The sequence below is a fragment of the Lynx canadensis genome, chromosome C1, assembly GCF_007474595.2.
Source record: "Lynx canadensis isolate LIC74 chromosome C1, mLynCan4.pri.v2, whole genome shotgun sequence".
In the NCBI taxonomy this organism is placed as follows: Eukaryota; Metazoa; Chordata; class Mammalia; order Carnivora; family Felidae; genus Lynx; species Lynx canadensis.
The window spans coordinates 32,255,720-32,399,898 of NC_044310.1; the positions used below are offsets into that span (position 1 = coordinate 32,255,720).

The 144,179-nt window shown below is 45.7% G+C and overlaps 1 long non-coding RNA gene across 1 annotated transcript; it reads right to left on the bottom strand.

Moving 5' to 3' along the window:
* Positions 1-33,711: 33,711 nt before the first annotated feature.
* LOC115522358 lies at positions 33,712-102,290 on the bottom strand. The gene is made up of 3 exons (XR_003971356.1): positions 101,789-102,290; positions 35,049-35,283; positions 33,712-34,614 (listed from the first exon to the last, which is right to left on the bottom strand). It is a non-coding gene; the product is annotated as an uncharacterized LOC115522358 (long non-coding RNA).
* Positions 102,291-144,179: the final 41,889 nt, after the last annotated feature.

The window sequence follows — 144,179 nt, forward strand, 5'->3', positions numbered from 1 at the left end:
TATAGATGCTGGAGAGGATGTGGAGAAACGGGAACCCTCTTGCACTGTTGGTGGGAATGCAAACTGGTGCAGCCACTCTGGAAAACAGTGTGGAGGTTCCTCAAAAAATTAAAAATAGACCTACCCTATGACCCAGCAATAGCACTGCTAGGAATTTACCCAAGGGATACAGGAGTACTGATGCATAGGGGCACTTGTACCCCAATGTTTATAGCAGCACTCTCAACAATAGCCAAATTATGGAAAGAGCCTAAATGTCCATCAACTGATGAATGGATAAAGAAATTGTGGTTCATATACACAATGGAGTACTACGTGGCAATGAGAAAGAATGAAATATGGCCCTTTGTAGCAACATGGATGGAAGTGGAGAGTGTTATGCTAAGTGAAATAAGCCATACAGAGAAAGACAGATACCATATGTTTTCACTCTTATGTGCATCCTGAGAAACTTAACAGAAACCCATGGGGGAGGGGAAGGAAAAAAAAAAGGAGGTTAGAGTGGGAGAGAGGAAAAGCATAAGAGACTCTTAAAAACTGAGAACAAACTGAGGGTTGATGGGGGGTGGGAGGGAGGGGAGGGTGGGTGATGGGTATTGAGGAGGGCACCTTTTGGGATGAGCACTGGGTGTTGTATGGAAACCAATTAGACAATAAACTTCATATATTGAAAAAAAAGAAACAAAAATTGTTTTAATGTTTATTTATTTTTGAGAGAGGGAGAGAGAGTGTAAGGGGCGGGGGGGGTGGAGCAGAGAGAGAGGGAGACACAGAATCCAAAGCAGGCTCCAGGCTCTGAGCTGTCAATACAGAACCCGATGTGGGGCTTGAACTGACGAACCTCGAGATCACGACCTGAGCCGAAGTCAGATGCTTAACTGACTGAGTCACCAGGGCACACCATCCAACTTGCTTCATCTTGACGTGCCATTGCCCTCCACCAGCACTGCCCACCCAGGAAGTTCATCCCTCATCTGGCTCAAGATCCAGCGCCTCTAACAGGCGTTCCCCGACCACCTCCACCTCTTTTCAGGCCAAATTAATCATCACGCTCCCCACTCTGTAGGCATCCGACGGCTTGTATGTCCACCCCCTCCAAGCTGTGAGCAAATTGAGGGCAAGGGTTATGTCATCTGCTGTCAAACTGCCGGTACCCATCACAGCACTTAACACAAGGTAGACATTTGTCAAATGCTTGTTGATGAATCCTCTGCTGGTCAGGAAAGGTTTTCTTGCCAGTGCTGACAAATGGCAAAGCTAAGACCCACATCTAGGCCTCAGATCACATTGCAGCCGTGAGGGACACACATACACCAGTAGGTCAGGACAGAGGCAATGGAGACATGAAAGGGTCTGTGGAGGAAGTGATGCTGCAGAGAGGAGGCTGGATGGGAGCAAGAGTAAAGCAGCTCAGCACAGTGGGGAGGAAAGGATGGGCAGAGAGGGGCAGGATTTGGAGAAAACAGGGCAGAAGTGAGTCAGAGGTGAATTACCCAAGGCTCCGCATGGGGGATGCTGGGGAAAGGAGAACACTGCCTGCTGGGATGCAAGGCTGAGCAGGGGACATGGGGAGTCTGGGGAAGCTTTGCATATTCAGCTTGGCTTGTCAGTGTGATCCCAGATCACCAAGAGGCCACATTTAGACATATGCTTAGAACTTGATAATTACAACCAGGAAGGTGATGGTTATGCTAAGGTAGAAAGAAAGAAGAAAGAAAGAAAGAAAGAAAGAAAGAAAGAAAGAAAGAAAGAAAGAAAGCAAGCGAGCTATGAGCAGCTGCAGAAAGACCTTTTGAAGGCCATGCAACCTCATTTTTCAAGCATCAATGATCATGGCTTCTGCAGCATTCATGGCATTCTGGGATGCACTACCATCTTCCTTTCTAAACAGCCAAAGGCTGGGGCGCCTGGGTGGCGCAGTCGGTTGAGCGTCCGGCTTCAGCCAGGTCACGATCTCGCGGTCCGGGAGTTCGAGCCCCGCGTCGGGCTCTGGGCTGATGGCTCAGAGCCTGGAGCCTGTTTCCGATTCTGTGTCTCCCTCTCTCTCTGCCCCTCCCCCGTTCATGCTCTGTCTCTCTCTGTCCCAAAAATAAATAAGCGTTGAAAAAAAACAAAATTTAAACATCCAAAGGCTGTCTTGATGGCCAAGTGTGGAATTGTGCTCTTTGGAGAAAGCGATGTGGGGGAGGGGGCTTTGGAAGACCACAGACTCTGGAGGGAGACTGACCTGGGTTCCAAACTGACTCTGCCCTCTTAAAGTGACTGTAGGCCAACTCTACTGTCTGATGAAGGATACCACGGCAAAGTTACAGACACATGGAGACCAGGAGAAGATATCTATGATGTCTAAATTCTACAGAAGGTAAATTTCTAGAATATACAGGAACTCCTGAGAACCAATTAGAAAAGGACAAGAAACTCAACAGAAAAATGGCAAAGCATATGAGACCAAAGGGGAAATTCACAGAAAGGGAGATCCAAGTGGATAACAGTGCTTTAAGAGACCTCTGGTTTATTAATAATAAGAAAAAGTCCAAGTAAGCACAATGAGATACTATTAAACGCTTATGTTGTAAATACTGAGAATACTTGTGTTGGTAAGTATATAGGGAAATGGGAATCTTCATGTCCCGTTGGTGGGAGCAAATGGGTGCAGCCACTCTGGAAAACAACCTGGCGGTACTTAGTTTAAATAAATGTGTATCTTCCTTGTGATCCAGAAAGTTTATCCCCAGCTATAAATCCAAGAGAGATGCCTACAGAGTTCTGTTAGGCATCATTTATGAATAAACTCATAAAGGTTGTTTCTTGTTACAAGGGACTGAAGGCAACATAAGTGCCCCCCCGCCCCACCAAGACTCCGGGAAAGGTTAAGGAGAAGTACGGCCAGATTTGGCATGACTCTGAATACCATCCATTCCTTGGAAGCCATGAGCAAGATGTACCACAGCACGGAGATATCTTGACATGTAACGCTGAATGAAACAGTCAGTGGTCGATAGATAACATGCTTATTACCTTTCATAGGCGGAAACAGGTGTTCACATCTAGTGTACTAGCTGATGCACTGTGGCGAGTCAATAAATATTGGTTCTTTTCCTCATACACTTCCAGCTGCACCCCTCCTTCTACACCTTTCCCTGACTATCCCTTGGCAGAGTTTAGAGCACCAAGAGAGCTTCCCAAGGTCTCCAGAGTAGTTTAAATAGTCCTGTCTAAAGGTGATGGGAGACGTGTTACATGATTCTGGGGCAGGCTTGTGTCCAGAGAAAGAGTTTTAAATATCAGTGTCAGTGAAACCTTGGCCTGAAATCCCAGCGCCTGGTGAAGGAGTGAGCACGGGGCCAACCAGCCAGATGCTATTATTATCTCCACTTTAGCAACAGGAACAGAAGCACAGAGAGATTTTAGGTAACTTGCCCCAAGGCACTCACTAATAAACTGTAAAACCGGTCTCAAAGCTCAGGCAGTTTGAATCCAGAGCCCACACTCTTTTTGTTTGTTTGTTTGCACATTTTATTTCATGTGCCTGTGTATGTGTGTGAGGACATCTTTCAAACATACAGAAATGTACAGAGACTAATAAAAAGAATGCATTGTGCCCATCACCCGGCTCTATCCAGCCCTTTGCCATTTAACCACAAAGCAGTTTCATTGTCAATAATGTTTATTTGTTCCCTTTGTCCTTTTTTTTTTTTTTTTTCTTGGTCTGTCTTGCTAAAGGATTCTTTATCTTCTGTTTTCTGGGTTAGTTGATCTTTTCTATTGGTTCTTTATTTTCCATTTTATTAATTCAGTCTTTAACATTTCCTTTCTTCTACTTTCTTTGAGTTTACTCTTTGGTTCTTTTTCTTATGTTTTGACTTGGATTCTTCTTTTCCAGCATACATATTTGGAGCTGTACATTTTCCTCTCAGAGCTGTCCTAGCCATTTACCACTGGTTTTGAAATGGTAGCATTTTCTTTTTAAAAAAATTTTTTTTAACGTTTATTTATTTTTGAGACAGAGAGAGACAGAGCATGAACAGGGGATGGTCAGAGAGAGAGGGAGACACAGAATCCGAAGCAGGCTCCGGGCTCTGAGCCATCAGGACAGAGCCTGACGCAGGGCTCGGACTCACGGACCGCGAGATCATGACCTGAGCCGAAGTCGGACGCTTAACCGACTGAGCCACCCAGGCGCCCCTGAAATGGTAGCATTTTCATTACCATTCAATTCAAATGCATAATTTCCATTAAGATTTCTTCTTTGAGTCACTAAGGATTAAGAAGGTTTTTCCCCCTAATACCTATCTTATGGGCAGATTGATTGGTTATCTTTCAATCATTGACTTCTAATTGCTTTGTGGTCAGAGATATACATGGTATTGCTTCTCTTTCTGTGGTTAGAGATAGATATGATGTTTAGTTACTTTTTGTTACTTGATATTTGCTACGTTATCAATTTTTATAAATGTTCACGTGATTGTGAGAGGCAGGGCTTTGTATAAGTGCTTTAGATCTGCGGTCAACAAATGGTCTCCAAAGGCCAGATAGTAAATTTTTGCAACTTTGCAGATTTAGTCTGTCTCAACTATTCAATGCTGCCTTTGTGGCACAAAAGCAGCCACAGTCTATACTAAATAAATTAATATGTCCATGTTCCAATAAACCTTTATTTATAGGAAGAGGATGTGGGCTAGAATTGGCCTATGGCTCATAAGTTGCTGATCTGTGCTTTAGGTCAATCTTGTTAATTGTGTTGTTAAAATATTCCATATCCTTTTTTTTTTTTTAATTTTTTTTTTAACGTTTATTTATTTTTGAGACAGAGACAGAGCATGAATGGGGGAGGGTCAGAGAGAGAGGGAGACACAGAATCCGAAGCAGGCTCCGGGCTCTGAGCCGTCAGGACAGAGCCTGACGCGGGGCTTGAACTCACGGACCGCGAGATCACGACCTGAGCCAAAGTCGGACGCTTAACCGACGGAGCCACCCAGGCGCCCCAAAATATTCCGTATCCTTAATAATCCTTTTATTTGTCAGTTGTAGACAGACTTATGTTTAAATCTCCCTTTATAATAATAGATCTGTCTATTTCTCCTTGTCATTTTGCCAAGTTTTGCTTTATGTGTTTTGAAGTTATATTATTAAGTAAAAACTAGTTCAGAAGTGTTACAACTTTATGGACCCTTTTAAAAAATCCTTATTGCTGACGGGTCCCAGAGTCATGGAACAAAACAGAGTCAAGGTCAAATATTTCCTTTGGAAATTCTGCCTTTTGATCTAGTAGCTCATTTTGAAAGTAGCATATAATTACATCTCGGTGCCCCTGTCCAAACTTCCACGTAACTTCCTGTTTCAGTTGTACATCCTAATGCCCCCCATTATGGTTTACACCTGAAATTTTTAAAAGCACCCCAAGTCTGAAGTTAGCTCTCTATTCTTCTGCTGAGTCTTATGGAACTTTAGAATGTTTAAACGACCCCCAAAAACTTTTCACTTTAACATTATTATCATTCAATATTTTTGTTCTAGTTGGTTTTTATACCCTCAAATTTGTGGTTATGGTTGTTTTAAAAAGTGAATGCTTATTTCTATGTCGTCACATGGGTACCAGTATCTGTGCCCAACATCATTCTCTCTTCCTCCCACCTGGGTTCAATTTCTTTCTTCCCAAAGTTTATTGCGTAGTATGTCTTATTTTATCCTATCCTTGAATGATAAGTTAGCAAGGTATAATATTCTATACTAGCTCTTTTCTCTCAGAAATTGAGGTATACTTCCATGGGCGTGGTGGGGGTGGGGCTTCCATGGTTGTGGTGGTATCTACGTCAAATCGTTTTTCTTTTGTAGATGATTTGCTCTTCTCCAGTTATTTTGTAAGCTCTTTTTGTCACTGGTGTGCTGCAGTTCCACTACAATATGCATTGGATAGTTTTAGTTTCCTTTATCTTGCTTGGAGACCATTGTGATTTCTGTATCTACGGATTTATGTCTTCAATTACTAAAAGTTCTCGCCATGAGTCATTTGTTTAGTGCTTCTTCTCCATTCTCGCTAATCTCTCCCTTTGGAATTCTTCGTAGACATACTCTTTGTAGACAAGTCCTTCGTAGACTTTCTCCTTTCTTTCGCATTTTTTACACTTTCATCTTTCTGTGCTACATTTTGATAATTTGGTCATTTCCTCAGCTCTACCTTCTAGTTTCCTGATACGTTTTTCTTCTGTGTCATACCAGATGCATAACGCATCTACTGATTTTTAAAAATCAGTAACTACACCCAGATGTAAAAGCACTAACTGAGCTTCTGGTATAGTTGAGTAAGTTCCTATTGCACTGACCCTCCTTCAGGTAACAATTATATATTCAAAACAACAAAAAAAACAATGACCCAAAGGCATTGCAGAGTGAAAACCCAAAACAGGCCGAGTCTGGAGGGGAGTTGACACTGGCATGGGATAAGTTTCCCATTTTTGCAGCTTTTAGACTAATGGCAGGCCATAACACCTTGGGCGTGTCTAAAACTCTAGTAATAGCAATAACAGGAAGTGACTGGGGAATCCCAGGAAAAAAAGATCCAGAGCTGTAGTCCCAAATTAAAAACTTCACCCAAATCTCTGGACCCACTGATCATGCATATGCAGATTAGACTCTGAGAAGCCTTCCTGAGGACAAAGAAATTGACGGACTTTTAAATTGTTACCCAGGAGACTGAGTTTTAAGCTTGGATCCAACCAAGTTAACTGCCTGCTAAAACAAGTAAGCAGAAATTTAAAAAATAAATTAAATAAAATGGTAAAAAAACAAACAAAACAAAAACAAGTAACAAACAAAATCAACAGGCTCTTTGGAAAAATCCATAAGAATCCAGAGTCTCTACCACAAAACATTAGCTATGTCCAGGATTCTTTGCATACTTGTCCAAAATTGCTTGATACATGAAGACAGGAAAACATGATCTCTTTTCGAGAGAAAAGACAATCAACAGATAACCCAGATATTAAACTTATTAGACAAGAATTTTAAAGCACTTGTCATTAACTACACTTAATGATGTAAAAGAAAATATACTTACGATGCATGTGGAGATAGGAAACACCATCAGAAAAACATGAATTATAAAAGAAAGACCAAATGGGAAATTTTAAAATTATAAAATACAATATCTGCAATAAAAATTCAATGGATGAGTTTGGAAGCATAATGGAGATCTCATCTCCAATCTCAAGAACAGGGAGAAAAAAATTTTTTTAATGAATGGACAGAGCCTTGGGAATAGAGAGACAATACAAAAAGAGCTAGTGTGCACATCTGGAGTCCAAGAAGGATAGAAGAGAGAAAATGGGGGTAGAAAAAATATTTGAAGAAATTGTGGCTGAAATTTTCCCAAATTTTGTAAAAGACATAAATTATAGATTCAGGAATCTCAGTAAACTTCAGGCAAGTAAAATATGAAGAAAACTATGCCTAGATACCCTCATAGAGCAACTGCTGGAATCCAAAGACAGAGAGAAAGTCTTGAAAATAGCCAGAGAACAATGACACATCACATACAGAGGATCAAATTTCAAGTAACTGCTCATTAGAAAAATGTAATGGCAGCCAGAGGACAATGAAAGAACATCCTTAAAGTGCTCAAAGGAAGAAAGGTAAACCCCGATCTCTATATTGAGTGAAAATATCCTTCAAGAATGAAGATGACCCAAAAACATTATGCAAAGTAAAAGAATTCAGACATGAGACCACACATATTGTATGGATCCATTTAAATAAAATGTCCAAAAAAGGTAAATTTATAGAGGCAGAAAGTAGATTAGTGGTTGCCTGGGGCTGGAGGCAAGAGCAGAGATTAACTGCAAATAGACAAGAGGGATGCTATGAGGGTTGGGGGGATGACATGTCCCCTGACCTGGAGATGTGGCTAGTGGCCCCCAAATCCCTCCCCACAGTGGGTTCCCAGATTGTACTTTCCATTTCCCATAATAAAACTCAGTGGTTATTGTAATTACGTGCTTGATATCGGTCTTCTCCAGTAATTGTGAACTTCATGAGGACAGGCTCTATTTCCAAATTGTTTCTCTTGGTATCCCTGGTCCCTAGCACAGTGCCTGAATACAAAGTTAGGGCTCAATAAAAGCCTGCTGAATGGAATGGAACTTCTCCTTCCCTGTTGATGAGCCCTTTCTACAAACTGATGATTCTTTAATTTCGGATACATTTTCCTGTAACATGTCTTGTAATAATTCTTCTCTTTCACTTGTTTCGGTGTCTATACGAAAATCAGCAACTATAGTACTTTGTTCTTATTTTGTCTCTTCTCCAGAACTACCAATTTTGTTCACACGTGTGCTGCCCTTTACCCTTTCCTTCTGTATTTTATGTAATTTTGCCAAGCCTCCCCTCCATGTCACTAATTTTATGCAGTGATGGTTCTATTCCTTGCTATTTCCAGAGCACTCCAAGTTCTGCAGTGGTACCATTATCATCAATTTCCTGCCTTAATTGTGCCGGTTCCCTATTCATCTCACTGTTTACTGTCTCTTATTCTTCCTCTTGTTTCATAAGGTCCATTTTCTCATGATTTCTTTGACACTACAAAAGCGATTGGCTAAGAAAGTCATTTTCCGGATAATGGAGTAAATGTTCTTCCAAAATGGGTTCTCCTTCATCTTTCTTTCTGCCATGTTCCATTTCTTCTTTTTGCAGAAGACAAAGAAGGGGAAGCAGAATTTTTGCCTAGGTCTTATTTTTTCCGCTAGTCCCTTATCTTTGGTTCATCTTAGTTCTATTGGGGTGGCTATTCCCCCGATTATGTGGTAGCTTCTCCTTAAGCCCCACTTCCCTCTTCTCTGGGCACTGTTGGATTACTCTCCTTAGAACAGGGACTGGAAGGATGGGTATCCGTGGTCTACTCAGTCCTCTGGCTGTCTGAGCTGAGTTGGAAAGGAGGGTGGGCCAGGCCTTGGGCAGTCTCACCCACACCATAGTCTCTGGGCACTCACTCACTTTAACTTTGCTCCTAGTTCTACAGCAGGATATTCCCTTGGGTCAGGGGTATACCCAGACTCCGTGGCGAGCTGGCCATTGAGATGGGAAAGTCTTCCTTCATTTACCTATTGCTGCCTACTAAGCCATTCCAAAATGGAGTACCTTCAAACATCCACCATTTCATTGCTCCTGGTTTTGTGACTCAGGGATCTATATAAGGCTCAGTGACTGGGCAGCTTGACTGGAGTTGAAGGGCCCAAGATGGCCTCACTCACAGTCTGTTGGCTGAGCACGTAGGTTCTCCTCCATGTGGCCTCTCCCTCTTCCTGTGGTCATTTGTCCTCCAAGGCTTCTCTCTCCAGCAAGACTGCCTGGATTTCTTTACACTGCCGTTGGGTTCTGAGAGAACAAAAGTGGAAGCTGCCAGGTCTCCAAAGGTCTACGGCTGGAGCTACGCAGTGTCACTTTCACAACATCATATCAGGCAAAGCAAGTCACAAGTCATAGGGCCAGCCGGATTCAAGGGTGGGAGGGGCTCCTGGGTGGGAGGCGCAGTGGGTGTATAGAGGGATGGGAGGAATTGCTGACAGCCATCTACAAGAATTACCACTGCCCTTCTCTGTGCTGCTCATGTTCCATGCTAATTCCTGACAGACTGTGCCCCATCCTTTTCACGGGGACAGAGAAAGAATAGCCGAGTGGTTTGAGGTTCATCTGGCCTCCATCTTTAGATGGTAGTACTTACCAGGGGAGGGAGGCGAGGAGCTCCAGGAAGGTGGTTCTGCACTTTCCCCAATCCCCAGATTGGGGGGTATCAGTGTGGTCTCTCAAAATTTCCTACACTCTCTTTTCATCACACAATGCATCTTTATCCAGAAAAGGGAGCTCTCCATCAACCCCAAGCATCTTCCTGCCATTGGTCTACGCTGCTCTGAATCTGGAAGAGACGTGTTAACGTTTGTAGGATGTGGCTGAGACCTGTCCCTAGTTTAAGCATTCATGTTCTGTTCTTTGCTGTCTTTACTTCCTTTTGATGATTTCGTGCAGTTCCCCTTTCCCTGGTGCTAAGGACTGAATGGTGCCTCCCCAAATTCATACGTTGAAACCCTGACCGGTCTTGGTTAGAGTAACTTGACCAAGGTCACACAGTGAGTGGCAGATGGGAATTCAGTCAGCCTGGCTGCAGGGTCCAGGCTCTGTGCTTCAGGCCAGGAGGCCTCTGGTACCTCTCCTTGTGACCTGCAGTTTGGGAGAGGAGGCGGCGTCCTGGACTTCTTCCCTGCTGGTGGCTGGCTCCTCCCGGCTCTGCCCTCTACCTCGTTCAACACGCTCCTTAGGCACCGGCCACCCCAGAGTGGTGACCTCGGGGGGGGATGGACAGAAGAGGCATTCTGCCTCGGCTGCACATTCCTTCCCAGCCTTTGGGGAGGGCAACAAAGAAACCCAATAAACACCCAGTGTGTAGGTGGGGGGGAGACAGCGGCTTTTGTCCGTCCTTCTGGTGTCCCTGGGAGTACACACAGCTCCGTTTCTGGGCCTTGGTCATTCCCTGAGGGCACTAGGACACGAACACACTCCTGCCAGTAGCTCAAAAGCACTGAGACAAAAAAATTTTAAAAATCCATTTATTTCTCTCTTGGCACATAAAAGTCTGGTTACTTACTATTTCAAAGTAGGCAACAGAAGCAAAGAAGCTGATTTGTGGGCTCAAGTAACAGATTTAATCTACACAGGACTTTTCAGTGTTCAGAGCACGTTTATACCAATCTAGCTCTATCCTCACGTCAGGCCTAAGCAACTAGAAAGATATTTTTGGTGTCTGGTCTATGTTGTTTGTGACAAGCTAGTCCTTCCCACGAACACGAGGAACATTAACTCCCATGAATAAGAATCAGAGTCCACATTTTCCAGTGATCACCAGCTTCCAAGCCCTGTTCTAAATGTTCTTTCCATGCAATAACTCATTTACTCCTCACCACTTTTGACCTTGACCTCCAGAGACCCTTGGTCCCATAAGCAGCTCCACCTCCCTGCAGCCCTAGGTGATGAGCCAGCCTGTGAATGATGCACCCAGAATTGTGCAGTGTGTGACCTGCACAATCAGACATGGCTGCCCTGCTGGGCTATGCCACCGTCGCCCCCTTGCGCTGGTACAGGACTTACTTGAGGTCTTCTCTCTCACAAGCGGGGCTCCTCCTTTCTTTTCCAGAATCTGTGAGCTCTCTGCATATTTTATCACTCATTAGTCAACATTTTGAAAAAGGTTTATTTTTCTTTCTCATGGTTGCTTCCCCAGGTCACTGTCACAGAGGTGAGGGGCTGACAATGGTCCTGCTGCTGGAAGAGGCTATGTGAGGGATTCAGGCATTCTAGGAGATGGGAGATTCTAGTCTGGGACTGGTAGCCGCAGTTATTCAGGGTTTCACATATGTGTTGTGAGGTGTCAGGTGCCTGAGGCTTTTAAGGATCATGTAATGACAATGTGTTTTATGTCACAAAACAACTGGGCTGAGCATCAGAGAAAACAAAGGAAGAAGGGCACCAGACCCTAGGTCAGGGGCTTTATGATTCATGCACACAACCCCATTCAGTACTAAGAAAACGGTCAAGTTCATACTACTGTCTACATTTTACAGGAGAGGAAATGTAACCTCAGATCTCGCCCTTCCTTCAAATCCCAGATCAGGGGTGTAAACTCACACAACCTTTATGTCAGGAGCTTTATATTCCCTTTGACCCAGTAAATAGATTCCTAGGAGTTTAACCCAATGAAATAATCAGAGATGGGCCCAAAGAATACGTAGAGGGATGTTCACTGAACCATTGCGAATCGATATTATTAATTATAACTAAGACTAGCAAAAACCAGGAACGTCTTAAATGATCACGGGGTGGGGGGTGGGGGGTGGGGAATGAAGAAGCAAATTGATGGTAGATCCAGATGATAGAACATCATGCATCCACCTGTAATCAAGTTTTCGAAATAACTGTAAATTATTAAACAGGAAAATGTTCGTGATAGGCTAAAAGGATGCAAAATTACACAGACAGTAAAAACCATTTCTAAGTATATGCGCATTTGCACATAGAAAAAAGACTGGAAGGAAATACATCAAAACATTAACAGTATATTAATTTAATGTATATTACATGATATGCATTAAAACATTTAAAGTCACCAGGTGGCGGGATACCCGGGTGATTTTTTTTCTCTATATACCTATGTATCCTCTTCAAATATTCTGTAATGAACACGTATTACTTTAACAGTCAGGGAGAAACATCAGTGACTTCAAAACCCGCTCAGGCAGCAGTGGCCTAGATAACAGTGCATCGGAGCCCCCATGCACTTAGCGCCAACAGTCCACACCGACTCATTGACTCACAGCTTCTTCAGCAGAGAACTTATTACCTCTGTACCACAGATGAGGAAAGTGAAGCTCGGACAGGTGTGGTTTCTTCCCCAGGTCACACGAACCCATATCTGTCTGACTCCAAGGTCCCAGCTCTTTCCTCTTCCTGAAACAATCCCCCTACCTCCACCGTACCTGGGCAGGAGAAACACTGCCCAGAGAAGGTGGAAACCAGGCTGCCCCAAAGCTCTGGGCACTGCTGATGCAAAGATCAGGGAATCCTTCCTGAAGTCGTCAAGGGACCTGAGTCCAGATGGAGGGAGAGGTGCCTCCTGGTGACACCGCAAACCCACATTACAGTCACTTCTTCCACTGGTCGCCAAGAGCGCGCTCCTCGATGTCCCCACTGGCGACGCCTAAAACCTAGAAACACCTAATTTTTGGTTCTGTGTCAGTTTCCACCCCTCACCCTCCTGGCTTTGTGATACCTGTGCCCTGCTATTCACCAGCTTTACCAATTCACCATTGCCTGCAAACTAATGCTCCTCTTACGCCTCCTTCTAGATGAGCTGACTTTTACATCACTTCAAGGCACCACACAGGCTCCAGCGAAGGCACCTGAGGTGCTGCTGGCACTGGGTAGGCTGGGGATAGTGAGGAATACTCACTATGGGCCCGCCACCCCCTGCCCATCCCTACCAGAGCAACTCTTTCCATCTTTGGGTTAATACTGGGCTTTGTTTGAAGAAAAGACCTGAGTGATTGGAGGTCACAGATCTGGATCATTTATAAATACATTAAACACTCCAGGAACTAAACTACTCCGACGGAACCAAGTCTCAGGGCAGAACGTGAGGATGACTCTTTTCAAGGCAGCACTTATATCTCCTTGATTCGAATTCACGGGGCCGTTTCAGCAGGGCCTGCCGTTTCCCAAGGCTTATGAGGAGAGAGTGTAGGGGGACAGATAGGGAGAGAGAGGTGCTGAGGTGGGGAGGGAGAGGAGGGAAAGGGCAAAGGAACAGAGGGAGAGAGCAGGCAGGGGAGGCACAGGCCTGGGACCCCTAGGACGGCTCCTTGGCTTCTTCAAATACTGGCATCAAAGAACACCTCTGGGAAGCATCTGTGATTTTATTTCCAGTTTTCCAACAAGTCATGACTCTGGTCTCCCTGCCTTTGCAAATGCTATTTCCTCTGCCTTGAAAGCCTTTCCTGTACTTGCTCAACCAGCAAGTTCCCCAAATGTCACCTGGGACCCCCTCCCCCAAACCCCTCTGGGAGCCACGGACAATGTAGGGGCTCCTGGGATGTTACCTCCCTCTGAAAACCCTGGTGGAAGTGGTCACAGTCCTGAGTTAGCTGGATGCCTCTCCACCTGTCCTTTTCCATGCCAGGCCAAATGCTACCTGGAGGACATGGGACCCCACAGTCACCTCAACACTCCAGTCCCAGCTCCAGGCCTGACACCCGGCCATACATCTTTCCCACAGTCAGGCAGCCCTGAGTTTGGGCATGAACTCCATCCCTCAGTAGCTGTAGAACCTTGGAAAGTTACTTAACCCCCCCAAGAGCCTCAGTTCCATCACATAAAATGGGCATAATGCCCTCCCTCCTTACCTTCACCTCCACAGTGCTCATTACCATTACCATTATATATTAGCTTGTTTCTTGATTGCCTGCCTTCCCTCATAAGAATGTAAGCTCCCTGAAGGCAAGATGTCATGGAACAAGGACCAGCACGTTGCATGAATGACTGACTGAATAGATGCAGGGACAGCCCTTCGAGAAGTGTCTGACCCAGTGGCTGTATCCACAAAGAAGACAGAGTCCTAGCCAGTGACCCTGGGTCTCCCCCACAGAAACTATCACCTGAAGACTGACGAGGAAACCCGCAAAACGATTAAACGTGAGCCATGTGAAATAGGAACGCTTGCACACCTTTGGTGGGATTGTAAGTTGGTACAGCCACTATGGATGGAAGTTTCTCCAAAAACTAAAAATAGAAGTACCATATGATCTTTCGGGTGTTTACCAAAAGAACTGAACAGAGGACCTTGCAGGGATACCGGCATTCTATGCTTACTGCAGTATTATTCATGATAGCCAAGATGTGGAAACGACTTTATGTGTCCACCAGTAGATGAATGGATAAAGAAAATGTGGTATATACCTATTATGGAATATTATTCAACCCTGAAAAAGGAAATCTTGCCATATGCAACATGGATGAACCTTAGAAACATTCTGCTAAGGGAGATGAACCGGGCAATTACTGAATGATTCTGCTTATACAAAGTATCCAAAATAGTCAAATTCATGGAGTCAGGAGAGACTCACCATCAAAGAATGGTGGTTTCTGGGTCTGAGTGGGGGAGGGGAAGCGGGGAGATGCTGTTCAATGGGCATAAATCTTCAGTTAAGAAAGATGAATAAGCCTGGAGATCTGCTGTACATCTTATCTATAGTTAACAATAGGTATCGTACACTGAAAAATCTGTTAGGGGGCGCCTGGGTGGCTCAGTGGATTAAGCGTCCGACTTTGGCTCAGGTCACGATCTCACGGTTCGTGGGTTCGAGCCCCGCATCGGGCTCTGTGCTGACAGCTCAGAGCCTGGAGACTGTTTCAGAATCTGTGTCTCCCTCTCTCTCTGCCCCTCCCCCACTCGCGCTCTGTCTCTCTCTGTCTCAAAAATAAATAAACATTAAAAAAAATTGTAAATAAAAAAAATCTGTTAAAAGGATAGATCTCATGTCATGTTCTTACTAAAATAAAACAAAACAAAACAAAATAAAATAAAATAAAATAAAATAAAATAAAATAAAATGAAATAAAATAAAATAAAATAAAAAGGAGTGACCCTTAGGAGTAGCATTCTCCAGACTCACAAATGCCTCAACCATCCTCACTTGGCCGATTCCTGGGTCTCGGAAACACTACTGAGCTGTTTGTGCCCTCTCGGCAGTTGTGTTAACTGGAGGAACGGGGGGAAGATGGGCAGCCCTTACCAACAGGTAGATTTGGCACATGCCAACCATCTGGCAAGACTGCTCAGACCCGGAGAGAGAGGCCCAGGGCTATAAAGCTAGTGAGAAATTTCAGGAAGGTGGGTGAACATGGAGGGGGCGATCCCTATGGAAAACTCAGCTGTCCACACCATGCTCTCCTTGAGATCGGAGATTCCCTTTTCACAGAGTTCTTTCCACGTCACAAAATTTGTCTACATCCAGACCTCATCCATTTGCGCGTTGTAGGAAATAATTATTTTAATTCTTTCAAGTGCACTCTGGATGCTGATAAAGGCAGCTGGCATGTTTTGGAGCTTAGAGGGTCCTCTGGAGGTCACGATACTGGGTGGCCATTGGCAACATGTCTGCTGGACTTCGAGACTCCCCAGTGCCTCTGACCACCACACCATCACACATGCTCATGACACTCTTTGGAAGGAGGTGCCTTTGTCAGAGGCAATTCCTAACCACACCATGGGTTCAACCTTGTTTGGAAGAGACCTAACTCACTTTTTGGAACAACCCATATGGCGTTACTGATTTGGTTTGACTGACTTCTGCTTTTCGAATATTTCCAAAGTGTGACCCCCTCCTTAAGCCATGAAGAATGACCTTCCCCGGGGAACTCTGAGAATGGACCAAATGTCTCTCTGAAGACATTTCTGAGAGATACTTCAAGGCAATGGTTCTCCACCTTGGCCAGCCTTGGAACCAACTGGGAAGACTGAAAACAAAATATAGAGCCCAAATCTCACTCTCAGAGACTCTGGTGTGAGAAGTCTGAGGCGCAGCCTGGTGGGGATATTTTTGCTTCCCAGGTGATTGTCATGTGCCACCAAGGTGGAGAACCCTTGCTAAACACTGGTGGGATCACTGGGACCATAAATGCATGTAGCAGGCACCCCACTCTGGTAGTGGTAGGTGCCTCCTTAAACCTGGTGAATTCTGTAAATTTGCAAAAGCTTCATTGTATAGATGAAGAACTTAAAGCGGATCAAGAACACGTGGCTTGCCCAAGATCTTAGAGCTCAAAGTACCAACTCAAACTCCTTCCGTGAGATTTGATGAGCACCTTGTGCCCTGGTCAACCTCCTAATTACCCACCCAGAATCTCTCCCGTGGTGCCAGAGCTTGCATCTAGTGCAGCCCTTCAGTCTACTCTGTGGATATGTTTTCTCCGGCTCACACAGTCTTCTATAAAAGTCTGGATTAGTTGGCTAAGAATCAGAAGATTTTACATTAAAGACATGGGTTTCTGGCTGACACGGTACGAACGACACTCCCACAGGCAGGGCTCACCTGGAGCTGGCTCAGGCCACGCCCTCCCTCACACCCCCAGGCTCCTGAGGAGCCACGCCCTCCCAGTCCTGCATGGGCTCTTGATCTGACCTCTCTGGCCATGTCCCATCCATTTTTGTGACACCTGCATCACACCCTGAATGGAGGTGAAGCCTTACCACATGGGAACACCATCCATCCAAACATGTCATGCTTACTGGAAATACCAGTCTTTGCTTTTCTCTAAAGAAACCAGAATCAGATCTGATACATAATTGCAGAAATCCCAATGATAATGACAGAACAAAAATATCACGCGGACACAGTGTTTTATCATTCTCAGATGCTTTCATGTACTTTAATTTATGAGTTAGAAAATCCAGAGGCTTTCCTTCTCTGTTTCTACTCTAACCCTGCTGCTTGTCCGAGGTCCCCAAAACGACCTGGATATAAGTCCAGACCAGTGGCTACATGCCAATCCAAACAGAAACCTCTGAGCACAGGAAACCATTTTTCCTATTGCTTTCCGAAATGATCCTCATAGATGCAGTATTAAGGGGGGAAATGTGATCCCAACATATAAAAAACTACTAAAGGACAATGCAATCTAGCATATATAGAGATTGGTAGAAATTAGGAAACATACTCATATACATTCAACAAAGGTCAGAAGGAAATTTGAGGGGTCCACATAATTTCAGATTATTAATTGGTTTCTTTTTTTAAATGTTGCCTTTATATTCCTAATTTGTAAAAAATGACTCAAGAATTCTTACATTTCTTGCAATTTCCTCATCTGTGAAATGAAATGACAACAGTGTGTGTCCTACAGAGAGATTGGGAAGACTGAGGAGTCAATTCACATGTAGCGCTCAGAGCAGCACCCGGCACAGAACAGGGACTCAACAAGTATTTGCTACGTTTATTATTATTCAGTTGTACAGGGCCATTTATCTCTCCCTTCCCTCCTTCTTTTTCCCCAAAGATGCTAATCAAATGGCTTTATGAAATTCCTATGACCTCTGCCCATTAAATAAGGAGGAACGTATTCAGATGCGGCATGTTATGTAAAGGTCTCATTGATGGATTTGAATGTTTAAGTGACTGCAGCATCTATTACGGAAGAAGTATTTTTGTGCAACTCGCTGACTGGAAGACCTACGTGGAGACACTTCACCGTCTCCTGTAGACTTTCTTCTCTCCACCCAAAGGCCTGTAAAGTCCAGGACGGGAAATGTGCCCAATTCATTGCTGCCCCTTTGGCCCATTAGTCGGAAGGCAGTAAAACATCACCAATTATGTGATACACAAATGAATATACAGATAATGCAAAAAACAAATCAAGATAAACATCTCCTATTTCCTTCAGTGGGACAGTCCTAGCAGCAAAAATTCTTTGGGGTCCTAGTGACAGTTTGTGGTAGAAGCTATAGCGCTGCCCGGAACGAGGCCCTCATTCTCCCAGCTGCTGGGAATGTTGCCGGCTCACAGGTGGACCCATCCCTAGCATTGCCTTCAACAAAGGGCACTGCATCACCCAAACCGCCTCACCAAAAGGAGCCACACATGCTCCGGAAAAGCAGCCTGTATCAACGATTGATCAGTTGCGTGGGGACAAAGGCCTGGCCCCTTTGCCTCCATGTAGAACAACTCTGAAGAGCCATCTCAGCTCAAAAACACTATAGAATTGAACCCCGTTGCAACTGCACCATAGCCCAGCTTTCCCTCTGCCTAACCCACTCCCCTTGCTCCCCAGTAAGCCTCTACACCCCAGGGAACACCTAGAGGAATCTGACGGGTGACAGTTCATACCAGGATTAAGAACCACCAGGTGGGAGCAAGTTGGCCCTTCCCAGAAGTCTCTTATCCCCATACCTGTGCAACTCCCTCCTCACTTTATTCATAGCTCATCTCAGACGCACCTCAGAGAGGACTTCTCTGACAGTCCTAATGCCTCCCTGCCCAAGTCAATTGCTAACATGTTACCCATTGGACCTCGTTCTATGCAGTCATCAACATCTGAAATTGTCTCATCATTTTCTTTCCTATTTGTTCGTGCTCTTTCCCTACTCTCCCACCAGGTTGTAAACTCCAGAGCACAGACACCTGCTATGCCTCTCACCACCAAATGCCCAGCTTCTAAGCAGCACCATGCACAACGCAAGACCTTAAGAAATATGGCTGAAGGAATGCATGAGGAGACGCACATACATTCACAGTAGAAAGTACTGGGCTGAGAGCAGGGAGTCCTCGTCATGCTCTGTTTCTGTCATTAGCCACCTGTGTGACCTCAGACAAGTCCCTCAACCATTCTGAGCCTCAGTTTTCTTGTCTGCAGAATGAGGTGGCCTAGTACAATGATCGCTAGGCGTTCTGATATCTCTAGCATGCTGTAATTTTGCGTGGTTATGCAGCTCAGAATTACCCTATCAACTACCTGGATATCATAGGATTTCTGAGCTGGAAAGGAGCTTCCCAGAGCATTTTGCAACATCTGATGGGTATGGACATTCAGATGCCAATTTCATGATGGTGTGAGGGCTAGAAAAACTTTGTATCCAGGGATATGTTTAACGTGGAGGTCATCAAAGCTTTAGGGCACTATGACATAACCATTCTCCTCTCTCCAAAAATACCACAAAGTGTTCTCAAGTCCTATGAGGTCACGATCATGATAAAAGCAAACACTGATGGAGGCTGCCCCAGGGCCAGCAGGACACTGCTCCTATGAAGCACTGACAACAGTGCCTGACCTGAGCAAGCCCTCAAGGAATGTTGGCTCTTAATGGCTACCCCCTTTGAATGTGAGAAACAGTCATGTTGAGGTAGGTACTCTTATTATGCACCTTGGGGTTGCAGAGACGGAAGCTTGGAGAGATGGCACCAGGCACCACGGAGCCACAGAGCTGATAAGTGGTAGAGCCAGGATTTGAAGGTCGAGGTCATGAGCTCTACCATGGAGCCACCACACTATGCCACCACCCGACAGAGTTCCATTCTCGTGTTTAAAGATAGGAATCGTGGCTTGCGGACAAGTCAACATTCGACCCTCAACCAGAAGTGATGTGCCTGGTCCACAGCCAAGTTTGTCAAACTTGATTGTGTGCACCCCTGAGCAACCTTCTTCAAAGGCAGGTTCTGATTCAGAAGATCCTGGGTAAGGCCTGAGATCTGCATTGCTCATCTTTCCACGTGCTTCTGGTCCAGGGACCAGGCTTTGAGAGGCAGAGGAGAAGGAATTCCTGCTAAAAGCCAGAGCCCAGCCTCTGGTCCAGCCCTGGCAAACCCAGGTGACAAGACCATAGTCAAGTTTCTTTCTTTTTTTTTTTTTCATTTTTTAAATTACGTTTATTTATTTTTGAGAGGCAGAGAGAGACAGAACACGAGTTGGGGAGGGGCAGAGAGAGAGAGGGAGACACAGAATCTGAAGCAGGCTCCAGGCCCTGAACTGTCAGCACAGAGCCCGACGCGGGGCTCGAACTCACGAACCATGAGATCATGACCTGAGCCGAAGTGTCGGATGCTCAACCGACTGAGCCACCCAGGCGCCCCTAGTCAAGTTTCTCGCACCTCTCTGGGACTCGGTGTCTTCGTCCATAATATGGAGATGACCCCACCTTTATACCTACTGCCCAGGATGGTCATGGTGATCAAAGCACCTCATATATCAGAAAACTCATAAGGGAGGGGACAGGAATTTGCCTGACCACTGGTCTGTGGCCCTCTAGGATATGGGTAAGGGTCTTCGAGGGGTCTCCAGTGCATCGCCTAGCACAGAGTAGGTAATGAGTTAAGTGTTCCGTCAAAGTGCCAAGCACCTCAAATATTATTGACTTTAGTCTTTGAAACAATCCCATTTTATAGATAAGGAAACTGAGACATTACCTACCACCACCCAAACCACCCAAGCAATAAATGCTGAGGCCTGGATTCAAACCGAGATCTGCCCGGTCTGTACCCTTTATTGCTAGTGTTCCCCCAGCTGAGAGGCCAGGACTCAGATTGTGCATGGGCACTGGGAGTCCGGCCCCCTCCCCCACCTTGGAACAAGTGAGGGCCCTGCATCTGTGGGCTCTGGTCTGGGGATGGATCCTACAAATGCAAGTTGGGGCTTGTCATTTCAGCGGCAGGAAAAAGCACAGAAACAACAATCCAGCTCAAATAAACTCATCACGCGTTCTGCAGTGAGAAACAAAGTCAAGGGCGTCCTACTACCGAGGCCCCCGAAGCCCGCGTCCGGACTGTGTTCAAAGGAACAAATGCTTACAACGCCTGAGACCAACGTAACACCGTATGTTAACTATACTGGAATTACAATTTAAAACTTAATAAGTAGAAATAAAGTTAGTTTATTTTCTCCAAAAAGAAGAAAGGAAAAAAAGAAAAAGAACAACGGTCCTCAAGGTGGGGTCCATCAGGGGGTCCAGGCCCTGCAGACCACGATGTCTTGTCCCTGACACTGCCTTATAGCACCAGCACTGGCAGGAGACCCGAAGCCACCAAGCCAGCTTCCCACACGAGGCAATGCCACATGGGAAGGCTAGTGTTTGAGGGCTTTCGTCCACCGGCCATCTCTATTTGAGGCCCAGAGGCTTAGCGAAAGGAAGAAGGGAAGAAACTGAAACGAGAGCACGGCATCATCCCGATCTTCGACACCACGTGATGAGGCTCCGGGGAACTGAGGGGTTTGATCAAAAGCGCAAAGGTACAAATGGTAGAGGTGAGACTCCGTGCCCCTTCCTCCGCCTCCTGTGTTTGTAATCACCACTGATGGAAAGAGGGCAGGACCCTGCGGCCCAGGAAATCGCTGAGCGGGGCTCCAGAGCCCCTCCTCAGCCCTGCCAGCTTCCAGCATCATGGTGGACACAAGCGCCCGCCCTGAGGCCACAGGGAAAAGGGGCTTCCCCTGCACGAGTCCTCCGGCTGGTGGCATCCAGCTCGTCTGGACAATAACTTAACACAAGCCACCATGGAGGGAAATCCAAGACCTGATGAGCTTTCAAAGGAAGCTGCCTCCGAGGAGATGTTGCCCAGCCCACCCAGAAAGGACCTCCCTCCCTGGGGTCTGCTCACCTGGCTGTCAGAGCATAGCCACGAAGCCCCAGCACAGTCACAGAATGAGAAAGGTCAAGAGACTAGAAGGGCCTCCTGAGACCAGCTGGCCCTGCTCCCTCTGGGCCTGTGGCCGACCTTGCATATCACGCCCTCACTTACCCCTCTCACAGATGGACTGGAGAAGCATGAAGCCACAGAGGATAGGCTGGGTGGTGGCTGCAGGCACCCCATCAGATCTTTACATACTATCAGAACCTCTCCTTGCACCTAGAGACAATTTCTCCCTGCTCAGTTCTCTGCAGAGACAGGGACACCTTCGCTGAGACCCCCACGGTTCTGCTCGAAGGAGACAGATTCCTGTCCATCTGACACTTGTCTTTCTAGATGACATCTAGATCTACATTGCAGGACACTTCATGAACCAGCGAGTCCACAAACCATGGCAGCTGCTGTGTTCGTGGGGGCCACGGCCAGTTCTTGGCTTCCACGTTTTGTATCCCACAATCTTCTAGCCATGATGAGATCAAGAGTACGTGCACAGGCCAAAGACCATGACCTTCAGGAGAGATGTCAAGGTCCAACTGCCTGAGCCTGGGCCTGAGCCTCCTGCCCTGCAGACACGCCCTGTGGAGAATCAGCCAATCTGAGCAAAGTCTCCTTGCTAGAAGCTGGAGTGTGACATCCACAGAGTGAAGAACAAGGCCAGTGTGGCTTCAGGAGAACAAAGACAACCGCATCAGGCCCACGGACAAGTCACCAGGGTCCAGAGATGCCCTGGCCTGAGGGCTGGCCCCAGATGGTGAGAAATGCACCACAGTTCTTCCTGGGGCATATGGGGCAGCTGCCAGGATGATTTCTGGAACTTCCTCACCATCCCGATGTGCTGATATCAACAAAACAACCTGAACGCATTCTCTGATCCCCGAAGCCAGAATGAGCGTAAGAACCCAGATCCGTGAAACTGGCAGCAGAGATTCCCACACCACCCAGGTTACTGGGTCTCAGCCAATCCTCATTCATTCCTAGTGAAGGACATTCACAAGGGCCCAAAAGAATATGACCAGTCCCCTGGACCTAGCTGTGGTAAGTTGGGACTGGCAGACGTAGGGGTCATCCTGGCTTTTTTTCTTTCCACCAACCTACGTTCTAATTACCAGTAATCCCTGCTGGCTCTGCTTCCAGAGTCTCCCCAAGTGCAACAACCTTTCCATTTCCCCCGCCAAAGCCCCAGCCATGCCATCACCATCTTGCCTGGACTATTGCAAAAGCACAGCATGTTCTTTTCCTTTCCACTCTTGCCCCTCTACAACCCATCCCGCACACAGACGACTATGTCCATTCCCTACTTAGAACCTTCCAGGGGGTTCTCAATACCAACTCCTTGGCAAAGCCTCGGGCCTATAGGATCTGTCCCTTGTCCACCTCTCCTGCCTCACCCCCCACCACTACACCCCACCCTACCCCACCCCTCACATACAAAGGCTTTCATGTTTCCTCAAACACAAGAAGCTTATTCTGTCTCCGGGACTGTGTACCTGCTCTTCCTTCTCGTCATTCAAGACTTCCTCAAATGTCACCTTCTCAGAGAAGCCCTCCCTGACCACTCCAGCAAAAGCAGCCCCTCAGACCCTCTGTCACGCTTTGCACGTCTGTCTTCTCCGTAGCACCTATCAGCATCTGAAATGCCCACTTTCTTGTTCCATGTTCATTGTCTGTCTTTCATTCTACAATATAAGAATTATAGGCAGGCACACTGGTTTTCCTACCCATGAGTCCCTAGCCCTAGAAGAGTGCCTGGTACCCAGTAGGCATTCGGGGAGTGTTCATTGCCTGCCTGACCAGCATCCATCTGACATCCCACCCCCCCCCCCCCCCGAGGATTCTGACTGGCTTCCATCACTCTGTCTCTTGTCCTGCCTTCTACCACAGTGGCTCCCAGGCAGAGGCGGCCTTGTTGGCTCTGCAGGGCCCATGCTAAGCCTAAACACCCCTGGAGCAGTCATGTGATACACCTCAGCTGCAGAAGACAACGTTCAAGCTCGTTTCAGTGCGTGAAAGGAAGTGAATTCTGTCCCTTTGACACAAATGACCCCATGAACTCCTTTCTTCTTTTCTCCCTCTGCCCCAGGGTTTATATATATATATATATATATATATATATATATATATATATATATATATATATTTAGTTAAACCTGTTGAGATAACAGTAGATTGACATGGAGTTGTGGGCAATAATATAGAGAGATCCCATGTACCTTTCACTCAGTTTCCCGCAGTGATAACATCCCATAAAACTATATTATAATGTCACAGTATCAAACCCAGACATTGGCATCAATAGAGGAAGGATACAGAGCATTTCCATGGGCACAAAGAGCCCTCACATCCCCTTGTATAGCCAACCCTGCCCTCCCCAACGCTGACAACCATAAGCTCTTCTCCCTTTCCACAACTCTGTCATTTCACTCCTTGCTTTCTCTCCATGCTTTCAGACCCACAGCATTGCTGCTGAGTGCTTAGCTCCCTCACATCTGCTTGTGGTAACCCTCAATTCTGGCCTTCCCTTCCCTGCTGAGTCACATGGTCCGATCAACACCCTTAAGTGACATTCTGATTTTTTTTTTAGGACCTTCTTTCTAAGTGATGCAGGGTATTTCACATGTATCTCCCACTTCCTAAGGGGGAGGCATCACCCTGTGCAAAGCCCATGAGCTTGGAATCCCGTCTCCACTTCTCTGAGCCTCAGTTTTCTCATCTATACAACCTTCCAGGGATCCAAGCCACACCAAGGAGATTAAATGACACAGTGAGGTGACTTTGCTCGGTACCTGCTTGGTACCTGCATGGCAGCTAGAAGGGGTAACCGTGCATAACTTAGGACCACCTACGAATCTGGGCCAGTCTACGAAATAAAAATAGCAATGAAACAAAGCACCATTTCCTAATGGAATTAAAGCCCTACAGGGCATCTGTTCCTAGAACAGAAATCCCAAAGTTTGCTCATAACAGCTGACAACTGGACTAAGTTACCTTCAGTCAAAAAGGGTGTCAAGGATTTGGGGAGGGCTCAGGAACGGACCATCAGAAATCTGCCAATCAAGAACACTCATCACACAACTTGCCGTGTGCCCTTGTCAAATTTCTCGACCTTTCTGGCCCTCTCCTTGGTCTGCCCGAGGGCAGTCAGCCGTGACCTGTGGTTCCCTCACTGTGCTTCAGGGTCCACAAGGAAGACCAGGGGGAGCCCTACAAGGTCTCTGGCCTTCTCCCCTCATCTGTCAATCCAAAGCAGTCCCCTGCTATTGGTTCTGCAGATCAAGAGTCCAAATGGTTTTTCCTTCGGCAAGGCTCTGGTGGTTTAAGAACTCTTGAGCCCCCTGTCCTGATAATTGCTGAGATTCCTCCGGCTCTCCAGGCCTGTGATCCTGAGGTCTGGAGCTGCCGCAGCAACACTCACAGGGCTCCCTGCAGCAGAACTAGGCCTCTGCTTCCTCAATGCATCCTCCAGGAAAGCCTTTCTGACCCTGGAGACGAGGGTAGGGCCACCTGGGGCCACCTGCCTGGCACCTCCTTCCTAACTTGCCCACAGGAGCATTCTAGGGGATGGAACTAAAGAATCACAGGGCCCAGCATGGGCATCCCTCCAGCGGGCAGTGGGAATGCTCTGTGTGTATGGATACCGACGAGTGAGGGTGCTGACCCAGCCCTAACTAATGAGCACCACCTGGGGACGAGAGGACCCCAAGTGAGTTGCAGCGTGGCTTACTCTGTGACACACGGTTACAGCAGAGGATTTTGTGTGACATCCTTCTTCTAGTCAAGAGGGGAAGTGGAGCAACCGTCAACCTTTCCCAGGTTCATAAACACCTAGTAACCACCCTGGATGCAAATGACTGGGCCCAAACTTGGAAAACATTCACACCTTCCTTCTCTTCTTTTCAGTCTCCGGAGGGTCTAAAGCTGCATCTGCCAATACGGTAGCCACTTGTCACATGTGACGGTTCAGTTTAAATTAAATGCGATTTAAAATCCAGTTCCACAATTACACTAGCCACACTGCAAGTGGCCAGTGTAGTGGGCAGCACAGCTACAGAACATTCCTGTCGTCACAGCAAGTTCAACTGGACCGTGCCGCCTAGAACTGTTTGAGACGCCTGAGCCCGGGCCTCTCCACATCTCCTTCTAGGTATCAGTTCACCATGGTCCCCACATCTTCTCCACTTGTTCCTCAAGGGCCTGGCCTGGGGTGAATCGTGACTCTCTGCCCACCCTTCCCCCGGATCCCGACCAAGCTCATGTCCATCCAGACCTCAGACTATGGCCTTATTTGGAAATAGGGTCATTGCAGACATAATTGGTGAAGATGAGGTCATCCTGGATTAGGGTGGGACCCAAATCCAATATGACTGGTATCCTTGTAAGACAAGGAGAAGACACAAAGACTCATAAGGAGAATGCCACATAATGGCAGAGGCAGAGACTGGAGTGACACATCGATGTGCCAAGGAACGCTGGGCCTTGCCAGAAACCACCAAAAGCTAGGAAGAGGAAGGATGCCTTCTTCCTAGTGCCTTTGGTAGGAGCATGGCCCTACCCAACGCCTGGACCTTGGGCTTTTGGCCTCCAGAACTGGGGCAGAAAAAATTTGTTGTTTTAAGCCATGCAGTTTGCAGTAATTTGTTATAGCAGTCCTAGGAAATTAACATAAGCCTCTACCTGGAGACCTCCACGTTCTCATACCATCCCCTCCCTTGCTTGCTCCCTCCCAGGCATCGCAGATAGTAACCTGTAGGCACGACACCCAAGAGCCTATCAGATCCCCGGCCATGCCAGCCAGCCAGTCACTGTACAAGATAACGGGGAGGGGGCTTGGCACTGGAGAGCTGTGGGCACGCTGGGCGGCTGGGGCTGCCCAGGAAGGAGTGGGAGCCCTGCAGAGAGCCTGAAAATCCCACACTTTCTCTCTTTTCAATTCTGAAACAATATCAGAAGCTTCCCAGAAAGCAACAAGCCCCAGGCGATCCAGTCAGTAGTTAAACAGAGGAGCCTGATAGCTTACTTTATTAACTAGCTAAATCAAAGGGCTGTTATAGTCTCTGTCCGGTAATAAAATGCAGGAAGGAGCTGAATCACCCACCTATTAGCGTGGTGCTGGTGCAGTTAATGGCTGTGACCCGGCTGGGCCCAGGCTGGACCACAACAAAGCCAGCCGGCGTTTCCACCTACAAACCCTACAACCTCTTCCGCCCATCCCAGCTCCACACAGCGCACCTGCCCACATCCACCTGCCTGTGGATGAAGGCTGCATCAGAATCTGTTTGTGGCAGCTTGCTTTTTAAATACACCTAGGATTATCCCTTTCAAACACATCCCCACTCAACTCCAGGATCCCACCACAACCTCAGACAAAAACAAAGAAACCAAAGCAGTCAGAAATCCAAGGTTTATTAAATCAATTCTTGAAGGAAGCAGCCAGCGCCGAGTTTTTACAATGCATCGTAAACAGGTGCAAAGCCCCCATCGCCAAACGCGGCACAGCATTGATAAGCCTGTTCCTGAACCAGCATCATCCCCCAACCACCCAGACCCAGGAAACACCCTACTTATCGCCCTTCACCCCACCGTCTCCAGGCTGTTCCTCGGGGCACTTCTCCCGCAGCTTTAAAATGAGAAAGAAGGGGGCGCCTGGGTGGTTCAGTCTGTGAAGCATCTGACTCTTGGTTTCAGCTCAGGTCATGATCTCACAGTTTGTGAGATAGGGCCCGGAGTTGGGCTCTGCGCTGACAGTGCAGAGCCTGCTTGGGATTCTCTCTCCCTCCCTCTCTCTCTGCCCCTCCCCGCCCCCTCTCTCTCGCAAAAGAAATAAACTTTAATTTAAAAAAGTTTAGGGGCACCTGGGTGGCTCAGCCCATTAAGTGGCTGACTTCAGCTCAGGTCATGATCTCACGGGTTCATGAGTTCGAGCCCCACGTCAGGCTCTTTGCTGCAAGCCTGGAGCCTGCTTCGGATTCCGTGTCTCCCTCTCTCTCGACCGTTCCCCAACTCACACTCTGTCTCTCTCAAAACTAAACAAACAGTAAAAAATTTTTTAATTAAAAATAAATAAAAATAAAAAAATTAAAATGTTTAAAATGGGAAAGAAGGACACTGCTGTGGAAAGACAGGCCTAAAACAGCTGCCTTCCTTCATGCAGCTTACCAGCAGGGCCACTTAGAACAGCTTAGCTAATGCTCTGAGCCTCAGTTTCTTCACCTGTAAATGAGGACTCCAACGGGAGCTTTCTCCTTGATCTGGGAGGTAAGTATCTCTTCAAGTGCCTGAGAGTTTGGTGTATCATAAACTCCCCATTAATGTTACTGGTTAATGAGGGGGAGCCTGGGTGGCTCAGCCGGTTGAGCATCTGACTTCAGCTCAGGTCATGATCTTGTAGTTCGTGAGTCTGAGCCCCGCATCAGGCTCTCTGCTGCCAGCCTGTCAGCACAGAGCCCTTTTCAGATCCTCTGGCCCCCTCCCTCTCTGCCCCTCCCCCATTTGCATTCTCTCTCTCTCGCTCTTCCTCTCAAAAAATAAATAAAACATTAAAAAAAAAAGATTCCTTCTGCCCCTCTCCCCCCTCTTGTGCATGCTCTCTCTCAAAAAAAATTTTTTTTAATTTTTAAAAGTGTTACTTGTTAATGCAAATTATTGATGAATAAAGGCCCCAACATATAGTAAATACTCAATAAATAATAATTATGGTTATAATTTCTATAAGGGACATCTAGCAAACCAGGCTCCAAATGCAATAAAAACTCTTTATAAAAAGCTTATTATAGAGGCTCCTGGGTGGCTCAGCCGGTTGAGCATCTGACTTCGGCTCAGGTCAAGATCTCACAGTTCATGAGTCCGAGCTCCGCGTCGGGCTCTGTGCTGACAGCTCAGAGCCTGGAGCCTGCTCGGATTCTGTACCTCAGTCTCTCTCTGCCCCCTCCCCCACTCACGCTCTGTTCCTCTCTCAAAAATAAATAAAATAAAATAAAAACACACAAAAAAAGCTTATCAACAGATTCAACTCTACAGCCACCCAAAGTACTCCCTCAGAACAGTCCAAGGATTCCCAGAAAAGACTGAGCCCGAATCCCCCACTAACATGAAAAGCAGGACCCACAAAGATTTGTAAAGTCAAGTGGAGCCCGGTTGGTAGTTCAGGCCCTGCTGAGCCATTACTAGCTCCTCCGAGAGGCCACTTGATTTATTACTGCACCAGCACCGAACTCTGAGACCAGGGGCTCTGCTCCATTACCCTCGGCCTCATTTGCAGGCAGCCTCTAGGACTTTGCCCAGTTCCATCAGGAAGCCGTGGTGGGAGAGATCCACGTGCCCCAGAGATGCTGTAATTCTACACTGGCCAGGCTCAGAGACCCACTGGGCCTCCTGAAAAAGGAACTCAGCACGAGTTCCTTCTCCTTCCCAGGAGAAAAGAGAGCAGGAAGAAAGAACTGGGAAGGGCAGGCCTCCTTTTCCCCTTGGGAGATGCCCAAGTTCCTTTCCATTTGCTTCTCAGGTTGCCAATCCCATGGCAGTTTCAGCCCCGCCCCACTTGCCAGTGTCAGGAAGGCACTGAGGCCAGCAGCCTCTTCTTCACCTGTGATTAGATCTCTGTCTGGAATCTGTCCACCTGGCGGGGACCTGGGGTGACCTCAGATCCCGTCTCTGTAGCTTTCCAGAATGGGGCTTTGCTCTGCAGATGGGTTTTGTTTCTCATTCTGGGTTTTCTTAACACTCAAAAGCGATTCAGCCTGGGAATCGCTGCTCCGAGGACAGGAACGAAGGACGCGTGCCTTCAGCAACAACGTCAGTCCCCCATTCTCCTTTACAAAGCACCTCTACACTTCCTCCCAGAGCAAAGATCTGATGAAACACTGAGAGTGGGCACACACAGTACACAGCAAATCCCAAATTTTGTGGCATATGTGCCTTTCCAGATGACTGCATGGATACACTCCATAACACATTGTTAAAGTGATAATTAGCGATAGACTTGTTATGAATATTCCAAATAAAATTTCTCTCTACCACAGTTGATGGAGACAAAGGGCAGCACGTGAAATGGAAGAAGGAGTAGAGGGATTTTTGTATACAGCGTATATTTGAAGAGGGATTGGGGAAAATCACCTAACTCAGAAGTTGATTTCAACAAATGAGAATCCATGTTGAACTGCAGGTGCGCGAGTAAGGATCTTTTTCCCACCACGCTGAGGGAACACAGCGCCCCCACTAGAAAAACAAAACAACAAAACTCCAGGGAAGGGAAGAGAAACCCAGTTCTGGAAGCCGCTCTTCTGTTGCCCGGTTTAACAGCACCTAAGGATGCTAAAGATGGACAGTTTAAGAAAAACCAGAGGAAACACTGAGAAACGGGCCAGCCAGCAGCTACAACCAAGGTGACTCACACTTAAAGAGTGAAAGACAAAAGCCTTCTATTGTGTTTAGCATTCTCCTCCTCCGTGAACTTGCTGAAGGCTCCAGTTCTGCCCCCACAACCTCTTACGCGCATTACGATTTTTAAATTCACAGTGACTCTGCTCCACATGGGGCCACGGTGATGCCAATGGCACACTTCCTCTCCTCCCCACACTGCCTAACTCACCAAGGCAGATGAGAGACTCCAGGCACACAAACTGCTGATAGCCAAGAGGGGAGAGCACCTCTGAAGCCAAAGAAAGAACAAAAGAAGGAGCCCCAGATCCCACCAGGGCCGTGTCCACACAGGCTGAGAATTGGTGCGGCTCAGGGGCATGGAGGAAAGCGACCCTTCTAGGGCTTAACGGGAACAGGGACAGGAATGCCATTAGCAGTATGGCAGTGTCTTCTTGGGTATCACCAGGGACTGGGGACTTGCTCGGATGGAATATTCTACTTTAAGGGTGAAGCTGAGCTCCAAGCTCGTCTAGTCCAAGAGGGAAAATTGGGTGGCAGCACATATGAGCATGCGCACAGAGTCCTCTGCAGGCAGGCTGTCCCTTGCCTCCCTCGCAGGATTATCAGACACCGCTTCTCATCCTACCTGGTGACAGAGCCCGAGAACGGACCTAAAGCCATCTAAGTACACCCCCTTCAATTTCCAAATGAGGAAACCAAGGACCAGAGAGGATGAATGATGTGACCAATACAAAAGGCTCAGGACCCCTGAGCCTCAATCTTGCTTTTTCTATTATAACTATGCTACTTCTCCCCAACCCTTTTCCTTAGTTGGGCTAAATCAACATCCAAACCACAGAATTATCCTTGGGAGGAGTAAAATAAAACATCAGGATCAACATGCAGAGAAAGGAAAAGGTAACGTTAGTACAGAATAATCTTGGCACTGGAGCTGGACACACCTGCCTGACCCTGGCTTCTTCGGGACCTGAGGGAAGCCAGTCTTAGCGCAGAGGTCACCAGAAGTAGACTAGGCCGAGGTGAGGGGTGGAGGGGTGGCTGCTAACGGCCTCCAGGCCTCACACTTCTGCCACAGGCCCTTTGCACTGCCTCCTCCTTCTCCGGATGCTCCTCCCCCAAATATTTACAGGGTTCACTCTCTTACCTCCTTCAAGTCTTTACTCATATGTCCCCTTCTCAATGAAGCCTACCCTGACCACTCACTTTAAAATTATTCCCCAGTACTCCCTATCTCCTACATCCTACTTAATTTTTCCACAGTACTTACCACATTCTAACAGACTACAATTTAGTTATTATGTTCATGGGTTCCATTTTTAAACAATATACATGAGGATAAGGAATTCTGACTTGGTTCACTCCTGATTCTCCTGGGTCTGGAACAGTACCCTGGCACATCATAGACGTTCAATAAATACAGCTTGGATAAATTAATGAATGGATGATTCCTCTCGCCCTTTGTTTCTCATCCTCCTTGCACTGTCTCCTTCAGCAACAACCATCTATTCCCCTTCACACACGTGCACACGCGCACATACACACACACACACACACACACACACACACACACACACGTACACCTTTTTGCCCTTTTCTCTCTTCTTCTCCACCTGTATCCCAGGCCACTAACATCAACAAGGATAGCTGAGGCCAAACTTAGAACATTCAGTAATAATATTGCCAATCCCTCCATTAAAAACTCATATTTTATATACATGCATGGTTTTAAATGTATGGCAAACTCCGGAAGGATTCACAAGAAACTGATACCCCTGAGTATCTCCAAGGAACTAGATGCCTGAGCCATTTAGACTTCCCGTCTCTATGTTCTTGTACTATTTAAATTTTGAACAAAGTGAATATAATTAACCATTAAACATGTTTTCATTAAAAATAAAAATTGGAAAAATCTCACAAAACTCCCATATGCCTCTGCTCTTGTCCTCAACACCATCTAAATAAAAATTTTTCTGAGTGAAGGTCTCAAATGCCTCCAGCCCCGGGGTGAGATGGTGAAATGGGACAGTTCTCCTTGTCTCCGGTTCTCATATTTTCTTAAATGAGATTGTTACTTTCATAATGAAATATTTGAAAACGTTTCCATCAAGCAGAAGGACATGAATTAATGCAAGTTTCCCTACATACATAAAACATTGAGACTTTGTTTAAGTCATGAATCCCTTTACCTTTAATTTTGTTTCCTCCCATTTGGATTTCACATTTAACAGATTTCAGAATATGTTGTATAAGCTGGTGCCAGGGTCTCTGGAAGCACACAGACAATGCCTTCAAGGAGGTGCTATCCAGCAAGGATGACCACAAGCAGTGTCATCGCCTCAAGGACACACTCAGAAGTGACAGGTGTCATGAATGGGCCAGTGGATTACGTGTGGTTTCATGTTTTTTTTCTTTGAGACTTTCGGATTGTTGCAGATTTTCTGCCTCGCGGTGTACAACCACACTTAATTTTTTCCTCTTACTATGCTACGGCGTAAGTGTGCGTTACTTAGTCGTTGGCCTTCTCTAGGCTGTGGACCTTCCCAAGAATGGAGCCCCTGTTCGATTCATCCCTGTCTTCTCATTCTCCAGCTTGGCACCTTGCAACAGTGACTGCTTCATAAATGGGCACTGGAATGAGTGACTATTTCACAGCATCCAATGAGGAATCATAAGATACATCTCAACACGAAACCCAGAGAGACACCACTCTCTCATTTGCCATCTGCTTAACGTTGCCCTCATTCATGGATATGTTTTGTTCTGGGCAAGGGGAAGGAGGCCAGAGCTACCCAAGCGTGGATATACAAAGTCATCAAAGAAAGGGCACATGCGGCCTTCCCAGCAGCCCAGGCTCTAATGCACTTGGGTGCCAAGCAATTAATGTTGGCTCCATACTCCAAGGTCTTCGTAACCTTTACTAATTGTCCTTTGATCTCCTTCTGGGGATTTATTTTCAGGAAATAACTGTATGAAGATTAACTAGAACCATGTTATTATCAATGCTGCTTAAAACAGAAAAATTGGAAACAACCTAAACATCGAACCATATGAGATTAGGTAAATAAACGATAGTCTATCTCCATAATTACCATTGCTATAGACTCACGCAACTCATGGCAAAAAGAAGAAGAAGAAGAAGGAGGAGGAGGAGGAGGAGGAAATGGGGATGTGCATTCTTTGAGCTGTATCTACTCGGCTTTGTTTCCTCATACTAAATGACTTAGCGCCCTCATTTTTTGAAAATTACTTGATATTTCTGGTCTCGTTTGTCTCTTCTGTAATTAAAGGCATTACTTAATCATTAAAAAAAAAAGCTTATTGATATAGAAAGCTAACGCTCATGATAAGGCATTAAATGATAATGTGTGTAACCAAAGAATATATGTTGCATTGTGACACTGCAGTTCCACATATGTTACATTTATATATGCAATTATACAGATGTGTATGCATATATTTCTATGTATCTACACACACATATCTCTATATATACACACACATATATGTGTGCAAGTGTGTGTATATAGCATCACATATAATATATGTGAAAGGGATCTCGAAGGCTCTTCAACAGAGTCTCAATGGTTGTCTTTGGGGTAAGTAGGATTGGGGCTGGTTTTTTCCCTTTTTTTTTTTGCCTATATTTCTGATGTTTTTATAACAAGGATGTGCTGCTTTTCAATAATGAAAACAACAACCAAAGTTACTTTTAACTGAAGGAAGAAAAGAACAACTGTCCTCGAGGAGGTGAGAGGAAGGGTATGAGGCTGGAAGCAGGGGGATGGCTGAGGTGAGTGTGAGCCTCCTCGAAGCTACCTTCTCCCAGGGCTGAAGCCATGCTCCTGTCACCCCCAAACTTACGAAGACATTCATTCCACCTGACCAGACTTTCTCTCGCACATCCGGCCACAGCACATGGTCCTCACCAGGAGAGGCAGGGTCCCCACTGTGCGAGTCTCACCTGGGACAGGGCAGGGGAGGGGAGAAAGGCACCCGGAGCCGACCAGGAGACATAGCGGTCAGAAGCGGACCCCTGTTCACATAGGAAACAAGTGTGCCACGAACTGGGCAACTTCCGAGAAACAGCAATGTTCAGAGGTGCCTCTAGCCTAAAATGACCCAGTTTCAGGGAAGACAGCCTCATCCAGGACTCGGACAGAAAAAAAAGTTAACATTTCCTCATAGAGAAGGTTAACCAGAACTACCAGAGCTGGAACAGGAACAATCTGCTTAAAAAAGTAGACAGGAGATCTTCGAGGTCCATGAGGCATCCAGGTATGATGGGATCCAGTGGAGAGGGGGGGTCTCTTCCCATAACATGCATTGGCAAAACTGGTTGTAATTCAGTAGACCCTTTCCTCAGGGTTGTTCTGAAAGCTTCTGGACCCGTGCCGCTTCAGCTTCTGCGGCCTTTGCTCCAGCTTTTGCGGTTGCTAAGTGACAGAGATCTGCTGTGTGTCCTCCGTTGGGTGGTCCTGGGCGGACTGCTCGGGAGCTGCTGTAGGGGGCTCTTGCTCATGGCTGGCATCTGTGAACAGGGAGAGCACTTATCACGATCGGACCCTACCACTCTCCTGTTGTCATCATGTCAATGATGGACAGAAATGAGGCAAGCAGAACGGAGTGGGCAGGGGCGGGACACAGCAGGAGCTAGGGGAGGGGAACGGCACAAGAGGTTAACAAGGAAGGCGGGGCCAAGAGGACAGGAGGAAGGAGGGGCCCCGGCCTGAGCAGAGATGAGAGAATTCAGAAAGGGGGGCAGAAGGCGTGAGCAGAGAGGCCAGGCCAGCTTGGGCTGAAGCGCTCATGTTCCTCGCCATGCCCTTGCTACCTCCTGCTTGGCCCATCTGCCTCCCATTCTTTGCCTTCTGGCCCAGGAGGGGCCATCCCAGCCCCACCCCGCCCCCCGATCCCTACCTAGTACTAACCCTCCGCTAAGCCCTACCAGAGAAACAGACTTACTTCTACCCTTCTTGGGACTGCACACCTCCAGCGCCGGCTCTCCTTGGGGCTCCTGTTGGTGGGGGAGCCCTCGCCGCCCGCATCCGCTTCCTCAGTCTCTGGCGACGCAGTTCAATCTGTGCTTTCAGAACCTCCTTTCTTCCCATTCTTCAGGAAGCTGTCAAGACGTTTTGTCCCTCGACTGGACAAGATCCAGCAGGAGTGGGCAACGCAGGGCCAAATCCGAGACACCAGACTGAGAGGGACAGGAAGGGGAAACACGGGACAGTCCTGGGTGATTTGGACCATCTGGTCACCTCATTCTAGATTTATAAGCGGACATTTAGACAAGAGACCAAACTGGATCAGAACTCTGAATTCAATGGACAGCACGTCACCAGATTACTTTTTGTTTGGGACCCACGGCCTTTCGACACCGCTGATCTTCATAACACAAGTGCAAGAAGATCTGTCTGCCAAAGACGTGTAACCTCAGGACAGTTTCACACTTTAAAAATGTGTGAACGCCCACCATGATCAACGACCTGCTCTACTTAAACCAGCCCCCGCAGAAGCACATCCAGTGGTGCCCTCCGTCGAGGCTTCCTCTAAGGTGAGCGCGTCCCCTTGTTAACGCTCTCCTCCAAGCTTCTGCCTCGAGGCAGTGGATGGGGACGTGATGGTAACCAGAAGAGCTGGGGCCCGATCCCAGCAGCACGGGCCAGACGCCTTCCTTCTACTTTACAGCCACAGGGCTGTTCGCCAGGCCAAGCTGGATAAACATCTTACAAACATAACCATTTCTTGTGACCACAAGAATGACTGAAATATAAGACCCCGTCACGGGCAGTCCCCAGGTCTTAAAGTACATACACTCTATGCCAGTGGTTCTCAAACTTTAGTGTGCAAAAAAGTCACCCGGAGGTCTTGTTGCAAACGCAGACTTTTTGGTGACATCCCCAAGGCTTCTGGGGTAGAGGCTGAGAATGGACATTTCTAACAAGTTCCCGGGTGCTGCTGCTCGTGCCAGTCTGGAGACCACACTCTGGGAACAACTGGTCTCCATCAAGAGAGGTTAGTAGTGGCATCTGTCATGGTAAGGATCTGCTACCGTTACAAATGACTCACTTTCACTTAGCGTTCACACCTCACCCAAAGCAGAGGCACAGAAAAGGGTGCAACACAAAGAAAACTCACTGTTGATAAACGCAGGCACTTGAAGGCATTACCAGAAAAAGAATAAGGAGCGCCCTGGAATCCATCTAATGCAACTCGCTCACTGAATACAATATTACTACGTTTAGGGAGGCTAAGTCACCGGTTCGAAGGTAAAATGAAACCCAGATAATCAATGTCAGAACCCAAACTAGAAATCCCAGCAGTACTATTTAAAATCCTAAGTATGGAGTCTTAGAAAACCTCCTGACTTTTCTCATTACAAGAGTCACAAGGGTTGAGAGTCTGCACAATCAGGTTTTCTTTTTTCTTTTTGGTCCTTTACACCAAAGCAGTCGTTTTATGCCACGGTCAGTTCCTATAAACCACGGAAGTAGTTCCTGATTCTCCAAGTTCAACTGTGACTCCACTGCATGGAACTTGGAACTGGTTTTCTCACAGAAATCCCGTTACGCATTGTAGGGTCCCAGGACAAGTTCCTCTCACTAGGCACAGTGTTGCTGAGCCACAGTGATGACAGTCCATGTGATGTCACCACTATCGTAATATTATTTCCTTAAAATCTCCTTCTGAGTCTCCACTTGGACCTCTGCCCTTCCTGGTCCCTCTTCCTGGAAAACTGCCGCCTCACATTTTCTCATGCCAGGCTCCTTCTGTCACCCACATCCTAGCTCGTATGCTTCTTCGTCAAGAGTCTCTCATGAGCACCAACCCGAGCAGATCTCACTTCCTGTGCCTGCCAGTTACTTTCTGCCCCACCACACTTCTGCGTTTTCTGTATAGCCCCTAGCACCGCCCGAAACATTTTATTATTTACTTGCTTATTACCGCCTGACATTAGGATGTGAGCTCCCAGAGGGCAGGACTTGGTCTGTCTTGTTCACCACTGTAACTCCAGCACCTAGAACAGTTCCTGGCACACAGCAGGCTCTCTGGACACATCTGTTGGGTGAACGAATGAATGTACAGAAGCCTTAACAGAGTATCTCTTTCCAACGTGTTTTCCAAAGTTGGAATTTGAGATTGCCTTCCAGTTTCTTGCCCTTTCAACAGTAGGAATTGGACTGCTATGCTCCAACACAATGTGGAAAGAGAAAATAAACCGTCAGGCCGGCGTCCACAATGACAGGAGAGAGCAGACAGGAAGCTCCAGGGATTGGGGTGGTGCTGAGTTTCTCCCCAGCTCTGGTGCCCTTTCACACAGAGAGGGTGCTGGTGGGTCAGGTCTACCTGGTTATAAGATGCGGGAGGCAAATCCTATAGTGAAATGATGAGAAGTTTTAGAGTCAAAAGATTTGGTTTCAAGCCTTGGGCAAGTCATTTAAATCTCTCTGAGCCTCAGTTTCCTCATCTGTAAAATGGGGATGTGAAATACCCAGGGCATAGGGTGCTTGTGAGGATCGAGGAAGTTAGCATTGTAGAAACTCTCTAAACAGTAAAAGACTATACCTTGCTGTTAAATGATTAATAATAAGACCACGTAGTTGCTGGAGGGATCCAAATCTGTGAAATTTCTCAGGCTGTGCTTCTCCACCCAGTCCTGCTCTGTGCCCTCTCTTAGCTCTACCCACTATGCCCAGCTCCCAGGCTGTGCGTGGAAGCCCCCAGCCCAGTGACAGCAGCCCTGGGGCACTGGCACTGGCCACCTTGAGCTGCCCACAGCGTCACAGCGCCATGGATGGCGCAGACAGGAGGAAGCCCAGGAGAAGGCCACTGTGGGAAACCACAGAAGAGCATGGGGAAAACCGTCAATGGAACTGAACCAGGGCAAGTGGTAGAAAACTGGCTGAAATCCCTCAATTTCTGGCCAAAATTCTCTGGATAACCCAGAGTTCCCAGAGATGGGGACTTCAGAGAAGCCACGGTTCCCTCTCACCCACAGACACTGGCTTCTCGATGTCCTTATGAGGGAAGGAGGGGCTACACGCCTTCCTTTCCCCCAGGTCTCCTTCCCAGCCCTACAGTAACCAGTTTCCCATTAGCCAATTTTTTTAAAATGTTTATTTTTGAGAGAGAGGGGGAGGGAGGGAGAGAGAGAGAGAGAGAGAGAGAGGCAGAGAGGGAGGGAGACACAGAATCCGAAGCAGGCTCCAGGATCCAAGCTGTCAGCACAGAGCCTGATGTGGAGCTTGAACTTACAAACCGTGAGATCATGACCTGAGCCGAAGTCGGAAGCTTAACCGACTGAGCCACCCAGGCGCCCCTCCATTAACCAAATTTTAATGCTCTGGGAAAAGAGGCTCTTGGCCATAAGCGGCCTTCACGTTACAGATGTCACCTCCTCTGACCGAGTCACTCCTGTCTCCACTGGACACTGTCCCTACTCTTCCTTAAATGACAACCTTAATGACAAATCTGCATACAAAGAGTAACTTACCCCTTCTACCAAGAGTTCGATCCAGTCAGGTAACTGGCTACTAATCACATACAACTGAGCACACTCTTTACCCTGAATCTGGGGGAAGACAAGCACAGCAGCCAGTTCCTGCCCTTGAGCAGTATATACTCTGTTTGGGGGCACAGAATTCATCACGACCACCACAAACTGCTCTGTTCACTGTCAGAAGAGAAATACACAGGGTGGGGCATGTGGGTCACCTTCAGTAGCTGAGTTCTCTTCTGGCTCCTAAATGCTGCACTGATCAGGGCATCTGGATCATGGGCAAGTCCTTTCATTTCTGGCAACGTTATGATGCAATGGGTGCTGGTGGTCGCTTGAATCTGAAAAGCTTCAGGGAGGTGTCATGCATCAAGGGGCTTAATGAATGGAAGGATTTCAATGTGTAGAAGGGGCAAGAAAGGGAGTTCCAGGTATGAAATGGATGGAAGCTGGTAGGGTTTGAGATACCTATGAACTCTCCAAGGTGAACAGTCCAGAAGCTACAAGTCTCCCCCTGCCACCCCTCGGCTCTGGGTTGATGGTGCCAGTTTGGGAGATACAAGCCTATAAATGATCATGAAAGTGGGAGCGTGCCAGGGAGAGGACAAGGGAATTCACGTGTTGAGATGGCTGGCTTTCAAGGGACATAGAGAGAAAGATGCTGGGTGGGAGGGACCATGGAGCCTTATTCAGCCTAATCCGCTCACTGGGCTTGTGCCCAGGACCACCCATTCATTGCCCTCTGTGGGTGGAGACAGACCTGCCTTATCTTCTCCCTCTCCTTCTGTCTTCCCACTCTCCCTGAGTTCTGGATCAGGGTGGGGAGGAACAGCAGGACTCCGTTATTCAAGGTAAATCTTGGCAGACAGGTCTGGGACCTGCTTGTAGGACCACCCCCACTCTCTGGAGCAGGCACTGAACATGGAGTCCACTAGCTGGACATGGGTGTGAAGGGCCCCGTGGTCTCTAGTTTGGGGTTGGGAAAGAGCTGGCTGTGGAGCATCCCACAGAAGAGAGAACAGCCTCCCCCCAGCTCTGCCCAGGTTCGTTCACCCCTTCACACTGGACTTCCCTGCCCATTCACCCCTCTGAGCTTCTATGCAGACAAGCTTCATCTTGACACATTCTCACTGCCTTTTCAGTGTCTGGTTCCAAACTCACCTTCTCCATGAAGACCTGACTCTGTTCGTCAATATCAATCTTTTCCACCCCGTGCTCCCGAAGTGCACTGTTCTCATAGCACTCTCCTGGGACTAAAATTACCCATCTGCCTCTTCCGCTGGACCACAAAATCCCTCAGATTAGGGTCTGCACCAAGGGTCACAGATGGGTGATGCGCGTGGGGCCGGGCAGGTCACACAAATGGGGGAACTCCTCGTGTGAAACTCCTCCTGGATGGGAGTTGTGCTGGCGGTGACCGCACAACTGGGGAGTCTCAGGATCTGTGCTGAACCAGAGGGGCTGACCTTACCTCAGGGAGGCAGCTGTCCTCGTGGAAAACACCACCACGTTGAAATGTAGGCCGAGACAGCCAGAGCTTCAGATTTTGGGGGAGAAGCCTGGTATCAGCGTTCTCACGTGACATCACCCCATCTTTACGCGTCAGCAGCACGTTCAAATTTAAGACACCGCGTTGCGAGCCAGATCAAATGCATCTGCAGGCCAGGCTGCCTCAAGTGCCACCAGTTTGTAGCCTCTAGATTGATTTCTGCATCGCCAGTGCCTGGCACATCGCAGATACTCAGCGAATGCTTGTTGAAAAGCAAATGAACAAATGAACGAATGGAGAGAAAAAAGAAGGAGCAGCTGGGCAGGAGAGGGAAAACAGGATGGATGCCCAAACGCCAAGGTGCCAAGTGGTGGGTCGGGCAGCTCTCGGTGACCCCACTGCCAAGCTGTCAGTGTGAACATCATGGTGGTCCCGCCTGCTGGCTGACTGGGGGACGAAACACTGGGGGCCTGTGAACTCCGAGTCGGCCACCAGCTTCTCCGAAAGCGCTGCGCTGAAAAGCCCTCGCTGCAGCCAAAACAGAGACGCTGAAAACACGCTGATGTGCATACTCTCACGTGAACAAGACGTGCGAAAGCGAAGGCTCAGAGTGCCACGGGTACTACGTTCCCCACGAGGCCCACCTTCTGTTGCATGTTACAGACATTTTGAGGGAGGAAAGAAGGTTTTGCAACTTGGGGGTGCAGGGGAGAAAGAAAGGAGTCATCCGGCCAGAATTCTCTGTTTCTAGACAGAAACTACCTCTCGGCTGCCCAGTCCACAGCTCCAAAGCTTCGGGGAGGGCACGAGCAAGCTGGCGTGGACCCTCAGCCTCCAGGAACACTAGGAAGGAGGGAGTGGTGTGCAAGCGGCCTGCGTGGAATGCCTGGGGTTGCAAAAGAAAAGTTATTTCAGGTTCAACTGAGTTATAATTTATTTTTTCTAACTGATCATTACTGCTGCCGGCTCTATAAATAACCACCTAGGGAGTCTGCTTTTCTGCTCCCAAATCCTCAAAAAGCACTGCCAGGTTCTCTGTGGTTTCTGGCCTGCCAAGCACACAGCACATTTCTTTTCTGCGCAGCCCTTCAGGGAATCCTTCTGCAGTGCATGCCAAGGAGTCTGCTGAGCTCTGCCTTCCCAGTCCAATTCCTCTCCCTGAGACAGGCCACCCAGCCCTCCTCCCCCATTCCACAACAGGCCTCACTCCCGGGACGCGGGAGGTTCCCAGGCCAAGGTCCCGGCTTCTCTCTGTTTACTCTGCTTCAACCCAACTGCAACCCTCGATGCTCCAAAGACATGAGTTATCTGTAGTACAGAAATCTAGCTACAGCATCGCTCGAGCTCAAGCCAGGAAAGGAAAGGCGAGTTAGCCTGAGAGTATCACCAGCAAAATGTCAAGAGTCAATACCGCCCCAGGAAGGATGGCTGTGGTCTATATGAAATCCATTTAAATTACTTAAAGAAGAATTGTTCGAGCATGATTCAGTTTAACCAAGTACAGAAAAGGAAAAGCACATTCTTGATGGTATTCTGAAGGATATGTGTGCTTACGTGCTTTCTAAGCACATGGAGTTTTCTCTCTAAACAGAGGACCTAGAGAGGGGCTGATGTTCAGAAAGACACCCCACACGCCAGGAGCTGGGTCTTTCATGCTCATTGTTCTGTCTCGTCTTCACACCATGACGGCATGGTAAGCCCATTTTGTAGACGAGGGGTCCAAGAAAAGGGACTTGCGCAAAGTCACGCAGAAAAGACAGAGGCAAGAAGAGTGGGATTTAAGCCCAAGCTCACCAGACTCCAGAGCCCACGTTCTTCTACTGCTATGCCCAACGCCTCTCTAGCTAGAAGACCGAATTTAAAGCTGTGTTTATTTTTCTAGTTTTCAGATTACTTTTGCCGCTCAGAAAGCCAGGACCAGGGTGTCTGGGCAGCTCAGTCAGTTAAGCATCTGACTCTTGATTTTGGCTCAGGTCATGATCTCATGTTTTGTGAGTTCAAGCCCTGCATTGGGGCTGCTTGGGATTCTCTCTCTCCATCTTTCTCTGCCCCTCCCTCACTCATTCTCTCTCAAAATAAAAAATAAAAAATAAACAAACAAGCCAACAAATGCTTAAAAAAAGAAAAAGAAAGCAAAGACAAGTTGGATATTTAACCACAGGTCATTAACAGCCATATTTGAACTCTTCAGAAATTAACCTCTCTAACTAGTTAACTGTGAAATCTGAAGTGCTCTCTCACCATCTATTAGGAAAATTACCATAAGGGCTATGGTCATTTACATTGCTTTGATGGTCTAAAAATAAAAGTTTGTGTATATTTGGATAGTTTTAAAAACAATAATTATTAATATTATTACCAATTACCAATATTACCAAATTTTCACATTATTCAACCCTCCAAGGCAGGTTGGATATGCTTTGATAGCATTCTGTGCTCCGTAAAGAGCATTTATAACACCACATTGGAATGGCCTGTTTCCTCATATGATTCTCCTTCTAGGCCAGTGATGGCCAAAGTTTTTTGGCAATGTGCCCTAGCAGTAAACATGTAAGTATACCTGAATATGGGCCTATTTATTTATTATATTCATACTCTGTCATTCATAAAAATAGAAAGAAAGGATGATATATGCATGTGTGCCTGTCTACCTATGTATCCACCTGTCTATCCCATGTTCTTCCTTCCCCACAGTGGATCGTCTCATCTTCCACGGCCTCCAACATGCGTATCTCACTTTGGAGATCACTGCTTTAGGTGATGTGCTCACCATCCTTCATCGATTCATTTCCCCCCATCTCCAGTAGCGCTTACTGTGTGCTGGGGACTGTGTTAGGTATTGGGGACACCAGGGTGAACAAGAGGACAAGGAACACGGTTTCCACGGAGCTTACGATCCAGTGGGTGAAACGATGCCAGATAACGTCAGATAGTAATAAGTGCCACAAAGAAAACAAAACAAGGTGACGTGATGGGAGTGATGAAGAATGACTGTGGAGGTGAGAGGATCCTAGCCACACCAGACTGGGAGCTCAGTGAAGGCCTCTATGAGCTGCATGATAAGGACACCACCATGCAAAGATCTAATGGGAGAGGGAGTGTTCTGGGCAGGCAGAACGTCAAGTGCAAAGGTCCTGAGGCAGGAAAGAAGGCTTATGTGGCTGGACTGTAATAACTGGGTGATTCTGAGGATTAAAGCCACATGCTTCCCAGGGTCACAAAAGGAGTCACATAAAGGACTGAAAGAGTGTATATGGGACATCAACATCAGTTGGAAGGATGCCCAGCACACAGTTGGCATCAATAAATGGCAGCCCTTGATGTCTGTTAACTTGTTTCTCACTGCTCCTCCCCATGGCACAGAAGTTCTGTACCAGCTAAAGGGGCGCCTGGGTGGCTCAACTGGTTAAACATCCGACTCTTGATTTCAGCTCAGGTCATGATCTCACCATTTGTGAGTTCAAGACCTGTGTTGGGCTTGCTTGGGATTCTCTCTCTCTCTCTCTCTCTCTCTCTCTCTCTCTCTGCCCTTCCCCTACTCTCTCTCTATCTCTCAAAAAATAAACTTAAAAACATTTTTTTTTTTTCAAAAGGAAGTTCTATACCAGCGAGGTCTGGCCAATTTTTGACCCTACTAATCTTGAACAGCTGTCACCATGCCTGGCTTATTGGAAGAACTCAATGAAAATTTGGTAAATGGGTGAGTTTTAAAATGGGTAAAGGCTACAGAAAATGAGAGTTGGGCTAAATATAAAAAATAGATTTTGTAAGCAAATTTTTTCCAATTATAATAAATGCCAAGTATATTAAAGAAGTCTTTGATATTTGAAACAGAAATGGGATAGTGTTCTACATTCCCCTTAGCACATATTTTCTACTTCCCATGTCTGTTAGGAGAGGGAGTGGAGCATACGGGTTAAGAACGTGTGGGTTCTAGAGAGGTCGACCGCCCGTGCATCCTGCCTCTACTCTTAGCCATCTAGATCATCTTGCTGGAGTAACCTGCCTTCTTGATGGCCCAGTTATTTTATCTGTAAAGTTTCCAAAATAATAGGTCTACTTCGTAGTAATATTGTGAGCGTTGAGTTCATTAATATAAAATGTCTAAAAAGCGCTTAGGATGTGGCACTACTGACCTAGCCAAGCCCCCACCAGAGACGTGGCTACCTCTTACCTTGCATCAGAAGCATCACCACTAGGAATATCCTTACAGCTTAACCCCTGCCACACAAACAGGGTTCTTTCCTTAAAAGAAAGCACTAGATAGGGCGCCTGGGTGGCTCAGTCGGTTGAGCGTCCGACTTCGGCTCAGGTCATGATCTCACGGTTTGTGGGTTCGAGCCCCACGTCGGGCTCTGTGCTGTCGGTTCGGAGCCTGGAGCCTGCTTTGGATTCTGTGTCTCCCTCTCTCTCTCTCCACCGCTCCCCTGCCCACGCTCTGTCTCTCTCTGTCTCTCAAAAAATGAATAAACGTTAAAAAAATAATAAAAAAAAAAAAAAGAAAGAAAGAAAGCACTAGAAAGGCATTGCCAAGTCAAAGAATATACGAATTTTAAGGCTTTCAACACACAGCAAGAAATGGTCCAGCTCCTCAAATCTTCATCTACACTGAGTACTAACCTTCGAGAAAATCTTCACCGATCTGTTAGGAGAAAGAACACCTCATTGCTTTAATTTGCCTTTCTTTAATTACCAGGGACATTGAACAGTTTTTCATTTGTATTGCTTCTCTTGTGAACCGCCTGTTCATGTTTAAAAAAGAAAGTCCGTTTTAGTAATTAGATGCAGGAAGAAAAGACAGCTTGACATGAAACCCCCCACCAGTGGGAAGGGTCAACAGGGCTGGATGGTCGCGCATCAAGGTATGTCTTTACCTTGCAGAAAGCTGAACTATGTCAGCTCCGAGGTTCTCTGCCACCCTGGGATTATTTAACTCGGGTCCAGACCAGCAGGGAAGCAGGAAGCAAATCTGATAGAAAACAAACTCTGCAAACTGATGGCTGGATCCTGGGAACCTGCCAATATCAGTGGCCTCCATGTTTTCCAAAGATGTACCTGAGCTCTAAATATCCTTCATGAACCTCTGCGTAAGGACGCCCAAATTATTTCAGAAGGAAAAGTCAAACTGGCAAGGCTATGCCTCCAGTAGATAATTCTGGTAGATAATAGTAGAGAATTCCTGAAGTCTCCCCCTTGACAAGATGCGAAACCTTCGGGGCAGGGGCACAGACCAAATCCTGTTACAAACACCTTCACACCCAAGGACCATGTAGCACAGAGGCTTCCAGGCTGTGGCCAGTGGCCCGTTTACCTCAGCCTTCCTTGCTTTGCATTCGGCTTTGGTGCAATCACTTGCCATATAACACTCTCCTTATCCCTCTCCCCCACAAGTATTTACACTGTAGTTTTCTCCTGAGCTGGTCAAAAGCCTGTGAGGACTTGGAGAATTCCACTGTGTTTGTAGGAAGCAGACACCTGGATTCAGATTTGCTGGTTGTCTGCTCTGAGAGAGCTGTTCTTGGATGAGAAGCGGGACTGAATGTATCCGAATCCTACAGCCAGAATTCCGCAGTGTTTTCAGAGGACCGTCTACATTTTCACTAAGGGGATTTTTACCCCCTAACATCTCCCCCATCTTGGCTGCCACAGCTGAAGCTTCTTGCTGGCTTTGGCCCCACCGGCATCACGGCAGTTGGAAACAGATCTCTTAAGTTACTACTCTGAGGGAGCAGTCACATGTGGGGTGAGAACCTGGCAGATTTTCCTGTGGGCACACCTTAAGCACACAAACCCGACACAGTGGAGCCAAGAGAAGAACATCCTCCGGGAGGGAGGTGGAATCAGACTGAGGCAAAGCCAGGACGAGGTTCTTGGCAACACGAGTGAAACTCCAAACTACGAGGGAAGGGGCCTTATTGCCAGCCCCTTAGCACACCCCTCAGATGGGGAGTGGGGGCGGGGAGAACTACATGCTGTGCGGAGCTCTGCACACAACCCTCAGTCACAGGCTGATTGGCCAATGATCGCGGTATAGCCGAGGATGCAAAGTCACTCTGTAGTTTGCTTCAACAGTAGACCTCAACCCCTCCAAAAGAATTTGTGCTGCACTGGGCCAGGAGCTGGGGCTGATAAGTGCAAAACCTCCGTGCTCTATGCGGAGGGCTCGTGATTCAACCGAGCAGATGAGATTCATAGTAGCAGCTGGCAATACAGCACATCAGGAGTCAAAGAGAGACCCCTGCAGTGGGTGCCACTAGAGGCCCCAGAGGGCAGCTGGCATAGTGAGAAGGCCAGCCGACCTTTACGGGGAAATGGGGTTGTGTTCCACGCTGGAGGGCAGGGAAAGTCTGGGCAGGTGGATCGGAAGGGAGCCTGCATCTGGGGGAGAGGGGCGACGGTGACAGCAGCCTGGAGGGCAGAGCATGTGGCCTGTGCTCTTGGCCCCGGAGGGCGTTTGCGTAAGGAAGGCAGAGATGGAGAGAATGTGATAGGGGAGGAAGGAGGCCAGATTTCAGAGAGGTCTGAATCCCACACAGAGAAGTCTGGGCTTTATCCAATAAGCAGTAGGGAGCAGTTGGAGATGTGTGAACAGCAGATTAGCATAATTAAAGGAGAATCTTAAAGATTTGAGCTTTTTGTGGGGACTCCGAAGAGGCTAGGGATATAGACAAGAACATTAGAAAGCTTTCACAATGGCCCAGGCTGGCAGTGGCCGTTGCTGGACCACAGTGTCAGCCATGGGAGAGAAAAAAAAGACATCTGCAAGATACCACAAAGCAAACATGTAAGGGGCATGGAGAACTGGGTACGAGGGCTTAAGGATGAATCAGGCAATTCACAGCTGGTGGCTGTGAGGTAAAGGCAGCAACGTCAAAGGTAAAGAAACAGGTTGGAGCTAAGGTGGTAAGAAGTGACCCGTTCAGACTGCGACAGTAAGGGCGGTTTTACAAGAGCCTGAAAAGGCCAAAGGCCCAAACATCCAAAAAGCAGGCATCAACTGGAAACAGGAGGCCACGGGATGAAGCTTTGTAATTCCATTAAAGGGGATTACAAACACAGCTGAAGTTCCAGCCAGCATCATTGAAACAGCTGTCTGTCCAAACAGCCAGTTAGTATGGGTTCTGCACACCCCTCTGCCTCTTCTGCTCTTGATTTCTTCCCTACGAGTTTATCGGACCACAGGCTGATCTCAGCCATCGAGAATGGGAACGGGGACACTCAGAAACCCAGATTTCTAATCCTCTCTTCTGCTGAAGCATGGTGGGATTTAGTGATTCTCACACTTAAGCAGAGGCTCACTGCTCGGTGCAGAAGTACTGAGTCATTTCTTTCCTCTTCCTCCCCTCCCTTGTCCCTTGTCCCTCCCATCAGTTGTTCCTCTTCCCCCCACTTCCTTCTCCTCCTCCTCCTCCACTCCCCAACCCCTGCCAACATCCTGGCATGCATTTTCTCCATCACCTTACTCTGCAACTCTCCACATTTCCCATTCCCTCCCAGCCTGCCTCCTACCTCTTTAGAAATGCTGGGAGTCCAGGAGGTGAACCACAGATGTACCCGGACAGAGGACCACAGATTTCAACAAAGACAGGCAGCTAGTTGTGAAAGGAATATTGAAGGCAAGTCAGGAGTCTTGAATTTTCAGAGTCAGGCAAGGGAATCAGATAGAGATCCTTAGAAACAAGGGGTCTCATGATTCCCCAGCTTTGCTGACGTAGACACAAGTGTTCTCACTCCACAGATACAGATGGCAGATAAGCAGCTCCCTTTCAGAGAGGTAACCCCAAGTGCATGCTCACAGCTGCAGTGACTCTGAATGACAGTGGGAGGGAAGGAAACAATGAGTGCAAAAAAAAAAAAAAAAAAAAAAACAAGAGGCAAATGCTTAAGGTGGAATGGACGTGAACAGTCTGAAATGTACACCTCCTCCAGTTCCTGGAAGACAAAGATGAGTCAAACAGAAGCTTAATTTCAGAGGCGCTCCTCCTCCGCTTGTCACACACATTCCCAGACACAGAATCATCCGTCCCTGTGTCACCCAGCATCTATAGCTACCAGCCACGGCCTCCTTGTAAGTGAAGCTGGAGGGGCAGATCTGCTTCAAATGGGGCCCAGGGCCCACGTGGGGATGCTTCCAGTGACCTGAGGGCAGGAGAGTGTAGGGAAGAAGCAGAGAAGCTTGGTATTATGTGGCTCTAAAGAAGGAGCCAAGGATCAGCCGATCTGCACAGCCTGGAATCTGCTATTATTTCTAGTTTCCTAGACAACCCTGTCTAAACCAGGTAGAAATCTGAACTCCATCTCAAAGAATAATATAGGCCCTGGGAATGGGACAAAAGAGGAAAGGCAAAGGGTCAATGCTGTGTGCCACTTCAGGGAATGGGGACAGCAGGGGACATGAAGGTCTTCTGAATGGAAGCTGAAATCCCATTAGGCTCTGTGCTTTCCATAATCTGGCATTTGTGGCCAAGAGAATGATTCTAATTCTGGTTCACTGGATGGGGATTTGGGTTACACAGGTGCATGAATTTGTCAAAACTCATCTGTGCATCAGACCCCGGAAATTCTGGCTCTCCCAGTTAATTGATTATGGGACCCTGGATGAGTTCTTGGACATTTTGTAGTCCAGGATGCCCCTTCTGCTACGCTGAAACTAAAATCTACAATTGTAAGAGCTGATTATGGCTGGAAACGGGCGGTACATCCAGGTTAAGAAGGGCCATGAGCGAAGCTAAGAAGAATTTCTGAATGGGATTAGCTGTCTGCAGAAAAATCCCCTCCCCCCACCCCCAGTTATCCATCCTGGAAAAAACTTTGGAGAGGTGAAGATGCCATCCTCCACATCAAAGTGGCCAGCAACTATTCACTTGGCCGTGCTGCCTGCTCCTTCAGGTCCTCCAAGCTCTTTGGCTTGAGATCTCCCAGTGGTCTCAGGATCAGGGCATACAGCTTTCTTCCCTTCCTTCCCAACTCCCTTTGCATCTATGGCACCCTGGTCAGGTAGCAGAGGCAGGGCTCTTGGTGGGGGGACAAATGGTTCACGTGGAGGGTGTGCCATGTACAGAGAGAGCTGGATGGCTGCAAAGACCCAGAGGCTATAAGAGCCAGACAGTCGTCACCCCCAGCCCACTTCTTATGGATAAGAGAATGAAGATCCGGAAAAGCGGTAGAACTTCTCACAGTTTCTGAAGCCCCCCAAAAACCAGAACAGCGAAGTGGCCCCTGGCTGTCTTCAGGCTGGTCCTCTCACACTGAAGCATGCCTGCTTGTTCCACAAATAGGTCTCTGATGGGTGACTCTTGGACAGAAGCACCGGATCTACCATAAAGAGGCGCTAAAGCGTATCTGGCAAACGGTCTGGCTCACCTACTTCTCTTCTCAGAGGGGCTCTGAGACATGGGGAGGACCGCTGGAGATACAGAATGGAGCAATCGTGGCTGCCAGGATGGAAAGGAATTCACGGAAGACGTCTGGATGGCGGTTACCCAGTGACACAGCTGAGTGGCAGCTGCCCCATGGAAAAACTTGGGATAAGAAAGACTATCAAAGGAGCATCAGATCCAGATTGCAAATTGCTTTAGCAGCTAAAACAGGCATAAAGATCGAGTGAGTCACTCTAATCCAAGGGGTTTATGCTTCAGCACTGGCTGCCTCTGACTCTCACCCTTGACCCAGCCTATTCATCAGTATTTTGATAAGCAGATTCCCTTCACGGAGCTACTTAATCTGGGTTCCCAGAGAAGTCTTGCAGAGATTAATGAGAGCACCGTGGCTCCTGCCAGCTTCTGAGGCCGGGGCAGTTCAATAGCAAAAGGGAAGGGACTTGTCGTAAGGTGCACAAACTTTCCCATCATTGGACTTGACCCCACTAGGGGTTAGCTCAGGCATCTTTTCAATTTTGCTACTTGGATCTATTTTTTTTTTTAATCCACTTTCTCCTTGGAAATGTAAAGCCCTTGCTTATATCCTCCTTGATGCCAGCTTTTAGAGCCATAACAGCATCTGGAGCTAAACACAGATTAGGGGCAACGGGGTAGGAATTACAGGGACAGACAGGAGGCCCGGTACCACCAAGGGGCACCACCGATGAGGTAGGCCTTTGTGCAGCCCTCCTGCTAACTGCCCTCTGCCTGTAAACCCTTAGACGGTCATGGGAGAGGAAGCAAGGTCCACTGGAACCCCAAATCCTGAGGGCTCACAGAGGCACAGCCAGGCCCCTGCCCTCAGCGGATGACCACCTCCCCGATTGCAGGGATGATCTCTAGTCTTGGCCTTGTCATTGTCTCCTCCAACTATCTTTAAAGAAGGGCACCTGGGTGGCTCAGTCAGTTAAGCATCTGACTCTTGGTTTTGGCTCAGGTCATAATCTCATGATTTCACGAGTTCGAGCCCCACGTCAGGCTGTGTGCCGGCAAGGGAGGGGCCTACTTGGGATTCTCTCTCTCTCCATCTCTCTCTGCCCCTTCCCCACTCGCTCTGTCTCTGTTCTCTCAAAATAAATAAATACACTTTTTTTTTTTTTAAGGGCTACTCTATGTGCTGTGTGCCCTGTTAGAAATGACCGGGGGAAATCGTCTGGATTATACTCTGGAGAGATGGGAATTTTTTTAATGCAAAGCAAGACATGACCAGGGAACTTCAGATTTGCATTCGGTTTGTAAATTGTTAGTTAGGAGTAAAATCAGATTTAATTAGCTTGTAGGACCTCACATTTGCTGTAAGAAAAAGTCACGAAAATTAAAATTGACGGCAATGGCAAGGAGGAGGAGAAGCGGTGGCAGCAGCTTCAGCTATGGCTAGTTTCCAGATTAACAGCATTTGCCTATTACAGGGAGGTCAGGATTTGGGGGGGGGGGGCGGCTAAAAACAAACAAAGACACACCACAGAGCTCTGAGTTCACAAACGGCCCGAAGCACTTAACAAGTCCGCTTCTAAGGCTCTTTAAGACAGAAAAGAGCACCAAAATCTGAGCCCCTCCGTGCCTTCTCTCCCCTACTGAGACCACAGCTGGTGTTCCAGCCCTGCTGTCCCTGAATAGACAGAGAGGTGGATAATGACCCAGCCAAGCTGAAGTTCACCCCTGGAGGCAGATCCAGGCTGACATTCCAGGACTCTTGAGTCCCCCTGACACGGGCACTTCTCAAAGGATGGGGTGCGGATGCCTTCAGTCCGTGGGCTGAGAAGGTGGAGGATGGACAGGTCCACAGGGCGGGGGCCAGGCTCCAGCCTCTCTGCCCAGGCCACTGCTCACAGAGGCTGGGTCTTCACTTAGCCCCAGGGACAGGGACACAGTGGAAACCACGGGTGCCACCACATCAGCAGAAGGAGACAGTAGGCCCTCCCTTCTTCAGCCAGAGCTGGAAGCCAAAGACGTCGGGCTGACCTGCAGCTCCGGGTCAACCTCGGGCTGGCCACTGCCTGGCCTGCCTCCTGACCTCTGGATGTAGTGCGGCCTGTTCTCCACGGCAGGCCACTTGCCAAGGTCTCACAGTGAACTTGGCTGCTCCCTGTGGGATTTGCTGGGTCTGGACCCACAACCAGGCTGGAGCAGAAGGTCAAGTATATTTGACAAGGTGACCCCTACCCCCTACCTCTTCTTTTCTTCTCTCCTTGCTGGCTATCTTCCCTTCTCCAAATCAGCCTTTTCTTGGATCAGTTTCTCCCTGACCTTGGCTGATCTCTGGCATGCTGGGTGTTTTTCCAAGGAGCACAGCTGGCCCATTAGGCATTCAGAGGACATGAGGCTGGTCTGTTCCCCCAACAAACCGCCCTATACAGTCGGCAGTGTCAGAGCACAGGTCACCCAAAGAGCTGGACAAGACTCTAAATGTCCCAACTCACCACACACGTCCTGCCTTAAACCCAGACTCTGTCCCAAGGGAACCCGTAACAGAAACCTCTGAGTATTTCAGACCCAACAGGCAAAACCATCACCTTCAAAGTTTATAAAATCTATTACTCTGTCGTCCCCCCAGGATCCTCACAGCCACCACGATGGGGAGCCAGATCAGGCCTTTCTGATCGTTCAGTCTTTAAGTGGCTATGGAGGACTTTCCCTCGTAGAGGAGGGTGCTCAGCAGGGACTCCAGGGAGTGTGCTGGTCTGCACCGGCATTCCCGGACCAGGAATCCACCCAAGCACCATCTTCCAGAGACTGGCATGAACTGGGGCGGATGGGCATCCCCGTCTTGGTCCCAGTTTCCCCGGCCATTATCTGCGTGCAGCAAGCTTTCTCTGTAAAGGGCCAGACGGGAAATATTTTAGGCTTTGCAGGCTCACACACTGTCTCTGTTGTATATTCGATTTTTCTTTGACTTTTTTTAATGAACATATTTGGAAATGTAGTAACCACTCTTAAGTTGAGGGGCTGGACCCAAACAGGCAGCAGGCGGATTTGGCTCACAGGCAGGCTGCAGTTTGCAGACCCTTGGCACCCAGAAAGAAGCTGCAACATTTTTGATTGGTCCCCACCAAGCAGTCCCTTGCCATCTTCCCTCCCCCGGCTGACACCTTCAGACCCTCCCACATACCCAAGGACTGCCCTTGACATTCTCCAGCTGCACTTGGCCCCAGGGCAGGTCCCTGCTCAGGCCCCAGGAGGGCCTGCCCACAGCATGCATTTCATTTCACTCAGCATGTTGTGCACATCATGAGCCATTCTGTCTTGCCTGTGTTCAAGCCGAGATGTACAAGGTCCAGATGGCCGCGCCCTGCACCGTGAGGTCTCATCTGATCGTACTCGTGTGGTTGTACCCACTCGACTCCCCGCCATGGGGGTGCCAACTGGTCAATGGCCTAACTTGGGTTCTTCCTCGTCTGTCACCTGTGCAGTACAGGGCGGACAGACCAGGGGGGCGTGGCAAATCCCATCAGTTCCATCTCAAAGCACAGCCAGAACCCAATCACTTCCCACCCCTGCACTGCTGTCACCCAGGCCACACCACTCCTCTGGGGACCACTGTCACAGCATCTCATCAAGGCTCCCTGCCTCCATCTCTGCCCTTCTCTGTCTCCTTCCCAAAGGCCCCAGAGGCTTCCCAGCCCATGCAAAATAAAGGCCAATGTCTCTAAACAGTAAAAATAAACCCAGCATGGTAGATCCTTCCACCGGCCTACTAAACACCTCCCGGGCCTGCACCGGCCACCTGCCGGGCCTCACCTCGCACGTCCCTGCCCTGGCTGATGCGAACTCTAGCCACACTGGCCTCTAGCTTCCTTGTCTTTCACCCAGCTTCTTTGTCTCCTTAGCCCTGATGGTCAATAGTTTATGTAATTTTTCATGAGTTATTTTTATTTTTTTTGGTCTTGTTTTCTTGTTTTTCTCACTGGAATATTAAGTTCCGTCAGATAGAGGTTTGACTTCTTCAGTAGTAAGCACAGAGTAACTGCCCTGCAAATGCACAAATATCTAGAATGCACAGGGATAGGGTCCCCTGCTGGTGGGTGACAGATGGCAGCATTGCTGTGACAAGGTCCCCATTTGCACTGGGATACCTTTATGCAAATAAACATCTTGCTGTTAAGGCCCCTGGGGGGAGGGGTGCAGATGAACTAACAAACAATGAAAACAGATATACCCCTGGAGCCAACAGTCTCAAATTGTTTATATTCAATCCTAAAGGAGCGTCAGATTTCAGCCAAACTAACCAATTATCCGTGGGGAAAAACAAGCGACTGCTTTCAGGTTTAGAACATACCTGCTCATGGCTCCTCAGTGCTCACCACAACCACCCTGCAGGAACGGAGGGAGGAAAGGGAAATCACGGGCTTTGGTGGAGGGTCTAGGCTTTAAATCCTAGCGCTGCCTTCACAAGTACACTGATTCTGGGCGTGGGACCAAACAAACGCTCTAGGCCTCAACTTCCTCATCTGTTAAATGAGGATACTAATACTTATTCTATAAGATTGATGAAAGGCTTATGTGAATAATTTTTTTAAAAAACACAGACAGCTCTTGGCACAATGACTCAATAAACACCAATTTCTCCCCTTCTGCCAGGAAACTAAAATTCAGAATGTCAAATGACTTGCCTGAGGTCAGAGGGTTTGCCCCACAGCAAAGCTGGGGCTCCAACCAATGGTGTACGTTCTTCCCCCCCGGACTGCAGCCTCCTGTCTATTCATGTCCCCCACATTACACACTGCCTGGGTCAGGAGCATACAAGCAAGTGTTGGCTCTCCATCAACCTGCTTGGTGAACTTTGGAACAGGGCCTTCTGGCTTCACTACATGACACTACATGGGGTTGGGGGTGGGAGGGGTCACATCTCAACACTGAGAAATCTGATTGTCCAAAGCAAGGGATCAAAAAGCTAAAAGAATTCAGCTGCCCTGTTTGCTAATTGCCCCTCATATATACAGATGGAAGGGGACTGCTTCCCTTTTGCCAACAGATGAACAGAAAGCACACTCAGTATGAGTAGGGTGCATCAGGAAATCCCAACACCAGCACCCCCCCCCCTCCAAGGGACACAGCAGAACCCATGCAGCCACCCCTGAGATCTGATGTCAAAGCAGAAAAGCTGCACTGAACTCAAATGCTTCCATGGAGGGGATCGGTCTTTCCATACACAAGTAATTTTCTTTATGGAGCACATGTATTCAGTAATCCTACCCATAAATTTTTATACAGTGAAAGTGCTTTTTCCATTAGCTTTCATCAGGAAGTTGAAAATGTGTTCCTCCTGGAGGAAAAAAAAAAAAAAACCAGACCTCAGACATTATAAAAATGTAAATTATTAAGGAACAAACCTTTTAGGTGAGACATTTAGAGGACAAACAATGAGGAGACAGCCCAAACAATGTCTAATTTGAAAAGAAACAGAACGCAATGTGTGTGGCTGAAAGAGGAAAAAGCTTCTCCCAGGATACAAGTCCTGAGTCAAGGGTCTGAGGTCACTGACGGCCCAGACTTAGTGTCCCTGCTGCTCCAAGAAGGGGGGCTGCTGCAGTCCTGATGGTCACTGGCCACCCACCGCCACCCTCACCTGCTCTCGCCTCAGACCTTAGCCAAAATGTCACTTCTCCAAAGAATGACTGGGCGGTCTTTCCTTCATTCTTTTTTTTTTTTTTTCAAGTTTATTTATTTTTGAGAGACACAGAGAGTGACAGAGACAGCATGAGTGGGGGAGGAGCAGAGAGACAGAGAGAATCCCAAGCAGGCTCCTCCCTGCCAGCACAGAGCCCAATGCAGGACTCGAATTCATGAAACCGTGAGATCATGACCTGAACCAAAACCAAGAGTCGGACACCTCACCAACTGAGCCACCCGGGTGCCCCCATTCCTTCATTCTTTGACTCACTCATTCACCAATGACTAGTGAGCTCCCACACTGGGTCAAATTTTCCTCATTACTCTCCACTTTCACTTTGTAACTAAATATCTACACGTACAGGACTCTGAGTTACTTTCCATCACCCTCACGAGTTCCATAAAGACAGAGATCACATCTGGTTCATCTGTCATTTTACGCCCAGCACCTGACACAGTACCTGGAGCACAGTAGGCATTCTGTCAACACCTGCTGAACGGATGTACAAGTCCATCGGCGAAAGCCTTCAAAAGCTCCGTTCATACTCTAAAATTGCAAAATGTGCCCTGCCGTCTACCTCACACAGCTACAAATGACCTCACAATCCACAGGACTTCTAAATTTAATAAAGGAGACTTATTAATTTGTTTATAAATGTATTGATAAACGTATAATCGAAAACAATAAGATGTAAAGCAAAAGGCCGAGAGTTCCTTTCCACAGGGGCAGCTCTCTGGTATAGGTCAGAGGACAGGCCCGTGGGTGTCATCCTGTGCTTGGCAGAGGTAGTAGAGAGTGCTGGTTAAGGGCAAGGTGGGTGGAGACAGACTGCCTGGGTTAGGGCCTTGACCCCTCCAGGGGTCAAGACTAGCTGTGCAGCTCTGGGCGAGCTACTTAACCTCTCTGTCCTCCAGTTTTCAAATCTGTACCTTGGGAATAATGAGACTATTAAGTAGGGAAGTTGGGTGGGGGGTGGGGGGGGTGAGACAGGTGACAGGGATGAAGGAGTGCACTCGTCGTGATGAGCACCAGGTAATGAATGGACGTGCGGAATCACTATATTGGGCACCTGAAACTAAGAACACACCGTATGTTAACCAACTGGGATTTAAATTAAGACTTTCAAAAAAGAATACTAACTTCAGATGATCGCCTTAATAATTAAATGAGTTAGTACACATGAACCACTCAGTAGAAGGGTGCCCTGCACACACTAAGAACTCACCGAATATAGTTATTTTTATGTTCCAGAAGAATGAGAACAAAGAAAGGCCAAAACCAAGGAGTTGGACATGCTTTCACTAAGTTCCCACGCCACTCAGACCAGATCTCCGAGATTTCCTATTACTGAAACGAAATAACTCAAGGGCAGGTAGATGATTTGTCTGCTTCAACTTTCCAGTCTCGGTTGCTGGATTAGTTCGCCAGGGCTTCCACCGCGAAACACGACAGCCTGGAGAGCTTAAGCAACAGGCATTTATTTGTTTTCTCACAGTTCTGGAGGCTGGCAGTCCAAAATCAAGGTGCGGGCAGGTTTGGTCTCTCCTGAGGCCTCTCTCCTCGGCTTGCAAGTGGCCACCTGGTCACTGTGTCCTCAAATGGCCTTTCTTCTGCACACACATCCCTGTTGTTGTTCCCCTTTCTTACTGAGGACACCAGCCCTCTTGGACGAGGGCTCTACCTCCTTGACCTCGTTTGACTTTGGTTACCTCTTTCAAGGCCCTATCTCTAAATCCAGCCACGTTGGAGGTTAGGATGCTAATGTATGCACTGGAGGTGGAGGCGGGACACAACTCAGTCTGTAACCGCTGCGTTACCCACGAAGCTGCTTCAGCGCTGTACCCGTGTGAAATTAAGAGCGGCAGCAAATGAGCCCTCAACGCGTCCCCAGGCCTGGAGTCTGATATTCGATTTCATACATCTCACAGCACCTAGCACGCTGAAAGCACACGTTTAGGGCTTAGAAGATGCCAGTGGGTTGCTCTGTAATAAATACCATTTAGGGATGAGCAAACTGCACACGTTCCAGAGTCTATTCATCTTACTGTCCAGTATACGTACTAAGCCCTAGGAGAACAGACTGCAGAAGTGCGGAGGAGTCGCCTGATGACCCTGAAATTAACTGTAACAATTATCTCTGAGACCTTCACGCATTAAGGGGACAATGAAAAAGTGGACGCAGACTCCTCCTGATAATGAATCGGATGATGAATATGCTTCCACAGAGGCCAGGGTCAAGCTGATCTGCTGAAATAACCAGATAGGGGGATGATTTCACTATCTCTGTAAAACACTGTTCCAGAATCTGTGCCGTATTTGACAACTAAATCAATAAAACAACAGCCTTCTCAACGATTTCACAGAAGCCTTCAGTGAGTCGACAGGAAGGACTATTGGTGACAGACAAGAGGCCTACTTCAAGAAGCCCCAAGTCCTCAATGGCTAATAAGGCAAAAACCCTGGCAAATCAGTGAGTCCGGACTGTCAGCCAGCAAATCCCTCCATACCAACTTTTTAAAATGTTTATTTATTGTGAAAGAAAGAGAGAAAGAGAGAGAGCATGAGAGGCGGAGGAGCAGAGAGAGAGAGGGAGAGAGAGAATTCCAAGCAGGCTCCATGCTGTCAGTGCAGAGCCCGATGTGGGGCTTGATGTCATGAACCATGAGATCCTGACCTGAGCCAAAATCAAGAATCAGATGCTTAACCATCTGAGCCACCCAGGCGCCCCTCCCTACCAACTTTTTCAAGAAAACTTTTATGTTCCATTTATTACATTCTTTTGTTAAAATCAACTTTACTGAGGCATAACATATATAGTAGAACTCACACATTTCAAATGAACAGTTGGATATTTTTTGACAAATATATATACCCAGGCAAGCATTATCCTAAATCAAGACACAGAAATTTCCATAATGCCAGAACTTTCCCTTATCCCCCCCGTTCCTGGTGACCCCTGGTCCTACCTCCCCCAATCCCAGCACAGGGCAATAGATTAATTTTGACTATTCTTGGATTTCATATAAGCGAAATTATACAACACACACTCTTTTCTATCTGGCTTCTTTCAGCATAATCCTTAGAGAACTCTCACCCAGCACTGTCTGTAATCAGCAGTGTATGCCTCTTTATTACCAAGTTGTGTTCCAGAATATGAGTGGACTTCAAATTGCTTACACGTCCCCTAGTTGATGGGTATTTGGGTTTGCGATGATTCCAGTTTTAGACTATTATGAATAAAGCTGTTATGAATACCCATGTGCCAGTCTTTTTTCCAACATAAATGTTCATTTCTCTTGGGTAAATATTTAGGAGGAAAATTGCTGGGTCATGCATGTAGATGTTCAACTTTATAAGAAAATGCCAAACTTATCCTGAGTAATAGAAATCATCAATAGACTCACTCTTTAAGTGCTTATTAGAGAGATTTTTAAAATAAGAGAGGAAACCAGAGTAGGCAAGGAGGCAAGTGCATCCAGAAACACATCAGGACTGTTTTGCTGAAGGAGACGACAGGCACTTCCTGGCCCAGAGTCTTGTCAGGACAGCTTCTGCTGGTCACCCCCCCTGTGCCCACCTCACCCAGGGAGAAGGCCACCTTTGTCCCACCTCAGTGGTCCTCTGCTCGCTCTGTCTTCAGGGGCAGTCCTGACTGGCCTGTTACTGGCAGAATTCTCCAGGAGAGTCAGGACGTGGGGACGTGTACCCAGCTGCCTAGGAACTCTGGTTACCAGGCTCCACTGCTGCGGCAACATCAGGCCGCGGAGCCCCTCACTTGGCGTAAAGCACCTGGAGGGGGCATCCCTCTTTCTCCCCCTTGAGGGGGGCCAGGCAAAGCTCATGGTAGGGACTCCAGCATCCTTCTCTGCCTGTGGGGAACCAGTGCAGCCCATGTGTTAGCCAGCCTTGCCCAGAACCCAGCACTTCTCTTCAGAACATGGGGGGTCCTCGCATCCTGCCTTCAGCTGAGGCCAGGAAGTGTCTCATGCGATGTCGTGTTACAAAACTACCATCAGAACGGAAAAAAAGCAAATCGGTATGTTTACAACCACATACCTATGTTATTTCAGAGGTGCTCATTCTTTTATACAAGGTAACTTCCCAAGACACCAAATTGCAATTTGATACATTTCCATTTTCTGGGTTCTCGCGGACATGTTTTTCACACTAGGCCTAATCTCGTTTTCTGAAAGGTAATAAACTCCCCTTAAAATCTTTCCAGAACTCCCCATCATCTTCAGAAAGCTAGAGAGAGGAGAAGAGGACAAAGAGAAGAAGGGGGACTGCGATTCCTCAAAGGCAGGGAATCTTAGGGCTTTGAAGCTTTAACAGAAGTTCAGGAGCTGGGCACTGAGCGATGAGAGATCAAATGGTAGGGTATGGGCAACAAGGAACTCTGGGAACATGGGGAAGCTTCCCAGAGCTTCTGGCCCCAAGCCCTCACACCGGCCTCATTCTGGGGTCAGGAACCTCCTTCCCCTCCTCTCTGCCCCTCTACATCTGCCCCCGACTCCGCTCAGGAGTCATGATATGACCCCAGCATCACCGGCCTGAGCTCGTGACAACTCAGGGTACAGCAGACTCCATGGCTTCACTGAAACCATCCTTTCTTGCCTTAAAAAGTGATCGGGAATATAGCTAATACTCCTTGAAGTTCCATCAGCACAGATATGAGCAGATCACAGAAGCCTATTTGCATTTTTTATTCTTATCTACTGGGTTTTTTAAAGGGGAGCCAAGAGAGGGAAGAGGGAACAAATTTACTTGCTGGGATTTCACCTGGGATGATGGTCTGGAAGGCAAAACAAAGGTGTGAAGATTGCCCACCGATTTCCTTTTCCTTAGGGGATTCTGCCTGGTGTTGGGCTTGGCTGGCTGGAACACAAATCTGTAAAGAGATGAGTATTCTTCTTCCTCGCCTGGTGTGTCTGCCAGTCAGGGCCTCAGAGACAGGGTTTCCCGGGGACACAACTGCACGCACAGCAGTGCAGACTGGAGATGAGGCAGCCGCCCAATACCCTGCTGCTTCTGCGGAGGGCCAGGCCAGAACCACCCCCCCCCCGCCCATCCCCTCCCGCCACGGCCTTTCCGTCTCAGCGACTGGGCAGCGGCAAGGAGGACGCAATTCTAGAAGACTCAGAGAGGTCTCATGTGAGAAACACTCAGTAAGCCCTCCACAGGATCCTCTAGGAAAACAGCTGCCAGTGACTGCAGAGGTCATTCAGTCCAGCTGCTGGTTTTACAGACGAAAACCCAGAGCCCCCCTGGGATTCAGTCAGTGGTTCCCAAATGCCAGTCCTTGGGGACAGGAAGCTCCTGACGCTCCCCCACCCGGCCGCCTTTTCCTCTCCCGGCCTTTCCATCTCCACCTGGCCGCTCACACCCAGATCTGGAGACTGTCTTGGTGCAGCCGACTGTGTCCTGCACCCCATCTGCCCCCTACCCTCTCTGCCCTGCTCTCTGTGCCGGGGCCGGCCTGGAAGGACCACATCAATGGGACCGTGCCCCCTGGTTTCCAGCCAACAGGGAGATCACAAGAGAGACGAGGGAGGGAGGTGGAGAGGTCAGTGAATTCATGCCCCAGCTCCCTGCCCGCAGGGGAGAGGGCCAGAACACCGGCCTGGCTTGACCTTCACTGAAGGTCGCTGCTCCCTTCAAGGGTTCCAGTAACAGCCCCTTCTTCTCAGCCCTTCCGCTGTCTGGGAACATCTGCACAGCCATGAGCCCCAGCACCAGCCCTGCCTGTATTCACTCCTATGTACACTCTGAGTCGGCTGCTTCCCGTCGTGACCCTGACTGGGATAAAGCACTGACCCCTGCTACCACTGCCCTCCGTGTCCCCATCTTCCCGCATCCCATCCTCCTCGGCCTCTCCGGCCCTGACCGTTGCGAGAGCGACCTGACTCGGCCCCGGCTTTCCTCCTGGCCTCTCCTCACCTGCCCTCCCCTGCGGCCTACCGAGGTAGGCCACGAAATCTAAACCAAATCACATCACGCCCCTGCTTAAAAGCTTGCAATGGTTTCCATTGCACTCCCAGTAAAACCAAAGCTCCTTTTTGAGGAACCTCCATCCTGTTTTCCGGAGCGGCTGCACCAGTCTGCATTCCCACCGACAGCGCAAGAGTGTTGTCCCTTTTCTCCGTATCCTCGCCAACATCTGTTGTTTCCTGAGTTGTTGACTTTAGCCATTCTGACAGGTGTGAGGTGGCATCTCGTTGTGGTTTTGATTTGCATTTCCCTGACGATGATTGATGTTGAGCATCTTTTCATGTGTCTGTTGGCCATCTGGATGTCTTCTTTGGAAAAATATCTGTTCGTGTCTTCTGCTCGCTTTTTAATTGGATTATTCATTTTGGGGGGGTGTTGAGTTTTAGAAGTTCTTTACAGATTTTGGATACTAACCCTTTATCTAATATGTCATTTGCAGGGGCGCCTGGGTGGCTCAGTCGGTTAAGCGTCCGACTTCGGCTCAGGTCATGATCTCATGGTCCGTGAGTTCGAGCCCCGCGTCAGGCTCTGTGCTGACAGCTCAGAGCCTGGAGCCTGTTTCAGCTTCTGTGTCTCCCTCTCTCTCTGCCCCTCCCCTGTTCATCCTCTGTCTCTCTCTGTCTCAAAAATAAATAAATGTAAAAAAAAAAAAAAAGTTTAAAAAAATGTATGTCATTTGCAAATATCTTCTCCCATTTCTGTGGGTTGCCTTTTAGTTTGGTTGACTGTTTCCTTTGCTGTGCAGAAGTTTCTTATTTTGATGAGGCCCCAATAGTTCATTTTTGCTTGCCTCAGGGGACTTGTCTAGAAAGAAGTTGCTATGGCCAATGTCAAAGAAGTTACTGCCTATATTCTCTTCTAGGATTTTTATGGTTTCAGGCCACACATTTAGGTCGTTCGTCCTTTCTGAATTTATGTTTGTGTATGGTGTAAGACAGTGGGCCAAGTTTCATTCTTTTGCATGTTGCTGTCCAGTTTTGCCGAGTGTTGAATTGCTATATTGTACACCTGAAACTAATATTACACTATATATTAACCAGAATTTAAATAAAAAATTAAAAAAACAAAAACAAAAACAAAAACAAAGCTCCTCACCTGGCTCCTGAGAGGACAGAAGACCTAGGCTGTTCTTTGTGGCCTCCTCTTAGGCCCTGAGCTAGCTCCAGCAGCCACATGGCTTCCTCTGCCTTCCTCCTGCCCCCAGAGCTATACTGACCTCACGCATGCTGGTTCCTTTGCGTCCCCCCCACCACACATGCTGTCTCCTTGCCTCCTGGGAGAGGATTCCTTAGCGGTGCACCTGCCCCCTCCCATCTTTATTCTCTATCCCTGAGCTGTGCCCATGTCCTTTGGGACACTTAACAAACTTGTAGTTATACATTTTTTTTTTGGTTTACTTTTTTAAATTGCTGTCTCCCCTGCCGGAATGCAAGTTCCACATAAGTGGGAACTATGTCTATTTTGTAAACCCATCCCTAACCCACGGCAGGTACTCAAGGCACACTTGTCAAATCAACGACTAGGTGTTTGTTCAAATAAAGTTGACAACTTCCCTTTCTCAGGAAGGACTGCTCTTTAATCTGAAATCGTGTCCTTCTACCTTTTATTGGGTGGGGGGGAGTTATTAATGTTCTCCTCTCTTTTATGAAATTATAAGAAGGGTAAATGGTAGTTGTCAAAATTTTTAAATGGCAACCTTCAGCGACTCTCTGAAATATTTTTGAAATGTTGAGTCTACGATATGTTTCAAGGGTCACAGTGTGGAGCCCAAAAGAGGTGAACTGAGTCACGGAGCTGAGGTGGGCTCTGTGGTCAGACTCCGTTCGAGTCCCTGCTCCGCTGTTTGGTAGTTACAAAACTCCGAGCGAGTTACTTAACCTCTACGCCTCAGTCGCCACGTCTATAAAATAAGGATGATAATAGAATCTACTTCAGGGGATTTTGGGGAGAACGAAATGAGTTTTGGGGAGAACTGAGAATGTGAAGTTCTTGGAACGGCGTCCAGCCCATAATCTAATGCTGAACAAACACCAGTGCTCTTAGCTACCGCCAGTCCTACCAAACCCAGCTCGCCTAAAAACCGCACCAGGACCCCTTCCTCTTTAAAATGTGATCTCCCGGGGCACCTGGGTGGCTCAGTCGGTTGGAAGTCTGACTTGGGCTCAGGGCACGATGTTGTGGTTTGTGAGTTCAAGCCCCACATCGGACTTACTGCTGTTGGCACAGAGCCCACTCTGGATCCTCTGTCCGCCTCTCTCTCTACCCTTGCCCCACTCACGCTCTCTCTCTCTCTCTCTCAAATAAGTAAACATTAAAATGTGATCTCCCAACATGGTCTCTGTACTACCTGGCCACCCCTAAATGTCAGGTTGAAATCCAGCACTTGGAAACTCTCCCCCTCAACCACATTTTCTCCTAGCGAGGCACCAACTCGGATAAGATGGATTCATTTCGGATAAAACTGTCTTAGAAATATCTTCTTTCCTACTTCGTAACTAACTGATGAGATGAGTATCATTATGGAAATAGATGGTGGCTGTGGAGCCCGGAAAATTCTGCAGGTCGGAGGTTCCGCAGCCCTGGGCGGGACCCCCCACCCCAGCTCTGCAAAGTGGGAAGGTCAGATGCACAGAGAGGTTCACTGGGCCCTAATGAGCCAAGTGCTACCTCCTTAAGTTTCTTTTCTTTCTTTTTTGGTAAATAGTATTATAATTCACTCAGGAAACTGCCCTAACTGAGGTTTCCAGTCAGAACAGGGGGGTTAACGCCGTGGGGACTCCGTGGCAGGGAATTCTTTCTTGGGGGCGTTCAAGTGATCAACAGGGTAAGTCAGCCCTCGGGCTGCTCCTGAGGCTGGATGGGCTTTTGAAGTTGTGGTATTTCTGTTTGGCCTTGGACAAAGACACCATTCTTCCCCACAGCCCTTCACACCCCGATTCAAGCCATTTTAACTGAATCCTGGTTCCCTTCAACAGAAGGCTTTCTGAAGATGCAGAAATTGTCTTTAAGTGAATCCCAGCATTTTATTTGCAAGGTCGATTCCACCGAACTCCGTGCTCTATCCCAGGTGTGTGTGTTGACTTTCTGAAGCTAGAACCGTTCTCCCCACTCCAGCGATACCCAAACACAAAAATGGATACGGGTCATACAGCAAACGGCTCGTGTGAAAGGGGATCCATATTAAATAATAGTATTAAGTAGATGTCAATAAGGCTACCAATAAAAGATGGCGAAATGTTCGAAGAAATTCCCTTTATCTTTCTGACATTCATTATCAAGAAGCTAGAAACCAAATCAATGCATTTTCTGACTACAGAGTCAACAAAATTATCTGATTCCAAATGTAGTCCTAGAGTAGATCTACAAACAGCCCTGCTGTAGAGAAAGGATGAAAGCATAAATTAAAGACAGGAAGCAAAACTGGATTCAGAAATATTATTCTTGCCTTTGAGATTTAAAGAAATACACATACATCTATAATTTTATACTTCCCACAAGGCCTAATTTCATTTGTAAAAAAACACCAGGGAATCCTAGCAAGTTTCTGTGGAACCATCCACCTAAGAGTGTTTTTTAATTAATTGCATATCTGGCAATCCACAAATATGAATTAAGCACCATGAGTTAGTTGGCCCAACTGTGGAGGATTTAGGTTTCTGAACCCACAGAACAGGCAATTTGTAAAACTTTCTGGAAGACACAGGAAAACCATGACCCTACCTACCAATTTTAAGGACGTCCTATTTTGCAAGGGTTCCTCATCATTCTCTCCAAAAGTATAACAGGGTCCTGCTGTGTTTCAATGGAGCCAAACCCCTAAGGCTCAGAAAGAAATAATTTCACAGGGAAAAAAAGGGGTGAGATTATCTCTGAACAATCACCTCATTAGCATAAATCTGGTTGTGTGATATTTGGTTTTAGTTTACAACCACTTTTGCAAGTGATGAAATGTAAATTGATGTTGGGGAGAGGCTGGAAAAGGAAACCACCACCACCACCCCTCCACACACACACACCCACCCACCCACCCACCCACCCACACACACACATCACAGGATCTAAATTCACCAAGCAGAGGTGAAAGAAAAACTGGTCTAAGCTGAACAAAAAAAAAAAAAAAAAGACTCCCTCCGTCCCTTCCTTCTTCCTTCCTTCCCTCCTTCCTCCTTGCCTTACCTCTCCTATTCCATCAACAAGGCCAAGTGACAGCAGGAACATCTCACACTCTGCTTGCCCCGAAGAACAAGGGGCAGTTTGCGAGAGAAAGCAAGGATGTGACCCTGCCGAGCTTGGGAACATTTCTATCAGCACTTGCCCCATTTTAAAATTTTACTTCCTAGGCTACCTCAGGTTTGTAATCCATGCATAATATAGGCACCTGAGCATTTCTTGAGCCTTTCCTGGAAATCCAGAGATGCAAAATGCCCGGCTGTCTGTCCTCACGTCAACAAAAGGGCAACCCAGTGGGAGAGCAGGTGCTCTGGGACCAATGTGTGATCGCAGCTGATCTGCATTGCCTGCCCCAGTGTCTGGAGTTGTCTAGAGGAGGCCCCGTCCAGCACAGTCACCCCTACATGAAGGGCTGTCTCTCCTACGCGGGCAGGATGTGTGATCCACCACAGGGATCCCAGGCGTCACTTCCCATCGTTGGGGCAGATCTCAAGGAAGATATTCAAGTCCTGCAGGCTTGGATTCCCCTCAGCGCATCATACAAACAGATCCTAACTTTCCACTGCGTGTGTTACCTTGAGCTATTTGTTTCACACTACCTTCTCTTTCCCTCTTCCTGAAAATACCATAAATTTCTGTCTCTCTCTCTTTAGTTTATTTATTTGGGGGGGGGGGGTAGTGAGGGGAAGAGAGAGAGGGAGAGAGAGAATCCCAATGCAGGGCCTGAACTCACGAACCGTGAGATCATGACCTGAGCCGAAATCAACTGCTCCGCTGACAGAGCCACCCAGGCAACCCAGTTCCATGGGTTTCTTAACTGAAGTAAAACAAGACCGATTCTGCTTTGATGTGCTCTGGAGTACTACATAGCACGCCTCAGTCTGGGAATCACAGCGTCGCAGGCAAACCTCCCCTTGTTCCTGGGGCTCCAGAAGCCCCCTGCTCGGTCTCCCCCGCCCACCTCTGCCTGTTCCGACTCTGGTTTCCTTCCCCGGGAGAAGTACGTCTGACAGATTTCACATACTTCAGACCGAGGGGTACACACTGTGATCACCTCTGTCTCTGTTTCGTTTTCTACAGCTTGTATTTGAAGAACATCTGAACTTTCTCTTCATTTTTCAGAAAAATTAGGAAATTCATGGCCCAAGTAGTGGCTTGGTGACAAGTAGTGACAAGGTAAAGCTACTTCCAGTGGTAAACGGTCACATAGCCCTGATTATGCACCTGGGATGGTTCCAAGTGCTCTACACTAAACCCCGCCACAGCCCTATGATGTACTTATTATTATTAACCCCATTTTACAGATGAGACGAGTGAGGCCCAAAGAGGCTAATTAAACAAACTTGCCAGGGTCATTAAATGAATCAGTGGTGGAGCCGGGATCGGAACCTCAGCCTGTGGACTCAGTGGAGCTGCTCACCAGGAAGGGCACGCCCTCAGCATGACAACAGAGGGACTTCCGTGGCCCCTTCAATGCAGCACTCACCTGTGGACCCCCAGCAAGCCCTGCAGATATAGCACACCGAGCCCGTGTTTAGCTATCACCTTCAGGAAGAGCAGGGTTGGCAGGGATGAGGAGACCGAGGGAGAGGGGACACTTGTGCCCTTGAGAGATTCTATTTTAATTTCTAAAAAAAATAAACACGGAAGAGACCAAGCCCTGGATTTCAAGATCAGTTTTCAAGGTCTCCAGACGTGAGGACATCATCTGAACAAGGAGGCACGACAGCAGTCTGACCTCTGTGCGCCTCCTGCATCTCACGGTGCTGCTTTCGGGCTTGATGGGGAACAGGAAAGTGATGTCCCAGGAGTCGAATCTTCCTAATCTTGGATCCGGTATCAGCACCAACAGGCTTTAGAAGGTTGCGCAAGAGGGCTCATTCTCTAGGGCTAACACAGCAGCATTCATCTGATTTTACTGATAACCAAACTAAAGCATAAAAGGTCATTATTTCTAGAAGCACTAATATAAAACTCAAGAACTCGCTTTGTTGCTAGCCTAACTTCCCAGAAACACTGAATCACAATTCCGTTCCTCAAACTCAAGCCCCTCTGGAGAAGGAGCTGGCTGCAGCATAGGGCACGAAGGGGAGAGGACGATCCCCAAGGTGATGACGACAGGGCTGATGGAGACGATTATATGGCAGCTCTTGCCACATCCACTGTGGGTCAGGGCCCATGCGGAGGGCTGTGCACTCACCATCTTATCTAATCTCCGTAGCCACCGTGAGAAGTCAGTGCTATCTCAACACCCACTTTAACAAAGAGGAATCAGGTGAGAGAGGTCAAGTAGCTGGGATCAAGGTGTTGTGGTTGGGATCCCAATACAAACCCCAGCCAGTCTGGTTCCACAATTTCACATTCCTATCCAGTGCTTGACGCTCTCGTCTTATAAGCAAATCTTACAGAAAGTTCTAGAAACAGGGTGTGCTGCTTACTCTACATTTCTGGGAAGTACACAGGCAGTCATTTCCAAATCCTGATTTGTAAATGTTCCAAAATGTCCATGGTCCTTTTTCCTGTCTTAGTAAGTACAGCACACTAAATATAAGTCTACTTCTGCTTTTTTAATAGATACATTCAGAACTGTCTCCTGGCTATTTGCCATAACAATTAGGCTGACTGTACACTATTTCAGATGCAGGTATAGGAATTGAGGATGACCACATTAATATACAGCCCACTGTGTATGTCTGTGTACACATATAATACATGAAATATACGTAATATGTTATGTATAAGATATCTATCTTTTTAATAATTTATATCATAAATTGTATCTTTTACATATTTTTGTAATTTGGAACTTACATTATAAATAGTTATAATTTATATTTTTTATAATATATTATAAAAATATATAAAAACATTATAAAAATATAAAAATTATATAATATATATTACATCTTATTTTGTATAGTTTGTCTTATTTTTTATGTATCTCTTTTTTTCTTTTTTTTTTTTTTTTTTAATTTTTTTTTTTTTCAACGTTTATTTATTTTTGGGACAGAGAGAGACAGGGCATGAACGGGGGAGGGGCAGAGAGAGAGGGAGACACAGAATCGGAAACAGGCTCCAGGCTCTGAGCCATCAGCCCAGAGCCCGACGCGGGGCTTGAACTCACGGACCGCGAGATCGTGACCTGGCTGAAGTCGGACGCTTAACCGACTGCGCCACCCAGGCGCCCCTCTTTTTTTTTTTTAACTTTATTCATTTTTGAGAGACAGAGTGTGAGCGGGGGAGGGGCAGAGAGCAAGGGAGACACAGAATCCGCAGCCGACTCCAGGCTCTGAGCTGTCAGCACAGAGCCCGACGCAGGGCTTGAACTCACAAACCACGAGATCATGACCCGAGCCGAAGTCGGACACTTAACCGACTGAGCCTCCAGGTGCCCCACATTTATATCTTATTTTTTTAATACCTCACTTTCAGAACGCACCCTAAGCCCACAGTATGCTTTGAAAGAGGGGTACTTAAAAATAAGAGCTAAGAAAATTTATTATTTGCCTTTTCCTTGTAGAGCTTTGGCTAACTTATTTTGGTTAACAGGTAGACATTTTACCTTCGTGAACCAGTGACCGCCTGCCCATGTTGAACTTGGAGAGACGTATAAGAGATGAGCTAAGAAACAGGAAGAGGAGCAAACGACAGCTTAAAAGCAATGAAACCAGGCACAGACACTAAAATGACTAGCCCCTAACCCCAAGGAAAGTCCAGTTTCCCATCAGGAACAGTCAATGTATTTTTACCTTGTGGCTCGAATGTTTTTGCAGACACATTAAATCATAAAACTCCAAGAAACCGTATCTCACCCCCAAACCACACCATGTATTTTAAGGAATCTGTCCCTTTTCTAAGAAACCGCTTGACTTGCAGGAAGTGGCAAAGTGGCAGGTGTGTTCCCATGATCAGCCAAAGAAACCAAATAAACGTTCCATTGGGCAAACCTGTTTCTCTCAGATAAACAGCTGCCTGCTGCATTAAGGAGGAAAAAGGAACCAAAGGGCTGTCCCTGTGCTTGGCTGGCACTTCTGTTTTTTGGTTTAAATTGAAAAGGAAGATGGCAGCCCACACCTATGCAGACACACTGCTCTGCGGCTGGGCCAATCCCCGCCCCTAGACAGGCTGAAGCTCTCGAAGTCCCAGCTCTGGACAGAGGCCCCCGGCAGGTCTTCCGTCTCCTAGGTAGGCATGTGGAAGGATGGCTGAAGGGAGAGCTGCCGGGGAAGCAGATGTCACATGCAAAAGAGATCATTGTGCAATTGGCTGTATTATGTAATAGCGAGGCTCTGGAGTGGGGGGTGGGGTGTCCATCTCAGCTTGCTCCCAAGGCAGCCCATCCCTTCCATCCCACATCGCTCATCACCCGTAAATAACCGCCTGCCTGTCTGCATCCCCAGTAGACTGCAGCTCCTGGAAGGCAGGGACTTTCCAGCCCAGGGCACAGAATGAGCCCCAACACAGGAGAATTATTGTTGTGGCAGTGCGTGCTCAAGAAATAGCTGTTGCATGAATGGAATAGTGGAAGGAATGAAAGAACATAACCTTTCACTTGGAAAGCCTCTTGCTAAAGGCTTGGCACTGAAGTTCAATAGCAGGGATAGGATCCGCTATATTACAGTCTTGGCTTGTTGTGTTGTAAGCAGGGTGAAAGGCAAAATTTTTTTAAATATCAAAAAGAAGCAAGACAGAGTTGCCTGCTGGACATTCCGGATTAACATGAGGGACCATCTAGGAGAAGGGAGCCAGTTGGCTGCTTAGGGGACATGAAGGTGAAAGCAAAGTCCTCCTAATGGACAGAGCCTGAGGGACACCATCCAGGATACCACCCTGCAGCTCTGAGGACTCCCAGACACAGACTGGCTACACTGGGGCTGGAAGGAAGCACTGGGTCAGGCTGGGCTTGACCTGCTTGGAGGTCTTGGAAGCAACTATCCTCCAGGAAAACTATGCCTTGCAGGGAAGAAGCTGTTGTTGAGATGACCTAGGCAGCAATCAGACCTCAGCACTGTGAGCCAGGCTGTCCTTCCCCCTGGCTAAGGGGTCTCTCGTGTCGCCTTTCTCCCAAGAGGCCAAAGAGTGAGAAGGAGCAGTCACCTACTGTTTGTCACCTCCTGCTATGGACCACTTCGTTCTCCCGCGAAATGTCTATGAGGCTGGTGACCTTGTTTACATTACACAAAGCCACAGCTGAAACTGTGACTCACCTACAACCACACAACTGGTAAGAAATAGAACCAGAATTCTTATTTGGGGCTGGCTGTTCTGGGGCCCCGTGGGACCCAGTCTGCCCTCCCATGCCTAGGCAAGGCAGCCTGGGGGGACAGAGGATTTGACAGCAAGCTGCTGTTGACACAGCTTGATCTTCTGAGAGCTCTGAGGGTTATTTCCCACAGCTTACTGCCTGCCGGCTTCACCCTGCCCGGCCCTGACCTCTGTCCTGGAGCCACCTCCACCTGGAAGACATCATGTCAGAGTCTCGGCTGCCCTGCTGGATGGATGTTCATCTCACCTGCCTGCTTCAAGCCAGATCCCTCCTGACACTTCTGTTAGCCCAGCTCCAAACAAAGAGAGTCCCCAGGCCAGTGTTCCCCAGAGGGTGGTCCCTGGAATGTTTGTGCCACTGGCAGATTCTGGGCCCCACACCAGATCAACAGGGTCAGAATCTCTGGAGTGTGGGCCCCCCCCCCACAATTTTTACTTGTACATGTAAAAATGTACAAATCAAGTTTTAACAAGTTTCCTGCATGATCATTATGCTAGTTCATGGAGGAGAGCCGCTCCCCTAGGGTCTCCCAGGGCGACAGGGGCTCCCAAACCCCTCCCTATGAACACCTGCCATCCTTCCCCTAATTCCAAAATTGCAATAGTACATAATTAAGATAGCAAATTTGCCTGGGGGGTGGGCTATAAAGAGTTCAGAAAAAAACTGGGGTACCTGGGTGGCACAGTCGGTTAAGCGTCCGACTCTTGATCTTGGCTCAGGTCATATCTCATGGTTCGTGAGTTCAAGCCCCACACCGAGCCGTGCACTGATGGCATGGAGCCTGCTCGGATTCTGTCTCTCCTTGTCTACATGCCTCCTCCACTTGTGCTCACCCTCTCTCAAAATAAATAAATTTTTTTAAAACTTCAAAAAATGTAAAAAAAAAAAGAAAAGAAAAAAAATCAAGTGACCTATGATTTTACCAAGTAGAGAGAAGCACTGTTCACATTTGGGATTAATTCCTTCCCGTATTTTTCTATGCACGAAGACACAGATATGGTTTTTCTGCTTAAAAAAAAAAAAATGGCATTACACCAGACTGTTGAGAGGCCTGCTTTTCTCGCTGTGTGGAGCACGAACACACGCAACCCCGCCATCTGGAAGGATGCACGGGCATTCTTCCTACAGTGCCTTCAACATACAGTTCCCTGTGGCCGCACTGACCACCACAGGATTATGGTCAAGCAGTGCTGATCCAGAAGGATGGGGAACTGAAATCGGGACACCAAGGGTTTGAGGCTTATGTTTTCTGCTGACGCAACCCATCTCTCCAACCTCAGAAGGTTACCACTTGGAGTGGGTCAATTTCAATCTGGTTGAATTTTTTAAATCCTAAAAGGTTAGTAGTGGAAGAAATTTTAGAAGTGATCAGGACCCATGTCCTCACTTGAATATGAGGACAAGAGAGTTGAGGCAGATTGAGCCTCTGCTGGAGCCTCGTGGTGTTTCCTCACCAGGCCCAGAGTCCTCCAGATTTGCCGTCTGTGCCTAGACTCTGCTCACCAGCCCCCCGTCCCCCAGCGATCTGCCATGTTTGACAGAAGGCCACAGCCACCAAGGGCAGGCCCAGGTGGGGCTCAGGGGCTCACGACACACGCTCCAAATTCCAGGGATCTCTCATTATCATCATGCAGCTCCTGGCCCCACAGCCAATTTTCAGATCCAGGCTATCTAAGTCTGGCTGCAGAATTTTGTTGGGGAGTGTCCTGGTGCCAGCTGTCCAATTCCAAAGGCATCACTCCCCTACACTCCCAGCAGAGCAGTCCCTCTTACGGGGGAGGCTCTGAACCAGCCGAGAACCACGTTCCAGTCTCACACCACTGGAGGATCAACCCTGGCCCTAACATAATTCAGGCACAGTCCCCCTGAAGCATAGCACGTGGGAAAGTTAGCAGCAGCAAGACTTGGCTGAAGGCAAATCACCAAATTCTGCCCACGCAAAAATTCCCTTCAGCATTCAGCTCCTGTGAGCTGGGTTTCAGTTTCTGACTCTCCGCTCCCCTGGGTTGGCAGTGAGGAGCCTCCCCTGAGTCTGCCCAGCAGTCTGGGAGACACCGTGAGTTCAACACAGGCCACCGGACTTGAGCAGATGGCTAGCAAATTCTGTCATTGATTCATTCATTCATTTGTTCATTCTTAAACCCTCTGAGCGTCTCTTCTCCAGGTACAATGTTAATGGGTTTTCAAATACAGCTCATTTTATACCCAGGATGACTCTATGAAAGGGGTCTTCTTCCCATTTTAAAGATGAAGATCCTGAGGTTCAGAGCGAAAGAACAGAGGCAGACTGACCATGAAACTAACGAAGAAAGTCTTGAGACCTTTTGCACGGGTCCCTTTCGAGCCCTAACGATGTATTTACAGAAAGGTAGAGACTTTTTTTTTGAAATGTACAAAATCAAGATATTTTAGCTGCAATTGGTTCGGAGCACTGTCTCTTTCCACTCTGACGTCTCCTCTTGTTATATCTCCTTTCATGTCAAATGGACTTACAGTGGCTACAGGCATTTTGGGATCCAGCTAAGGGGAAGTAGACTTGTGGGTAAATTTAGTTTAGGTGTAATGGTATCTGTCTGTGGCTCACAGCCACTTTAATACGGAGGCAGGTTTACTGCTATATCTGCCCCCACAGCTATCCCCACAGCTTCCGGGAACATGCCTCCCGTCCACTGGGCCAGCTCACTGTCACTGAGACGCAAAGGTACAACACCTGGCCCCTCAGATATACGGGAAAGGGAGGAAAAACAAGGATTGAAATACACAGAGCCAGAAGCTTGGCTGTGAACATTTCTTCCAGTCATCAGACATGGGGAATTGTAGGAGGGGACTTTAGTTGTCAGTGATATCTACTCATAAAGGGAAGTTTTCTCCTGTCAGGAATACATTTGATGAAACATCGAACAGAGTCCTACAAACACTTTTTCACTTCTTGACGGGAGTTATGCAAAATAGATTTTATCAGAATTCCTGCACAGCAGGACCAAACCTGTAGCCACACAGCCCAGAGTAGATGTCTGTGTACAAAGTCATGTTTTATGCATTTTGACTATCAATAATAAAAAACAAATTTTGTCAACCATGCGAGAAGAAACACTAAATGATCTTTTCAGTCCCCCTTTACAAAAATTACAAAATCATTATCATATGAAGAGGTGATCAGAGAGTATTCAGCCAAAAGATGCCAAGGGAAGAAAGCATAGAGGTTTGATAGGCAAATAATTCATAAAAACATTTGGTCGTTTTTCTGGATTTTGTAAAGTTTGTGATACGCGTCAGGGTTTTTCAAACTTATGCTGGATGGGATTTCTTTTCTCATTCTAAGTAAATCTTCACAATTGTACTTCATTTTGTATTTGTCATTTTACATTTTTTTCTCTTAAAGGGGTCCCCCAAATTTGCATAAGCTTCAAGCCCTACGAAAATCTCAAAACACATCTGAGGGTGAAATAATTTCCCAGCCAGGAGATAGCAGACCCCAGCCTGCCAGACTTGGTACCCTGAGTCTGGGATTCCCTGCAACTCACCCCACGAGCACCCAGTCACTGGGCACCCTGGACTGGAGCAGAAAAGGGTGAAGAGTGATAAATTAGCCATTAGCCACAGGCTCTATCACCACAGCCAACACATTAGGTTTCTACCTCACCTGGGTAGGCAGGCAAGGGGCATTGTGAGGACGTGCATATGCAATCCGACACCGACGAAACTTGACTCTATTACAGCCAAGAGCCCAGATTAAGGATAGCTAATCCCACATTCCCACACGACATCACTGAACCTGATTTGATTCTTCCAGGTGCCGTATTCCCTAGACTCGCACTGTCTAAAATGGCAGCCACTAGCCATATGGAGCTATTTAAATTTAATTTAAATGAAATAGAATTAAAAATCAAGTTCCTTATTGCTTGAGTGACATTTCAAGGATTCACCAGCCTCGTGCGGCTGGTGGTTACTGCACTGGACAGTGCAAATATAGAATGTTTCCATCCTCCCTCAAATCTGCTCAACTGATTTAAATTATTCATCAGTAAGACAGATCTAAGTTCTTCTTCTCAAGCCGAGGGCACTGTCAGACATGCGAGGAGAGGAGGAGACGTAGCAGAAAAGAAGGCCCATCCAGAAAGAAAAGCAAAGTGGAGCATCTGGTTGCAGAGAAGGGCTGAGGGAGTGCCAGAGAGGAAGCAGAACCCAGGCTGGCTGATGTGGGGAGCCTTACAGAGATGAAGGCATTGTTAGACACATGAGGCAAGAAAATGATTTCAAATCATACCCGATAAAGAGTCAGGAGTAGAAATGTTAGCTCCGGAATCAAGCTTATTTGTCTCTTTACGCACAGGTGCACGCACGTACACACGCGTGCACACACACTCTAAAGTGCACTTTGCTGTGGGGTCTTAGTCATAGCCTTGCACAGCTGGAATGTCTACAGACATGAAGCACAGAGCTCCCGGCCACATCACGCCTCCCCTTCCTCTGCCTCCCCACTCCCCGGAGTGCAGCTGCCAAGTCCGGACCTCTGTGGAGATGTCAAGGGCGGTACCCCCCCTTTCTCCTGGGGCTGAAGGGACACCTTGCTTCAACGCTCCTGCTGGGCCTGACTCTGGGAATAACTCACACACCCAACCTCCCATGTTCTGAGATTAAAGGGCAGGGTGGGGGCCTCCAGCTCCTTTCATGGACTGCCAAGGGCACAAGTTCAGTGAGTTCCAGAGCAAGAAGGCCCGGCAGAGTGAGGGACCTACGTTTTGCAGCCCGGGAGTGGGAAGGTGGGAAGGCCTGGGAAAATGAGGGCAAGGAAGTGTGCAGCTCTAGCATGGAGCCCCCGGCAGGAAGAGAGGACTCACGACTATGGGGACCCTGCAGACACAGTGGCTCCCTCTACATTCATTACTCCCACCTCACCCTGGTAAGAGCCCTTCAACTCCCACTCACTAACAAAGTAACAGGCCTAGAAAAGGTAAGTGACTTGCCCAGAGTTAACCAGTACTAATAACACTGCTCCACCCACTCACCACCCAGTGAGCAACTGGAGACAGCTTGCTTAGTGGGTAAGAGCCTGGGTTCTGAAGCCGACTCCCTGGGATCGAATCCTGGCTCTGCCAATTACTAGCTGTGTGCCTTTGGGCATGTGACTCACGCACTCCATGCTTCAGCTTTCTTGTCTGTAAAATGGGGATAATAACAGTACACCCACTCATGGGTCCCCGTGTGCATTAAATAAATTTATACATGGGAAGTAATCAGAACGGAGCCTGGAATGTGGCAAGCATTCTGTGTTAGCTGCCTTGTTCCAGGCACCGGGTCTATAAAGAAAACTAAACACAGCCACTGCCCTCAAGCAACTTACAGCTTAATGGGAAAACAGAAAAATGACCACGTTCTAGAGTACAGAGGGTGCTTGGGACACCACAGGAGGGACCCTGAAGCCAGAAAGGGCCTGCCTGATTCCTGGGCAAAATGACAACTAGCTTAAGTCCTAAAGAACCATGGGACAGGCAGCTCTATGGGTCCTTTTAATATAGTTTCTCATTTAATCCTTGGCCATTTTACAAATGGGAAGCCTGAGACTCAGAGAATTTAAGGAACACCAGCCCTTCCCTGTCACCTAGCTGGTAAGCGATAGGGCCAGGATTCAAGCCCCTGTGTGTCTGATTTCAGAATCCTGACTCCATGCCTGAGCAAGGTATGGCCAGCCAGGCAGCTAGCTGCCCCGGGGGGCAATTCTCTAAGAGGCTCCAGAGCAGCTCAGGGGAATTGAGAAATGTGGGGCAGTTAGCTCTGATCTCTGTGCAAGGTTCCTTACATAACCTGCAAAATGTCAATGGGCCCTACCTGCACCCAAGAAGACAGTGCCCTCACCTGGAAATAAATACTTGGCTTGGGCACCGCTCCTGCTCCTTACCATGTAATTATCAGGTAATCTATTAGGAAGAGGTCTGAATCACCGGCCTGCCTTGGAGGTCTACCTGTTACCCTAAGTCCCCCTCTCACCACATGGGGGCCCTGAAATGAGCAGGCAAGCTGGAAACATGGGCTGACCCTTTCTTGACCCAGGAGCTCCAGGGTCCCCAGACTGCCACTGCCATCTGATGGCTCTGAAGCGCTCAGCCGGAAGGACTACCTCTGCTTTAGACACAACCTGGTCCTTTTTCGGGAAACGTGTCCACTGTCTGATTTATGTGTCCAAACTTGCTGGTCTTCCCCTTCAACCGGGGGCTAACAGGGACAAGAATTCCAGTAAAAGGTGCAGGATCACAGAGAAAACCAAGGAAACAGTAGGCAGATCATAGACTAAAAGCCCCCAGACATATCTCCCAACACTGGGTTTTCACATTTATTTTTACTCACAGAAGATGGTTTGTATCCAAGTGGAGGGATTCAGAGATTTAACTTAACTTTGCCAAAACACAAACTCACTGAAAGCACATCAGGGGGAGGGAAGGCCTGATGGCATGCATTAGTGCACTGAGGGCCGAGCTCACGTCTCAGGTGGATTTGGGGTATCCGTTCTACTTGGGTCCGCTGGACCAGGAGCTCCTGCACACTGTCATCGGTGTGTCCCCAGCACAGTGCCTGGAGAGGATCCACAAATATTAGCTGAACAAATAAGGCTCCCTCCAGTGAGGGAGCACCCTCCAGAAGCCCTTGGCCATCCCCTTCCTCTCTTTGTCCTGAGCAGCCATTTGGGCTGCTTTAGAGCAGCGGCTCACTAAAGAGGAGGCCCTCCAGAGAGGATCAGGGGTTAACTGTGTTTGCTGAGGAGCCATCTTCCACAACGCACCCTACAAACTCGTCTTCCCGCATCCTGATTTTACAGCTTGGCCTTCCAATGGAAAAAGGAAGAGTCAAACTCACAAGAGAAATGTCCGTGAAGGACTTTAATGCAAATGGCACCCCCAGACCTGTCGGCACTGGCGAGCTGCCCGTTTCCCAGCCTCAATTCAACACCAGGGCAGACATCCCCTTTCCAGCGGACAGGAATAGAGCATGTTGGGAGATGAGCTTGCGCCGAAACAAGGGAAACGCAAGGTCTGGACCAGAACCAAAAATTTGAGTCACCCAAGCTGTGAGTACGGATTTAAAACTGCTAACCTACGAAAGTGATTATTTGAATAGGACCCCGCGTAGCTCTCTTTAAGTCGGCCCAAACACTAGAATTTTACCTTAAAAGAAAAACAACTATTACCCCTGCCTGCCCCACCCCACCCCCAGAGCAACAGGTGCTGCTAACTCAGAGTTTTCTGAGAACCTGGTCAGACACCAAGTGGTGGGCTAGCGGATTTCTTGCAGAGGGAGGTAGCGGAATCAGCCGCTGGGTGCTCTGCTCACATCCCACGTCTGTGCCGACACTGAACCACACAGCGCGTCACTGCCACAAGTTAGACTTCGCGCAACTGAAAGCACAGAAAAGGTCACAAGGTGGGGGTGCCTGGGTGGCTCAGTCGGTTAAGCGCCCGACTTCGGCTCAGGTCACGATTTCGCGATTCATGAGTTTGAGCCCTGCGTGGGGCTCTGTGCTGACCGCTCGGAGCCTGGAGCCTGCTTCGGATTCTGTGTCTCCCTCTCTCTCTGTGCCCCTCCCCCGCTCATGCTCCGTTTCTGTCTCTCAAAAATGAATAAACATTAAGAAAAATTTTTTTTTAATAAAACAAAGAAAAGGTCACAAGGTGAACACAGGACCGGGAAATAGGCAAATGAGAGTGGGCACTTAGAGAGGCGGCATCGAGACACGGCAGCCGTGGGTATTAGTCCTCCTCGAGTCTGCTGACCCTTCTGCTCCAGGGACCCTTCCTGTTCCACCGCCAATTAAACCCACCAGCTGTGCTTCCGAGGAAAGCCGGCGGGGTGGGTCTGGCTGCATAGATGCCGGTGCTGCCAGCCCGGGGCCAAGCCTCCCTTATAGGCTCTCTTATGGGCTGGTGACATCATGCCCAGCCAAAGGAAGAAAAGGGAACATCTCACAAATGTGGCTAGGAAGCCGCTGGCCTGGGCGCGGATGGAGAGGCTTCTGGGCTGCAGTGTGTGTAGATACCAGCGGCCGGGGGCCCCGCCTTCGCTGACCGCTGGTCTCTAAAGAACAAAGGTGACAACTGGAAATTGATCTTTTCACCTTAGAACTGGGAAATGAGCCTGTTGTTACACCTTCCAAGCGGTAGCCCCTGTGGCCCATGGTTCTCTCCCGGGAGCCATTTGCCCGCCCCCCCCCCCCCCCGCCCGGGGATATCTGGTAAAATCCAGAGACATTTGGGTTGTCACAACGGGAGATGTCACAACTATTGCTCCTGGAACCTAGTGGCACAGGCCAGAGATGCTGCTCCACACCCTACAAAGCACAGGACGGCCCCCCAACAAAGAATCGTCTGACCCAAAATGTCAATAGGGCTGAAGCTGAAAACCTTGCTCCAGGGAGCACTGGGTTCAAATCCCAACCCACTACCTACCAGCTCAGGGACCTCGTGCAAATGACTTCACTTCTCAGAGCCACAGGTACCTTGAATTTATTTAACAAAACTTACACAGCAGCTTCCAAGTGCCAGGTGCTGTTCAAAGCACTTTGCACATATTAACTCATTTAATCTTCCTAACAGCCCGGTGCCCTAGTACTAGCCTCATCCCCATTTTACAGATGAGGAGACTGAGGTGCAGAAAAGTTAAGTGAGTTGCCCAAGATCACCCGGCTAATAAGCAGAGGAACCAGGATTCACACCCAGTGATCTGGAGCCACAGCCCACACTCCTACATTAGCTCATTCTCAGGGATGCCTCGCAGGTTAACATTGACATTTATTAAATATCTAACTTAGTCCCTGATATAAAGGTGGGCAGCAAATGTGGCTTCTCATCCTTCATTTGGCATTAACCCTATACTGTTTGCATTAACCTTGAATACTGAGACCAAGGATCCTGCCACTTGCTTTTTCTCTTTCCCTTCTCACCCCCGGAAAATGGCATTCAAACACTTCCATGCTCGAAACATGCAACAACACCAAAATGTTCGTTCAGAAATTCAAAATGAGCCCTAGTGAGGCTGGCCCTAACACACCCCAACTCAGGCGTGGCTCGGCGAGGTTGGCCACCACAGGGTCACTGAGAGCAGCCTCCCAGACCTGACCTTGCTCTCTGCTGGAGCCCCACTCCAAAGGCCTCCCCTGGCCCTCTGTGTGTTGGCTTTGGAAGGTCCTCAGTCAGTCTAGTTGGAAATTAATGGTAAATGTCGTCTACGGTTAACAGATAAGCAGACCTTCCTAGCCCATCTGAAAATGCTCTCAGAAGCACACACCATAAGAGCACCTGGGCTGGGCATTTTGTAGAAGCAGAAGCTAACACCGCATCAGTAAGTCAATACGAGAAGGAAAATGCACAACAGGTTTTAGTGTGGTCAGGTCCGGAAGCACAGCAAGTAAGTAAGTACCAAGCCAAACACTGGGAAAACTTGATACCTTTACTCAGGAGGACCACACGATCGGTGTAGGGAGCACGGCCATGGGGTTTGCTGCAGGGGAGAGAGATTGGGCCCAACTCTGAAGACAATAAGGAAGAGGGGGATTTATAGCTTAGGAGCAGGGTGGGGGTCAGTGGATGGGAAAGTACGAAGAGGAAACCTCAGGAGTCAGGGGGGACTGTGGCCAAACAGAGCTAGCAGGACTCTCGCCAAAGGCAGGCCAGGGTAAGCAGCCCTCACCTGGGGAAGGTGGGGGAAGAGGAACCCAACCAGATAGTAAGGGTTATGGAGATATGAAGGATAGGGGATTCTGGTCGAACCAACTTAGCAGCGTTCTTGCTAAAACTGGATAAAGCAGAAACAAACACAGAAGCTTAAAAGTTGAGGCCTAGTAGAAAAAGAGCTCAGAAGAGCCTCACTAGAGTTTGGTCTGGGAGAGACTGTCAGGCCCAACCTCCAGGACACCATGCTTGTGGGCGAGGCCCAAACTCTTCAAGGGAGGTGATTCCTTGGATGACCTACTTCCTTCGTGCTGGTGGGAGGACACGGGGGCTAATAAAGGGTGGAGGGAGAGAGAGGGAGGTGCAGGGAGAAGGACAGAGCCCTGGTGCTTACCATCACTAATGACATCTTTGCTCTTATGGCCTCAGCTGCTCTACGTGATAAAGTAGCCATTTAATCATTCCTGGGGGCAGGAAACACTGGTTTTGTCTTTTTTTGGTTATTTATTTCTCAATATACTCGTAAAACTGGGAATCAAAGTTCTCACTGTATCGGGGCACCTGAGTGGCTCAGTTGGTTAAGCGTCTGACTTCGGCTCAGGTCACGATCTCCCAATCTGTGAGTTCGAGCCCTGCATCAGGCTCTGTGCTGACAGCTCAGAGCCTAGAACCTGCCTCGGATTCTGTGTTTCCCTCTCTCTCTGCCCCTCCCCCACTTGTGCTCGCTCGCTCTCTCTCTCTCTCTCTCTCTCTCCCTCCCTCCCTCAAAAATAAACATTTAAAAAATTTTTTTAAGTTCTCACTGTATGGATACAAAACTAAGTCGGGCTCTTTCTATCCACATAAGAAAGAAAAACTTGGTGTCCAGTAAACAACCATTGATGGGCACAAAGCCAACAGGACAGAAGGAAAGGCCTCTCCTTCCCAGACATTCTTTCTCTGAGGTGGGATGGGGTGATGGAGGAGAAGGAGATCATCTGGAGTCCAACCGCCGAAGAAGTGCTGACACCACACCAGGAAAAAGCATCGTCCTGTCGAGTCACCAGTGTCGACTTCGCACTGTCCCATGACCCCAGAGCAAAGGCTCAGAACTCCCATAGTCAGGGTTTCTGCCATTCTCCCCTACATCCCTGCCCTGGCTCAGAGGAGGGCCCTCAGGGCCTTAGGGCTGAGCTACGTCTTCAGGTCAGCCTGCCCTCAGGTGATAAGACCCTACGTGCACATGTGAGAACGTGTGTGCATGCACACACACACACGCACACGCACACACACCTGCACACTGGACAGACATGAGAGACGGAACGGTTTCCTCTCTAAGATCTTATGAAGGCTGGGATGCACAGAGCCACATCGAGGTCTGACTTTCTGAAAATCATAATGTCTCTACAGGTAGGAAGAGAGATAAACGAAGCTTCCTTCCAGCTGATGTGAACAGAGGCTTTATTTTCTCACTGGAGTGTTGTAAGAATTGATTGTTTTAGGGAAATAACATAAAATCTAAGAGCTCTGGTTCCCAGGCTAGAAGACAGGCCAGATCTATTCATTCTGCAAGCATTAAAAACCCACTGCTTAATTAATACACCAACCACCCCACTCGCTCTTTGCCAAGAGGAAGTACAGCGCACTCCCATGGGCTGGCATCCTTGACACAGAGACGCAGACAAGATACTGAAGGTGAACACAGCTAAGTCCATTTGGGATGGTTCCTTGTAGCTTCAATGAGGCAATAAAAATTTAAAATGTTAAAAATCCAACATCTGCTGTGATGTCTTGAATTGTATCAATGCGTTCCTTTTTTAAGGTTTTATTTATTTATTTTGAAGAGAGTGAGCAAGTGAGCATGGGGGAGGGGAGACAGAGAACCCCAAGCAGGCTCTGTGCCATCAGCGCAGAGCCCAATGTGGGGCTCGAACTCACCAACCGGGAGATCATGACCTGAGCCAAAACCAAGAGCCTGATGCTGAACCGACTGAGCCACCGAGGTGCCTGAAAATGTTCCTTTTTTAACAAGGTGTTATGTTCAGGGAACATATCCGCTGATTGTTCCAAAAGAAAAAAAGAAAAAAAAAAAGCCCTCTCCCCAAAGGAAACTGCTTCAACCAGAAATCTGCTTTCCCATTCGATGTTGGCAGGCATTTTCAGTGCCCTCTTGTCTGTCTCATGGACCCCACTGAAGAGTGCAGTGCCCCCTTAAAAATATTAATGACACTGCCCCTGGCGCCCTTCATGTGGAAGGAAATGTTTGTCACATACCTATTACACATCATTTCCTCTGCCATGAGCTTGACATACCTTACAGAGTCGGATACGTAATGGGAATGTGCACGGTGATGAAAGCATCACAGGCCTCGAATCATCTAGCTCCCCCAAAAGCCCTATAAAGTCAGTCTGTACTATGATCCCCATTTTTTTTTTCAACGTTTATTTATTTTTGGGACAGAGAGAGACAGAGCATGAACGGGGGAGGGGCAGAGAGAGAGGGAGACACAGAATCGGAAACAGGCTCCAGGCTCTGAGCCATCAGCCCAGAGCCCGACGCGGGGCTCGAACTCACGGACCGCGAGATCGTGACCTGGCTGAAGTCGGACGCTTAACCGACTGCGCCACCCAGGCGCCCCAGGTCCCCATTTTATAAAAGAGGAAACCAAGGCTCTGAGAATGGTCTTCCCAAGGTCACATAAATGGTAGGTCTAGGATTCATATTCAGCCCAACTTTCCTCCAAATCTACATTCTTGTCCCTGCACCAAATGCTTGCAGGCCAGGGCCATCTTCTCCCCTATCAGCAGAACCCTGGCATTCCGGTGAGGCTAGACCTTGTCAGGAATGTTTTGAGGCTAGGTTTGAATTCCAAAGCCCGTTCCTCAAGCAAATTTCTTGGAAGCACAGGCCTTGGGAGGGCCATGAGGAAAACCAGAAGCAGATCAGAAAGCCTGCTTTGCACCAGGCCAAACGCGGCCACCAGCTTAAGGACGAACCGCCCACGTTCAGGGCTTCTCCACCAGCAGTTTGAGATGTGCCTGTGCCAACTCCTTCAAGTTTCCTAACCTTTAAAGTGGGTACAATAATGCCTGACCTTTAGGGCTGCTATGAGGAGTTAATGTGGTACGAATCCTAACAGATCTAACAAGCGCCTGGCACATGGTGGCACTACTACCTCCTGGTGACCTCCAGGAACTATTCCCAGATCCGGGGAAGAGGCGGGGAACAGTCCTCCACGGTGGGGAAAAAGTATTTCGTCATCAAATTGTTAAAAATTTCTTATGCATGATGACAGTAAAAAAGCAAACCGACTTTTAATTGGTTTTACTACTGTTTTTAAATTCTCTACAGACGATGTAAGCCTCTCTTGCCTGCACCTATGGGAGACATCCCCCTCTCCCTCCTCCCCACTCTGTGTGCCTTCCTCCCCACTCCCCACATGCCATGGCCTAGATCTCTTCCAAATTTCCCGATAGAGAGGGAATAGACAGCAGCAGTCTTTCGGATCTCTCGGCTGGGGACAGGGGCTGAGTGGGGGGTTGCTCCCCGTGGTGACCGGAACACTTCAGGGAAAAAGAAAGCAGCTCCTTCACAAACAGTGTGCACCTGGCCACAGAGGGCCTCGCTGAAACGCTTTCCGGGGAAAAGGAGGTGCACATGCAAAGCTCATGATTGGGAAAGAACCCGATGTTCGGGAAGGCAGGGGGCAGTTGAGAGCGAGTGGCTGAGAGAGGCTGGGGCAGTGAGCAGGCTGTGTTAACAAGTTTCAATTCTTTCATCCAGCAAGAAGCCTCTGACATGGCCGGGGCCAGTGCAAAAAGAACAGCCTGGAAGGGACACAGCGGGTGTGGGGGAGCAGTTAGGAAGCTTTTGCAGCACCCAAGTCTGGACAAGAGCGGACATCAGATGGACAAGTGGGTGCACTCCAACCCAGGTCCTCAGGAAGAGGAATCGATGGCCCTCGGTGACAGCTTAGGTGTGACGGGTGGTGGGAAGGAGAGAGGGCGAGGTCTGTTTTCTGGCTTAAGCACCTGGGTTGGGGGGGATAGGGGTGCCCCTTACCGAGACAGGGGATGTCTGAAGAGGAGAGACTCAAAGGCAGAGGGCAGGGGCTGGGTGGGGGGCAGGTGAGCAGCTACTGAACCAAGTGGTGCACGTGCTGAGTCACCCCCGTGGAGACGCCGGGCAGACAGCTGCACTGAAAGTCAGGTGTTCCAGAGAGCGGTCCAGACGGGACACGTGTCAACGCAAAATGGGGAGTGAAGGGTTCACCCGGGGAGAGAGGCCACAGGAAGAAGAGTGTTCTAGGGCACTCCAGCTCTTAACGGCCAGGCAGCGGGGCGGAGGAAGCGGCAAAGGACGCCAGGCAGGAGGGGCCAGAACAGTAGGAAGAAAATCAGCTGAGGGTGGCGCCTCCGATGCCAGGGGAAGAAAAGAGGATTTAGAGTTTTAATTAAGCTTAATAAAATGCTGCTCGGAGGGCAAGAGAAATGCAGTCTGGACAATGTCATCGACTTTGACAGATCTGCAGGTCACAGGTGCTCTTCCTAGGAGCAGGTGCGGTGGGAAGCAGCCCGCAAGGCCTGAGGAGCAAGCAGGGGGAGAGACGTGCACTTCTGTCTCACCGGCTGCCCCCAAGCTTGTCCTCTGTCACATCACTTAGCGTGTCCACCGCACAGCCCTCATGTCAAGGTATGATCACCCTGCTGACTCATTTACTGTCTTCTTCCCTCCCTGGAGATGGAAGTTCCGTTAGGGTAAGCACCTGGTCTCCTCGAGGCACACCGTACATCCCACACTTAGCAGGCTGCTTGGCACGGAACAGTGACTCCAGAAACACCTGTGTGTGGGACACTGAACAAATGAAGCCGAATCCGAGAGTAGACACAAGTTTGGTTAATAAGCAGAGAGGGAGGGAACTGGAAAGTGGGGGGGCTGCCAGCAGAATCTGTTGGTGCGGATGCACCAGTGGGGAGGAGAGCAGAGGTGGGTGGTGCCCTGAGAAGGTGGGGTCGCAGGCTGGGGCGGAGGTTTACGGCAGAGGCAGGACACTAACACAAAAGCTTAAAAGAGAGACTTAGGGGTATTTTCTGGTTTAAATGACATCCAACCATTTTCTGGTTTAAATGGGCATCCACATGCCCAGGACTTAGGGCACATGCCCCCAGAGTAAGCCCTGAGTCAAGGACCCCTAGGCAGGGGATTCCTCAAGGAAATATTCCCAGGAGGTGGGTGAAGCAGTTGGGGTGGGGGGGGAAGCCCACAGAGAAGGGGAGAGGCCAGGCCAGGGTCTGTCCTCAGGTGAAGTCCCAGCCTCAGCCTGATCCCAGGAGACTTCTGGAGTAACATCTGCACCTCCTTCCCAAGGCAAGACACCTGAGCTTCCACAGTCCCACACCAGTGAATACTGGCCACCGAAACTCCAGCTCTCTTGGCAAGAGGGCAACATCTGAAGAAGGGGACAAGGGCAGGTGCCACAGAAGCTGCACGGGGCACGGGGACGCACAGAACTGGTCAAAGTGACCCAAGGGTGTCTGGGCAGAGTGCCAGCCGTGTTCGCTACTAAATCAGAGTGGATTAGTCTGGAAGAGCCCGCCACACACAGCTTCATTCCCGCGGCCTGGATGGTCCAGGGGTGGTTACGACTGAGAAAAGTGGTTCTGGAAAAGAATCCTTCCAAGAAAGATCCGCTCCTAAAGTACACAGAAGTGCTACTCTTGGAAAACTGTAAGGGCGTGAATCTTCCTGCACCTACATACCAAAGCTGAATGTGAGGTGCCACCCTGAAGAAGGACTTAGAGTATTTAGAAATACTTCAGAGTCGAGCAGCAGAAAACCGAGTAGCCTGTGTTACGTTCCTGGAACACACGGAGGATGCTCACGGTCTCGTGACAGTGTAGGCTCCTCAGAAAGCACATCAGTTGAAATCAAATCAAATCAATCAACCAGCCAACATTTACTGAATACCTGCTATGAATCTGGCTCTGTGCCAGCAATGGTGAAATGGAGACATGCCTCTTGTGCTAAAAGTCAATCCATCGCCAGATGACAGTCTGGAAACAGTTAAAGAACAAGGTGAAATAGGATGCAGGGGGGCAGGGGGGAGGGGAGGGGAGGCGGTGTAGTTTGATGGTTAAGAGTGGGCCTCAGACTCCGACGGCCCAGGATTATTCTCATTTCCACCACCGGATGCTCTGTGCTTTACTTTCCCTGGCTGAAAAATGGGGTAATAACAGCATTTATTTCACAGGATTCCTGTGAGGATAAAATGAGACAATTTGTGTAAGGCCCTTAGAGCACTGCCTGATGCACACAGTAAGCACTCAGCTCCTGGGAGCCCTGTTGCCGCAGTCATTATTGGCGGTGGGGGGTGGAAAAGATCACTACTTACTTGACTTGTCTTCTACCCTGCTCTGCTCAGGAAGGACCAAGATGTTTTGCCTGACTATGGGACCTCACTAGAAAAAAAAAAAAAAAAATCAAGAAAATCCACCCATGTTTTCTTGGACCCAGATGCAACCAAGCTAAGTGTGGAAACAAGAGTTGCAGGCAGATGGCAGGTCCCTCTCCTGAGCAGGCCAGGAGCCAAGGCCAGTGGCTGTCTGTGCTGGAAGCCTTTTAGACTCACAGCACACATGTGCTCAGACTCTAAAGAGTGTTGGGTCAGCAAGGAAGCACTAGGAAAGTCATCAGCATCTTTGTGTCCCTGCTGACCACGGCCTGCCCTGTGTCAGAAGCAGGTGCTGACACCTTTCTGATCAGCACACAGAACGGAGCGCCCAGGCCCCAAGCAATGCAGCCACACAGGCCAGCGCTCCTACCCTGCACCTCCACGCACAGCTGTATGACCTGCAGCCAGTGACTCTGACCTCTGAAGGCTCAATTCCCTTGTCTTTAAAACAGTTCCTGGCCTTGGCTGTACCTTAAAATCACTGGGGGAGTGTTTAAAAGTCCAGAGGCCCAGGACTCACCCCAGCCCAATAAAATCAGAACCCCCCGGGGTAGGAATCACTGCTGAAAGGGCGGATGGCCATCATCTCCTAAGTCGCCAGAGTACATTAACCGAGATTAACCATGGAAACCGCTTAACACGGTGCTTTACCCAGAGTGCCCCATAAAAGGTAGTTACCACACTGTATCACTCAGAGCTCCCAGACTCCAGAGACACTCCCCACAGACCCACGGAAGTCTGTACTTTGGAAGTGTTATTCTGTTCATAGGAAAATTCTGTTCAGGTGCCTCACTTTGGCAAATATCAAAGATCAATCCCACATGGTGATTTCTCTAGCCCTTTGGATCACCCTGGCCCTAAATCATCTTTTTCTTGGAGAGAAAAGGCTCAGACCCAGAAAGTGTTTCTTGAAATGCAGGGCTGTTAGGCTAAGTCTTCATTTTCAACGATGCACTTGGGCCTCATATCTGCCACCCTAACAAGGAAGCCGCCGTTCGAAAAGAGCTTCAGTCCCTGGCTTGCAGAGGTGACAGGGTCAGGGCCAGGCATCCACAATGCTGGCGACTATCAAGGCCCTGACAGTTACATCCTTGATAGAACTGTAGGAAACTACTTCTGGGCCTGTGCCCCCCCCCTTGTCATTCTCTAATCGATATAGGGCTTCAAGCCCTGTGATGCATGAAGACTCACACAAACCCGGGCATAAGGATCTCTGAGTGTGCGAGGGGCCTCTCCGGGCCGTGCTTCCTACATGTTGACATGTCTGGACCCAGAACTGAGAGAAGGAACTCGGACAAAGCAAACAAGTAAGATCCCTTATGACTTGTAGTTATATTTTTCAAAGCATAATTAACACTCAAGAGCACCGAAACAGAACTTCGATTCAGGAATGAAAAGGAAGCAGCTGGCGCCCTGGCTGGAAGGAGAGCTACGAGATGACAAGGGGGAAAAAAATGTCCCATCCACCCAGTGTCAAGGCAGAGCTTGTTGCCTACTGGGAGCTCAGCCACTAGGGTGCCCAGCAACAGAGTAGTTGATGGGAACTGTTCCGGTCCCATCATGAGCTGCTAGGAAGAGATCTGCCTCTATGTGGTCCACACCCTGACATTCCTATATGAAGAGTCATCCAACAGGTAGTATTTATGGGTTAAGCACATCTATCTATCTGTCAATATTTCACATCCCGTTCAGTAGGTACTCCAATTATCCCCATTTTGCAGATGAAGAAATTGAGGCACATGGGGGTTAAGAAGCTTGAGGACGATCACACAGTTAGAATGCGACAGAGGTGGAATACGAACCCTGGAAGTCTGGCTCCAACGCCTATGCTCTCAATTCCTGTGCCGTATTGTTTCTAGTCTAGTGAGGGTATCGAACAGATAGACAGACAGGGTCTGAGGGATATACTAGGGCTTGGCACAGGTGGTGGTATCCAAATCTCTTTATTATCTCCCGCTCACTCATAAGAAGGCAAATATAAGGGGCCACCTGGTGACAGGCTGGTAGGCACATGGACAGATAAAATGGGTATTCCAATTGCTGGAGAGATAAACCAGAAAAGGAACTTGACTAAGTATTTACCCAGGAGAAATGAAGATAGGTGCACACAAAAGCCTACATGGGAGCTTTATTTGCAGTCGCCCAAAATGGAAAACAACCCAAATTTCTATCAACAGGTGCGTGGAAAGACACACGGCAGTACATCTGTGCAAGGGGATAGCCCGGGCAGTGCAGAATGAGCTGCTCATGCACACGGCAGGAAGGAGCCTCAAATGCACTGTGCTGAGGGAAAGAAGTCAGGAGCCAGAAGGCACCTGTTTTCCGATCCCATCTATATGGGGTTCTAGAAAAGGCAAAGCACTCATTTCAGAAAACAGAGTGGTGGTGGCAAAGGGAAAGGGGTGGCAGGGAGGCAGAACTGACTGCAAATGGGCACAAGGGAACTTCTAGGGATGACGGAAATGTTCTGTATCATGACTGTGGTGTGGCAACATGGGTGTAGATGTTGGTCACAGCTCATAGAACTGTATACTTGAAAGGGTGAATATTATTATATATACATTATGCTCAATTTTAAAAAGAGACTTGATGGGGCACCTGGGTGGCTCATTTGGTTAAACTTCCAACTTTAGCTCAGGTCATGATCTGAACCCACGGTTCATGGGTTTGAGCCTCGCGTTGGGCTCTGTGCTGATAGCTCAGAGCCTAGAGCCTGCTTTGGATTTGGTGTCCCTCTCTGTCTCTGTCTCTCTCTCTCTGTCTCTCTCTCTCTCTCTGCCCACCCCCTGCCCCCCGCTCACGTTTTGTCTCTCCCTCTCTCAAAACTAAATAAACATTAAAAAAATAAAAAAAGAGACCTGATATCTTACAGTCCCCCCTGAGATGTGCTGGGCTTGGAAGCAAGAGTTAGATATGTTCTGCTGCTTTTTTTTTTTTCCTTTTCTTTCTCTTCCTCTTCCCTTCTCCCTTTCCTTTCTCCTCCCTCCCTTCCTTCCTCCCTCTCTCCCTCCTGAAAACCTACTCTCTCCCTGTCCATGCCAAGCTAGCGGCAGGCCCCTGAGCCCCAAGCCTTTCCAGCACTGCCATTACAAATTAGGGGAAATGATCAGATATCCAGGGAGACTGATTCTCAGCCTGCTTCAGTGGGGCAGATGTTCAGCAAAAACCGGCCAATGACCCACAGAGCAGGCTGGCAAGCCCATGAGGCTCTCTCATTGGGCTCCTCTGTAGCTTCTGCCTCCCAGGTGGAAAGTATGCATATATTAGGTGAAAAAAAGGAAAGGCGTTTCCAAGAACGACTTGGCCTTGGGAGAAGGGGAGGTCATTTGTCTCCATCCGAGAAAAATGTTCATTCACCCTTGAACTGTTCTCTCTAAAACCTTGGGGGATGGGGTTGGGGTGAGGGGCTGTAGCAGGGGAGAAAAGGAGGTGGGCAGAAGAGGGGAGCAAATGCCACCCTGCTCTGGGGTAGCAGCAAGATGAGCTCCTACCATCTCAAACCCTGGAAAAGATGGAAGGAAAGAGGAAATCCTTAACTCAACCAGTTTCTGCCTGGCTACCTGGCACCAGGGGTGCCCCTGGCCTGGCTGGATGAGAGGTGAACAGAGAAGTTAGTAGGGCAGGCAGGCAGCACGAATGGGGACAGAACATGATATTGGCACCGTTCCCTCCACCGGGTCTGCAGGGGGTCCGTGGCAGCCGGAACGTCCATCTGCTGTGCCCTGCCACTAGAAGGCTCACAGGAAGGGAAGGGGACAATGACAACCCAGCAGCCCCTCACTAATACACCAGAAAGTGAGCCCACCTGCCCAGGAGTAAGCCACGTGAAAGTAACCAGTCAGAGCTCTCCTGGACAAACCCCTCCTAGCAACAGAGAGTTATAAAGTCCATCAGCCAAAAACAATGCAAGTTGAGTTCAGTCAAGCGCAACCCAGCCACATGGGCAGAGGGAGGGTCTGGGGATGCCAGCTGTCTCTGAGTCCCGCTTGCTGGAAGTTGAGAGAGCCAGTCTTAGAGAACTGGATGCTTGTACTTCTTTTTTTCCCAAAAGAGAGTTGGTCCCCAGGTGGGAAGACTTATCATTCAATCACAAACTAAAAATAAAGAGATAAGGGTAGCGTGAAGGTGGAACTCAGCCCAAGGCATGGGGGAAAAAAAAAAAAAGGTAGCCATAAAAGAAAAGGTAGCAATTCTGAGCATTTAGCCTTTAGTGAGTGGAAGAGAGGAGACCATCTCTAATCCTAATTAACTCTGTTCCAGGTTTGGGGGGAAAAAAGGTGCCTCCAGAAGAAATGCCCTGCCAAAACATAACAGCCAACGTTTGGAAATGAAAATCAGCTAAAAATCCAGCAGTTCTCCCAAGTTACCAAGGAAGAAGAATTAACCCCCTAGCAGCTAATGAACTTCTGTAGACTTTTATTTCCAGTGCTGTAGGGAATGAAGTATGTAGGCAACTCTCCTGAAAACAACAAAGAAAACTAGATAGTATAAAAAAAATCTCTTTGGTGTTTGTTTGTTTGTTTGTTTTAATGTTTATTTATTTGGGCAGGGAGGGGCAGAGAGAGAGGGAGACAGAGAATCCGAAGCAGGCTCCAGGCTCTGGGCTGAGAGCACAGAGCCCAACACGGGGCTCGAACTCACCAAACGTGAGATCATGACCTGAGCTGAAGTCAAATTCTTAGCCATCTGAGCCACCTAGACACCCTGAAAAACATCTCTTCGAACGACTAATGAGCTGGGAAGTTTGTAAGAAATATTCGGAAAGTGAAAACCAAGTACAAGTTGGAGCCCAGAATGGGAGCCAAGCCCTGAAGCTAGTATCAGGATATCTGCCCAACAAAGTAAACTTGAGGTTCATCTTTTGTGGCCTGAGGAGACAGGATAAGAATTTCCCATAACTGACAAATGATACTATTACATGTATCCTGGAAGTCCAATGAGTACCAAATATAAAAAATTAAAAGAAATATACACTTAGGTGCATCTTTGTGAAAATGTAGAACACCAAAGACAAAAAATAAACATTCAAAAGTAGTCAGAAAAAAAAAAAAGAAAGATTTTTCTCAAAGGAAAGACAAGACTGATAGTAGATTTCAAAGACAATGGTGGATTGTATGGAAACCAATTTGATAATAAATTTCATATATTAAAAAAAAAAAAGACAATAGTGGAGGGGCGGCTGGGTGGCTCAGTCAGTTAAGCGTCCGATTTCGGCTCAGGTCATGATCTCACATTTCGTGAGTTCGAGCCCCGCTTCGGGCTCTGTGCTGACAGCTCAGAGCCTGGAGCCTGCTTCAAATTCTGAGTCTCCCTCTCTCTCTGCCCCTCCCCCGCTCATGCGCACGCTCTCTCACTCTCTCTCCCTCCTTCAAACATAAATAAAAACATTAAAAAAATTCAAAGACAATGCTGGGAAACAGAAAACATGCAAATAATATCTTCATTATTGGAGAGAAAATCTTCAGTATTGGAGAGAAAATAACTGTCAACCTAGAATCCTACCCTAGCTCTCAAAAACAAAGAAAAAGTTACTATATTTTCAGGCAAAGAAAAAAACAGAGAAGCTGTCACCAGCAGACCCTCACATAAGAAAATTCTAAAAAATGTATTTCAGACTCCTTCAGATAATACTAAACAAAACAAAATTGGTAAATCTCTGTTAATATCAGTCAGAATAGACTTTAAGACTAAAAGAATCACTAGAGACACAAATGCCACTCCATTATAAAAGATCCAATCCACCAGCAAGATAAAACAATTTTAAACTTGTAGGTACATATTAACAAAGGCCCAAAACATATAAAACAAAAAACTGGCAGAACCATAAGAAGAAACAGAGAAATCCACAATCATAGTTGGATATTATAAGGCACTTCTCTCAATGACTAATTGATCAAGCAGACAGTAATCAATAATGACAGAAAAGATTTAAACAACACAGTTAAGAAGTTTTATCTAACAGCTATACAAAAGATACTAGAGCTAACAGTGATAGACCCCATGCAACACTGTGAAAATTGACCACATACTGAGCCTTACACAACAAACCTCAACAAATATAAAATGTTGAGTAACATTTACAAACAACATTTACCAACCATGATACAATTAAGTTAGAAATCAACATCAAAAATGTAACAACAAGAAAAAAAATAGATGTCTGGACACTGAGAAACAGAGGCACACTTAACTTATGAGTCAGAGAATAAATAATAGTAGAAATCATAGGGGCGCCTGGGTGGCGCAGTCGGTTAAGCGTCCGACTTCAGCCAGGTCACGATCTCGCGGTCCGTGAGTTCGAGCCCTGCGTCAGGCTCTGGGCTGATGGCTCAGAGCCTGGAGCCTGTTTCCGATTCTGTGTCTCCCTCTCTCTCTGCCCCTCCCCCGTTCATGCTCTGTCTCTCTCTGTCCCAAAAATAAATAAACGTTGAAAAAAAAAATTAAAAAAAAATAGTAGAAATCATAAAACACTTAGAACCAAATGATGCAAAAATACTACATATCAAAAAATGTGTGATGAAGCCATAAGGAAAATACACAACCTATAATGTTCATAGAGGAAAAAAGTCAAACTCTCAAGAAGTTCAGAAAGAACAAGAGATCAAACCTAAATAATTTAGAATGGAGAAAATCATAAAAATTAGTATAGAAATTAATGGACTAGAAAATAAAAGAGGATCACAAAATCAACAACTGTTCTTTAAACGATTAATAAGATTGACAAAATTCTGAAAAGGGTATTCAACAAAAGAATATAGAAGGCACAATAGTAATATAAATGAAAAGGAGTTATATCACCACAGATGCCATACAGCTTAAAAAATTAAAAAGCATATTATAAATAACTTTATGGTAAAATATTTTGAAAACTCAGACAAAATGGATACATTGCTAAAAAAAAAAAATCTAACTTACCAAAATCAATTCCAGAAAAAAAAAAAAAAACTAAAACCTGAATAGATCAATAACTACTGAAGAAACTGAATCTCCAGTGAAAAATCCCCAAAGAAGAAAGAATCCCAGCCCTAACTCTTTTTGAGAACAGATAAAGAGGAAGTATTCTACAGCTCACTTTACAAGTCTAGCAGAACTAGATGCAAAAGCCTGACAAGGATAATGTGAGAAATGAAAATTGCAGTCCAATACACTCATGAATGAATATAGATGCAAAACTTCTAAACAAAATATTAGTAAAACAAATCTAGCAACATATAACAAAATGAATCCATCATGACCGAGTCAGGTTTATTCTAGGAAAACAAGATTAATTTTACATTGGAGGGTAGTTGACGAGACATTAACAAATTAAAGGAAGAAAAACTTACATAAATCCTCTCAAAAATGCAGGAAAGGTATTTTAGAAAGATCCATTTATGATTAAAAGTAACACTTTGCAAACTACTGAAGAAAGGTAGTTCCTTATCCTGATAAAGAATATCAAATCCATAGAGAGGATCATTCTCAAGGGAAACTACTGAATATGAAAAGCAAAACTAAAACTTTTGGAAGGCAATACAGGAGACTATTTTATGACTTTGCCATAGGGAAAGATGTCATTAAAAAGATACGAAAAGCTCAATGATAAAATAAAGATTGATAAAATCTTATTACGTCAAAATTTAGAATTCCTGCCACTCTAAAAGTATTAAAAAAGACCAGGAAATATTCCAGAAATTAGGAGAGGATATTATCAACACTAAGAATATAGTTTCCAGCATACATAAATAACCTCTACAAATAAATAAGAAAAATGCACACTACCCAATTTTAAAATAAATGGACAAGACACTTGAAAAGGCACTCTTTCACACACACACAACCAAAAGTCAACAAGTATCTGGGGAGATGCTGAACCCCTCGAGTAATCAAATGTATACAAATTAAAACCAGATAAGATACTATTATATACCCGTAAGACTGGCAAAAGTTTCTGACAATATCCAACAAAACATGAAGCGTTAGCAACGAGAAATAGAGCAAAAGGAACAACTACACACTGCAGCTGGGTATAGAAATTGGTTAAACACAGTGGAAACTAGTTATTTTTATTGAGGTGAAATTCACATAGCATAATGGAAATTAATTTCGAACTAGGCTAGTAGCACTGAAGGTGCCCACAGTCTACGACCAGTAATTCTACTCCTATGTATATTCCTTGAGTAAACCTATATACATGTTCACGAGGGGGCTTGAACAAGAGTATTCACAGCAGCATTATTTAAACCAGAAAAAAAACTAGAAAAACCTTTAGTGTTTGTTAGTAACAGGATATATAAACCGCAATATACTCATTCAGTGGGATATTACAGTTCAGCAAAGTGAACAAATTTCAGCTACACTCAGCAACATGAACAAATCCAGGAATGAAACATTGAACAACCAGCTGCCATAGTCAGAAGGGATCCCAAACACAGTGTGGGAGCTGGGTCCCAAGACCCCCTGTTGTGCCAGGTGGGATTCCCTTCAGGAAGGTGAAGGGAATTGAAGAGGTCTTGTGAGAGCACTTGGGGGAAGGGGGGGTTTGTGGAGAGGTGGTCAGGTGATCAGCAATTTACCACCAACGGATATGGAAATATTTCAGTTGTTGCCCACCAATGCAGCCTTCTGGTCTGCATGGGCTGACTCTGTACTTAAGACACAGGAATACAAACAGTATGATTCCGTTTACACAAAGTTCACGAACATACACAGCTAGAGATATTGTTTAGGGATGCAAAACATAAATAAAGAAAAGCATTGGGAAAAGAGGCAGAAATGTCCAGAAAATAGTTATCCCTGAAAAGGGGGGAGATGGGACAGGATGGTGAGAGTAACACTCTTCAAAGGTAAGAGTAACATTCTTTCTTGTTAGTTGACTGGTGAATACCTTTGCACCTTTATATACAGTTTGTAAGTATTCTTTTGTATCTAGTGGCTATTTTATCAACATCATTTAAAAAGAAGCTCACAGAGAAAAATTTAGTAAGACACTCTTATAACGAATTGCTGTGGTTCCTGCCACATCTTTCTAGTTGCCTGGCAAAGATGATCTCTTCAACTGCAACTGGTGTAGCTCTTAAACTCACTTAAAATTCTAAGAGCTTCCACCCAAATCACTCCAGAAACATCCTTGCAAGAATCTCTCCAGTAAGGTGCAGCAAGGCCTGACCTCCAGAGTACATTTGTTCTGACTCTTTTATTTATTATAATTATAATCACAAGGCTGTTATTCCTTAATCTCCTGGAATCTCGAGGCTCTTGGGGGGCTCAGCCAGCTGAGCATCCAACTCCAGCTCAAGTCACCATCTCATGGCTCCTGAGTTTGAGCCCTGCATCAGGCTGGCTGCTGTCACTGTAGAGCCTGCTTCAGACCCTCTCTCTCCCTCCCTCCCTCTCTCCGTCTCTCTCTCTCTCTCTCCGTCTCTCTCTCTCCGCCCCTCCCCTGTTTATGCTCTCTCTCTCAAAAATAAACAAATATTTTTTAAAAATAAAATAAAATCTCCTGGAATCTTCTCAAATTCTGAAATCCTTAAAATGAGGGCACAGAGCAAATGACTACATCCTGTTTCTCTTGCCTAGATTTCAATGGTAATGCTCTCGTTTTTAGTCCTTTACCATATGTGTCAGCCGTGTGACGCCCCAATTCTCTTCACTGAGATTTGCTGACAGCCAAGGGAAGTTTCTAAGAGTGTGGTGAGTATATATTGAGGGCCAGGGAGTGGAGGCAGCTTGAAAGGCTGCACACAAGTATGATTTTTTAGCAACTCCAGCCATGCCTGGCATTTGTAGCTTCAATATTCACTTTCTCAGTTATTTGTGAACAACCTCTAATGGCAACCTTCCTCCCCCTGAAGCACAAGTGTTAACTCTGCATTGCAAAGCAACAGGGCAAGAGCTGGTCTCTTAGCTAGAGAGGGAGCTTTGACAAAGCTCTTTCCGCCAGGAAAACAGAAACTCTGGAAGTGAGAAAAACTTTATTTCCTTGACTGCACATTGAAAAGGCAAATAATTGGTGGCTGGTGACTAATCATGGAAAGCTTTCCTCTCTGGACAGAGAGGTAGAATCAGGTTTCTACCTGATTCAGAAGGAAGTCAAGAGCCTATGCAAATACTTCTGCATCTCCAAATTTGGAGATCTGCCAGAGGTTTGAAATCTCTCTGTAGAAAACATCAAGGGTCTGCCATATTGAATCTTGATTGAGATTTTCAGAATTCTTCTATTAAAATTAAATCAGTTCATTCTTACCAGGTTCCTCTGATCTTAAGATAGCTTCGGCCTCTAGCACCAAGCCTGGAAGTCCAATGGATGAGTGAACAAACTAACTTCGGTGTCAGAGGCTCACAGAGCATGTCGTGTATTTATAATACTGCTGTTATTTTTCTGCATCACTTTCTATGATTTAACAGTCGTGCATACATTACTCGTTTTTTTTAAAAGTTGGTTCTGAACCCCAATTCCAGGACTCATGTGCATTCAGAGGGTTTCCAAGATTCCTGAGACAACCTTCCCTATGAGGCACTCTCAGCTCATCTCTACTGCACATCTATCTAGATGTAAAGCCCCACTCTTCTCCTTTTCTCACAAGAGTGCCAGCCACACCTGGTATTTTTGTAACACTTAGTTATGAGGAGAGGAATCCTATCACTCATGCACGCATAGTTTTCACCAACAAGCCGGATTTATGGCCCAAGCACATATTCCCAAGTGTGACCCTTCCGAAAGGGCAGCACTTTGGAGAGTGCAGTTCAGTCACCTCCAACCCTTACCTCCTCTGCCTTCTAAGCCCCCTGGGATTTGGGAGAATACCCTTTTCCCCACGTTATTGCAGCAGTAACCCTTTGCCTATAGACATGGAACTTCTGGACAGTTATGTGCATTTCTGACCATATTCAATGAATTGTTAGCAACAGGTTTTTTCTTCAGCAAGTTCAAGACTGTCTTGAAATGATTTACCCAAATGATGAATTAATGTGCATCTAGAAATTGAACTCTTCTGTGACTTTAAATTAGTGTCTTCATGTTTTGACATATGCATCAAATTCAAAAATACTCTTGGGGGTGCCTAGGTGGCTCAGTCAGTTAAGCGTCCGACTTCAGCTCAGGTCATGATCTCACAGTTCGTGGGTTCAAGACTTACATGGGGCTTCTGTGCTGACAGCTCAGAGACTGGAGCCTGCTTTGGATTTTGTGACTCCCTCTCCCTCTGCCCCTCCCCCACGTGTGTGTGTGTGTGTGTGTGTGTGTGTGTGCGCGCGCGCGCGTGCAGGCTCTCAAAAATAAATGAACATTAAAAACATTTTTTAAATACTTCTAAAAATGCATCAGCATTTGTTGTCCTCTGCTTGTGTTTTTTTTTTTTCTGTTGCTTTTGTCTTGGGAGTAAATTGTAACTAAGGAAATCGGCGGAAGGGTCAGGCCAAGCTTAGCACTGCTGGTGTAACACAGATAGCTTTCCAGTTTTGAGCACGATGTCAGAATTGCATAAACACCAAAGTGTAGCATGAGAGTGTTGCCATGACACCTTGAACTCATTTTTTTTACTAGTTTTTCAACAGCACACTGGTTGCGGGGAGTCTACATCTTACTCTGACGTAAGAGATGCAGGCCACTAGGGTTGACCTCTCCTGCTTCATCTTTTCTATCATCGAGTCTCCTCCAGTTAATTCCAGCACTAGAGTAGCCAACTGGAAGGCTCTACGTGTGTCTCTGGTCACGAGCAGGCAGGTTGGGGTTCCCGTGTTTCCCTTAGTATTTTCCACAGCATCAAATGTTAGAATATAAGCATTATATAATACCAGCACAACCGTTCCCTGCTAAATTTTGGCCAAAGGTCACAAAGTTCTCAATTTCAACAGGAGTGCTTTATAGTTCTGATATTTTGATCAACAAGCTCCTGGCTATCTGTAAACCTCAAGTGTTCTGTTATCCTCCATAAATGCACTTTTTCCTTTAAGCATCATGATAAAAAAAAAAATCGTTTGGGGAATACTTCCAATTCAGATGCATTCTTAAACTGGGCACAGAGCACGTCACTAAAACTGTTCTTGATGCATAAAGGTCACTGTGAACATCAGTTACTGGGCTACAAAACAGAGTTCTGAAGAACCTATCAAAATACAGAATATTGCACTGAATTGCTTACATTAAGCACTTTTATTAGACAGCCTTAAAATTCTACGCTTTTAATTCCTATACCTTTTAAATCTTATTTCAATTTTTTTTTAATTTTTTCTGTTTCTTGCATTACTAGTACTTCTAACTGGCACATGTCAAAAAGACCTTTAATTACCCATGTTCAGTACTGTATCAATCTCTTCCAATTTGTTAAGTGTTTTTGACAAATTAAAACCAAGCTCCTTAGGACTTTACCTCATTGAAGACCCCTGAAAGAAAGTATGAAATGTTCTGCAATCATCAAAATACACGAACTGTACCTCGTGGATTTATGACATCTCTCTCTCTTGGTTTACCACTAAGGTCCCAACTGGATAAGCGAAACTGTGAAAATGTGAGTTGCAGACGGTTGTGGTATTATCTTAATATTCACAAGCTACGGAGCACGTCTCATTTTTAGCCCATCTCAGTTTCTTCTCAAGATATTTCCGTGGGCTTGGTAAGGCTGTGATGATTATACCCACTTTACAGATGGAGAACAACATGGGTCAACACTTGGCCAAGTCTGGCCTGAAACACCAGTGCTTCCTGTTCATGTGGCCAGTGTTCCCTACCCTACCTTCCCTGTGCATCTGTAGGTCTGTAAACATGCTCTGATCCCACCAGAGACAGAATGAACAACAGTATGTCAGGGCCTCCCTGGTGGGCAATGTGGAGCCGGAAAAGAACCTGAAAGACATCGGTAACTCACAGAGCAGGAAGTGGGAGACAAGGTAAAAGCTACCAAGTTGTCGCACAGCTTTCGGTACATCACTTCCCTTCAAATTGGGGCCTGGAACCTGCCAGGACTTCAGACTAAATGCATCTTCTTCTTGCCTGTACCTTTCACACACTAGCCGCCTCAAAGGCTCACTTGGCAAGGACCCGGAGGCAGCACACCCTTCTGCACTCCGAGGAGAGTGGCTGCTGCTGAAACACAATGGGCGGAGACAATCCAGCAACAGTGCCAGCTGAACACATCTTGAGCGGCTGCCATGTGTACCCTTTAGTAGTTGGCTCTTAAAGCAGCCCCACCAGGGTGCTGAGAGGAAAAAAAACAATTTTAGCCTGAAGAGGCCAGACTTTCCCATCAAATTAACAAGTCTACCCAGCAGCCCCAGGCTGCGGTGCTATGGGGTGTGATAAAGGAGCCCCATGTTGACAATTCTGTCTTCTGGGTGCCTTAACCAAACAACGTGGGGGAAGAACAGGGAGCTGAGTATTATACACGCCTTCCCCTCCTGCCTGAAGGTATCCCAGTGGGAGAGCTGTCCTGTGCTCATGATTCTCCCCCCAAAGAATCCCACAACGTTTTAATGAAAGAATGCACAGGGTCTCTAGCCTCTGCAAGCCATCAGTTTTAAAGAGCACATGCCAAGTGGCTCAGTGGGCCTCCGAGGTTTTCTCAAGCCCCACAGAGCAGTCCAACCCCAGAACAAAACTGAAACCCCAGCGGCCCAGAGACTCTTCCCTTTCTGGGAGGCATGAAGAACAGCTGGGACCCAAAGCAAGTGAGCCTGGGTGGTCACCCTGGATTCAGGATCGTGTTCACCCCTCAGTTAGGAACCTAGGGGCCCTGCGGGGGTGATTCCAAGCTTCTACGTGGTTCAAGAGGGATGGAAGGACCACAGGAAAATTCAGACAAGCAATGACTAGCTGCAAGGGATATGGGAGGGTCTTCAAGTCCACACCCACCCAAAGCCAATTCCACCCTGTCCCCAGCAAACACGTGGTCTTCGCCCCTGTGTTTTTCACAGAAGGTGCTCTGATTGTTCCACGTTTTCCCACACTCTCCCTGCCCCCAGCATACACACAGTTACATAAAAACATCTTAAACGTGGGACCCAGCTCCTTCAGTCCGGGGGAGGCCCAGGAAATAATGGGGAGCTGCTAGGGCGCAGGGTCTGATCATTAGTTGGGGTTACATAATCACACAGACGAGGGCTGGAGAACGTTCGTGGAGATCAGTTCAGCACACACCCCATTCTCAGCGCACCCCCCCATGTCCCCACCCCCGAAGCCCAGAAAACAAGCCAGGTTTAACACAACCAAAGCGCACCGATGTGGCAGGGGAAGGGGGGGCGGGGCACCTGGCCTCTGCGGTGACAATGCCAAGGGCTGCCAGAAACAGACCCTCCTGCCTGCAATCATTGCCCCCAAAGTTCAAGGGCGGGCCGAACCACAGAAGTTGTCCTGACCTGCAACGGTAAACCGAAGCAGCCACGTTCAAGGAAATCAACACCCAGCCTCCCAGCTCCTCCACATCACTTGGATCCCAGGCTACGCGGGTTCAGGCTGTCCGCCGCGCTCGGCAGTCCTCCGGCAGCCCGCGCAGTCTCAGCCGGGGCCCCTCAGTGTCACCAGGGTGTCCAGCGTTAAAAGACGGTAACATGTGGGGCACAACTTGGAGAGGGGCAAGAATCCCCAACAGAGCAGGAGTTTGGTTACTGTTCGGTTTTGTTTGGAGGGGAGGCAGCTTGCTCTGCTCCAGTAACGGGAGGGGGTGCTGTAAGGGGAGAGGGGGAAGCTCCCGCTCTGCCTTGGCCCCTAGCATCACTCCAACCTCCTTTTGGGCAGCGGAGACCGCTCCGGTGACCCCGAACCATCCCAGGGCGGCAGCCCGGGTGGCAGCAGGAAGCGCAGGTGCCGCGGCGGGCGGCGAGGCGATCGCCGGGGCGGGGAGGGGTGGGGGAGGGTTGCTCCCTGGCAAGCCGGTGGCTCCGGTGCAGGGCGGCGGCGGGCGAGCGCGGAGCGCGCGGCGCGCACAGGGTTACAGCCGCGGCCGCCGGGATTGACGCGCGGGGGTCACTTGAGGCTCGCGCCGCTCCCCCGGCACCAGGCCGAGCAGCCGCTCAGCCCGCCCAGGGCACCGCACGCCGCGCGGCCGCCCACCCGGACACCTTGCCCAAGAAAGGCAACGTCAAGATGGAATCGCAGCCCGCTATTTCATTTCTCCCGAGGCGGCCGCAGGCAAAAGCACAATAAATAAAATCATGCGCAAGGAATCCATCCGCCGAATAAAAATCCAGAGTCCCCTACCTTCGGCCTTGGGATGGCAAACTGGTCCTGTGTTCTCTGACCCACGGATCCAGCCCCTTCTTCATGAATTATTCCGGTCAGTCAGGATTTTGTGCATTTTTTTCATGAACACCTGTTTCAAGTAAGGGGTAAAGACCTTATTGAAAGAATTGTCCTTAAAAAATAACCTGTGCATACGTATGTCCGTCCAGGCATGCGTGCGTGTTTGTATACACACATATGCACACGGAATGTACATGTACATCGAAGCACCAAACTAGGCAGCTGGATAATGGGAGAGTCGGCTGGTTGTGAGCATGCTCGCGCCGGGAACAGATCCACCCTCTGTTATTCCTCTGAATAAATATAAATCACGATCAGAAACCCAAACAGCGGCATCCCTCTTGAATTCCTGCTGCTGAAAAACACGGAATGAATTCAGCCCGCAGACACAGAATCTAATCAGCAGCTGTTTTCTGAATCCAGAGCCAACCCATGCCTCGCTTGTCTTTTCCACTATGAGTCCAGACCTTTTTTGAGCGAGGTTTTAACCTTTTAAAGGTACAGTACACCAATTACCACTTCCGAATAGCTCTTACTCCGAGAGCAGGAAGCGGGTCCCAGGCCTAAAGCCACAGGGCAGGCTTGCACAAAGTGATCATGATTTCGTTTATCTGTGGCTTTTTAACAAGATGGGGCGGGGGTGGGGGGGGCTGCAAATGCAAGGTATAAAACTAGGGACACATATTTATTGCAGTGATGGGCTCCTCAGTGACTAATCAGCATGTTATGCAAACACTAGGATCCTTCACTTCTGAACAGACACATTCACCGGGTCAGACAATGCAAGGGACTCCGGTCAGCACGGGTGACACCCCTCACAAGCCCCTAACTGCTGTCAAAAGACCGGGAAGCCTGCCAAAGGGGCGGAAGGAAGTAGGGACTTCGGCCACTTCGGAGTTAACCACAGGGCCCTCCTTGCCCTATCCCTTGCCCTCCAGCCTCAGGTCCCAGGTCCTCAAACTAAAGAAGTGTTCTAGCACTACTTCTAAAGGATCATGTAATCTAGGGCCAGGTCTTATTCCAAGACATTTTCTTTTTCAACCAGAATCCAGAATCCAAACTACCACCTGGGCCTTTAGAGTCTCTAAGATTCAGACTTAGGCCCTTCTCCAAGATTTTGTTAACAACACTTCCTCCCCCCCCCCCCCCCCCCGGGCTAGGTTGAGCCCAGAGGTAGAAAAATGCAGTGGGGGAGGGGGAGATAACCTCCATCCCAAATTTTTTTAAAAAAATTATTCATTAAGTACTTGAGCCACTTGGATAGTAGTTATTCAAGTTTTGGTTTGGCTTTTAAAGAGGTAGCACCAAGAAGAACCCAAAACTCCTAACCTCACTCGTGTCTGAAAGGAAGGAAAATGCCCTTTGCAGTTTCTTTTTACTCCAGGGAGTCCTAGACCTTCCTAATGGCACTGGCTGCTTCTCCTCAGATTCCCACTCAGCTGTGGCAGCAGCAGCTTACCTGAAAAGCATCCCTGATGTGCCTACAGACACTCCCTGGGCATGTCCCTCCAGCCCTACATCAGAGCCCACTCCTTCCCTTGGCAAACTACCAAAACCAATGCACTGTCCCCCTTCCACCTTGTGGCAGGCACAGCCTGTTCTGATCCCTCCCAGCCACACACACACACACACACACACACACACACACACACACACAGTCTTCTCTCCCTGCTTCCAGGGCTCTTTGGCAGAAAATTATCATATTTCATGTGTCATCGCCCCAGCTAGCTGGGCATGTCACTGATTGGCTGGGCACTGGCAGCCGGAAATGTCACCAGCCACACAGGTTGGAACTGGCTCTCCCATGGCCACCAGCGACCTCAGCCCAAAAGGCAGTGTGACAAGGCTCAGACCTACCACAGGGAGCCCTGCACTCCTTTCCCTAGTCTGCCCCCTTACCCTCTCCCAGGGGGTAGGGACTACCTGGGGGAAGGGACTACCAGGAGATGTGGACGAGTCTCCAGCAACCTCCAGCTGCAGGGAGAGAGGGAGCTGCTGAAAACCCCATTCCTCCCAGCATGTTGGGGAAGAAATTAAAGATGTCTCCATTCGGTTCTAAAGATTTGGAGCTAGTGTTCCTGACGAAAACAGTCTCTCACATTTAAAAATATATTTTTTTCAGCAAGGCTAGGTGAAAACAAGATTTTTTTTTTTTTTTTTTTTTTTTTTTCTTTTGGGAGTTTATCTGCTGCTTTATTCCCCATCCAACATCACGTGCACCAAGGTGTCATAATTATAATACCCCAAGGCTGCCAGGGAACCTGGAAGGAGGCTCAGCCCATTCTCTTCCCTTAAACAGAACAGCCCTTACCCTCCAGAAAACTCACCGGAGAAGGAAGCTTTTTCCCCGGGTTTTGCAATGCCTCATGATGTCACACAAGTGTTTGAGAGTTAAATGGTCTTTGTAGTGACCAACCTGGGTCACTGTGGCTGTAATTTAAGCTTAGTGTCTCTTGCCCTATCTTCAGCAGGCTTAATGTGACTCGCCATTTGCCTACCTCACTCTGTTCTCCTGACTAAATTAAACCCTATCTCTCTGGACCTTTTTGTGAAAGTTGATTCTCAAACCTTTCATTATGCTGCTTTATTCTTTAGATTTCAGAGAAAAGCCTCCCAGAGCTAGAAGAGGCTGCAAGGTCATTTGGTCCAGAACCCAGATGATGCTTCATTGCCCTGTATTTCCACTCTGGGGTTTTTGATCTCTGGGATGGTAAATTGGGCATATACATTTACTCCCACTCCTCAAAAAAAAAAAAAATATATATATATATAGATATATATATAGGTACAGCTATATAGAGATAGAGATAATGACCAAAACATGAGTGGCAGTGTTGGGGATCAGAGAAAGATGCTGTCAATAAAGGCAACATTTTGTAGAAAATAAGGAAGATGTAAAGTCGGTGGGTTGTGGGTGAGGAAAAGCTGATTAGTGCTGATAAGCTCACAGTTCTGCACAGACTTCTTAAGAAGAAAGTGCATAGGTTTCCAGAGAAGGGTCTTGGAAAATCCCAAGCTCAGAAGATCAGAGTGTGAACGAGAGAGTCCTGGGCATCAGTTCAGAAGCAAATTAAAGAACATCAGGAACTAAGATGGTTCTCTCCACACAGAACGGCAGCTACTCTGAAACATCTTGGGAAAGTGGAAGTTTGTCCCTAATATGGGTAGAAGTAGAGGCTGAATTGGGGCAGGACCCCAGCTTGTTATGGGATGAGGAGAAGGAGGAGGAGGAGGAGAAGGTTATTTGAAATAAACATATTAGACACAATATATAACAGAGAGATCCAGAATATTCAAAATTAGTCTAATAAATAGGAGTTCCAGAAAGAGACAACATCGTTAATGAAGGGGAAAGCAATAATTAAGGAAGAAATTGAAGATCATTTCCTTGAGCTGAAGAAAGACTTTAGGCCTTAGATCATATAAGTCTAAGTGCCAGGCAGCAGAATACTGCTGAGGATGTGGGCTGATCCTCCAAAAACAGGGAGAAGTAACTACAAACTTCCCGATAGGAGAGAAAACTCAGGCTGCTTAAAAGAAAAGAAAATCATTGGAGCGCCCGGGTGGCTCAGTTAGTAAAGCCTCTGACTTCTGCTCAGGTCATGATCTCGTGGTTCGTGGGTTCAAGCCCCGGGTTCGTGGGTTCGAGCCCCACATCGGGCTCTGTGCTGATGCTCAGAGCCTGGAGCCTGCTTCAGGTTCTGTGTCTCCCTCTCTGCCCCTCCCCTGCTCATGCTCCCTCTCTCTCTCAAAAATAAAATAAAAACATTAAAAATTTTAAAAAATAAAAGAAAATCAGATTGACATATTTCTCATCTTCAATGCACTGATGAAAGACAGTGGCACGATTTTTATAGAATTCTAAGAGAATGTTATCGTAACTCAAGAATTCTACCAGCTGCCAAACTATAATTTCTCTTATATGTGATGACAAAAGAAAGGCATGTTCCAAGATACAGAAATTATATCACCCCAATACCCTTTATTAAATTTTTAAAAAATTACTTGAAGATCTATTCTGGCCAAGAAAAAAAAAAAAAGCCAGAATAATGAACTCAAGAAAGGAGAAGATATGTTATATAGGCAAGTATAATGAGAACTAAAGCAATCAAAGGTATGGTAAAGTATAAAAATAATTGATCGTGTGGTTGTAAAGTTTAATTGTTGTAAGTTTTGAAATATTAGGCAGACAGAGAGAGAAAGAGATATGGAATTAAACTTCCATGATTTCAACAACAACAAAAATGGAAAATCTCAATAGAGATGAGTAAGTAAAATCACCAGAATAAAAAATAGGATGAGAGGATCATTATGGAAGACAGACAATTACAATTCCATCTATCTCCTCTCTTCCCACAACCACATTACAATGATAATAAGGAAGTTTTTAGGTTGAAATACACAATGACAAACAAAAACAGCAGAAGAGCCATTAGCCAAGAATATTGAAAAAAAAAAAAAAGAATGGGGGAACTGAATGGATCATGGCAAAAAGTGTGATTTATTTAAGGGTCATGAGATGGGGAGATTATAGTGAATTATCTGTGAGGGCCCTACATGTAATCAACATATCCTTATAAGGGAGAGGCAGAGCGCAGAGAGGCGAAGGCGATGTGACCACAAAGGCTGAGGCTGTAGTGATGTGGCCACAAGCCAAGGAAACAGAGAAGCCACCATAAGCTTGGAAGAGGCCAGGAACAGATTCTGCCCCTAGAGGCTATGGAAGGAGCACAGCCCTGATGACCCCTTGATCTCAGCCCAGTGAAACTGCTTTCAGATTTCTGGCCTCCAGAACCCAAAACAAATAAATACATTGTTTTAAGCCACCAAGTTTTTGGTCATCTGTTACACAGGAAACCAATACAAGCACCATTACGAGAGACAGGGTACTTCCTATGGCTTATAACAATGATTATCACCTGCAACAACACTTCTTCTGCCTCTAAGTGCCTGCTAAATTATATACATCTCTAATTTCATTTAATTTGCATGCAAGAAGGCAGTAGAGGGTTGTAGTTACTATGACTCTACCACTTAGTAGCCTGTATGCCTAGGCAAGTTATATAACCTTCTAATGTTGCTTTGTCTTATCTGGAAAGTAGAGGTAAAAATGGGACCTACTTGATGGGATTGTTGAGAATAAAGTAAGACCATCTATGTAAAGTGCTTAGAACAGTGCCTGGCAATAAGGGCTCCATAAATGAGAAAGACCTTCCTTATGCTGGACCCCAGTCTGTCTCCAGAGCATCCTCTCACTGATTCCAGTTCCTCCCTTTGGAAATATACTAACTACGTAACTGTCATTCAAAATCTGAAAACAATGCCATCAAAAGTCTTAGCTTCTCCAAACTAAAAGCAATCAATGCCTTCAATAATTGCTCTTGCAAATTCATCCAGAGTCCCCTCCTCATCATCTTGATCATCAACCCTGAACATATTTTTGCACATCTTAGGGCTTGATTCCACGCTCATCGCCATCGATGCTCTGTAACAGGAATTGGCGAATTATAGCCCTTGGTAAGGCTATTTTTTTCTAGTCCATGAGCTAAAAATGATTTTTACATGTTTAGTGGATTATATTAAAAAACAACAATAGGAAAAAATTTGCAACACCAACCATACATGGTCTGCAAAGACTAAAATATTTACTATTTGGCTCTTTTCAGAAAATATTTGCCAACTCCAGTTTCTAGAAGATACTATTCTTCTATCAACACAATGTAATATTGCCCAAGACTTTTTTTTTTTTGCAAACAAATTGCACTATTGTATCATACTGACTTAATTGTAAGTCTTCTAATTGTTCAATCAGTATTCATTCTCCTCTCCATACCTAGCAGTAAAATTTTTAGCTAGGAACATGACTACCAGTTAAAGACTACATTTCCCAGCCTGGGGTGTCTGGGTGGCTCAGTCAATGAAGCCTCCGACTTCAGCTCAGGTCATGATCTTGTGGTCCATGAGTTCAAGACCCGTGTGGGGCTATGTGCTGACAGCTCGGAGACTGGAGCCTGCTTCGGATTCTGCGTCTCCTCTCTCTCTGCCCCTCCCCCACTCACGTTCTCTCTCTGTCTCCGAAAAATGAATACACCTTAAAAAAATTTTTTTTTTAATTTTTAAAAAAAGACTACATTTCCCAGCCTACCTTGTAGGAAGGTGTGGCTAGAAGACTGATTTCTAGCCAGTGGGATAGAAGCAGATGTGAATTGTAGAATTTACTAGTCCTGCTCTTAAAGGAAAAGATCATGCCCTCCCTTCCCTCTTTTCCTTTCCTGGTGACTGGAATGTGAACCTGACAGCCTTGTGTATGAAGTCTGGCCGAGCAACAAGATAGAAGGATCCTGGGTTTCTACTGCTGTTGTTTCACCCTGTACTGCTTATTCTCAGTTTGTGAGAGAGAAATAAAATTTTCATTTATTTCCACCATCATTATTTTAGGTCGATGACAGCAACTGAATCTGTATCATAACCAATACAACTATCAATTTCATCTCCCAAGTATCTTTTACATTTGTGGCCGCTAAGCCACACATCTCTCCCATTCTGCTTTCATGCAGTTAATTTTCTGGACGCCATCACAAGACCTTACATTTAGCCCCATTATATTTCAGAGTGTGAGAATCAGTGCATCCTTTTATCCCGATGCCTGGGACCCAGTTCTGTCATCCAAAGTAGCTTCCATCCTTTCTAATTTCATGTCACTCTGAAAGGCACTTTAGCTGTAGCACCCAAAAATCAGTGCTCTTCAATACTGGACAGAGATTAACGATAATATAATGGAAAGGACAGTGACCTCAGTTTATGGGGAAAGAAATAACATATTAAGCTAAGGTCAAATGAAGGAGAAGGAGGTGACTGAGGGTGGAGACAAGAGTTATGAAGAGCTTACTATGTTCCTGGCACTCTGCTGAGAATTTCTCTGTTGTTATGTCAGTTATTAAATACTTCACTCATTCACTTACTCGTTTATGGTTTTTTCTTTTTTTTTTTAATTTTTTTTAATGTTTATTTTTGAGAGAGAGAGAGACAGAGGGAAGGGGCAGAGAGAGAGAGAGGGAGACACAGAATCTGAAGCAGGCTCCAGGCTCTGAGCTATTAGCACAGAGCCTGATGTGGGGCTCAAACTCAGTAACTGTGAGATCCTGACCTGAGCCAAAGTCAGACACTTAACCAACTGAGCCACCCAGGTGACCCACTCATTCATTTTTTAAAGTGATAATATTAGTTTTTTGAAGCAGTCACCAGGAACACCTCCTGCTGGGGCAGAAAACTATAGCCCATGCAAATCCCTCTTTGCCTAAGTCCATGTACAAACCCACCCTCTCTTTGGATACCTGAAAAGTATGCTGTCAGCATCCTTGCCAGGCTCACGGTCAAAGATAAAAATATTCTAAGCGCCTAACTCAAGAATTGTCCAATGTAGGACACTGGACAGTATTTTCAGAAACCTCTACAGTGGGTCATCTTGAGACAGATCAGAAGTAAGTTCATGTTGGCCCTCTGTAGAGCTTCATGGCAGAAGGACCTGGTAGGCAGGTTCTGAGTAGTGTCAGACCATCTGGGTTCAAAGTCTGTGGACCTTGAGTTAATTGCTTAATCCTTTCTTGCCTTGGTTTCCTTTTTGATAAACTAGGGCTATATTATGCTTACCACAACCCTCTAAGCCAGACTTTCCCCTACTTTGCAGATGATGAATATGAGGCTTATGTTCTTTGTCTGAGGTCAGATGCAGTAATCATCAGATGAGGATTAAACCCTAGGTTCATTTGATTCCCACGTCATGGCATGCTCTTTCCTCTTCCAAAGATAAAGAGGGAAGATATCATGATAAAAGCAGAAAATATGTTACCAAATCATTCCAAAAAGGATAGCCTGCCCACCAGAGGTAAGGTCAGATGATTCTTAGTGTGACACTCAAGATGAGAGCCAAATGAAGTTAATTGTGGTTTTCTTCTAAATTCCTTGGAGCAGCTTTCACTGGTTAAAGTAGAACAGGCTGGATGGCTCAAGGCCTTCTTTTTACATCATTCAGTTTGTTTGGGGGCCGCGGCGGGGTGGTTTCCAATGCAGAAAAAAGTAAACAGCGAAGGCCATGATGGACCCCCCTTCTTGCATCTGTTTACCTAAAAGTAAATAATTTGGGATCTAAAGTCATGCAGGCACGTACACACACACGTGTGCACACAAGCACACATGCACACGACAAAACCTTATAGCACTGGTTCTTAACCATTCTACCTGCTGCAACCTCAGATGTGAGGACGCCCATCAGGGACCCCCAAAACCATGGGAGACACTGAATGTCACCAGGAGGCACACAGGCTCTCCAGCAGGAGTGTTTTTACAAACACAGAGATTGGAAAAATCTCTGACCCTGTTTAGAATCAGTGCCCTAAATGGAACAGTCATAAATTTATGAATAAAAGAAAGAAGTAATATTAAGATAAATTAAGAAAATATGTGAGTGAAAGTCCCTGGAAGCCTGAGGATCCTGTTTGAGATTGCATATCAAAATTCCTGGGGAGTTTTGGAAAAATTTAGGTACTCCCAAGCTTCTATAGGAGAGCCACAATTCCAAAGAGGGACCTAAAAAAAACATAGTAGCAGGATTGGAAATTTCAGTCAGACTGGAAAAGAGGTCTGATTAGCAAAGATCATGAACAAACACCATAAATTACATGTAATTCATTATATTCACCTAATATCAAAAACTCACATGCCTTCAGGGGTCATACAAAAACGTAAGAGTATAAAACAGCATAGTATAAGACAAAGAGTGCTATAGAGGTCATGCTTCCCTGCAAATCTAATTTCTTTTTTTTTTTTTTTCATGTTTATTTCTTTTTAATTTTTTTTTAATTTTTTTTTCAACGTTTATTTATTTTTGGGACAGAGAGAGACAGAGCATGAACGGGGGAGGGGCAGAGAGAGAGGGAGACACAGAATCGCAAACAGGCTCCAGGCTCTGAGCCATCAGCCCAGAGCCTGACGCGGGGCTCGAACTCACGGACCGCGAGATCGTGACCTGGCTGAAGTCAGACGCTTAACTGACTGCGCCACCCAGGCGCCCCTATTAAAATATTTATTTATTTTTGAGAGAGAGACAGAGCATGAGCGGGGGAGGGGCAGAGACAGCGGGAGACACAGAATCTGAATCAGGCTCCAGGCTTCGAGCTGTCAGCACAGAGCCCGATGTGGGGCTCGAACTCACAAACCGTGAGATCGTGACCTGAGCCAAAGTCAGACGTTTAACCGACTGAACCACCCAAGCGCCCCTCGTGTTTATTTATTTTTGAGAGAGACAGAGTGGGAGAAGGGCAGGGACAAGGAAAGACGGAGACACAGAATCCAAAGCAGGCTCCAGGCTCTGAACTGTCAGCACAGAGCCCAATGCAGGACATGAACCCAGGAACCATGAGATCATGACCTGAGCTGAAGTCAGACGCTTAACCAACTGGGCCACCCAGGTAACCCCCCCTGCAAATCTAATTTCTAAGCAGACAGACAAACACACAAATAAATAAATAAAAGCTGTGTTGGCTAGACAGAGTTCGAATCAGAAGATGAACTGCTAATTTGCACCCCCTGGCCCCAATGATGACAGTCAGTAAAAGAAGAGAAGAGGACAAATATTCAACCCTCTCTTAGAGAAAGAAAATTGGCTTTTTTTTAAAAAAAGGGATTGTAAAGTCATCATCACTTCCAAGACCTAGTTGAGACAGGATAAAAAGCCAAAGTAAGATCTAGAAAGAGTTAAAAGAGTGCCTGGAAGAACAGGATGTCTTCAAACAAGCTGAGGTCCCAAGAATGCAGGGAATCACAGGGGCCAGAGGTAGTGTGCAAGATTCTCTTCTAAACAAGTCTCATTCACCATCTAAAGGTGTCCCTTCAGAGGGGAAGGAAGGGAGCCAAGGGATGGACATCTTGTCATTTGTGTTCTTTTCTTTGAATAAATGTCACTTTTTGAGGCAAAAAGTAAAAAAATAAAATAAAAAATAAAGCTGTTATTCCCTTATAGTACAATAGAGCCTTTCTTTCTTTCCTTGGGGCTATTTCATCAAAAGATCTCCCAATTTTTGTTTTCTTTTAATTTTGAAATAATGTTAGACTTACAGAAGAGTTGAAAAGATTATACAAAGAAGTCCCACATACCTTTCACCCAGCTTTCCCTGGGGTTGATCAACATTTTGCATAACCACAGCACAATTGTCAAAACCAGGAAACTGATATTGGTACAATGCTATTAACTATAAGTTTTCCTCTAATTTTGTCGGTTTTTCCACTAATGTTCTTCTTCTGTTCCAGGTTTCAATCCAGGATTCCACACTGCATTTCGTTGTCATTTCTCCAGGGTCTCCTCTGATCTGTGACTATTCCTCAGTCTTTCCTCGTCTTTCATGCCCTTGACACATTTGCAGAGCACTGGTCATGTATTTTGTAGACTGTCCCACAATTTGGGTGTGTCTGTTGTTTTCTCATGATTAGACTGGAGTTACAGTTTTCGGCAAGAATACCATAGAAGTGATGTGCCTTTCTCAGTACATCAAATCAGGGAAGGGGTCATAATGTCACTATGTCTGGTGATGTTAACCTTGATCCCTTGGTTAAGGTAGCATCTTACAGGTTTCTCCACTATAAAGTTACTATTTTTTCCCTTTGTAGTTGACAAATATTGGGGGAGGGTACTTTGACTCAAGCTTTCACTTACTAATTTTAGGATTCATCATGGGAACTGTGAGCAACTATGGCTGTGGTGTTCCGAAGGTGATTTTCTATTTCCCTCACTCCTCTATATTTATTAATTGGAATTCTTCTCTAAAGAGAGTTGTCCTTTCTCCCCATTAAATAACCAGATTATTCTACTTTTGTTTTTATCAATATGAACTAATGGATGTTTATTTTATTTTTTGAGTTATAACTATTTATTTATTGCTAACATCCTTCCAGCGTTGATCACTGAGAGCTCTTTCGTGACAGCTCTTATATTTCACACAATCCTGTTCTTTTGTTGTTGTTGATTAGCACTTCCTCACTTTGTGGCACCACATGATGCTCCAGGATCATGTATTTCCCCTGCTCAGTCTTAAAGCCTACTTTTCCAAGGAGTCCTCGTTCCCATAACTGGCGTTTAGAAACTGAGATCTGGGCACCGAGTGTGCAGTTTCCTGGCCATCTCAGTGGTGGGTCAGTCCGACTAGAGGTTTATTAATTTCATTGATCTTTTCAGAGAACCAGCTTTTGCTTCAACTGATACTTCTGAATTGCTTTTTCTGTTTCCAATTCATTGATTTTTGCCCTTTATTATTTCCTTCCTTCTGTTTGGTTTAGTTTTAATTTGCTCTTATTTCTCTAGCTCTTTTTTAAAGATAGATGCATCTATTAGTGGTTACAGACGTTTCTCCTTTTCTAATTTTTTTTCATGTTTATTTATTTTTGAGAGAGACAGAGCATGAGTGGGGAAGGGCAGAGACAGAGGGAGACACAAAATCCGAAGCAGGCTCCAGGCTCTGAGCTGTCGCACAGAGCCCAACGCGGGGCTCAAACTCACAAACTGTGAGATCATGACCTGAGCTGAAGTCGGACACTTAACCGACTGAGCCACCCAGGCACCCCTCTTCTTTTCTAATATAAATCATTTAACGCTATAATTTTCCCCCTAAGCATTGCTTTGGCTGCATCTCACAAATTTGACATGCTGCATTTCCTTTTCACTCAGTTTTTTAAAAATATTCTCAAATTCTTCCCCTTTGACACATAGGTTATTTAGATGTATATTGTTTATTTTCCTTATATTTTAGAGTTTTCTGGGTATATTTCTGTTACTGATTTCTGGTTTAATTCCATTACGGTTCATAGACATACCTTCCATAATTTTTATTTTTTTAAAGTTGTTAAGACTTGGGGCACCTGGTTGGCTCAGTCAGTTAACCAGCTGACTTCATTCAGCTCAGGTCATGATCTCACAGTTTGTGAGTTTGAGCCCCGTGTCGGGCTCTGTGCTGACAGCTCAGAGCCTGGAGCCTGTTTCAGATTGTGTGTTTCCATCTCTCTCTGCCCCTCCCCTGCTCACACACACTCTCTCTCTCTCTCTCAATAAATAAATAAATAAATAAATAAATAAATAAATAAATAAATAATTTAAAGTTGTTGAGATTTGTTTTACGGCCTAAAATATAGTATCTTGTGGTGAATGTTCCACATGCACTTCAGAAGGATGTGCTATGAAGAGGAGTGTTCTATAAATGTCAATTAGGTCAAGTTGGTTGATAACATTGTTCAGGTCATTATACTCTTAACCTTCTTCTAACTTCTATCATTTACAGAGAAAACATTGTCTATTTCATTTTTCAACTCCATCAGCTTTTGAATTATGTATTTCAGAACTTTGTTGTTAAGTATACACCTACGCAGGATTGTTACATCTTCCTGGAGAAGTGTGCCGTTTATAATTATTTAATCATTCTTTATCCCTGAGAACAGTCTTTCCTTTAAAGTCTATTTTATCTGATATTAATGTAATGACTCCAGCTTTATTTTGGTTAGTGCTTGCATAGTATATCTTTTTCTATCCTCTTACTTTTAACCCATCTGTCTTTATTTTTAAAGTGGATTTTAGTATAGTTTGGTCTTTCTTTCTGTTTTTTTTATCCAATCTGCCAATCTCTCTCTTTTAACTGTTGTGTTTACAACATTCACATTTAATGTGATTATTGAGATGACTGAATTAAAACCCACTATCTTGCTGGCTGTTTTTTTATTTGTTCCATCTTGTCTTTCTTTTTTAAATTTATTTTTGTATCTTTTTTGTTAGTCTGGTTTGGGAATAAACGGAGGAAGGAAGTGGTCTCTGTTGTTCTGATTAAGCCTCAGTCTTGGACTACATCATTAAGTCTCGGAGGTATAGCCTTCTCAGTGATCCTACCCCTCTTCTGGGTTACTTCTAAATCTAGTATGTGTACCTGCATTTTCCCCAGGAGTTAAGAGTTTTTTCCTGTTCCCTTTCTCCACATATAGTAGGATTTCACCAGAAACCTAAGGATGATAGTGCTCATCCTTACACACATACCACACAAATAAAGGCTTTTGTTCATAGCAAAAAAGGGTCCTAGTGGAGTTTTTTGCCCCTCCCACAGCTACTTCTGTTCCTCTCCTCCAGCAATGTACCACAGGGGAGGCTTTCTGCAGCCTCTCCCAACCATTTATGTGAGCTCATGGTGGGTTCACACAGAAATGCCTTTATTTGTGGGGCCCCTAGCTTCACCCCCTTTTGCTAGTGTGCACTCAGCCAGACTCCACATATTCATCAATCACTCTGGCTGAATTCTTACAGGTGTCTGGCTGCCTTCTTCCCAGGTAAGTAAGGGCTTGTGTCTCATTTCTTCATGCAGAACTGCCTCTTCCTAAATTCTGAGCCTGCTGGTTTCCCAGCAACCTCAATACTCCAGTGGGCTCAAGAAAAATGAATTCACTGTTTGTCAAGATTTCTTTTGCTGTAAGTTTGGGAGGAATTCTCTTTTAAGCTCTCTACCTCTGTCAGTAGAAGCCAGGACTTGACTTCTTTTAATGTACTACTTATGCATCTTTTGCAACAGCAATCAGGAGAAGGTATGGCAGGTGGCCGTAATAATCATTGTCTTCTTGAAAACTTCCCTAAGGGGCTTTAGCAATGATAGATGTCCTGGAAATACCTCCATCTGTTGTTTTCTGAGAGATGTAAGGTATTAGGAAAAGCCCCATAGGAATTAAGTAAAATATAAATGATGTACTGACTTTTCATAAAGTGGAAGGTAGACCCTATATAAACTGGGTACCAGTCAGCAGTAATCCAGGACAATTGTCTGGCTGAAAGCACCTACCAGTCTGCAAATGCATAGCACAGAATATAACACTACATAGCAAACATCATGGTTAGCTAAGAATAAATTAACTCTAGGGAATTTCTAGCCCATTTAAGAAAATTTCAGAATTTTCATACATGGCACCATTTACTGAGAAATATGATAGGTGACTGATTACACAAAATTAGACCAATGACAAAAATATCCAAAAGATCATATTTATGCTTTATTATTTATGATATTTTTCCCAAAGGTAAGTCTTGCGTTAAGCATTAACCACTCCATGGATGATGATGATTATTATTATTATTATTATTACTATTAACAGTAATGACAATGGAACAATACCATTTAGTGATCACTTACTACAAGGCCAGAGACAATACAAATGTTTTCTCATTTCATCACACAAAAACTCAGTGAGAAAACTGAAACTCAGAGGGATTATGAAACTTGTCCAATGCACAGAGCTAGTATGTGCTAGAACCAGAATTGAATCGCAGGTCAGATTCCTAAGATCTTGTTTTTAACTTCTGAGCTAGACTGTCCCAAAATAATGTTAGTTAAGATTTCGTGTGGCCCATTGAGTATTTCCCTCAGTCACTTACAATGCTGGAAGAAGTCCACCCTTGCATAAGAACACAAAAGCACCAGAAATGCCTTATTGGCTAAGACCAGTTGTCTGATCAGAAGGACATTTGGTTTCAGAATATAACAAGGGACCATTTGTTGAGAGAGCATGACAACTGACCTTTATGAGGTTGGTATGAAAAAAGGGTATAAATGTCCTCCATATTTTCTGAATTTCTCTCTCTCTCTCTCTGTATACACGTGTGTATACCAAATATTCTTTTCTTCCTTATAACACTACATTATGCTGCTGCATCCAGTCGTATATTTGTAGTCTGTTTGTAATTATATTTATATGTGTTATATAATATATACACAAAACACAACTAATTTTTTATAATTTTTTAATGTCTATTTATTTTTGAGAGAGAGTGAGAGACAGAGCACAAGTGGGGAGAGGCAGAGGGACAGGGAGACACAGAATCCAAAGCAGGTTCCAGGCTCTGAGCTGTCAGCACAGAGCCCTAACCAGAGCTTGAACCCATGAACCACAAGATCATGAACTGAGCTGAAGTCAATCACTTAACAGACTGAGCCACCCAGGTGCCCCTCAACTCACTCTAAAGAATAAGGAGCTCAAATACAAATAAAATATATAAAACCTTTTTCAACTTAAAATTAATAAAAAATAAAAAATACCTAGTAGGGCAATTGCTGGGTCATAGGAGAGTTCTATTTTTAATTTTTTGAGGAAAAAATAAAGAATGAAGAGCTCTGTATCTACTATCTCTAATGAAGAGACACAATGTGACATTCTAAGACTATCTTAAATATATGGCGTATAGCAACAGCAAAGAAACGAGTGTGAAAGACAATAATGCAAACAGCCACTACCAAATCTACAGGTGGGAGAGGCAAGCTACACTCAAGCATAGTTCATCTTACCTCAACAAGCCGTGTCAACTACGATAGCAAAGGCAGTAAGAAGCAATGGCAATTGCCATCAAGGAAAGAGGAAGAGAATGCCACAAAGAGAAAAGGGCAGTAGTCATCTGGAGAAATTCAGATGAAGGGTGGATGTAAATGAAGTACCTTCTATCACCCCAAGATGGAGGAGAATCCCAGGGGGCCCTGCCAAAATCTCTGAATTGTAACACAAAGCAATAACTAGTGCTTCCCTACCCTTCCCAAGTCAAGATGCACATAGAGTATGAATCCATTTAGAGGATATGCTGGAAGATAGCCAGAGGCAACTGATCCAGGGGCCTCTGTTCCCCCCAAGCCCCACCTGGCTTCCACAAGAGGGGGGGGAATCATATTTCCACACAGCTGAAATCCGTTCACAACTGGCTGTCCACCAGTAGAAAACTCTGCAATAACTCGTGTCAAAAAGTAGTTCAATTATGTTCGATTTATTCTACTTAAGAAATTGTGAAAATGTAATACATCAGAGCAACATTTTCATCAGAAGTGGTTAATGTTAAAACATTTTGATGCTTAAAGGGAGAGCTTCAGTTATTAGAAAAACTAACTCTTGGAATGCCTTGTTCCGTGAGGGTACAGAAATACAAAATGTGAATGCTTTGTTTGCATTGTATCGGGCTTCCAGGTGTTTCCATCAAAGTATCCTATCAATCTCAAGATGTTGTTTTAAACTCTCAATTAGGGGCGCCTGGGTGGTGCAGTCGGTTAAGCGTCCGACTTCAGCCAGGTCACGATCTCGCGGTCCGGGAGTTCGAGCCCCGCGTCAGGCTCTGGGCTGATGGCTCAGAGCCTGGAGCCTGTTTCCGATTCTGCGTCTCCCTCTATCTCTGCCCCTCCCCCGTTCATGCTCTGTCTCTCTCTGTCCCAAAAATAAATAAACGTTGAAAAAAAAATTAAAAAAAAATAAAATAAGCTCTCAATTAGCCTGATCAATATCCATAATGCTTTCATTTTTTTTCATGTTTATTTATTTATTTTGAGAGGGAGGAGAGTGTGCGCAAGTGAGGGAGGGGCAGAGAGAGAGGAAGAGAGAATCCCAAGCAGGCTCTGTGCTGTGAACACAACTCAGGGCACAACTTGGGGCTCAACCTCATGAGTCGTGAGATCATAACCTGAGACAACACCAAGAGTCAGATGCTTAACTGACCGAGCTACCCAGGTGCCCCAATACCCATAATGCTTTAAATACAGGACTATCCCAGGCAAACTAAAACATTTGGTCACCCTGATATTATACTATTCCCTCATTTGATCTTAACCATTTTAGAACAAGGAAACTTATCCTCTTCTTTAAAAGCAAAAGTAAAAATAAAACAGTACATGCTAGAATCAAGAAACTAAAACCTGAAATATATAAAACAGAAAATAAAAGTACCACCCTTACAACCCCAGGAATCTCACTTCCCAGAGATAACTTTCATTAACAGTCTTCTTTTCCATGTGGACACTATTACCCAAAGCCAGATAAATGAATACCAAGTGGCCAAAATAACAAATGTCTATCCCATACATGGAAATTAGGGGGGATCTATCCCTCTCCTGCACTTCTGGGGTAAAGCATGTGTTTGGACCTAAATCATGGGGGTAAATCACTTTCTTCCTGGTCACAAGGTTAGTTCAATACGGTCACATGATTTTTTTTAGCACCAATGAGGTGCAAAGAAGCTTTTGCCCAGCCTTCTAGAAAACAATCTAGTTCATTCTCACATGTATTGAAATTGGGAGGATCTAACGCCTTGACCTGCATTGTCCAAGATGGTAGCCACTAGCCACACGTAGTGGTTGAGTATTGAAATGTGACTAGTACAAATTGAGACATGATGTAAATGTAAAAGACACATTGGATTCTAAAACTACTTAGTAAGAAAAATGAATGTAAAATATCTCCCTAATAAGTTTTGCATTGACTACATGTTTAAGTGATGATACATATGACTCACATTCTGTCTCTATTGGACAGCACTGGTCTAGAACATTTGAACGCTTGATAAAGTCAGAGGTCTGGCAGTCCTACCCACAGACTTTTCAGATATGTGGACTAATGGATACCTATTTTGCTAAAAAGCAAATTCTGACTGGGCTTTCTAGGACTCACATCTGAAAGTCCTAATTGACAGGGTCGCCCGGGTGGTTCAGTCAGTTAAGCACCTGACTTCAGTTCAGGCCATGATCTTGCAGTTCAGGAGTTTGAGCCCCATGTCAGGCTCTTTGCTGACAGCTCAGAGCCTGGAGCCTGCTTCAGATTCTGTGTCTCCCTCTCTCTCTGCCCCTCCCCTGTTCATGCTCTGTCTCTCAAAAATAAATTTTTTTTAAAAGTTAAAAAAAATTGGAAGTCCTGATTGAAAGAATGTATAGTCCTATGTAGAATGATACTTATACAATCAGGATACTACTTTTCCCATTGAACAACAGATCATGGGTATTTGTCCATGCCAGTAACCATAATAGTAGTGTGGCCAGATCTCCATAAAGAATTCCATATGTGGATAAATCATCTATTTCTTTTCTGTTTATACCCCTGGGTCCAGTATATAGCACCAGCTTTCTTTCAGGTCCTCCAGTGTCAACACTCTTTCTTGTCTCGGGCCTTCACACACATTTACCTTCTACCGGAATTCTGTCCTCTCTTTGCACTTGTCTGCTCCCTCAGGTCACAACTTAAACGCCATCACCCCAAAGCTGAGTTCCCTTACTACTCAATTTAGAGTAGGTCTTCCTGTTATTGCCTCTCATAGCACCTCAACTTCTCTAGATGTGTGAAACAAAATACATCATTGATCCTTGGATAACATGAGGCTATGGGCACCAACCCTCTGAGCAGTTGAAGATCCAGGTATAACTTTTGACTCCCTCAAAACTTGACAACTAATAGCCTACTGTTGACTGGAAGCCTTACCAATAACATAGTCAATTAGCACCTATTTTGTATGTTATATATTATTACATACAATATAATCCTTAATAAAGTAAGCTAGAGAAAAGAAAATCATAAGAAACAGAAAATACATTTACAGTACTATATGGTATTTATCCAAAAAAAGTCCACATATAAGTGGACCCTCGCAGTTCAAATCCATGTTTTTCAAAGGTCAACTGTATATTAATTTCTTTACATGTCTGTTTAATGCCTATCTTACTCCACCCCACTATACTATAAGCAGCATTAGCTTAGATCATGGGTATGTGGTTCAGCCTTTCATTCCCAGCACCTGGAACAGTTCCCAACACATAGTAAGTGCTCAATAAACATCTGCTGAATACCAGGAGTGAATTTTAAAGGGGACAGGGGAAAGAAGAAGGCCAAGGGAAGATGAAGTAGTGTGGTAAGGGAACCCAGATAATCCATTGTAATCAAGCCACAGAAAGGGGTTGGTTAATGCTGTCTGTGAAAATCATAAACAAAGGGTGAGAACACACAAATGAAAAACAGGTCTGGAAGGATTTTAATTCTAGTGGCTCCCTGGATTTCCCCCCAGGTATAAAAATAGATGATCAGAGACACAAATGGTGAAGTCTGCAGTTCAAATCATTCCTGAACTTTACACAATAAAAATTCTGCATGAGGTTTTGTTTTCTGTAGTGACAATATGGTTCTTAGACACATATAAGGTTCTTATAACCTTAATGCAAAAATATAGGAGGATCTGGGCTCTGCTCAAAGAGTTCTTATCTGACTCTGCTGTAAGACAAGATCACGCTTTTGACCTCTGCTTTGTGGAACTCCTCACAAACCTGGCTGAAATGCTGTCCTGGTCATATCCCAGAGCCAGCCTTTCTGAGATCCACAAAAGTGAAGAACCTCTACTATTTTCTTGTTTACATTTTTGTTCTCACACAGGGTCTACCTTGCTGGCTTTACTGATCTTCCACCTTGAGGAAGGAGGGAGTTTTGTGACTGAAACTCTTTAGGATTGATAAATAATAGTCTCTTAATTATTCCTCTGGATGTGAAGCCTCTCTTTAAATAAGAATGTCTCTTCGTTTTGTTTTAATGTGATACATATTTTTAATTCATTAATTTTATCATGGAAACATTGATAGATATAAAAAAAGAATTCATGTTATGTTTGTTATGATAGAACAAAATAAAAGTGACATCCTTGAACCAAGCAACCAATTTAATATCTAGAATATTATCCTTGAGGCCCACCTGTACGGCCCTCTCTGGTTTCATGGTTTTTTGTTGTTTTGTTTTGTTAAGAATGCAAACCACTTGTTTAGTGAAAACTCCAGCAACCTGGGCTTAGAGGGGTGCGAAATGTGGTGCTGTCCACCAGGCAGGTGCTGACGAGTCTTGAAAAACGTGGGTGAGTCTCTCTCTCTCTCTCTCTCTCTCTCTCTCTCTCTATTTTTTTTTTCTCTTTGACCTCTCTTCCTCGCTCCTTTAAAAAAATTACCACACCTCCTCTTTCTGTTAGGACTGGAGAAGATTACCTACAGAGGAAGTAGATACAGAGCCCTGCAATTATGTCTCCTTTCTTTTCTAACAGACGGTTTCCATTAGGGCTTACTAGGTATTTTTCCTTAACAGAATCAGGCATGCATTGGAAAAGCAAACATCAGGGTCATAGAACTGGAAACCACTGATTTATAGAAATACAGAAATACAGAAATTTGATAGCTCAAAAATATCTCAGATAATTAAATTCAATCTTCTTGTTTTAGAGCTGAGAAAACCAAGGCATAGGACTTACCCAAGGTCATTTAGCTAAACACATGTCTTCAGTCTCCAAGTTATTTTTATTTCTGATTATTAAATTCCCATTATTGGTAGATTTTCATTATTGATAATTCAATCACATCATTGATCATATTTACATTAGTCTAAGGCACCTGGCCTCACCTAGAGTATTAGTATTTAGCAATATTAACAAAGATAATTTTTGATCTACACATAAAAAGAGAATATATATTCATCTCAATGCAAAACACTATTTTATTCATAACAGTATTTCTGCTTTCAATCAAAAGCCATTAAATATTCTATCACACTTTTCTGATATCCTGACATTCTTTGCCTCTTATTTCTACTTCTAATAAAATATATATTTTAGGGGCACCTGGATGGTTCGGCTGAGCCAACTCTGACTTCAGCTTAGGACATGATCTCACAGTTCGTGGGCTCAAGCCCCACGTCAGGCTCTGCACTGACAGCCGCTCTGTCTCCCTCTCTTCTTGCTCCTCCCTTGCTTGCTCTCTATCTCCCTTTCAAAAAATAAATAAAAATACAAATATATATATATGGATAAATAATTGAGCTGAATCTTTAAAAATATAAATACTTCAGCATACTTTTTTTAAATGTTTACTTATTTTTGAGAGAGAGCATGAGTGGGGGAGGGACAGAGAAAGAGGGGGACAGAGGATCCCAAGTGGGCTCTGCACTGACAGCAGCGAGCCTGATGTGGGGCTTGAACTCACGAACCACGAGATCATGAACTGAGCCAAAGTCAGACATACAACTGACTGAACCACTCAGGCACTCCACTTCAGCATACTTTTAAATGGTGGAAATGATCATCATTATGCTCTTTGTCATATCAGGAGTCTATAGGTTGCTACTATTCAAAAACCCTGAACACCCATTAGGAAACCATACTGTTCCAGAAATGTACCTTCTTCAAGATAAAAAAATGTTTTCAATTTTAGATTTTCAAGAATACTTATATTTGTTTGTTTCTTTGCTTACTTATTTTATTCCATTGATTTCTATTATTCTTGAGGCATGTTGCTAGGCACAACTGGGAAGAAAGCAGATGCAGAACCAACTCTTAGAGAAAATACAATCAAGAAATAGAGGAAAATGTTTATACAAACAACTATAATATATGACCTAAGAGAGTGATCACAAACTCAAATGCCCACAGAGACCAGGTGGATGATATAATGCCTGAAACCAGCTGAGTGTAAGGCAACAGGGAATGGAATTAACAGTCTCTCTAAAAGAATTTTATTCTTTGTCTTAAGGGAAAGTATGGAGAAAGAGAGAATAGAGGAAGGTTGTAAGAAGAGAGGGAAGAGAAAAGTGAGACAGAACACAAAGGAAGAGAGCATGAAGAGAGAGGAGAAGGAGAGAAGGGATAAAGACAGAATAGAAACAAAGGGAATAGGTGGGATGATGGAGCAAGAGGAGGGAGGAGAAGGAGAAATGAAGATAAAAGAGAAGCCTGGAGAGAGAGGAAAACAGGGAGAGGAGAAAGAGAGGGAGAGAGGTAGGGGAAGGGAAGAAGGAAAAAGATGAGGAAGGGTAGGATACAGAGGGATGGAGGGAGGGAGGAGGAGGAAGGGGAGGGGAAGGGAGAGAGGGGAAAGGGGGAAAGTACCAGGACTGAGCCTTGAGGAACTTCCATGCTCAGAGGTTAGGTAGAGGAGGTAGGTAGACAGAGACCAGGGTGATGAGAGAAAACCCAGGAAAGCATGGTGTCCCCAAACCCCCAAAACTTCTCAAGACAGAGAAGATGGTCAATGGTGTGAAATTTTGCTGAAACTATCTATGGAATTTGACAAAATTGAGGTCACTGGTACCCTTAACAAGAGCAGTTTCAGCAGTGTGTTGGAGTCGGAGGAAAGGCTGAAGTAGGTTGAAAAGTGGATGCAGGGCAGAGGAAGAGACAAAGCATGAAGACAATTCTTTCAATACGTTTTACTCTGAATGAAGCAAAGGGACTGGACAGTAGATACACTGGAACAAGCAGTCATGGAAGAGCTGGTTTTGTAAAAGGCAGCTGATATCAACAAATGCCAATAAGCACATGAAAAGATGGTCAACATCACTAATCATTAGGGAAATTAAAATCAAAACTACATTGAGATACCACCTTTAAGATGGCTACTATAAAAAAAACAAAATAACAAATTTTGGAAAATACGTGGAGAAATGAAACACTTGTGCACTGTTAGTGGGAATATAAAATGGGCAGCCACTGTGGAAAACATTATGGTGGTTCCTCAAAAAACTGAAAATAGAATTGTCATTTGATCCAGCAATTTCACTTCTGGGGATATACCCAAAAGAACTGAAAGCAGGGTCTCAAAGAGCTATCTGTACATCCTTGTTCATCATGGCATTATTCACAATAGCTAAAACGTGGAAGCAACCCGAGTGTCCCTTCATGAAAAATAAGCAAAATGTGTATATACATACAGTAAAAGATTCATCCTTAAAATGAAAGGAAAGACACTGACATATACCACAACGTGAATGAACCTTGAGCACTTAATGCTAAGTGAAATAAGCCAGTGTCAAAACACAAATATTATATGATTCCACTTATATGAGATACTTAAAGTAGTCAACACATAGAGACATAAAGTAGAATGGTGGTTGCTGGGGACTTGAGGGAAGGGGGAATGATGCGTTATTGTTTAATGGGTATAGAGTTTCAGTTTTACAAGATGAAAAGATTTATGGAAATGGATAGTGGTGATGGTTACACATTATAAATGTATACAATACCATTGAACTGTATACTTAAAAAAAGTTAAGATGGAAATAATCCTAAAATTTGTATGGAACAAGAAAAGATCCCGAATAGCCAAAACAATCTTGAAAAAGAAAACCAAAGCAGGAGGCATCACAATCCCGGACTTCAAGTTATACTACAAAGCTGTAATCATCAAGACAGTATGGTACTGGTACAACAGACACTCAGATCAATGGAACAGAACAAAGAACCCAGAAATGGACCCACAAATGTATAGCCAACTGATCTTTGACAAAGCAGGAAAGAATATCCAATGGAATAAAGACAGTCTCTTCAGCAAGTGGTGCTGGGAAAACTGGACAGCGACATGCAGAAGAATGAACCTGGACCACTTTCTTACACCATACACAAAAATAAACTCAAAATGGATGAAAGACCTAAATGTAAGACAAGAAGCCATCAAAATCCTCGAGGAGAAAGCAGACAAAAACCTCTCTGATCTTGGCTGCAGCAACTTCTTACTCAACACATTTCCAGAGGCAAGGGAAACAAAAGCAAAAATGAACTACTGGGACCTCATCTAAATAAAAAGCTTCTGCACAGCGAAGGAAACAATCAGCAAAACTAGAAGGCAACCGACAGAATGGGAGAAGATATTTGCAAACGACGTATCAGATGAAGGGTTAGTATCCAAAATCTATAAAGAACTTATCAAACTCAACACCCAAAACACAAATAATCCAGTGAAGAAATGGGCAAAAGACATGAATAGACACTTCTCCAGACATCCAGATGGCCAACCAACACATGAAAAAATGCTCCACATCACTCATCATCAGGGAAAAACAAATCAAAACCACAATGAGATACCACCTCACACCTGTCAGAATGGCTAACATTAACAACTCAGGCAACAACAGATGTTGGCAAGGATGCAGAGAGAGAGGATCTCTCTTGCATTGTTGGTGGGAATGCAAGCTGGTGCAGCCACTCTGGAAAACAGTACGGAGTTTCCTCAAAAAACTAAAAAAAAAACTACCCTACGACCCAGCAATTGCACTACTAGGTATTTATCCACGGGATACAGGTGTGCTGTTTTGAAGGAACACATGCACCCCAACGTTTCTAGCAGCACTATCAACAATAGCCAAAGTATGGAAAGAGCCCAAATGTCCATCGATGGATGAATGGATAAAGAAGATGTGATATATATACAATGGAGTATTACTTGGCAATCTTGCCATTTGCAACTACGTGGATGGAACTGGAGGGTATTACACTAAGTGAAATCAGTCAATCAGAGAAAGACAAATATCATATGACTTTACTCATATGAGGACTCTAAGAGACAAAACAGATGAACATAGGGAAGGGAAATAAAAATAATATAAAAACAGGGAGTGGGACAAATCATAAAAAACTCATAAATATGGAGAACAAACAGAGGGTTACTGGAGGGGGTGTGGGAGGAGGGATGGGCTAACTATACATATACGTATATGTATATGTATATGTATATGTATATGTATATACATATACATATATATATACATATACGTATATGTATATATATGTATATGTATAGTTATACATATATATGTATGTATATGTATATATATGCATATATATACACATATATATACATATGCGTATATGTATATATATATGTATATGTATAGTTAGCAATATATGCTAACTAATTCGGATTTAAATTTTAAAAATTAAATTAAAAAAATAGTTAAGATGGTAAATTTCATGTTACATATATTTGGCCACAATTTAAAAATTGAAAAAAAATACCATTGATATCAGATCAGGTGTGTCTACTAATGGGAATGATTAAGGAAAGACAGAGCCATTTTTTCTTTTTTTCTTTTTTTTTTTTAGCAAGAGAGAGAGAGCGCGCGCAGGGGAAGGGCAGAGAGAGAGGTGGGGAGGGCGGAGAGAGAATCCCAAGCAGGCTCCACACTGTCAGTGCAGAGCTCAACACGGGGCTCGATCCCACAAACTGTGAGAACATGACCTGAGCTGAAACCAAGAGTCAAATGCTTAACTGACTGAGCCACCCAGGTGCCCCCATTTTTTAAAAAGTTTATTTATTTTGAGAGAGAGAGAGAGAGAGTGCATGCAAGCACAAGTGGGAGAAGGGAAGAGAGAAAGGGAGAAACAGAGAATCCCAAGCAGGCTCCACACCAGCATTGCAGAGCCCAACAAGGGGCTTGAACTCACAAACCACTGTGAGATCATGATCTGAGCCAAAACCAAGAGTTGGACACTTAACAACTGAGCCACCCAGGCACCACAAGGCAGAGCCAGTGATGGTGGCTAAAGGAAGATGCGCAAAGGAGCCAAGTACTAGAGAAGGGGAATGGAATCTATAAGAGTAGTATCTGATCTAATGAGGGACACTTTGGGGTGCCTGGGTGACTTAGTTGGTTAAGTGTCAGCTCAGATCATGATCTCAAGATCTGTGAGTTTGAGCCCTGTGTCAGGCTCTGTGCTAACAGCTCAGAGCCTGGAGCCTGCTTCAGATTCTGTGTCTCCCTCTCTCTCTGCCCCTCACCTGCTCACACTCTGTCTCTTTCTCTCTCTCTCTCAAAAATAAAGAAACATTAAAAAAATTTAAGGAGGGACACTTAAATCACACTACAGAGAAGGAAAAGATGGGTATGGGTACCAGCATGGTGATAAATTTGATGGTGAAAGTATGAAGGAGTCCTCATCGGATGGCTTCTATTTTCTACATATAGTATAAGGGAGGACATCATCTGAAAATAAGCAGGGAGGGTGAGAGATTTGCAGAGAAGGGAGAAGGTATGAAATAACTCCCTTGGGAGTATGAAAGCAATCTCACTAGAGAAACATTGTAAGAAGTGTAGAACATCCAGTTATGATTTGGGATCACAAATTTAAAGCATAACCAGTCAACTCTGTTTTTATTATTTTCTCTAGCAAGTTCAGCATCTCAAGGAGGGCATGGAGAAACCATGAATCACCTGTGCATCTTGAGATTCTGAGTCAAAGATGTGGGGTAGAGCCTGAGCTTTTACGTTTCTAACCAGCTCCTAGGTGATGCCCATGCTACTGGATTGCTGGGCCACACTTTGATTGACAAGGGGCTAGAGACCTTTTCCTATGCATTCTCTTTTCAAGTGCTTCAGTAGGGTAGACAGCAGGTCTGTCATCTCTAAGTCTGAAAATGATAATAATAGTAATAAAAATCAAAACCTCAATAGTAATTTTTAAAGTAAAGGAGCATGAAAAAGGCAGTTCTGATATATCCAATTGTGGCTGTATCGAACATACATTTTTTTTTTTTGCCCCTCTTCTCATCTGCATTTCTGGCCTGGGCAACTTCATACCATCTCAGAGCTTCAGTCACCATCTTTATGTGGATATCATGACCCCTTTCTTGGTTCCTGATGGACACATCTATATGGGTGTCCCATGAACAGCTCAAACAGTAAATTACCTCCTATATTTGTTTCTCCTTGGTCTTCAATTCTTTGACTTTCTGATTGACCTCCACATTTAGTAAGTCATTAAGGCTGATTGACCTATCCCTAAAATATTAGTAACTTCTGTGAACGCAAATTAGAATTACACCAAGATGCAGACACCAAGGAAAGTAAGAATCCAAAAGTGTGACAACATACTCTGCTGGCATGACTGTGAAGAAACAGAGACTCACATGCATTGCTAGTGAAAATGCAAGATGGCATAACCCCTGTGGAGTATGGCCAGATTTGGGGTGAGATTTTTGCAACATATAGCAAATTACCCATGCCTTGACCTCTTAACCTGGGAATCTAGCCCATAGACATGCAGGCAACATATAAAATGATATGTGTCCATGTCCATTCACTGAAACACAATTTATAATAGCAAATGACTGACAAAAGCCACCAAATATCCATCAAAAAAAGACTGGTTGAATAAATTATATTTATATAATGGAATGTTATGCAGACATAGATGGAAATCTCTATAAGCTGATAGGAAGGAATTTAAGTGAAAATGCCAGATGCAGAAGAGTGTACACAGTATTCTACTTTTTTAATAAAAAAGGGAAAAGATTAGTACATATCCACATTTGCTTATGTTTTCAAAAAGAAGAAATGGAAAAACAAATCAAAACCTAACAAAAATAGGTTACCTGTAAGAGAAGGGAAAGAACAATGGGAATGAGATGGGAACGGGAGCTATACCTCTCTGAATGTACAATCTTTTATGGTTTTAACTTAGAAAGCACGTAAACATTTTAAATCATTTAAAAAGTAGAACTAAAGGGGCGCCTGGGTGGCGCAGTCGGTTAAGCGTCCGACTTCAGCCAGGTCACGATCTCGCGGTCCGTGAGTTTGAGCCCCGCGTCAGGCTCTGGGCTGATGGCTCGGAGCCTGGAGCCTGTTTCCGATTCTGTGTCTCCCTCTCTCTCTACCCCTCCCCCGTTCATGCTCTGTCTCTCTCTGTCCCAAAAATAAATAAAAAACGTTGAAAAAAAATTTAAAAAAAAAAGTAGAACTAAATAGAAAAGAAACAAAGTAATTTATAAGTATGAAAAACAATCCAAAATTTTCAGTGGCCTTCCACTACTTACCCACTGAGTCCAAACTCCTCAGTCTGGTATCAGCTCTCTTAAGTCTGTCCTAGATACACATTCCCATCTTACCCCCCAATCCACTCCCCCCATCACCTACTGTATTCACATACAAACTATTAACATTTTTTGAGTACCCAGTTAATTTTACCAGAGAGACCATACACTACTTGAAAATGAAATCCACTTTGGACCCATTTTGGAAACCTGCAATGCTCAATCTCTAGTTACCATAATATATATCACTAACAATTCTTGCATCTGAAAGTTATTGGCTGAAAACTTTACATTTATTCTGAAGAATTCAAAGAAGATTGAGCTCCTTGATAATAACATATAAAATATCTGGTTAAGATTATAACATTCTAGTTAGAAAACAAAGACAATAAAGGAAGTAACCTAAGTGATCATCTATGGAAAAATGGGTAAACAATATGGTATATACACACAATAGAATATTATTCAATCTTAAAAAGGAATAAAATTCTGACACATGCTACAACATAGATGAACTCTAAAGACATTATTTAAAGTGAAATATATGAGTCTAAAAAGGACAAATACTGTACAATTCCTCATATATGAGATGCCTAAAATAGTCAAATTCAGAGAGACAGAAAGTAAAATGCCGGTTGCCAGGGGCCAAGGGTAGGGAGTAGGGAGTTATTCTTTAATGGGTACAGAGTTTCAATTTTCCAAGATGAAAAATGTTCTGGAGATGGATGGTAGGATGGTTGCATACCAGTGTGAATGCACTTAATGCCTCTGAACTGTGTTCTTAAAAATGGTTAAAATGGTAAATTTTATGTTATGTTTTACTACAATTTTTAAAATTTCTTTAAAAGAAAAAAAATGGACCATGGGAATACCTTCTAATGCTGGAATTTTTAATACCTTTTAATATAAACAGTTTTAACCAAGACTATCCTTTCCAGGGCCATTAGGGGTCACTTGGGAAAGAAAGATTTGACTTTTTGCTTAAAATATGGTAGCACACTCTCCCCAAAAGAGTATTTCCAATAGAAAAAGTCTATCCTGGGACTACTTTGTCCCCTGGGGTTTGTATAACCAGGAGTTATACACAGCAGATTAATTTAAAAGATGTTTTCTAAGATCTTGATGGTTGTTCCTAATCAGAGCCTTGTATTGGCATTGATTCATAATATGTGCTTTTATGCTTCTGAGCAAAATGCTCCTGAGTGGAATGCTCTATCCTTCTCCATTCCCACAGGGAAATTGCTGCACTGTGAGCTACTATGGAGGCTGAGAAACCACTCGGGAAGAATTTATCTTCCCCAGGTAAAGCTCTGCATCTTGTACAACATTTAAAAAGATGTAGGGGCGCCTGGGTGGCGCAGTTGGTTAAGCGTCCGACTTCAGCCAGGTCACGATCTCGCGGTCCGTGAGTTCGAGCCCCGCGTCAGGCTCTGGGCTGATGGCTCGGAGCCTGGAGCCTGTTTCCGATTCTGTGTCTCCCTCTCTCTCTGACCCTCCCCCGTTCATGCTCTGTCTCTCTCTGTCCCAAAAATAAATAAAAAACGTTGAAAAAAACATTTAAAAAAAAAAATAAAAAGATGTAAATAACAGGGAAGACTGTGCAGAAAGGGGGCAGGGAGAGAGACTATACGGGAATTTTCTGTATTTTCCAATTGATCTGTTGTAAACCTAAAAATGCTTTAAAAATAAAGTTTATTAATTTAAAAAATGAAATATGCAATAATACATTAATTAATTAAAATAAAACATACAATAAATAAATTGAAGGATATTTTGCTAGCCAGTCACAATTCCAACCATATATGAACACTGGGGAGGACAAAAGGAAACGTCATTAGATGAAATCTGCAAGTTATGATCTTCTAGTTTCTGCTCCTGACTACACTGGAAACCCCATATTCTTAATACATGGCTTTGCTTCTCTTGTACCACTTACAGAGTACAGATAGATACACCGAGGCCCTTGACCATAAAGACAATTAAATACTGAAGAAGGAGGAGATGACTGCAATGCCCTTCTAAACATTATTTAAGATGGAAATAACAAGCTTATACTTCCAGCAACGATGGAGTAGCTGATATCAGACTAATTCTTCTGCTAACAACATCTATAAAAAGCTGGCCAAAACAACAACAACAATAACACACACACACACACACACACACACACACACACACACACACACACACTAGCTGCTTGAAGACATTGGAGAACAACCAAGACAGCCAACACTTAAGAAACTAAGATCCCCAAAAGCATAAATGTTTGCTGAAGGGAGCCCCCTGGAAGGACCACATTTTCCCCTGGGGACATTTATTAATATACAATGCAGGGCCAAACAGTAATTGGAAGTATCAGTGGGCTAGAGATACAAAAACTGAGATTCAGGGACCACTGAGGATGAGGGGCCCATTAAACACCAGGCTTTCAACTGGGAGTCTGGAAGAGCCATGACCTACGATTAAGAACAGACTAGAAACAGATCAGCTTCAACTGGTTCAAAGTGATCTCCCCTTGTTCTACTTGGGAAAATTAAATCCTCTCTGAAGGAAGATGTCATCCAGAGGCTCCAAAATTTTTCATACATAATGTTCAGCAATCAATGAAAAATACCAAACATTCCGGAAAACAGAACCAAATGATAGAAAACAAAGAGAAAAAACAGACAGTAGAAACAGATCCACAGGTGACCTGGCATTAACTGACATGGACTTTCCACTTAACAGCTAACAAAATACTTAAACCAATACTTCATAAGAAAAAAAAACCTAAATGGCCAATAAGTATTTGGAAAGAAACTCAAAGTCATTAATCATCAGGAATGCAAATTAAATCCACAATGAGATAATACTACAAACCTTCTAGAAATTAAAAAAATAAAAATTTTAAAGTTGGTAAAGATATGGAAAAATTTGTACTATATAACTTGCTGGTGTAAATGTAAACTGATGCAAGAACTTTGGAAAACTGTTATGCAGAAATTACAAAAACCAAACATACGCATACCCCATGACTCCATAATTCCACTCCAGGGGGTATACATAATGAAAGTGAGTGTTATGTCAGCCAAAAGATAATAGCCAAGAATATTCATAAAATTCTTATTTATAATAGCCCAAATTAAAAAAAATCTCAAATGTCCATCAACAATGTATAATCCAAGGTAGCATATTCATCCAATATGAGACAATGAACAAGAACAGACTTCATCCATGCAACCCATGATGACAAAGCTCATAAACATAATATTGTGGGAAAAAGAAAGAAAAAAAAGAATATGCTGCATGATTCCACTTATGTAAAGATTAAAGACTAGCCTATGTTGATATAAGCCGTAGTAGTAGTTATATTTGATGGGAACAGATAATGACAAAGAGGTACAAGTCAGACTTCTGATGTGCTAGTAATGTTCTATCCTAATTCTGAGTGGAGATTGGAGAAGTGTGTTCATTTTGTGAAAATTCTACAAACTGTATACTTAAGATGTCTGCACTTTGGTGTGTATGTGATACACTCAAATAAAAAGTAACCAATACATGAAGTTAGAAATAAATCATTTGGGCAACTAAACATTCCCTAACAAGGGAGGCAGAAGGAACCTGAACCAGAAGGTTCTGAAGAACGCTTTTACCTGTGATCCACTGGCCCTCGTAAAGAGTAGCAATTCCCCTTCAGGGCTGTCTTCCCATTCTCTCTTTAGTCCATCTGTCTGCCACATGCAATTTGGATTTTACAGCAAGTGGTTAAATTTGTTTTATCAATTTAATCTCAAAGTCAACATATTCAAGATCAAACTCTTAACCATCTCTTGCTTCTCCCTTCATGCATTTCTTCCCAGTTTCCCTATCACAGATAAGAGGATACTCAACTTCCTGCTGCTTAAGGTAGAGGCCTCACCCCTGTCACTCCACTGCGTACTTAGTTCCTGGCAGTTCCCTCTCAGAACTCTTGCTCAAGTCCCTGCCCTCTTCTCCAGCCACATTGCTTTCATTTGCCTTCTTTTATTTATTTATTCATTCATTCTTGCATTGACCTAATGTGTATTTGTGCAATGTGTTCCCTGCTAGGTCCTATGAGAGGGGCTGAGGTTTGTGGAGGCAAGTCAGATATGGCCTCTTGACAACCAAAGCCCTTGACTTTCACCTTCAAGTGCTTCCTACATAGGTGATACTTCCTACATGGTCTCACCAATAAGTTTTCCTCGCCACTTCGCTCCCCCCTCTGCACTTACCACCATCTCACAACTCTCTTCTCCAACATACAGACCCTTTATACTTTAAGTAAGAAAGACAAGCTCATTAAAGGAAAATTTGGAAAATACATAAAAGAATAAAAAGGAAAAAGGCCCTATCATTCATATTCTCAACAAATATTTTTTAATGTCTATTTATTTTGAATGAGAGAGAAAGACAGAAAGAGAGAGAGAGAGAGAGAGAGAGAGAGAGAGGTGGAGAGAGAGAATCCCAAGCAGGCTCCTTTCTGTCAGTGCAGAGCCCGATGTGGGGCTCGATCTCACAAACCATGAGATCATGACTTGAGCCGAAACCAAGGGTCACTTAACTGACTGAGCCACCCAGGCCCCCCTCAAAGATTTTTAATAACATGACTATTCATCATATTTAAATGATGGCTGTCTTTTTCATATACAAGTCTGATCACTACCCTCTCTTTCTAGACGGTACCGAGTTGGTCTGCTACCTGTGTGACAGTGGTCGTGGACTGTGGATACTGGGTGTTCTGCACTGCCCTGTCTCTGTTTGCACCATTCCCTGTGCCCACAGCACTCTCCCCTCACCTCTCCAGCCTCAAAAACTCTCATTCACCTGCCATGGCCAGGTTCAAATTTTACTTCTGCTAGACCCTACTGATGTAACACCTGTCACAAGGTGCTGTGATTGTAAGGGAGGCAGCAGAGTTGTCAATAATGCTAACTCTGGAGTCAAACTGCCAGGGTTCAAGTCAGATCGGTGACTTACTAGCTGTGGAACTTGGCCACTTGTTTAATCTGTCTTTGCCTCCGTCTCATGTATAAAAGGGGAAAAAATGCCAGAATTCCCCACAGAGTATTTCTGTGAGGATTAAATGAGAGGACCCTGTCAAGGGTAACATAGTGCAATGCCCAGCACCTAGTAAGTTTTAGGAATGCATTACTTATGATCGTCAGATGTCTGTCTCTTCACCCTGGACTTTGTACACCCCCCAGGACAGATTTCTTTTTTAGCTTTGTACCTCCTACCCCATGCTCAGTTTAAAGTGCTTTATAAATGTTTCAGGGATGAATGAATGATTTGCCAAATCCTCTTGACATGTTCTCTTACTATATATATATTTTCATAGTGAGAAACCAAAAAGGGAAAAGGAATATGGGGAGAAAGAGAGGAAGAATAAAGGAGATGAAAGAGAAGGAGGAGGAGGTGGAAGGAAGAGGAGGAAGAAGAGAACAGTAATCAATTGCCGCTACTCATAATGGTATTTGATACTTGTGTGCACAGAAAACAGGCATCAACCACAATACCGCAGCGTGCCATGGCCCATCTTACTGCTAACTCTTTGGGGTCCAGGAAAATGTCGGTCATTAAACTTGGTACAAAGCTCAACATTACATTCTGGTCCCCAGGACAACTGAGTAGTGTAACCTGTTACACTGCCTAGAGAGGGTCTCAAACAGGTCCCCAAGAGGGGACCCTCAGATGGACCCCTGGAGACAACCGGAGGAGACAAGGATGGCACGGGACCTACCCAGGACGTTCCAAGTCATCTGAGGTGGGAGAATGTACACTGGGAACCCTACACAGGGCATCATCTCATCCTCAAATTCTCCAGAACAGATACAGCACTGGATGCGTGGAATACTTAAAGGTTCCCTCGTAGCCGAAGCATTTTGGCAAAATCTGTTTCTACTGACTCCAGACATACCGGTTTCTACTTCTATTCTAGAGTCCGTAATAAATCCCCAAGAACTCGTTAGGGGTTTCTAGCACACATAAAAGAACAGAAAGCCTTTGTTTTGCTGATTAGGGAGGCTACATAAATTTTTAACTGATTAGTAAGAAATAAATGCCAACCTTTGCAGAAAAATACATTTCTCTCTGCCTTTGAGTATCAAGGAGGCCTTTGGGACCTTCACCTTGGGATAGGCCTGGTAGTTTCACCCTAGCCGTGGGGGCCAGCTCCACCCCTACAGCTGTTTTCAAGGGCAGTTCACTCATCATCAGAGGCCCCAAGTCTCTGAACAGGGGGTCATGGCCCTTGTGAGTCAAATCCCACACAGAGAACACATGCCTTCCTAGTGGCTGGCAGCACTGCTGGCTTGCAGATTTTTGCAAAGCGATTAAACCATGAACTTGGAAATCAGTCAGGCTTGAGTTTGAATTCCAGCCCCTGCACTTACTAGCCATGTGGCCTAGGGCAAGTTGCTCCTCCCTCTAAATCTGACGTTCCTCATTTGTGAAACGGGGCTAATAATAGCATCTACCCCTCGGGGCTATGGTAAGGATTAAATACACAGAAGGGAAAAAAGGAAAATGTGCAGATAATGCACAAAGAGGAGTCCGGATAGTACTTGGTACACAAGTCACACTGTGGTACATGATAGCTATTATTATTATTATTGAGGAATCATTTTTCAGCTTCCAGATTTTGTTCGGCAACATTTCCACTGGGAAAGAAAATCAAAACTGAGGCTAAGGATGCTGAATTGAAAATTTTAAGAACAGCTGGGGCACCTGGGTGGCTCAGTCGGTTGAGCCTCTGACTTTGGCTCAGGTCATGATCTCCCGGTTCGTGGGTTCGAGCCCCGCATTGGGCTCTGTGCTGACAGCTCAGAGGCTGGAGCCTGCTTCACATTCTGTGTCTCCCTCTCTCTCTCTTCCCTCCCATGCTCATGCTCTGTCTCTCTCTCTCTCAGAAATAAATAAACATCAAAAAAAATTTTTTTTGAAAAAAAGAAAATTATAAGAACAGCTAACCTTCAGGGGCATTTACAATGTTCCAGGCACAGTATAGGTGGTATTTGCATATTTTATCTCAGTTAAGCCTCACAACATATGGGCCAGGTACTACCATGAACCTCATTTTAGAGAGGGGTGTACAAGGCTTAAAGAAGTAAAATAACTTACCTTGGGGAGAGGGTGAGGAAGGAAAGAAACAGCTTGGTGGGCTGGGGAGCGGGGGGCTGGGGAATGGGAGAAAGGGGGTGGGGAGAAGATGGTTTTGGAAAAACTGAGGAGGAAAGGAAAGGAAATAGTAAGTGTCTCTGTCGGTTATGAATTGGTTCCCTCTAACGTTCGTTCAGAGACAAAAGTTACAACTGGAATTCCTTTTTAATTAGTAGCTCCATTGTTGTTTTGAGACCACCGAAGTTCAGAGGGCACAGTTAAGTAGGAGGGAAGTGTTTTCACCAGAATTGGTCTCCTCCAACAGCAAAAACTCATATTAAAACCCACCATGGCGAATGACCTCACTGCAGCAAGTATGGTGGCCTGCAATGCAGGGCACAACCCTAGTCAGGGACAAGCACTAACTGAAGCCTCCAGAGACCCAGCTACACTTCACCACAGCGATCCACCCCCAAGTTCCTCCCAGGGCACAGCTCCTTTTTATTCTTTCCCTTTTCTTCCTCTCTCTTTAATAATGAACGTGTGACTCAGAGGTTTAATGAGTTACCAGGAGAAGTTAACCAGAAGGGAAGCCCATTGAGTAAACGCATAATTAAAATTGTGAATGGACAGTGTAATACAATCATTGCGGGAGATGGGAGCACACAGGAATGACTCAGGGGGCAGGGTGCTTAGAAAAGGGCCTCTGGGACTTAAATTATTTCTGGAGATGATCTGGAAACTGAAGGAAAATTCTGGAACCCTTCCATAGTCAGAAGAGATAGGCTGCCTGGACCTCTCTCTTCCCTCCCCTGATGATCTAGACTGGTGGCCAGGACTTACGCCCAGCTGAAGCTGAACACCAACTAAGGCTGAATTCATCAAGGGACTCATTATTACCCCTTTGGTGCTAACACCACGAGGCTTTAATGTCAATTACTTCCCCAGTGTAGATAAGCTTCCTGCAGGAAATCATAACAGTTAGGAGAAGGTGAAAAGCAAAGACAACATCACACTGGATTTTCACTCTTTGGCCCAAACCCAGAAAAATGTTGCCTGGCCAATGAGAGAAAGTAAGGGAGACAAGCATGCACTGCCTTCAGGGGAAGGAGGCTGGGCTGCTATGGTTCATAGAAGTACACACACCAACCTGTAGCCCATTACCCACTGGTGTATGGTCAGAATTAGAAGTGAAACAGTACAGGGTGCTGGGAGTTCCTAGGAGAAATGCAGCCTGATCCTAATCAAGAAACGCAACACTCCCTGGGTCAAGATCTCTGTAAACCAACAGCAACAGAAAGTAGACTCTGCCAATGAATCCATTCTGGGAGCTTCCATAACTACAGCCACTCCAGGTCAGCCATGCTAACGGACCAGCAGGACCAATTCATGCCAAACATCAACTATCTTGTTTCCATACAAGTGTACTTCCTGTGTGACGAGGGCCAAGGCTATCTTAGCTCTCCCCTAGAATACAGAAGCAATTGCTTTGGCAATACGGAGGGACATGAACAACTCCAAAGTGTTTCCACTGATGGAAACAGAAAGACATGTGGGCCCAAATATTATACAGTTTGAAATTTATTTCTAATTTTTGTTTGAATATAAGCTTATGCAGGTTTTGAACATCACTGAAAACAAATTATGGAAGCGACAATATGAACCATGAAGCAGAGGGAATTGGAAGGTGCTCCTGCTTTTGGTTTTTATTCATATACATAAATTCTCCAAACTCCTTTCTCTACACTCCAGGCTGATGAGAAGTGAATCACCTGGGTGACTAAAAAGCTCTCCAAGGAGTAGGAAAGGGGCCTCAAATTTCCTTTTAGTCAAAATTGTATGACTACACATACACACACATACACACACAACACATACAGAAATACACATACACACACAATTTAAAAGGGAAATTAATATATGAAATTAATTCTATTAGCATGAAATGATTCCATGATTTTTCATCTTTACTCAATAAAAGAAGGAGAATTACTTATGTTTTTACCATACTTTCTAAAAATCTACCTCCCAGTAATAAGCCACTATAAACTAAAGTTAGAAGAACTGCTCTGTGTCCTCAGAAAACTTAAAGTTTTGCCTGGATAATCTTTATGCAAATAAGTAGAAATGCATTTTGTCAAATCAAGTGGAATACAATCCAAAATTGTTACTATATGAAACCTGATCCAACCCCCAAACAGTTTTTAATTCCCTAAGACACTGCTAAACATGTAGGTGTGAGTTTCATACAGTCGAACAAAGTGTGGGCTCTGGAGCCATGCCATTTAAGGTCAGGTCCTGGCTCCCACATATATCACTTAGGCAAGTGAATTACCTTCTCTGAGCCAACCACATCCTTACTGTTCCAGCCAATGCAAAAGCACCTCAGAGAACTCTGTCATCCAAGGACAAAACGGGCAGAAGAGAGAAGAAGTTCAAAATGCAATGATCCCTATTGTCCAGCTTGGACACAGAAAGAAACTCAGAACTCCAAAGGAGGAGGATGATTTCAGAAGGGGTTGTTCATAGTCCAGATCTATTCTTAGCTAAGGAATAAGATGAATACCTAAAAGGTTATAACGCAATACAAAAGCCTCCCAGATTTTGCCAGCTCAGTGTGAATCACTCCCTGAGTCAGGGCAGGACAGGGCACCAGCTCCTGTCCTTGAACACTATGGTTACCTGAGTCAGAGCCTATTTTGAAAAGCTAAAACTAATCTACATCTGGCATTTCAAGGGCAAGCCAAATCACCCACATGCAATCAACCACAGGTGAGTTTTTCTTCTATTCATAGATATCCTAGAAATAGGTCTGAAAACACAGAAGAGTCAATGTGGTGCTGCGGGAATGGCACGTATAAATTCCAGAACCACCACTTACTAGCTCTAAGCTCTTGAAAAAAAATTTAACCCCTCTGAACTTAAGATTTCTCATTCATAGAATGGGTGGCATAGAAGGCTACTGAGTTTTTTTTTTGGTGGGGGGGGGGGTGGCAAAGCAAGAACATACTGCAGCTGGTTGATAAATGGAGCAGCCAAAATGGCAGGACCATGGGCTCTACCAGCTCAAGGCTGCTGAACATTCAAGCTGCCAGCCACAAAGGCCACTACTGAGCCCCCAATATGGTACGTCCTTAGAGGAGACCAACGGACTAGCTGGTGATAAGTTGATTCCCTTCCACCCTATAAATGGCAATAGTTCATCCTAATTAGATTGGCAAATATTTCGGGGGTGCATTTATCTTTCTTGCCTGTAGGCCTCAGCCACCAGGACTCAGAAAGTCTCCACTTGACTGCTATGCTGAAATTCTAATCCTGCATAAATTCACTTTGGACAAAGAAATCCATCTTACAGCAAAGAAGGTGCACGTGGGCACAAGACCATGCAATCCATTGGTCCTACTACTTGGCACACCACTCAGAAGCTGCTCGCTTGACAAAACATCGGAGTGACCTCTCAAAACCACAGCTGAGGTGCGAGTGTAGACAGGATAGTTGGCACAAGTGAAACACTATCCTCTGGGAGGCAGCATATACTCTTGATTTAAAAATCAAGAGCCATTATGTGGATTGGAGGAACAAATATTGTTAAAATGTCTATATAACCCAAAGCAATCTATACATTCAATGCAATCCCTATCAAAATAACACCAGCATTCTTCATAGAGCTAGAACAAACAATTCTAAAAGTTGTGTGGAACCACAAAAGATCCGAATATCCAAAGTAATGTTGAAAAAGAAAGCCAAAGCTGGAGGCATCGCAATTCCAGACTTCAAGCTGTATTACAAAGCCACAATCATCAAGACAATATGGTACTGGGACAAAAATAGACACATAGATCAATGGAACACATTAGACAACCCAGAATTAAACCCAAAACTCTATGGTCAACTAATCTTTCACAAAGCAGGAAAGAATATCCAATGAAAAAAAGACAGTCTCTTCAGCAAATGGTGCTAGGAAAACTGGATGGCAACATGCAGAAAAATGAAACTGGACTACTTTCTTACACCATACACAAAAATAAACTCAAAATGAATGAAAGACCTAAATATGAGACAGGAAACCATCAAAATCCTACAGGAGAAAACAGGCAGCAACCTCTTTGACCTCTACTGCGGCAACTTCTTTTTTTTTATTTATTTTTTTAATTTTTTTTTCAACGTTTTTTATTTATTTTGGGGACAGAGAGAGACAGAGCATGAACGGGGGAGGGGCAGAGAGAGAGGGAGACACAGAATCGGAAACAGGCTCCAGGCTCCGAGCCATCAGCCCAGAGCCCGACGCGGGGCTCGAACTCACGGACCGCGAGATCGTGACCTGGCTGAAGTCGGACGCTCAACCGACTGCGCCACCCAGGCGCCCCTACTGCGGCAACTTCTTACGAGGCATGTCTCTATAGGCAAAGGAAACAAGAGCAAAAATGAACTCTTGGGCCCTCATCAAGATAAAAAGCTTCTGACAGTGAAGAAAACAGTCAACAAAACTAAAAGGCAACCCATGGGATGGGAGAAGATATTTGCAAATGGCATATCAGATAAAGGGTTAGTGTCCAAAATCTACAAAGAACCTAACAAACTCAACACCCCAAAAAACAAATAATCCAGTGGAGAAATGGGCAGAAGACATGAATAGACACTTTCCAAAGAAAACATCCAGATGGCTAGCAAACACCTGAAAAGATGCTCAACATCACTCATCATCAGGAAAATACAAATCAAAACCACAGTGAGTTACCACCACACACCTATCAGCATGGCTAAAATTAACAATTCAGGAAACAATAGATATCGGCAAGGATGCAAAGAAAGAGGAACACTTTTGCACTGGGAATATAAACTGGTACAGCCACTCTGGAAAACAGTATGGAGGTTCCTCAAAAAATTAAAAAATAGAACTACCCTATGACCCAGCAATTGCACTACTAGGTATTTATCCAAAGAATACAAAAATGCTGATTCGAAAGGGCACCCAATGTTTATAGCAGCACTATCAACAACAGCCAAATTATGGGAAGAGCCCAAATGTCCATTGACTGATGAATGGGTAAAGAAGGTGTGGTATATATAGGGCACCTGGGTGGTCAAGTTGGTTAAGCATCTGACTTTGGCTCAGGCAGGTCATGATCTCATGGCTCATGAGTTCAAGCCCCACCTCGGGCTCTCTGCTGTCAGCACAGAGCCTGCTTCATATCCTTTGTTCCCCTCTCTCTCTGCCCCTCCCCTGCTCTCTCTCTGTCTCTCTCAAAAAAAAAAACATAAAAAAAGAAGATGTGGTATATAGATACAATGGACTACTACTCGGCAATCAAAAAGAATGAAATCTTGCCATTTGCAACAACATGGATGGAACTAGAGTGTATGATGCTAAGTGAAACAAGGCAGTCAAATCAAAGAGAGACAAATATCATATGATTTCACTCATACGTGAAATTTAAGAAACAAAATAAATGAACACAGGGGAAGGGAAGGAAAAATAAGATAAGAACAGAATGGAGGCAAACCGGAAGAGACTCTTAAATACACAGAGCAAACTGAGGGTTGCTGGAGGGGGGGAGGGTGGGGGGATGGGCTAAATGGGGGATGGTCATTGAAAAGGGCACCTGTTGTGATGAGCACTGGGTGTCATATGTAAGGGATGAAGCACTGGGTTCTACTCTTGAAACCAATACTACACTGTATGTTAACTAATTTGAATTTAAGTAAATTAATTAAAATACAAAAGAATATGAAGAGCCATAATATAAGGCTCATTCCCAATAAATAAAATTCATAGGTCTGGGAACAAAGTGGATCAGGGGCCCGGGAGTGGTCTCACTCACTATTACTCTCAATGTCACTGGAGAAATTTGTGTTTCCTATACTTGATACTTAAGGCTCTGTAGGTCTAGAGTGCTTCCATCATAGGACACAGTTTTTGCTAAAATCAAAGCTATAGCTGCTGCCTGCTTCCTTAGTGTGAGCTCCTCATTCCCATAGTAGGCCAAGAAGTAGAGCTGTCTTGCTGGCAAGTGGGTTTGATCATGATCTTCATGAGGATGTAGGGTTGCTGCCATAATGGGGCAAAGCGGAATACGGATGACACGTGAGAGATATGAGAAGTGATCCTCCATGGTATGCCATGGCATTGCAGTTTTAACCGTAAATTGGCAAATGCAACAACCACAGCCTGATAAAGACATGGTAGCCAGGGACTCAGACCCCTCAGGGACGCAAGTCTGGCTCACTCCACCAGACCAGCCACCTTGATTGGCAGAAGCGCTAGCCAAGGAAGGAGATTCTAGAAAGAGTAGCCGACAAGGGAGATGATGGGTATCAGTTATGGCCTCAGGACCAATTGCAACAGTGGGACTATAGTTTGTCCCATTAACCCCAAAATTCTGACCAAGAAGCCTGAAGAAGTTGGGAGAGGATAGAGTAAGTTTAAAGTGAGAAGCAAGTGGATCTGAGTGGTACGGGGCGGGGGGGTGGGGGTTGGACTATTGGCATCCCACCCAGATCCCCACTTACCAGGCAGATGTACCCATCCTCCTCCTGCTGCTGTGGGTGCTGGCTGCTATGGCTCACACCTGCACTCCTCTCTGGAGGATTCCTCTTAGCTTATGAGACCTGCTTTATCTAGAGGTGCCTCCTCCTCTTTCCTCCCCCCTCCCCGCCCCCGGGATACCTGTGACCCACTGATGCAGGGAAATACAAGTTCAACTCCCTTGCCTCAACGCCAGAAAACTTTTGTGGTACAATTCACACTCTCAAGGACCTTATGGGATTAAGGGGTCTTAATCTGCTCAGGCTGCTATAACAAAACACCATAGACCTGGTAGCCTATAAACAATGGAAGTGTATCTCTCCCGGTTCTGGAAGTGTGAAATCAGGGTGCCAGGAAGGTTGAGTTCTGATGTGAGCTCTCTTCGGACTCACAGACTGCTGTCTTCTTGTATCCTTGCAAGCTGAGAAAAGGGCTACCGCTGTCTCTGGGGCCTCTTTTATAAGGGCATTCTCATTTATGAGGGCTCCACCCTGATGATTTAATTACTTCCCAAAGGCCCCACTTCCTAATACAATCACATTAAGGGTTAGAATTTCAGCATGTGAATTTTGAGGGGACACAAACATTCAGTCCATAACCCTGGCTGAAGCCAGACTTCTAAAACCGTATCTTTGCCCCGCTTCTCCCTGTCTTGTACTGTTTCTCTCACTCCATCAGAGGTTTTTCATAAAAGCAATCCCGCAACGAATATTTTGCACATGCTTCCATCTGGGCCATGTCCCTAAGTACCCAGCCTCAGAGACCTATCCAGTATACATTTTTATGCATCTACTGTGTTTACAACCCCATACAACGTGCTGAAGGTGATGGTTGGAGCTTCTGTTTAACAAATATCCACTCTCCTCCCCTTCCACTGTGGCGGAAAATCTTTCCATGCCCCACTGCAACGGATTGTATTTTTCAAAAATGGCTGCCACACTATCTCCTATCCCTCATGCACTTCTCCCAATGTGACCTCAACACCCCTCTCATACAGTGTTGGGACCTGTGTCTCTTTGCCTTAAAAGCAGCTTTTGTGATTGTTTCCATCAAAAGAGTGACAGAGTGAGGCTCTGTGATTTCCAAAGGGGGTCATAAAAGACGACGTCACTTCCATTTGGTTCTCTGAAACTATACCAGAGTTCTAAACCGCCTTGCATATGGTCCGACAACGCTAGAGCCACCATGCTGAGTGAAAGCCCAAACTCGCCCACACTGGAGAAGTGAGGGAACCGTAGAGAAGTCTGGAAACATTGGTCAGCTCCTGCTATGCCAGAACTTCACAAGAGACCCTGAGGCAGGACTACCCAGCTAC